The 134,014-nt window shown below is 45.2% G+C and overlaps 16 protein-coding genes and 11 non-coding genes across 53 annotated transcripts in view; 12 read left to right on the top strand and 15 right to left on the bottom strand.

Moving 5' to 3' along the window:
- Positions 1–29,215: 29,215 nt before the first annotated feature.
- Positions 29,216–31,942, bottom strand: LOC120821607 (microfibril-associated glycoprotein 3). The gene is made up of 3 exons (XM_040180372.2): positions 31,665–31,942; positions 31,189–31,467; positions 29,216–30,771 (listed from the first exon to the last, which is right to left on the bottom strand). The coding sequence occupies exons 2-3, from the start codon at positions 31,436–31,438 to the stop codon at positions 30,035–30,037; spliced, it is 987 nt and encodes a 328-aa protein (XP_040036306.2). The 5' UTR covers positions 31,439–31,467; positions 31,665–31,942; the 3' UTR covers positions 29,216–30,034.
- Positions 31,943–32,605: 663 nt separating this feature from the next.
- On the top strand, positions 32,606–38,508 carry fam114a2 (family with sequence similarity 114 member A2). Of its 2 annotated transcripts, none has more exons than XM_040180371.2 (14): positions 32,606–32,974; positions 33,484–33,722; positions 33,935–34,034; positions 34,147–34,248; positions 34,337–34,422; positions 34,727–34,861; positions 35,073–35,237; positions 35,359–35,482; positions 35,600–35,685; positions 36,293–36,394; positions 36,629–36,753; positions 36,851–36,923; positions 37,142–37,195; positions 37,310–38,508. In XM_040180371.2, the coding sequence occupies exons 2-14, from the start codon at positions 33,504–33,506 to the stop codon at positions 37,409–37,411; spliced, it is 1,473 nt and encodes a 490-aa protein (XP_040036305.2). In that variant the 5' UTR covers positions 32,606–32,974; positions 33,484–33,503; the 3' UTR covers positions 37,412–38,508. The 2 variants fall into 2 exon arrangements, with proteins under 2 accessions (XP_040036305.2, XP_077963031.1); XM_078106905.1 differs by lacking the exon at positions 32,606–32,974 and adding an exon at positions 33,140–33,160.
- Positions 38,509–39,293: 785 nt separating this feature from the next.
- On the top strand, positions 39,294–43,472 carry cnot8 (CCR4-NOT transcription complex, subunit 8). The gene is made up of 7 exons (XM_040180373.2): positions 39,294–39,470; positions 40,853–41,052; positions 41,292–41,485; positions 41,564–41,725; positions 42,176–42,320; positions 42,444–42,554; positions 42,653–43,472. The coding sequence occupies exons 2-7, from the start codon at positions 40,936–40,938 to the stop codon at positions 42,779–42,781; spliced, it is 858 nt and encodes a 285-aa protein (XP_040036307.2). The 5' UTR covers positions 39,294–39,470; positions 40,853–40,935; the 3' UTR covers positions 42,782–43,472.
- A 167-nt stretch (positions 43,473–43,639) lies between these two features.
- Positions 43,640–51,708, bottom strand: gemin5 (gem (nuclear organelle) associated protein 5). Its single transcript, XM_040180369.2, has 23 exons — positions 51,556–51,708; positions 51,180–51,312; positions 50,799–50,964; positions 50,486–50,698; positions 50,155–50,240; positions 49,976–50,058; positions 49,586–49,722; positions 49,415–49,488; positions 48,435–48,616; positions 48,181–48,320; positions 47,844–48,015; positions 47,560–47,760; positions 47,428–47,484; positions 47,227–47,352; positions 47,059–47,154; positions 46,822–46,959; positions 46,585–46,732; positions 46,310–46,429; positions 45,745–46,219; positions 45,488–45,650; positions 44,852–45,248; positions 44,597–44,684; positions 43,640–44,456 (listed from the first exon to the last, which is right to left on the bottom strand). Exons 1-23 carry the CDS (start codon positions 51,584–51,586, stop codon positions 44,292–44,294), a joined length of 3,591 nt encoding a protein of 1,196 aa, XP_040036303.2. The 5' UTR covers positions 51,587–51,708; the 3' UTR covers positions 43,640–44,291.
- Positions 51,709–51,758: 50 nt separating this feature from the next.
- Positions 51,759–53,595, bottom strand: LOC144410375 (gem-associated protein 5-like). The gene is made up of 4 exons (XM_078106906.1): positions 53,339–53,595; positions 52,763–52,917; positions 52,433–52,614; positions 51,759–51,974 (listed from the first exon to the last, which is right to left on the bottom strand). Exons 1-4 carry the CDS (start codon positions 53,478–53,480, stop codon positions 51,803–51,805), a joined length of 651 nt encoding a protein of 216 aa, XP_077963032.1. The 5' UTR covers positions 53,481–53,595; the 3' UTR covers positions 51,759–51,802.
- Positions 53,596–53,711: 116 nt separating this feature from the next.
- Positions 53,712–55,825, top strand: mrpl22 (mitochondrial ribosomal protein L22). 2 transcript variants are annotated; one of them, XM_040180376.2, is made up of 7 exons: positions 53,712–53,883; positions 53,961–54,003; positions 54,275–54,404; positions 54,594–54,659; positions 55,027–55,104; positions 55,254–55,323; positions 55,517–55,825. In XM_040180376.2, exons 1-7 carry the CDS (start codon positions 53,859–53,861, stop codon positions 55,723–55,725), a joined length of 621 nt encoding a protein of 206 aa, XP_040036310.1. In that variant the 5' UTR covers positions 53,712–53,858; the 3' UTR covers positions 55,726–55,825. The 2 variants fall into 2 exon arrangements, with proteins under 2 accessions (XP_040036310.1, XP_040036308.1); XM_040180374.2 differs by having other exon boundaries at positions 53,878–54,003.
- Positions 55,826–55,962: 137 nt separating this feature from the next.
- trnav-cac (transfer RNA valine (anticodon CAC)) lies at positions 55,963–56,035 on the top strand. Its single transcript has one exon. It is a non-coding gene; the product is annotated as a tRNA-Val (tRNA).
- A 565-nt stretch (positions 56,036–56,600) lies between these two features.
- On the top strand, positions 56,601–56,673 carry trnav-aac (transfer RNA valine (anticodon AAC)). The gene has a single exon. It is a non-coding gene; the product is annotated as a tRNA-Val (tRNA).
- A 270-nt stretch (positions 56,674–56,943) lies between these two features.
- Positions 56,944–57,016, top strand: trnav-aac (transfer RNA valine (anticodon AAC)). Its single transcript has one exon. It is a non-coding gene; the product is annotated as a tRNA-Val (tRNA).
- Positions 57,017–57,827: 811 nt separating this feature from the next.
- Positions 57,828–57,900, bottom strand: trnav-cac (transfer RNA valine (anticodon CAC)). Its single transcript has one exon. It is a non-coding gene; the product is annotated as a tRNA-Val (tRNA).
- A 907-nt stretch (positions 57,901–58,807) lies between these two features.
- Positions 58,808–63,773, top strand: ncf1 (neutrophil cytosolic factor 1). The gene is made up of 11 exons (XM_040180615.2): positions 58,808–58,970; positions 59,079–59,159; positions 59,236–59,311; positions 60,560–60,725; positions 60,840–60,898; positions 61,024–61,146; positions 61,456–61,563; positions 61,643–61,760; positions 62,489–62,602; positions 62,706–62,881; positions 63,252–63,773. Exons 1-11 carry the CDS (start codon positions 58,899–58,901, stop codon positions 63,395–63,397), a joined length of 1,239 nt encoding a protein of 412 aa, XP_040036549.1. The 5' UTR covers positions 58,808–58,898; the 3' UTR covers positions 63,398–63,773.
- Positions 63,774–64,104: 331 nt separating this feature from the next.
- Positions 64,105–64,176, bottom strand: trnaw-cca (transfer RNA tryptophan (anticodon CCA)). The gene has a single exon. It is a non-coding gene; the product is annotated as a tRNA-Trp (tRNA).
- Positions 64,177–64,532: 356 nt separating this feature from the next.
- trnae-cuc (transfer RNA glutamic acid (anticodon CUC)) lies at positions 64,533–64,604 on the top strand. The gene has a single exon. It is a non-coding gene; the product is annotated as a tRNA-Glu (tRNA).
- An 851-nt stretch (positions 64,605–65,455) lies between these two features.
- On the top strand, positions 65,456–76,234 carry st6gal1 (ST6 beta-galactosamide alpha-2,6-sialyltranferase 1). Of its 2 annotated transcripts, XM_040179589.2 has the most exons (9): positions 65,456–65,730; positions 66,566–66,656; positions 70,785–70,991; positions 71,607–71,975; positions 72,162–72,426; positions 72,609–72,706; positions 72,786–72,887; positions 73,101–73,275; positions 74,267–76,234. In XM_040179589.2, exons 2-9 carry the CDS (start codon positions 66,645–66,647, stop codon positions 74,536–74,538), a joined length of 1,500 nt encoding a protein of 499 aa, XP_040035523.1. In that variant the 5' UTR covers positions 65,456–65,730; positions 66,566–66,644; the 3' UTR covers positions 74,539–76,234.
- Positions 76,235–78,216: 1,982 nt separating this feature from the next.
- On the bottom strand, positions 78,217–78,288 carry trnad-guc (transfer RNA aspartic acid (anticodon GUC)). The gene has a single exon. It is a non-coding gene; the product is annotated as a tRNA-Asp (tRNA).
- A 158-nt stretch (positions 78,289–78,446) lies between these two features.
- trnad-guc (transfer RNA aspartic acid (anticodon GUC)) lies at positions 78,447–78,518 on the bottom strand. Its single transcript has one exon. It is a non-coding gene; the product is annotated as a tRNA-Asp (tRNA).
- Positions 78,519–79,113: 595 nt separating this feature from the next.
- trnad-guc (transfer RNA aspartic acid (anticodon GUC)) lies at positions 79,114–79,185 on the bottom strand. Its single transcript has one exon. It is a non-coding gene; the product is annotated as a tRNA-Asp (tRNA).
- Positions 79,186–80,084: 899 nt separating this feature from the next.
- Positions 80,085–80,156, bottom strand: trnad-guc (transfer RNA aspartic acid (anticodon GUC)). The gene has a single exon. It is a non-coding gene; the product is annotated as a tRNA-Asp (tRNA).
- A 1,623-nt stretch (positions 80,157–81,779) lies between these two features.
- trnav-aac (transfer RNA valine (anticodon AAC)) lies at positions 81,780–81,852 on the bottom strand. Its single transcript has one exon. It is a non-coding gene; the product is annotated as a tRNA-Val (tRNA).
- A 526-nt stretch (positions 81,853–82,378) lies between these two features.
- LOC120821466 (heterogeneous nuclear ribonucleoprotein A/B) lies at positions 82,379–87,843 on the bottom strand. 2 transcript variants are annotated; one of them, XM_040180021.2, is made up of 9 exons: positions 87,615–87,843; positions 86,311–86,588; positions 86,057–86,225; positions 85,730–85,888; positions 85,234–85,365; positions 85,011–85,134; positions 84,720–84,866; positions 84,006–84,096; positions 82,379–83,376 (listed from the first exon to the last, which is right to left on the bottom strand). In XM_040180021.2, the coding sequence occupies exons 2-8, from the start codon at positions 86,565–86,567 to the stop codon at positions 84,023–84,025; spliced, it is 1,062 nt and encodes a 353-aa protein (XP_040035955.1). In that variant the 5' UTR covers positions 86,568–86,588; positions 87,615–87,843; the 3' UTR covers positions 82,379–83,376; positions 84,006–84,022. The 2 variants fall into 2 exon arrangements, with proteins under 2 accessions (XP_040035955.1, XP_040035956.1); XM_040180022.2 differs by having other exon boundaries at positions 87,494–87,699.
- A 1,983-nt stretch (positions 87,844–89,826) lies between these two features.
- Positions 89,827–92,218, bottom strand: btg4 (B-cell translocation gene 4). 2 transcript variants are annotated; one of them, XM_040180024.2, is made up of 4 exons: positions 91,336–92,218; positions 90,972–91,109; positions 90,377–90,656; positions 89,827–90,287 (listed from the first exon to the last, which is right to left on the bottom strand). In XM_040180024.2, the coding sequence occupies exons 1-4, from the start codon at positions 91,506–91,508 to the stop codon at positions 90,072–90,074; spliced, it is 807 nt and encodes a 268-aa protein (XP_040035958.2). In that variant the 5' UTR covers positions 91,509–92,218; the 3' UTR covers positions 89,827–90,071. The 2 variants fall into 2 exon arrangements, with proteins under 2 accessions (XP_040035958.2, XP_077963044.1); XM_078106918.1 differs by having other exon boundaries at positions 90,404–90,656; positions 91,336–91,841.
- A 919-nt stretch (positions 92,219–93,137) lies between these two features.
- slc25a14 (solute carrier family 25 member 14) lies at positions 93,138–100,440 on the bottom strand. Of its 4 annotated transcripts, none has more exons than XM_078106916.1 (9): positions 100,123–100,440; positions 99,404–99,508; positions 98,528–98,666; positions 97,804–97,898; positions 96,420–96,505; positions 96,114–96,209; positions 95,884–96,008; positions 95,593–95,806; positions 93,138–95,438 (listed from the first exon to the last, which is right to left on the bottom strand). In XM_078106916.1, exons 2-9 carry the CDS (start codon positions 99,465–99,467, stop codon positions 95,397–95,399), a joined length of 861 nt encoding a protein of 286 aa, XP_077963042.1. In that variant the 5' UTR covers positions 99,468–99,508; positions 100,123–100,440; the 3' UTR covers positions 93,138–95,396. The 4 variants fall into 4 exon arrangements, with proteins under 4 accessions (XP_077963042.1, XP_040035954.1, XP_040035953.1 ...); XM_040180020.2 differs by having other exon boundaries at positions 98,528–98,628; positions 100,123–100,375; XM_040180019.2 differs by having other exon boundaries at positions 95,884–96,209; positions 100,123–100,375.
- Positions 99,772–107,172, top strand: cldn2 (claudin 2). 10 transcript variants are annotated; one of them, XM_040180009.2, is made up of 5 exons: positions 99,772–99,834; positions 100,232–100,339; positions 102,812–103,011; positions 103,934–104,204; positions 105,377–107,172. In XM_040180009.2, the coding sequence occupies exons 3-5, from the start codon at positions 102,847–102,849 to the stop codon at positions 106,186–106,188; spliced, it is 1,248 nt and encodes a 415-aa protein (XP_040035943.2). In that variant the 5' UTR covers positions 99,772–99,834; positions 100,232–100,339; positions 102,812–102,846; the 3' UTR covers positions 106,189–107,172. The 10 variants fall into 10 exon arrangements, with proteins under 10 accessions (XP_040035943.2, XP_077963034.1, XP_040035945.2 ...); XM_078106908.1 differs by lacking the exon at positions 99,772–99,834 and having other exon boundaries at positions 100,237–100,339; positions 102,812–103,024; XM_078106913.1 differs by lacking the exons at positions 99,772–99,834; positions 100,232–100,339 and adding an exon at positions 104,670–104,761 and having other exon boundaries at positions 102,865–103,024.
- A 3,649-nt stretch (positions 107,173–110,821) lies between these two features.
- Positions 110,822–114,425, top strand: gpr119 (G protein-coupled receptor 119). Its single transcript, XM_040180025.2, has 2 exons — positions 110,822–111,560; positions 113,062–114,425. The coding sequence occupies exons 1-2, from the start codon at positions 111,011–111,013 to the stop codon at positions 113,733–113,735; spliced, it is 1,224 nt and encodes a 407-aa protein (XP_040035959.2). The 5' UTR covers positions 110,822–111,010; the 3' UTR covers positions 113,736–114,425.
- Positions 114,426–115,474: 1,049 nt separating this feature from the next.
- LOC120821469 (dual specificity protein kinase CLK4) lies at positions 115,475–121,210 on the bottom strand. 9 transcript variants are annotated; one of them, XM_078106925.1, is made up of 14 exons: positions 121,122–121,186; positions 119,224–120,664; positions 118,436–118,547; positions 118,237–118,277; positions 117,712–117,853; positions 117,517–117,583; positions 117,261–117,374; positions 117,005–117,171; positions 116,687–116,781; positions 116,441–116,570; positions 116,253–116,335; positions 116,088–116,167; positions 115,906–115,996; positions 115,475–115,833 (listed from the first exon to the last, which is right to left on the bottom strand). In XM_078106925.1, exons 2-14 carry the CDS (start codon positions 119,233–119,235, stop codon positions 115,684–115,686), a joined length of 1,284 nt encoding a protein of 427 aa, XP_077963051.1. In that variant the 5' UTR covers positions 119,236–120,664; positions 121,122–121,186; the 3' UTR covers positions 115,475–115,683. The 9 variants fall into 9 exon arrangements, with proteins under 9 accessions (XP_077963051.1, XP_077963047.1, XP_077963049.1 ...); XM_078106921.1 differs by having other exon boundaries at positions 117,517–117,827; XM_078106923.1 differs by having other exon boundaries at positions 115,552–115,996.
- A 2,639-nt stretch (positions 121,211–123,849) lies between these two features.
- LOC120822392 (rho GTPase-activating protein 24) lies at positions 123,850–130,108 on the top strand. Its single transcript, XM_040182024.2, has 9 exons — positions 123,850–124,571; positions 125,032–125,145; positions 125,791–125,998; positions 126,073–126,205; positions 126,394–126,467; positions 126,636–126,757; positions 126,889–127,123; positions 127,556–128,425; positions 128,523–130,108. Exons 1-9 carry the CDS (start codon positions 124,520–124,522, stop codon positions 128,764–128,766), a joined length of 2,052 nt encoding a protein of 683 aa, XP_040037958.2. The 5' UTR covers positions 123,850–124,519; the 3' UTR covers positions 128,767–130,108.
- The window catches only part of LOC120822394 (putative monooxygenase p33MONOX), a 6,430-nt gene continuing 2,042 nt past the window's right edge, over positions 129,627–134,014 (bottom strand). Inside the window, exons 4-9 of one of the 2 annotated variants that reach the window (XM_040182029.2) lie at positions 133,209–133,384; positions 132,935–133,049; positions 132,590–132,717; positions 132,368–132,471; positions 132,115–132,278; positions 129,627–131,349 (exon numbers count right to left, since the gene is read on the bottom strand). In XM_040182029.2, coding sequence (XP_040037963.1) covers positions 131,138–131,349; positions 132,115–132,278; positions 132,368–132,471; positions 132,590–132,717; positions 132,935–133,049; positions 133,209–133,384 — 899 coding nt within the window. In that variant the 3' untranslated portion in view covers positions 129,627–131,137. Of the gene's footprint in view, positions 131,353–132,114; positions 132,279–132,367; positions 132,472–132,589; positions 132,718–132,934; positions 133,050–133,208; positions 133,385–134,014 lie in introns of both variants that reach the window. The other variant, XM_040182028.2, reaches the window with a different exon arrangement.

Here is a 134,014-nt window from a genome sequence, read left to right on the forward strand (position 1 = left end):
GGGTTCGAGTCCCGCGCCGTCCAACAATGTGTCTGATCTCGGGTTTAACCGCCTCTCGCTCTCATCCCTGTACATGCGTGTGTGTCAAACGCGAGGGGTCGGGAGAGATTAGAGAGACGCTCGACTGGTTTAGAAATGGGGATTTGTTGTTTCGCGTGTGTCAGAGGTTGCCGGGATGAGGCGGACGCGGCGTGAAGCGGTATTGAATCGGGGGGGGGGGAGGGCAGTTGGAGGTCAAGAGGAGGAGGTCAGGACTTCTGCTTTGCTATCAGTGACAGGCAGACGTGCAGCTAAGTGAGGGAATTTGCGTTAATTAAAAAGCAAAGTTTAAAAACGTCTCAACCTCAGACAGCAGCTCTTATGCTGTCATCCCACAGAGAGAGATACAAACAGGCGAGTGTTTCCCCGCATTGATTCATCTGCCAAAGAGGTCGCGGTTCCCGTTTGTCTGTTTGACAGCAGGATTATGAAAAAACTAACGACCCAATTTGGTGCACTGGTGAGCTCAAGTGCTCCCTTGGATGCCCCCAGTGTATATAAAACTTGACAAAGTGCCCTTCGGAGTGCTGTCGCAGTTGAGGAAATAGAATGAAGTTGCCTTTCGGAAGCGACTGCGGTGAATAAGACCTGATGAGAGGTCCCCTGGGGTAACCCGCCGGGCACAGAAGACCCTCTGGATGCCCGTACACTTGGTAACGTGCCCTCTGAGCTGGAGAGAACAGCGCGAGGGGCCTTCTCTGTGTTCTTTCCAGAAGAGAAAACGTGACGAGGAAGATGACAAAGTGTCTTTTGTGTTCCTCTGAGGTACATAAAATGTGACAATGGGCCCTCCTGGATGCCCCTCCTGGATGCCCCTGTGATAGATAGAACCTTCTAAAAGGTCACCCTCGGTGGCCCTCGTGGTCGATAAAACACGGTCCGGTAACCTCTATGGTGCCCTTGTGTAGGTGATGAAATGATGATGAAGTGCCTTTTTGCATTCCAGTGGAGAAAACACAACAAATTGCCCTCTTGAAGACCCCCAAGGCAACTAAAACAGGAGGAAGTGCCCTGCAGGTTGCCCTTGAGGTGGATAAAAAAAATGAATAAAGTACCTTCTTAAATATCCAAACAGTTTTTAAAGCATTGACTGCCCACATGCCAGACATCGTTCTAGTCACCCGGTGCCCTCGTGCACCCTCACATGCAGCTGCAGGCCTGTTTCATTATTTTTTATATAATTAAATGAATAATAACGGATTGGGGAGAAGACGCCTCTGACCACAGTTACTCCTCCAAGTGCATTCGGAGAAGTGGTCCTGTTGCATCTTCATTGTCTCAGGTTGCAGGTTGCATGAATCGGGGGGGGTTGTTAGATTTATAGTTTGGGGAAAATAAATTGCAAACTCAGCGGTCGATAAGAAATTAAACCAAGACGAGAGTTGTGCGCTCGAGGAGACATTTTATTTAGCTTCTTAAAAAGCTGCGCCGCCGTTCCTTTTATAACCTCTGCAATTGTCTCTAATTTTAGAAATGTGCCTCTGCTGCAGTCATTGTTGTTCTCGTGGCATCAATTATTCCACGAGTACACACATCCCGATTGATCACTGGCGTGTTTGCATGATCTCGTTGAGGGATTCACGCGTGTTTTACATCGGGGGGCTGATTACTGGAATGCCTGCGTGTGCACCTGGCGGCCTTTCATTCAGTTTGCCCTGAAGCACTGAAGGTATGTGACTGAAAGCCGGCGATTCAATCAGAGAATAAAGAAGCTCCTCGTTGCAAAAAGGTAGGAGCGCAAATATTCAGAACTGTTTACTGGCAGAGTTTCAGCAAAAACATAAAAGCCCAAAAATAGATTCAGGCAGTTTTTGCATGAAACACAGTTCTGTGTCATAGCCGAGTGTGCGAGCACCGTAACGCCTAATTAACAGAACACTGCCTTTAACCTGCGCCGCGTACGTGCTATTTCTGCTCCCGCTTAACGTGACAACGTGTTTTTCATTTCGATGAACTATGATTAACTCGGCATTACTGCTGGCACTATTTTCCTGGAGACACAACAGATGAAGGTGGGCAATTATTTCTGCAGCTTTAGCCCGTCTCACCTTTCTATGAGTGAGACGTTTTCCCGCTGGCGGCTCTTCCTGCAGCGCCAAACGACTGTAACGTACACAATCTTTGGGGATTGATCATTCCCTGCAGCTGTGGATGTGTGTAAATCGTGCAGCGCGCACAGCTGTGTTTCAATGAATGGTGTGTTACTTTCTGTCGTAAGCACATTGGAGGCACAAGAAAAAGTGTGTGTGGGGGGATTTGTGCTGTGCTCTCTTTCCGTTGGTGATAAAGAGGCTGGAGGAACAGTTTCAACTCATGGGGGAATGTGACCTTTCTCGTCAAGCTCCGGACAAAAGAAAGTGACACAAACAATGAAGGAATGTCTCTTACGTTGAGTTGAAGAGCGGAAGTGATTCCGGGTTCTATTTCATCATCTTCGCCTGATGCTTTCTGAACAATTGCACAGCTTTTCTCCACAACGATTCAAAGATATTCACATGAGCGTGAAAAGCCTTGAAATCCCAAACTCGTGCTATACGTTTAGGCAAATACCACAGCTTAAAGGAAAGAGCAAAGTCAGGTAAGAAACCTCCGGAATGAGCTCAATCATATGTATGAAAATGAACACAACAACTTTGGAACGCAACACAATGACTTCATTTGGTGGCGTGTGTGTGTGGCAGCCGAATAAAAGCTTTTTATTTCCGACCGAGGGTCCTTCTGTGTTCCAAATAATGAAGTCCGCTCTTTTTGTGTATGAATTAATTATGCAGCATCATACTGCCTCAGACTCCCGGTGTTCCTGGCAGAGGAAGAAAGATTAGGCTGTTACACCCAAAGCTGTTCCTGGACCAGTGCCCTGGAAATCTGTCTCTGCTGGTCCCACCGTGCCACCTACACCCCTCTCCCCCCGTCCCACCACAGTAATGGTCCCTATTTGTTCACACGCCCTGACAGCTTTCAGTGTCGTTTTGCTGCCTTCCTTCGAAACATTACGAGCTTGCCAGGTGGTCGTCTCCCCCCCCCCCCCCGAGCGATTCCCGCCGTTGCCCGGAAGCTCGTGTAGGAAAATGTCCCAGCTGCGGGACAATGGACGCGCTCCGTCCTCCCAGCTTGCTGACTGCTGTGCCCGTTTTTAGACTTGTGTGGCTTCTTGTTGGTTTTTTGTGGCTCTCTTTGAATGTGCCTGTCTCTCTCTTGCCTTGATGTGAAGCTGGTGACCCTGTTCTTGTTTGCTTGCGTTTTGCTCTTTCCTATTTCATCTTCTCGGTGCACCAGAGGTTCAGTGTGTCTCTCAAATACGAGTTCTATCGCTCACGTTGCAAACAAATCCCATAAATTATTTTTATGCATCAATAAAGTGTTTAAACATCCCTGACACTTTAATAACAGACCTATTTTAACACATTCTCATGGATACATATAGTATATATTTATTTTTATAGTCTGTTATGTTTTTGCAATATTTAATATTTCTTTCAATTATGTCTTTGTATTGTTTCACCGTGTTTATTCTCCAATCCCAAAGTGTGCAATAATACTTGCAATGACCCGTTTCTCATTCTAAATTTAAACACCGCCATCACATGACTGACAATAATAACAGACCATTGGCTCACAACCACAATCTCTCCCTTCATACAGGGTCATTAAAAGTGAATCATCTGTGAGCTTTTAACATCTCCGTCAGGGTGGGAACTTTTTTAATCATCCATCTTCATGCAAAAGTTAAGACATTTCTCAAAAGAAGAGTGGGCCTTAAAGCTAAACGCATCCCCTGTGCTAAATCCCCTTTTATGTGTGAAATATTGTTTTCTGCTAAGACACGCAATCCATTCATCTCCATCGTATGACGGCTGTCCTTGATAGTATGTGTTGGCTCTCCCTCCCTGTGTCCATCTCCGTGTCCTGTTTGTCTCCTCCTGATGCCTCCTCGCACACTCTGAGCTTCACACAGAGTTCATCCATTTCCCAGCAATCCAAACACCTTCATCAACATCCTCCGCCCGTCCAATTTTCTTCGCATTTTCTAACTGATTTTCTTCCCACCGGTGCCTTGATAGCTTCTTCGGGCCTCCAGTAAACAGCGGCCTTAATTAGCCGGGCAGATGGTGCTGCCAATTCCTTCACTTAAGGACAGTGAGATGGAGCTATGAAAGTAGCAACAATAGTTACTAGTGAGCTGACCTTCAAATTGAACCCACCAAACAGGTGCTTCCGTGTGTATTAAACCAAGTTTTTGTGTTACAGTCTTCCCCAGCTCCTTCAGTTTTTACTTACTTATTTTTCTCAGAATAATAAACCTGCGAAATATTCTAGAACGCTAAAAGTCGGCATCCTCACCTGCTGCCGATCTATGGAAGACAGTATTTCAGTGCAGAACTTAGTCGTTCCGTACGATAACAATCCTTGGCTCCAGTAGGAGGCGTTTTACTGCTTAATTTGCATGCAAGAAATACAAAGGGTTGTGTTCTTTTTTTGTGTGCATCTCTGCGTATGCGCCCGGCCAAGAGGCAACGTGAGGAAAGTAGAGCGTGATGAGTTATGGAGTCTGAGTTTGAGACGGAGCAGACTGAGGGAATAAAAAGATGAAGACCAAGATTATGCGGCTCTGCTTCAGTGCCTTCTTGCTCCCGCCTTCCAACAAGTGCCTTGTCTTTGTAATTGAAAAAGACATATTTCAGGTCAAAGAGAATGGAGAGTTATCAGCCTGAGCCTCTATCTGTTATTCATTAAAGTCAAATAATGCAGGAACCTCGTCCAACACTGGGGTACCAACAGGGCCAAAGCCAATAGGTTTTATTCCAACTATCCAGCACATTTTTAGCAGAAGACTTTTTTAAAATAAAAATAAAAACATTGAGAGGGAAAAGAGAATGTTTTTGCAGCTTACTTTTGTGATTTAATCAACAGAATGGGAATTAATGCTTCCCTTTTATACACAGGAAACACATGCCAGAAGCTGCTTTTGAACGAGCCGATTAGTGCGAGATTATGTCGTGTCTTTACTTCAGATGGTAGTGGATTTTTTTCTGCCAGAATAAATAAATTCTCTGTTTTCAAAGTCGTGCACTCTGCATTCTTCTCGTCTCCCTGCACAATGTGCGTGACGTGCAAAACATGTTCTGACTCAAGACGTCTCGCTGCATCATTCAAGTGGAAATGATCTTTTAATGTCGCGATTATTAACAGTGTTTAAAGAAAAAAAGAAGACATGGTGGTTTTGCTTCTTGAGAAGGTTTCCGTATTCTGCAGCCCGACTGTCAGCGCTTCTCAGTAATGCACGTACGTAAAATCTGTGGATTTGTGGGAAACAAATACAAGTCAGTGTTTGTTTTCACAGGCCGAGCGCTGCTTTTCCTCATGGGTGAACTTATCTTTAAAAGTATAATAGCTAGTAAACTCATGACAACTTGTCCCTCAATCTCGCAGAGTGCACATTTCATTCAACGACCTCTCGAGGGTGCAGAGGACGTTATTCATCATCCAATAATCACCAGTGGCTGCATGTGGAGGAGGACAAGCAGGGGTAAGATAGAGTTACATGGACCCCCCCCCCACTGCTATGTAATGTTTTATATAAAACGCGGTCTCCCTCACTGCGGCTCAGGAAGTTTTTCCAACTGTCACGCTTTCAACTTGCCAACTTCGTCTGAAACCCAAAGCGATGTTGACTGAACAATGCAGGTGTGAGAACACGTCTTGCTCCGGCGGCTGTCAACAGTTTTGACAAAACAACCGGGACAGTCGGAGCAGCGGAGGCTTTAAATGACAGGCGGTCGCGCACGTGATGCGAGCCCTCGGTGGGCGGATGAAGATGAAGATGACAGTGACGAGCTCACAGGCTCGCAGAGAAGATGAAGCAACCGTTTCAGGAAGGAGAATAGATTTGAGGTTGAGCCGTGATTCTGGAGAGCTACGGCTGAGCTTCTTGAATCCATTCAAGACTGCTGGTTAATCATCATAGGTCGAGTATTTATATTAATCCTAAAGGCGGCACAAAGGTTGATTTCAGCTGGACGCACATATTTCCTTTCCCTCATTTCCTCTCTTTACCCCTGATTGAGGCTGGAGCGACTCTCTGGCTTTCTGCCGCCGTGCAGCTTCTTTCGCATTCAGCAGCTCCAGATCCTCATCTGCATGAAACCACATTAAGCAGATGTATGAACCAGTCAGCCGCGGGCAGATACGGTCAGAATGTATTCCTGAATGGAGGATTTCTTTACCCATTCCAGCTTTTTCTTTCTGCCTTTTTCCTTTTCAATTTTTCTTGGTGAAAGCGATCGTTTCATTACTTATTCCACTGCTTTCTAATGCTCCATCATCAGGGGAAGCATTGCCACCATGCCCTCTGATTTACATATAATATATATATATAATATTCTGTGTGAATGCATGGTGTTGTGTGGCCAACGGGAAGACGTGTGTCTGTGTTACGTTGAAAGCTGTCTGTGCATACTAACGTTAGCCGCCAACTGCAGTGACATTTAAGGGAAATCAGTGCTTTGAACCGTGAAAAGCACTTTTTCTTCTGTTTTTAAAAAAATGGAGCATGTTAATATTTGCCTCGCTTCTATTGTCACTTTCAACTGCTTAAATGTAATGAATGCTAATGGTACGTTCAATCAGGACTGTTGCTTGTGCGTCCCACAACTCGACTCTTTTTGTTCATTTGTTCAGATATTGTCCGAGTTGTTGGAGATCGAGATGATGGAAATTTGCTCCAGAACAAAATTCTACTAAACAACCAGTAGAAAATTGAATTGAAGTTTACTGCTTCTAAAGCTGTGAGCTGTGAGCAGTGATGTAAAGAAATAAGGGCCGCTCATGTTACAGTCAACTTCCCTAATTAATCCACACAGGAGGAGAAACTCGGCGGCGCGTGGATTGATTTGGCTCAGGCCAGTCATCGATCGGCTTATTGGCGATACAGTTTATTGGAGGTAATTAATGAGCTGCTCGTACACAGGGTGCCTTCAGTCCTAACTCATCACAGACACTGCGTGCATGAGTGATGCTCGCTCGGCCCCTGGCGGAGCGCTATCGACATCTCGGACTACGGACCTTTCACTTTCGACCGGCACTGTATCAACGCACCCGAACCAGCGGGCAGAAATCAAGTAATTGGTAATACTTTAGACCGCAGGGTGATTCAGCTCCTGCTCCATCCGTTACACGACGCAGTCAATGTGACACCAACGGGGGCCGATAGTGAGCGAGCCAGATTCACGAGTGGATTGATTACAGATGCTGACGCCTCGGAGGAAAGATGCACGTCAGCCTGCGGGAGGAAGTGGATGTAAAGACGCCACAGCAATGAGGTGTTGTGTCGCCTCAAAATAAAAGTATCAGGATCCACACGACTGTTCAAGGTCCCACAGAAATGAAATGATTATACAAGTTGTGTTCTGCAAAGAAACGGTCAACGTTACCGTTGTAAAGCATGAATATCGGGTGCACTTTTCTAAATATAAGTTGCTGAAAAATAGGCAGGAAATCGTTCAAACGCAAAGTATTTATTAGATTTGAAAATGGTTCAACGGTGGATAAACGTTTCCTTTTTTCTTTGTCTGTTGGAAAACAGGGTTTCCATTATGAATTAGATTCAATCCATTTTTGTCCTAACTTCCTGCAGCTTCCAGCGGTTGCTTAGCGACTGCTCAAAGCCAAGAAATAGTCCGCACACAACAGCCGGGAAAACAGCTAATTGTCATATATTTACCCCTAATTTTTTAAAGATGAAATAAATAAGAAAAGATGACATGTTGATTGCCGAGCTGCAGAGATGCTTCTTATTGGGGGACTTTTGTTATGAGGTAATTTTAAGCTAAATAAACTTGTGTTTTCATGTCGGGATTTCTGAACCCGGATTCTGCTCACATCCTGATGACGGACGTTTTGTGTGTTGCCGTTATGTGTTTCTGTTGTATGTGCGCTGCTGCTCGCGTTGGCCCCGCACGACCTCTGTTTTTGTTCCTCTCCGTGTACATTTCATGCTGCACGTGTGTGTGTGTGTTATCATCTGGCTGGTGCCTGCAGGACCCGATGCTCTGTGTCTCTGTGCGTTGTGTGTCCCTGGTGTGTGTGTGTGTGTGTGAGTGTCCAACCTGGCTGGGTTCGGTGCTGTGATAAAGAAAAGGCTGCCAGCTGCCACCTCGGTTTTCTGCCACATGGAGCCGGAGCCGGAGCCGGGCGGCTCCTGGACGGAGAGATTAGGGAATAAATGCCTGACAACTGGGAGCCAGAGAGCAGAGCGGCGAATCGCAACCTGCAGCCTCTGAGGAGAGAAATAAGTAACGTTTAGGAGGTAATCAACAGCGATTGGGTCTGCATTGCATCAGCAGAACTGCATTGTGGGTAAATAATTATTCATTGATGTGGAGGCTGCAGATTTGTGCATGTTTTTTATTTGGTACATTTAAAACTGCAACATGTCGAAGCAGCATGGCCTGATTCATTTAGACATGACATGTGGGTGTGTAAAAGACCATTTGACCTGATCAGTAAGAACACCGACTCATTCGTTGTGAATATTTGAGAGCGTGTAAAGAAACAAAGCTGGCTGAAGTAAAACATTCATGAGGACGAACGCAATCAGCCACAGTCGCCATCTGCAGTAAAGCAGAAGCAACCTTTGTGTGAAAGAGTGACTGATGCGATACTGGCTCAGCTCACTTCAACCTGCCGGCTACCAACTTTTACATTACAGGTGGTTAAGCCCGTTTGAGATGAACAGCAGTAGAGTGTGTGTGGGGTGAAAACAAATGACTTCTCTACTCGGACAGTTTTTAGATCCGATCTCAAGGCCACTTGTCTTTTTTTTCCTCACCTCCTTCAGTTTTCTATCCCATTCAATACACTTTTCTCCTAATTTCCTGTAGCTTGTAGCGGTTGCCTAGCAACTGCTGGCCCCAGCATCCTCACCATTGTGAATAGTCTTGAGATTCTCGGTTTCTGTTCTTTTGGGCCCTTTAAATACGCTGTAGACCCATCGCCGAGTTGCCTTTCCTCAATCACAACCTTAACAAAGTGTTTCCAGCTCGGGTCGGGCATTGAGGATACAGAACATTCTCCATCGTCTAGACCAGCACTCGATCCCCTCTTGCCAAATTCTGTTGTGGATCTCCACATGTTTGGTGCCCTCCTTTTCCCCGTCGGTCATGCAGAGATATACCGTCTCCTGCCGTTGCTCTTCGGGTGATATCCAGCTACCCGTGATGCCCGACTACCTGCAAGCCGCAGAATGATGCTACTCGGCTGAAGCCGTCCGCATCTCTGCCGCACTGCGCTGGTTTCCAGTTCACAACCAATTTCATTTTATGATCCTCCTGTTTGTTTTTAAATGGTCCGGCTCCCACTTAAAAGCCTGGCCTCCATCTCTATCTAGCCCACGATTGCTCCTTTGTGTTATATCCCACTCAAAACCTCCCTTTTATTGTTTAACTTGTTTAACTATTTAAGTGTACTTATAAGACCTTTGTACTCAGTTGGTTGGAGTCTGTTTCAGAAATAAACATGAAGAAGTCCTAATCAATAAACTCTGGCATAGTACAGTTCTTTAACATATCAAATATTAAGGATTGATTTTGATTTTGTTTTGCAAGAATAATGTTGAATATTTTGAGGGCAGGAAATCTTCTACTTTCCGAACATAAATGAGAGAGAAATCGCCTCGTGTTTGGTCCTTTCTTATCTTCTTTGCTTACTGATTGGAGTTGGAGCACCTGTGTAAATACTGTCGCAATTTATTTAAAGTGGCATTCACCAAAAGAAGAAGAAATCAGGAAGAATTCCGTCTAAAAGCAATAATGGCACCATTTTAAATAAGTATTCATAATGATGGAGCTTTTTCTGTACTCCGCTTTCCATTTGACCTGATGAGGTCAATCGGAGGCAGAATGAATAGTGTCTTTTAAAAATCTTTAATCCTCCGCATATCTAATTGTAGGTGACGATTCCAAGTGTTTGATCACTTCTTACATTCATGTAACTTATTTCCATGGACCTGCAATCACAAAACTGGGCACCGGCACCAGAAAGAAACGGGGGCCGAGGGGACAATAATGCCTCGTTAATGGAAACACGATGACGCTTGTTGCCATGGATACCGTTCACTGCTGTATCCACAAATTGGGATCCCCGTGCAGCTCTCTGGAGGCTGATGTTTACATTGGCTGATGGTGAGCAAGCAGCCACGGCGGTATTAGTCATCCAGCGGCGCGATGCGGTCCGGAGCTGCAGGGCTGCGCATAACGTGCACAAAGGTTTCTTATTTCTTTGTGATATGAAAAAAGGAAGAAGGTCCCAGTAGACGGCCATTTCTGTTTCGGTTAACTGTTAGAAGTATTTCCTTTTGTATGATCACTGCAGGGCACTTTCTCGAGTTTCGAGGTTCTAAATCCATCTTGCAATTCCAAAAAAAGTCCTCCAACCGACTCGAGCACAAAGGCTGTCTGCTCCCACCACCTAGACCTTCGTCCCTCCTCGGGTCCATGTCCTCTCACTCCATCGTCCATACCCCTGAAACAGTAGACTCATAATAGTGAGCTTGTCTCACACGGGCTGCTCTGATATTCACGCGGATGCATTTGAGTTGCGTGTCCCACATGTCATATTAACTTTGGCATTGGCTGTATTTTGCTTGTGCTGACATCTGATTTCTGTACATTACGTCTCCCCCCCCCCACCAATCAATGAGCTGTGCAGAGGACGCGGTCAATTCTGCATCCAGTAAACACTCTGGTATGACAGCAGCTACCCATCCCTCCTGAGCCCGTGAGGCTTGAGCGTTTGTTTATATTGAATACAGCTGAGAGGAAAAACACCGCGAGCCGAGCTTCGAGAATAAAAGGTTTCTACAGAACAAAGGTGGGAGAAAAGTAAGATTTTCCAGGTCAGTAAGGTGCAAATCCCCTTTATGCAATATTAAAGAAGGCCGGTGATTTCCCATCACCTCTGTGGGTCAAGTGTAAGTTCAGCTGCGTTCCTGTAGGTGTGCAGTATGAAATGTGGGACTTTTGCAGGACAAAGGTTGTTGATTACTTTTTGGGGGATCCCACACGCCGGTGGGTTCAGTTCTGCAAGTTTCATGTCGGCTTTTAAAGCTACAGATTCACTGGCAGGCAACGAGCACTTGGCCGAGCTGAAGCGATTTTACAGCCAAGCAAAAGATTTGTTTGTCTGGGGCAAAAACGTCATTGTTTAATTTTGCATTGGAATAGGAGCAGCGTTTTATGCCAATGAACATTACTTTAATGGGATCATCATAGTGAGATGTGTATGTGTGGGCGCTGTTTTGTCTTTTTGCCCGTTGTAATAATATAATGGAACCATATTTTCAGAGTCACCGGATTGTAGGATTCAAGTGGCTGCTAATTATTCTTTTTTGCCTGTGATTAGTGGATCCACATTAACCGGCCAAAACGAGCATACGAACGTGTTTGCGAGTGTTATTCGACATTTATTTTTTGACATTTTTTCATTGTAGAATCAGCTGATGTGATCAGCGGTCTTGCTGTGGGTTTTAAACGTCTTAAAAAATAATAAATGTTTTTGGAACTATTGATTGAGTGAGAAGGGCCGAGCCGGCTGGAGACCATGTACCCAATCAACACAGGAACACAGCAGCACACCGAATGCATTCCAAATTCTACTCATACTGCAGCTACTTTAACAGTTTTCACGCACTTATTCAATTACAAATTATTGATGTCTCCAAACGCATAATGGAACTTTTATCCTCTGGAGACAAATGGCTTTTCCCTGAAGGACGAGCACTGATTTTCCCGTCTCAAAGTGCTGAATCGTCATAAATTTGGCTGCCCTTTAGAAAGCATTTCAGCACGGAACCTGGACTTTATACTTTGCCCCTCGATCCTCGCAGCACAGAACGGTTCGATTTACGGCGAGTGTGAACAGGAGGCAAAAAAAGCCTCCAATTCAATGAACCTTTGGAATGCAATAATAGTTTTAAGGGAGTAACCATCTGAAGTGATCCTTTAATCCATACTAGCTGAAACAATAACTGTGGGAGATTTCAAATGACTTTCTTTGATCGTGTTCATGTGAGAAACTGTTGAGTGAAAAGAAAGAGCAAAAAAAGGTCTTCATCGTTGGATTGTGTCTGAGTAACAGCAAAGGTATCAATTTGCAAGTTCCAATTATTCCAAAACATGACGTCGCCTACTGGGATCTGGGTGTAAGAAGTCTTTGCAATGTGTGCTTGTAACGTGGGCTTCATTGCCGTAAGTAAATCTTACATTTTGAGAGTTTTTTTTCCGGGCTAAAATGAGCTAAATGCTAAAATCTATTTGCCGTCTTCCTCTCAGCTGTGCATTCATTTTAACATTACAGCACATTACTAAGGACCCGCAGGGTGACCTTGATTCTCACAGATAAAGCCCCGTGCATCTTCACATGATACACAACGACCTTCATCACTCAGCCTAAAACCTTGTTAGAAACCACAGAATAACCTTCCCTCACTCGGTAAGACCCATCGCAGCTCGGATGATGGGACTCGGTTCTGTTTTGAAACCGCCCGGCAGAACAACCTTCACGTGACGTTGTCACAGACGTGAGGTCCGGTGCTCCTACGCTGCCAGTTATCTAAGAGTTATCTAATTGCTTTCAGCAGCCCTTCAATTTTTGTGAGATGAATTTTAGCATTTTTACCTAAAGTTTGGGCTAAATTCAATACGTTTATTCAAACATTTAACTGTGCTTTTGAATCATCCACATCTGCGTCTAATACACCAGCTATGTTCAACAGCTCAATTCAACGTTTCAATGCCATTCAATTCCTTTCTCACAGAGCCATGTGCTACATTTTTGTATTTCACTATTGTCCACGTTGCAGTGATTACAGACTGGTTTTGATATAATAATACATGATAAATTGGGTTTTTTAATACTTGATTACAAAATATGCTTACTGGTGCACTATGAGATAAACAGAGATGATCAAACATCAGCATTTCATTACAAAAATGGAAAACTAGAATAACGGATTGTTTGTCTCAACTGCATTGAGAAGGTGAAGAAGTTTTAGAAGGCCGGGGTATTTGTGGTTATGGGAAAATATTCCATCCGACTAAGAAGAGAATGGAAATCGAGGGCACCGGAGCTCGTCACACTCGATAGCAGAGGTTTGTTTGGAGAGACGTGGATGTACGCTGACTGACGGGAAACCAATCAACAGAGGCGATGGGCGAGAGTCACCGAACAGCCTCAGTGCCCCCCAACCCCCCCTTCTCAGATGGGTACATGCTCTTCTCTTTTAAAGAAAGACGGAATGGATGAGAGGCGAGTCGACTCCACCGCGGAAACACTGTCTCCTTCAATGTCACCTTCAAGTCTGCAGACGAATAACTGAGTCGCACTGAAGGAGGAAATGTTGAAACGGATGCAAATCTAAAACTTTTTCAAATTTAAAAAATGCAAATGTTGGGTAAAAGTGACACTGAAAAGGCTGAAACAGCTTCATTAAAAAATAATTCTCAGTTGGTGCGTAAAGTCGAAATAATTTATTATTTTTCCGATTCTTTTTGTCTTCTTTTTTTTTAACTGCTTGGTTCAATCTCCCACATGGAAAATGTGTCATGGATACATTAAAGAAGTTTGCATGAAATAGAAGTGTTTAACACAAAGCACTTTAATTCTTTCAAACTCACGTGTCTTTAAAATGAATCCAAAGAGGGTTTTCACTGAAGAAAAGGAAGTGCAACAGGAGGAGAGACACTAAACAATGTTCCAAACGTGCTCAACGTGAAGTGAATCCGCTTACACAAGGAATTCCAGCTTTTTACGCAAAGGTAGAGACAGAAAAAGAACTGAATGTGAGCGGAAGACACGCGAGGGTTGAATCGAAAGAGTTAAGAAAAGTTAGAAGGAGGAGAAATGGAGGAAGTCTAGACATTTCATTTCCATCTTAAGACTGGTCTTGTCTTAAAGTCTGCGCGCGTGTCATCTTCCATTTTTAGCTCGGATGCTGTGTTTGATTAATCCAACTCTTTCCTTTTCCCGGCTGAAAAGAGAATGAAAGCCCGATGAAATGCTTCGGGCTGTGTTTTCAGCCAGTGGGGGATTTTTCTGATGGATGTCGGATGTTGTTACAGATGCAATCTGTCAATTATTAATGTGCAGCTAAGCGGCAGCAAGTTCGACAGGTTTGATTTCTGTTTTTTCTCTTTCCGCAAAGCTAATTCTGTGAGCAAATGAACTTCCGGACAACAAGCCCTCCAAACAGCACAACGACCCCCCGACCTTTTTGGTCCACAAACCCGACTTTATTTCCCCGAGGAAACGATTCTTTGATGTTTCTATGGTTTCATTGATGCGTCCTGTCCAGGTTTAGAAAAGGCTCGCGGTCTGTGCTCATTACTGAATAACCGCAAAGTGACGTGCAAGACGCGACTGCAGTAAAGGGAAACTTTTTTCGGTGCCCCGAGCGAACCGCACGCGGGGAATAAAGAACGTCGAATCGAGGCCGCTTCTTCGGGCTCACTTTCCTCCCCGTTCAACCCGCCGGCGTCCCGACGGAACCTGCGTTGAGGAGCAGACACGCGGCTCTATTTCCTCAACTGCAGACAAAAAAAAGGAACGTGAACACAACGCAGGCAGCGGTTCCATTGAACTGTCGTGGCAGATTCGTTTCCGGGGCGGTTTGACAGGCCGTCGACTCGTGCTGATGTGAACGCTTTGCACATGCTACGTTAGAGCGGCGTGTCGTCATTAATCCTTGAATGCACACGTTGAGCCTTAAGCGGCCTGTTCGTGTTACATTGTGTCTAATTCATCCGCTTCATTCCAATATTCCTCAAACAATTTCTTTTTGAATCAACAGGAAGTCGGAATCAAATTGTCTTTCCCGCTTAACAGCAATAATGCTTTTTTTCCCCACTTTATTCCCAGCGCGCACACACACACACACACACACAGACACACACACACACACACACACACACACAAGGAGCCACTGACATTTGGAAATTAAAACAACGCATGTTAACTTAATGAAATGCAATGTTTAAAGCAGCCAGTCGTCCATCAAGGACCATATATTGTTTTTCTACACAGTGACCGATTCTTATTACCGGCATTCCCAACAAAACAATATCAGAGTAGTTTAATGATGTCTGGTGTTTATGACATTGAGACACTGATTGCTAAGTGGATGCATCGAGTTCGGTGACGTTACATTCTGCTGGCTAGATTACCTGACAAATTGGATTGAAGATTGATGCCTTTTGTCAGGGGCTGAGTGGTAAATTCCTTTCAGGGGAATTAAATGGAATTTGAGACGTATTTTTCAGCATAGTGTTTTCCCTGCATATAAAAACACCATTTTGTACAATAATGCCAACGATTTCAATACATTATACGTGTTTACTATACACAATCACGTAGTTTGGAAGACTTTTCTTTTAGTTTGTTCTACTTGGAAGCCTTGGACCTCGCTTCACCTCAATGGAATTGATTGAAAAAGTGTGAAATTACCACTTTCCAGCATTTCTCTCTTCCATAAAGAAGTTTTCAGTTGTCTTGAATCGAGCTAAATCAAGTTCCATGGAGCAAAAAAACAAGACCTACTGCATAATGAAAACCGGGGAGACGACCGGAGAGTCTCTGGGGTCTAAATCTGTCACAGCGATGCTAATTGGACCCCGTCTCTCCATCTCCCTTCCCCGTTCGGTGAGAGACGATAAATTGCACCATCACAACAGATTTGGGGGAGGACGGAGCTCGCGATGAAGCTGCTCTCGGGGAGACAGAAGGACAGACAGACAGTTCACGAGGGGGCGGAGACGTGAAAGGCGCAGAAGGGAAAATTGGCAGAGACGCGAGGTGTGATTGTAGCGGCGTATGTCTGCTAGAAACGGGGCTTCATATCACATCTCGGGAGGCGAGAGGAGGTTTGTATTTGGCTCACTGATCAGTCATGTGAGGTAAATGTTCGCTGCCGCAGGGTTTATTCCGCCGAGGTGTTTCCATAACCCATTTGGAACAGTAACTCTTTTTGAGGCACAGCCACCTTATGGAAGCAGGAAAACTTTTTTTTTTTTTATGCAATTCAGGAAGTTGAATCAAATTTCGTTCTTCCGATAAAACTTTCTAGTGTAATACTCACAAATGTGCGAAAGAATATGTGAATTGTAACATGGCTAATGGTAATTTGGACTAGGAACATAGTTCCTTTCAACAAAAGGTATTTTCCCGTTTCAACGTGACATCGCCCCCTTGCACATAAAGAGACCATAAAGTCCATAAAGAGATGTTTGTACCACTTTGGAGGAACTTAACCAGCCCAAAAAGGCCCCTGACTTCGGCCTCGCTCGACACCTTTAACATTAACAGGCCGTCGGGGGCCTTCTGGCCGACACACACGGAAACGCTCTTGTGGTTCGGTGGCAGCAAACCATTGTGACTGAACCATGAACCGTTCTTCCTGTTCTTTTTGGCTTCCGCCACCAAAACGGTAATACGTCTACGTCCAAGTCCAGGCCGGATCTTTAGTTCTGTGTACACTTATCAACCTGCACTAGAGTAGAACTTCCAAACCAATGAGCTTTGATTGTGCGCAATCGAATCGCAGGCCACCGAGTAGCCTCCAGCTGGACACATCAAATACGTTTGTGTATTTTGATAAACGGAAACTACGTGCGGTAGTTGAACGGGAGCCCGGGTTCAATCGGCGCGATAGTTTGCTAGATTAAAGCCTATCTGCATGTTGGCCACTGATTGATGTTGGGAAGCGCGACGCGTCCCCGGGCAACCGGCAGCTTTGTTCCAACAACACGTTGCATTGCAAATTTCAATCAATTTCCGGGCCGTGGTGAATAAGAGGCGCCGCGGAAACAGCTGCACGTCACCACATGTTGATGGAACTTTCTTTCATCTCGTACGTGTCGCAGTCAAAGGCGTCTCGTGGAGCCCAATGAAGCGCAGATGGGAAACTCATTGGTGATATAGATGTAAAAAACAGGACAATTAGCTTCTGTCTCCCGTTATTGATTTGGTATGATTCAAAAGCGGGGACCATTTGTCAGCGGAAAGGGCTTTGATGTCTGCAGATTCTGCACACGGGGGAAGAGATGTGTGGACTCGGCCTGCACGTTCACTGTGAGTTATTGCGTTAGCCGCGCGCTGCCAAACGGCGTGAACTGTTTTCTCAGCCGTGCAGACTTGGAAGGACCGTTTGTTTTCCTGCCGCGGCTCTGAAGCAAACCTTCGTCTTTGTCATGATGACATTTCCAAAGTGTGCTCTTCCTCCTCCCTCGCGATACATCTATCGTCGTCACCTCCCTCGTCCTGGGTTTACTTCTGCTGCTGGTTGTTGTTCTGCGTGACGCAGACTCTTCCATTATTACGTTTGCCGCTTCTTCTTCTTCTTGTCGCCTAAAGGCCATGTGACACTGTCTCTCGAAAACTACGTTCAAATGATGCGTCGCTCAAAACAATTATATATTGAATCATCCACATGCTTCTGCAGGGATTTGTGTGCATAGAAAACAGCACAATGAAATGAATTGGGAAAGCTCCTAGTGGGCGCGGGATCTGTACTATTCAAACCACCGGAATTAAAGGGTATTCTGCTTTTTAATGTGTCATGTGCCATGTCTTAATCTACAGAGCTCCTTTAGGGGGAAACAATGAGGTAATTTGTTGTTGGGAGGAGTCAATGTTTCGCCCTCCCTGCAGCCTTTTATACCCTGCCCTTTATTAACTTATTCAAATTACAGTTTAATGACATCTCTTGTGACTTCTAAATGTATTCTGAGAAACAGACGCTAATTAATGTTGATAATAAATTGTCAACCACTTAATACACTCACATATTCCCCCGGATGCCGGCGGAGAGCAGATCGAGCCGCCGTGCTCCTGCCGGAGATCGCTTGTCGATTTGCTTTCTAACTTTGATGATGACCTTGCTGACTGTCGTTGTGTAACAAGGTGGTCAGTGATTATAAAAAGTGTCATTGTACCGGTATTACAGGATCGGCTGTATGATAACTGTTGCAGTAATAACGTTTACTTTTAATAACGGATTTATTCATTCAAAAACATCAAACTGCTTTTTATCTGCTGTGCGGGAGATGGAAAAACAGGCCTTTTTGTTATTTCCACTCGAACGAATGAAATGAATAATGACGGTGACAGTCCTTGCAGCACAGTGTCCTCCACGAAGGTTTACCTGCAAACTGCACAAGCGCCGCTTGTCCCCGATCACGCTTTTATAAAGATAAAACGCAGAAATCCACCTTAACCACATGACCCCCCCAAACGAAGGCATTGATCCAGAGACAATATTTGACACGTCACGTCCATCGTGACATTTGTCTCGCCCCTTGACGGAAAGATCACCAGAAACACAGGTGTTGCGTTGCTGTTGTTTACTGAATTAGCTGCTTGTCAAGTGCCTCCACGAGAGAACGCTGAATCCCAGCGGCATCCATCACCAACGTGGAGCTGAGCTGGATGAGAAGCCCAGAATCAATCACCTAAATGGGGCCGTGAAAGCGCAGAGGGTGCTATTAAATAAGTTGTATCGGCTCGTGGACTCGTTGCTCAGAGTGGAAGCAGCATCCCGGACTGAAGGGGACAAAAAGCTATTTAGCATCCAGCATCGGTTTCGCCGCTGATCTTTAAACGAGGCCCCCAAACAACAAGTTCAAGTGATTTGTCTTTCTGTTCAGCGGTTATAATGGCCATCGTGAATAACGCGTGAACCTTTTTGTTCCCTTATTTATCAGAGCAGCAGCCCGGTCGGAGCATGAGCGGCTCAGAAGACAAAAATCCCTTGAATCTGACATGTTTTATTGTCACGACACGGCACTTTGCTCTGCCCTTCACAGCCAATCAGGGACACTCACCCGTCAAGTCTTGACCTCTTCGGCACAAACGGTCTCTTTCCGTGCAGACTGATGAGATCTGGATCCGACCTGAACCGACCCGGACCTCCCGCGCCGGAGCCTCCGGTCCGACGCGTCACACGATGCAAGCCGTTGGCCCCGCGTGCGCCGCGGCCTCCCGTTCGTCGGCCTTTAAACTGACACTCTTCACGTGGGCCGTTCGTTGCTGGTAACAGGAAATGACACCTGAACACCTGCCAGGATCCACACGCCAGACGGCAAAGTGAGTACGAGGAATATCCACAATAATTCACGAGAGGAACGGAAACACCGGAATGCTGTGATCTCAGTCTGAGCGAGACTTCCTCTCTCTCCTTTAGTGGAAACGTGCGAGACCCTTGATGGTGCGTTCAGCTGAGCTTCACAGTTAAAGTGCTTCGGGGGAACTACTTTTTGTAATCCACCCCGATCATTACCTTCAATGAATCATCTGCGCTTCGTGTGATGATTCTGCTGGCAGAATTAAAGATTCAAATAAAATAATAATGTTGCAGAATCCAGCCAATCCTCCCAGGTTCACAATGGTCTCTGCCGATCTTCTTAGAATTATCATTTTACCGTGTTCATTAAGTACACAATAAGGTGCCAAGAGATACTTCAATAAAAGCTCATCTGACGGATGGAGGAATCCTCATTTGTCCACCAGAATATCTCATTATTTACACGATCAGGAGAGATGATGAGAACGAGAAGTCAGCATCAGATTGTTCACATGATATCAGATATGATGAATTAGGTATTGAATTTCCACCCGGCGCCTATTACCAAACGCAAGCTGAGGTATTAATGGAGGGAGGATGAGAGTCATTTCACACTGTCGGTCGGCCCGGGGTAAAAATAATCCCATCACAACGGCCTTTCTTTCTAAACCAGACGCAGGTATGTTTCTGAAAGAGCAGCCAAACAAACAAGAAGAAAATTTCTGTTTTCTTTTGGGGTTTTGAATTGTAATGAATTCAGTATTATTCCCCAGCAAATACACTAAAAGGTCTCTATGTTTACAGCAGCACTTGGTTACACCTTTTACAGTCTTTATTCGGCTTTTATTCAACACATAACTCTTCTATTAGCATTAATGTTTGACGTGATTTATTTTATTCCCGGTCCCTGCTGTCACCATTCATTGCAAAATGCTTTGTTTGCATTAAAATTGTAGTTTTGCTGTATTTTTTGGTTCAGATAAAAGTGAAAAGGGGGTTTTACGATGGCAGCGGAGCTCCAACGTCACTGCAACTTCATGTTTCTATTTGTTCTTTAACTTGCTGTTGTAGTGTGATACTGACTTTAACGTGCTGCAGAACATCGACCTGCAGTAAACCAGATTAAACTCCGCCGGCGTCAATGCAACACATGAAATTGACCTGTATCTGTTTCTCTTATATAATAAAAGGAAATGAATAAATAAGCCTTCAGTGGTTGGAATGCATTCCCTCCTCGGTTTGCATCCCTCTTTGTGTTTTATGAACACAAATGAAAGAGCTCGGCTGGAAAACATGTTGACCCTTTAATGACTGGACACGTTTCCCTGGTCCCTCTGTACCATACAGAAATTAATGAAGTGGTCGTAAACTTTATTTTCAGCAATTGCATCTTTAACCGCTACTGGCTCATTAGGCCTCTTTAAATGTGCTAATCTGGAAAGTTTAGAACTTAAAAAGGCCAACACAAATAATAGTAATTGATAAGGACGCTCTGTCCTGCCTCTGTATCCGGAACGTCATCCTATGAAGTTTACAGCTGATCGACTTCCCTTTGTGATATTTTGCCTCTATGGCATATCGCAAAAAACAATGGCATCTGTCATACGGAAACTTTCAAGTCTTCCTGCCGGAGGTTCGGGAGCTGAGGTGCTTAATGTTTAATTAATGACGTGAGGCATCTCTCTGCAAAAGTCACGGGGTTGTCTGCCACGAGGCTCCTGGAGAGGAACAAAGGCCGGGGGGGTAGGGAGGGGTCTGTGCGGCCTGGTTGTCATCCTGATCCCTGGAGCCTCTTTGCCTTTATCTGGTGCCGCGCTCTGCGCCGTCCGTCGCTGCCTTCAGCACCATGTGTTCATCTGGCTCGGTTTTCCCCTCCTGTTGATTTGCGTTTTTGATGATAAAAACCGAACTGTCCTCCTTTTTTTTTGCCTCTTTCAAATGTCATAAAACGTGTGAGCCGATGCATATGATTGCGTTTGTGAGTGGGTGTGTTTATTTGTGCGAACGGGGACCGTGTGCATCCACACACGCGTGTAAATATGAACGCTCGGAGCGGAATGCGCTTCGTGGGCACATATGGCGCCCGAGTAAATAAAGGCTTGCGGGACATATGTCTTCCTGCAGGTGCTGCAAAGCAAGTTCTACATACCTATGATGTGAAATATAAAAAAAGATATATCATAATTATTAGGCGAATATAAAGAGGTTAAACGCAAAACACAGGCTTTAAGCATCGCAGGTGCAGCCGCCAAATGCAGGAAAGACATCTGGCAACATGTGAATGTGTAAATGAATATGTTTGACTAGGGCGTGATGGGTTTTCACCATAATTACATTTGTGTATTCCAGTTAATTACATTTTATTGTGGAGCCCCTATGGCGTTACGCACTAGATTTGAAGACAACGCACACACTCTGTACTTTAATACCCACATCCCATTCAACTAGTCCTAACTTCACCGCGAGACAAACTGTCCTCCCGTGTGCTTCCACGGTGGAGGGACCCCTCTCAATACCCACAAAGCTTCTTTTGGTGCCTCTAACAAAGACATTTGCAAACGCTAAATGGTTTAAAAACCAATCACCAAGACCTTATGGATTGAATGCTTCATTAGCTTATTTGTTGCCATGTCCGCGTGTCCCTTTGAATCTATTGCAATTGCTCTGAATACAGAGCTAATCAGCCGCCACCCTCCACAAAGGAGCCAACAAATAACCAAATATTCCACCAGGCCATTGAGAAGATAATGAATTACATTTCAGACAGTGAATCAATAACTTCCCATTCACCACACACACACACACACTTTAAACGAAGATGTGGACTTTTCTGTAATTATTGTATTTATAACTTCAGAAGAGTGTCGCTGTGTTCATTGCTCTCCGAGTGCTGTTTAAATTAACACATCTGGTATGGAAATAAAAAGAAAAAACCACATCTCTGATCAAAAGAGAATTCACATCCTTTGATTAAGTCAAACAATAAGAAGAACTGGACTCCATTGAGGTTCTGATGATGTGGACGGGCAACAAACCTCCGGGGTTATGTGAAGGAAACGATCACGACTCTGAACGTGTTGTTGAGTCTATGAGGTCATAAGAGTTCACATGTTAAAACAAATCCTTTGTTATGTTCTACTACCTTCTTGTTGCAAATCCTCAACAATCCTCAGTATTCATCTTGAAGCTGTTTTTCAGGGTCAAATGTCAAATGACTGGAAAACATTTAAAGGGCCCCAACTGTGACCTATTAACATTTCCTGTTGTTTTTTTCTGATTTCGGTGAATTACTTATCATAGTATTTTCTGATAATATTGATATTTGGGTTTTAAGAGCTGCCTTTTTTTCCAGTACATTCTAACACATATTCTGGTCGGAGAGAGTAAAACACACTTTAAAACATTATAAAAAACCAGCATATGAACAGGTTTGTGTTCCTCCCTCTGATGGGACTCGTGTCCGCCGGCTTCTTGAGGAAACTCTGGCATAGTGCACATGTGATAAACAAACGTGAAACCTCAACACGAAATCAGCATTCAGAGCACCAGCCTCCCGCAGGCCGCGTGCATAAATGTGTCATGAGCAGGGCCGGCCGTTACCGTACAGTCGGGCAGTAATGGATATTCAGGGCGAGGGGGCTCTCGTGAGAGCGGCGTGTAAAGGATGACTGGGCCGGAGTTAGTAACGCGCCATTAACTGACTGCTCGGGATGCTCGCAGACGGGGAAGAGAAGGAAACCCTGGCAAGTCAGGAAATCAATACAAAGCACATCAGTGTGTGAGTCCGTGAGGGTGGGGGGGGGGGTGTTTGTCGTATCAGGATCACTTTAAACACAGAGTGCAATAAACACACAGGGGGCCTCTCGTATAGGCTGGTACTTAACAAGTTTGACTGTGCACGATGACACGCGGCGCAAAGAAGAATTTCCCGGGCTGCAAGTGAACAGAAGCTCCGAGAAGCTTCATTCCTCCTGCCTGCATTTCTGTCAAAGCAACAAACGCCACTTTTTTTTTCCCCTCTATTTCTAGAAATGCACTTTAATTTAAAATCTTGCCACAACACATTCAGATTGCCAACAAATAGAATTGCAGAGTCAAAACGGATATTGGCAACGTAATTATGCAGTCTAATTTAAATGAGGTCCTTAAAACTGAAAATTGCTTTTCTAATTGCAAAGTAATGTATTATAGAATCCACACAGGGAAAAGCTCAGATTGCCTTGGACCAAAGCGGACCAAAGGGCGAGACTCCGACAACAAGCCTGGATTTTTAAGTTATTCTGAATCACAGGAGGAGAACTTCCATGGTGACCCCAGGTGGCGACGTGAAAGGCTCTCTATCCAGCCACAGCCCCCCCCCGAATTAGTTCGGACAGTTTCCTCAGAAGCGTTTTCACATGCTAACACGCTACACAACGGCTCAAAAAAATACAGACGGACCAAAAGGAGGAAAACAAACACGGGCGTGAACATTATCACGTTGGCAGAGGCCCCCCCGCCTCGTCTCCCCATTAGAGGCGCCAAATTGGTTTAACTATCCGAGCAGCTCAGCAGTCTGTTAATGAAATCCCGAACCTGCAGTGTGAAGACATCAGAGAGCGCCTCGCACACGAGGGTCCTTCACGAGAAAGGGGCTTTTCTTGGGATGCCTTGTAGGCGGGAAGAGGCGCCGTGTTGGTGTTTTAAATGTGTGTGTGTGTGTGTGTGTGTGTGTGTGTGTGTGTGTGTGTGTGTGTGTGTGTGTGTGTGTGTGCCGCCTGCTGTTTACGGAGCGGCTGAGTTTGCTTAAGATTTTGTTTACACAAGCTGTCGCTCCCATGCGGCGTCTCTGCTTGTGCGAAAGCGCTGCACGGAACTCAATGTGTTCAAAGTGCCGGCGTTTTGTTCGGCTGCGGGACGCCGAACGGGAGAAAAAAAAAAAAAGCCGAGGCGTTAAAAGGCAGAGGAGACGGACGCCTCGTCCTGGCACGGGTCCCTTCTCCTTCAGGAGGGGGGGGGGGCAGCTCAGAGCGAGGCCCCTTCAGGTCGTCAGGCGCTGTTTGACGTGCGATAGGACGATACGTAGATGGTCACTCAGGAGAGCTTAACCGCTTAACAGAAGAGAAATGAGCCCGAGGCTGTAGTCAGTGCGGAAACGAGGCATTGAAGTGGTAGGACGTCTCACGGGAGCGGGGACAGGAAGACGGGCTTTTTTTGTACTTCAGCTCCCCGAGCGAGACGAGGACGCTAGTTTCGTACCCTTCTCGTCCCTGCGTGACTCCAGCCCAAATACAGCTGCCATGTTGAAAAGGGCAGACCAAACTGGGACATGATTCACAGGAGAAGAGCCGGTGTTATGGAGGGTTTTACTCCATGTAACACACACATACATTATTATATAACACGTCACCGCAAGATATGGAAGCATCTACACGCATTACACCCGTTTGTTCATGTTCATCTTTTTAATAATTGCCTTTGTTGCAAGTCTCCTCCTTGACACGAGACAAATAAAACCAGACACCGGAGCTAGTTGAGGTAAAATCGGTGTTTTAGTTGCCTGACCTTAACCTACGCCTTGACGGCGATCTTCACCTGACCTTAATCACACCAGCCGTTAAAAACATTAATCGTAGAAGTCAATGATTACGGCAGACAACTCCTGACTTTCAGCTTTATTGTGAGAAAGTCGCCCACATTGAGGGAACAGAGTGGAGGCTGCGGCTTGTTTCTTAATGAAGGTTCATATCCCCCCAGTTTTATGGAACGGAAAATGACTTGAGTTGGTTCTGTGATGCCAACACACACATTCACACGTAGCAAACTTTGTCATCATGCGTCTTGCATGTTGTCCTAAAAGAATGCTGCGTAGTCTGCGACCGCCTCTGACTGATTCACGTAAATATAACCGCGGTTGAAAGTCCTCCTCCTGACTGGGCGCTTGAACAGTAACTTTGCAGCCATTACAGTAATGTCATCCGGTAGCTCTTACCGGGCTCATTTCCCACAGAAGCAAATCCCACCTGTCAGCGCAAAGATGGAGGAGGACGCTGGTCCATGAATATTTCATGAGCTTCATCGCCGCGTATTTATAGTGTTTCTGCCACTCCGGTATCATCCGTCTGCCGCGAACCAAACAGCCCGAGGGCGGGGCCGAAAGGGCGGAGGCCAAAGGTGGAGCCAACGCGGCGCAGCGCAAGGCCCGAGTCCTCCGGCGGAGGACACCCGACGTGTGCGACAGGATGAGGTGGCGAGGAAGGAACGGACCTCCGAGAGGTTTGTTTATCTGCTTTGGTGCTTCATGCAGTGTGGGTGTTTCATTCCCCGGGAGGAGAGCGAGGCCTCCGTCATGTGAGTGCAGATTGCAGATTAGAGGGAAGGGCCTTTTGCAAACCTTGGATGGCGGAGAAAATCTGTGGAAAAATGAACGCGCGCAAAAAAACGTCCGAGTCAAAACACTCATTCTAGATGAAAAGTGAGAATGAAATATTAAAAGCAGAGGTTTTGATTGAAATGTGATGATATGTGGCAGCGCAGGAGATAATCCAGTGCTCCCCGTTGAGAGGATACGCTTCATTTACCCCTAAAAACGATGCATGTGAACAAAATCCCAGCAGTTGCTGTGTTTGATACTTTGACACGTGATTAAGAAGATCAGTTATTTTTATAATAATGGATATTCATATTAAAGTCTTCAGCCCAGACTAACATCAAATACGGCAGAACCTTATTCTCTTGTCTCCTGAGCAGTATACGCATTGTTTTTTCACTCCCTTGTGTTGTTCGGTTCTGGTTTTGTCATTACTCTCGCAATAAAAGAGATAAGATAAGATAGTAGGAGGAGTATACGGTTGAATAATAGCAGTACTTTTAAATATGTGGTTTCTATTCAAACGTGTTCGGTCAAACGAGGACGAGTGAGCTGCAGGAGGTCTTGGTTGTTACCTCTAGGTTATAAAAAGAAAAAATTAAAAGGCAGTAAAGCGCTTGACAACCGGAGCTGTTTCAGCCTCGGCTGGATGATTGAAAAATGACCGGAAATTTCCACGTGCCGTGTAAAGCAACTCGGTTGGAACGTTTTAAATTGCAGACTGGAGCCGAGGACGAGCTTCACGTGAGGAAAAAGCAACGTTTGCCTTTGTTGGTCAGACGAATGAGGATAGAAGTGAGGACGTTTCTGGCATGAACCCACAGCTCTGACTTCAGGAACTTAATCATGGTCCTATTCAAACTCGCAAAATGCAACAAATGATCATTTGCGACGGGCTCTGTTTGTTCCTTCGGGACTCCAAATGCTCCCTGTGTAAAGAACACACCTGGACTTCAGAGTGGAGGCAAATTACAGCTTAAGATTTGACACCTCAAGGTTTTGGACCGCAACCAAACAGCTTCAGGTGAGCTTTGAATATGAAGCTATCGCTGTGCAAGCGAGCTGCACGGCTTAGTCAGCTGTGTAAGAAAAGGGGGCTATATGCATATATAAATATGGAAGGTCACGGAATTTAGTTTTTCCCTTCAGGAAACGTTCTTACCAAACATCAAATTGTACTAAAACCGCCCTCAAAACCTGTAAATACGAACCTGTTAGAGGAAGCATTACCAAAAGTTCTTTTATATCCATCCACGACCCCATTAGGGTTCCCATCAAGAAGGTTAAGACCCCCGCCCCGAACCCCGGGGACTGATCTACAACTTCCCTCAGAGCTTCAAGGGGCCACACTCGGACCGCCTGACCCCCCCCCCCCCTCCTCGTCACTCCGGCCTCTCAAGGCGCTTTCTCTCCGCGCAGTGTGCATCTGTCCGAGGATGCAAGGAGCCCGCCGGAGGATGTGACCCCCCGATACCTTCAGCCGGGTCCCCAGCGAGCCATTATTTCCCATTAGTGCTCGACAGCGGGCCGCTCGTAGCAGCGAGACCCTGCAGAGAATGGGGTCAGCCCCCCCCCCTCTCCCCCCTTGGCCGCATCCCTTTGTCGGCGCGTGTGCTGCTCCATCTCGCCTGGACCGTTCCCGGGTCCACGTGTGTGAAAATAGGGACAATAAGCGCCGACCTAGATGTGCTGCAAAAAAGGTCGTTTTGAAAGTATGTGAGTGTAGACTGAGAGTAAACAGACAGTAGGAGGGTGGACTTTATTTACTTTGCACTTTTCCAATCTTAGAAAAGAGAGGAAATAGATATTGTGGAGAAGAAATTGAGTAACAAGACTACAGTCCAGAGGCACCAGTGAGTTGCTGCAGAGCTGAATGCTATGGCTGCGGGCGTGTCGTTTTTCAGGGGTTAAAACGACACTATTGGACAAATGAATAGTTCAACTGAGGATGTAACCAAAGCTTTCATAAAGCTCCCTGATGGTCTAAAACAGAGGTCTTCAACAGGTGGGTCCGCGACCCCCAAGGTGTCCGCGAAGGTACTGCAGGGGGGGGTCGCGAAATTTTTGGTTGAGAAGACAATTTTTTTTCCCACAAATGTAAATGTCTTCAGAATCAGAATCATTTATTTATGGTCTTTAAATACACATTAACACGAATCCAACATATTGAAGCGAACGGATAAATCGATGGAGAAGACGTCATCTTCCCTTACTGCTCCTTTCACACGAATACGACAGCGCAGGCACCAGCCAATCAGATTGCGTTTATGCTCACGTCTAAAGAGCGTGAAGCTCAAAACTAAAAAAGATGGCGGACCAAACTAGAATAGGGGGTTAGAGACCTCTGGTCTAAAAACTAAATGTGAGCCAAACTTTTGCAAACATTTAGGGGGATAAGGCTCGACTTGATACGTGGACGCCAGTCATCACAGCGGGGAAGACATTTCCCCGCCTGGGACCGCGTGGACGCCCCGTCGACATGGTTCGGGCTCCTTTGGTCAAACGAAGGTTAAACCTCAGCGCCACCGCATGCGACGATGTCTGAGTCAACAGTGATCCTCCAACAGGTTGCCAACGGCCGAGGCCTGTCCTTCAGCGACCTCCAAGTCTCACCACGATGGCGCTGCGTAGGCGTCTGCACGTGTTTGGCAGCGTATCCGTCACCACGGTTACTGTCTTGTTGCTTCAGGCTGATTAGAAATAAAATGCAATTAGCAACAGTTTTCCTCCTGACACGATTTTATGAGCAATTTAAATTCAAGAAGTTCAAATGTACTGCACGCACATGCTTCATTCATTTATGAGTGCGCATAATCAGATACTCACACACACACACACACACACACACAGTTCGTGAGAGGTTTTTAATGCCTTTAACGAGCTGGAATATTAACGGCAGTGTTGTTGAGCGAGGTCACCCTTAAACGGCACAATTGAAATTGAATGTAGGACCAAACTATTTCAAGAGTTTGGGGTCTAAATTTTACTCAATTGGTCTCTGTTCAATAGTTATTATTCAAGGATAGAAGAAAAATGTGAAAGAAGAGTCCGAAGTTCGGTTATGACGTTTTATTCATTTCCCTTGCCCTCAGATACACGTGCACAAGTACCTCGAGGACACAGAGAAATATCCCGTCCTTAAAATCTTTCCTTCCCCTTCTCCCTGAACGTCTGCTGTGGCTCGGGATGATGAATGCTCGCTCGGCCCAATCAATTCTATTTAGATAAGCTCGCCTCCAGAGAGGACGGAGGAGGGGGAGCAGGATGGATTTTTTTGACTTGCGCGACACCGAGGCCCAAGGTTATTGTTCTTTGTGCTGCTCTCCAACCGGATATGTTCCAGGACGGTACGTACACAGTTTTTTTTAAATGTCAGGCTGTGTTAACGCAAAGGCTTACGCTATTTACATTAAACTGTGGCGGGAGGACTCGAGGAAAGGCGCCGTCTTAAGTGCAGCGACTTTTAGAGCAACAATAACCGTGAATGTTCAAGCAACACCTACGTTACACTTGTCTGGAGAGACACAGCACGGCTGCAGGTTTTCAAAAAAGCACGCTCGGTAATTCAACCGAAAAGTGCCAGAAACCTGAACGACACGGTTAAATGTTCATGAACAGGTGACGCGTTGCCCGTTGGGCTGAAGTGATGCTCTACACAACAGCTCCCCCCAGCGGCCTCACTGGCAACGAAATACAAAAAAAAAAAGAAACACCAGACAAACCATTGAAAGTTTATTACTGTATCTAACAGTCGTAGTGTGATTCAATAAAACATTGTAACAATTACTACAAAAGGTGTTCAACTTCCTCTTTGAGTAAAGAAGATGTTTATCCACATTGCACTTGTGGCTGTGAGGAGTCAATGTGATTTTTGAGAGTGAATCTTTGTGTTTTACTTCAAAAGCTGGAAAAGGAAACAAAAAAACATTTAAAACTTTTTTCCCCCTCGATATATGTTGAACAATTCATATTCTTTGGCCCTCTGACACCATTTAGAGGCACTGATCTGTGTGCGAACAATGACAAAAAGATAACATTCCGTAAATGGATTACTGTATACGTTCCACTCACATGTCACACAAAGAAAACGTTGCATTACCTACATGAAAAAAAGAAAAGAAATAGTCCGACTTTTCTAGCCGTGCACACAGCAAAATATAATTACTCGCACCGGCACACAATGTCTCCCTCTTCTTCTCGTGAGTGAGACATGAAAGTGGAGGCAGACCGAAGAACAGATCAGCTGCTAAACGGACATTAAAACCAAAGATTAAAAGGAGAAAAATACAACTCGCAGCTCCGTTGGCGGTCGATATTTGCGTCGTGATTTTAAAGATTAGTTCTGAACCAGCCTTCGGATCCGTGAAAGCAAAATTGGATCCACTGCACTTCGCTTAAAGTCCCGCGGAAATACTTTGGTGCAGGAAGCAGAACGAGCGCGACTCTGCCTCTGTCTTTGCACCACACGGAGAACCTGAATCACAAGCCTCTCCCCTCGCAGCCAGGCTCCTCCCACTTCAGAGGGCGTCTTTCTCAGCCTACACGTTGCTCTCATAAGCCACGCTTGTGCGTGAGCCTGGCTGGTGGAGGCTCACCCCGGCGCCCTCGGACACGGTGTGGACAGAAACTTTGACGTCGACGCCGCCTTCATGGTTTCCCCCACTGGGCAGCAGCGCCTGACGCGCCGCCGCCGCGTCGTCGTCGTCGTCTCTCCCGGCGGAGGCGGGGCCTATCGCTTGCCGGTTCCTGGACACCTGCTTCCCGCGCTGCTCCGCGCCGGGACCCTCGTCGGCGTCCCCCGTCTGCACCACGTCCTCCGTGGACGTGCGGCAGTTGAGGATGAGCGGCGGCAGGGGGACGCTCCGCGCCAGATCCTCCATGTGCCGGGCGAACTCCATGGTCTTGAACTGCGTGACCTTGGCCAGCTCCAGCGTCTTGGCCGACGTGACGATGGGGATGCGCTTGGCGACCTCGAACGCCTTCTGCAGCTTCTCCGCGCCCTCGGTGCGGAAGAACTCGTTGATGGCCCTCTCGGTCTTCTTGAGGTGGCTGCCGACCATGCAGAGGCGCGCCACGTTGAGGATCATGGTGACGGTGAACGTCACCAGGCAGACGACGACGTAGTAGAGGCCCAGGCCGCTGTCGGTGTGGGCCACGCGGAGAGTGACGGCGTAGCTTTCGCTTCCGTTGGCGACGCAGGTGTAGAGGCCGCGGTCCTCGAAGGAGACCACGGTGATGTTCAGGACGCCGTTCTCCTCAAGGTTCCACCTCCCGCCTGAAGTCAAGAGACACAAAAGACAATCCAAAGAGAGGAAATGAGTCGCCACCGTCTCCTCTATCAAAAATATTTAACCCATTAGCTCAATTAGAAATGCAGAGCACACTAACCACTACCTGCTAAGACAAAAGCAGTTTATATTTCAGTTCCTTTAACGCAATTAAGTCCCAAACCAACTGCCATGGTGGTCCTTATATAAAATTAAATAATTAAAAATTAAAATTATGCATTTCAATTGACTTTTGGTTGATTTAAACACAAAAACTCTAATATTTAAATAACATGTAAAATGTATTTATTTGAAATTCACTGTGTTGCTGACATGTTTTTTTGTATCTGTATACTTTACGGTACCAGGTGTCACGCAACCACTTAAACATAATATATTGTGTTGTATGTTTCTCCCCCTCGTACCCGCGTCGTCCCCCAGCAGATGTCCTTTAGAGTTGTACCACTTGATGTCCTCGTGGCCTCCGGTCACGTTGCACTCGATCCGCGCGCTGGACCCCTCCTTCGCCAGCAGGGACCCCCCGCTGGACGGGACGCGGCCCGCCCGCGCGGAGGACTCCGCCTCGGACCCGACGGGAGCTCCGGCCCCGCCGCCGAGCAGCAGCAGGCCCGCGAGGAGGAGGAGGAGCAGGAGGTGTTTGTGAGGCGGCAGCATGTCGGAAAGGAGTTCACATGGAGACGAACCTGACAAACAGGAAGAGGACGTTCTCCTTCGGTGACTTTAGTCCAGTATTGTTCTTACCGTGCCGTGGTTTTTACTTTTCATTTAGCACATTTTTTTAAAAACTAGAATAAATGTGATGTTAGTTATGTTGACTTTTTAACGCCAAGGGCCATTTCGCAACCCTCCCCAAACTGACTGCGGACCAATCAATTCTCACCTGCTCGGACAGCGACCAGACAAACGAACCCTACGCCGACGATTGCTGTCACCTCTCTGCTGAAAATGTATTCCGTTTGGACGTATTTCACTGTGCTGACCAGCTTCTCACCGTCTCACCGCACCGCACTGCTCGGTCCCTTCACTTCCTGGTGGGGTCAGGTGAGAGTAGGTGGGCGGGGCTTCTTCCCAACACTGGCAGGTGATCGATTTCAACATTTCAAAATAAAAATAAGTCGAGGAAAAGTAATTTTGGGTTGAATATAGTTTTGATTCGGTTCTCTTTTTTTCATGTTTCACTTATATGCCTTTTTTGACATTCGCTGTGTTATATTTTTCGATTGCAGATTTTATATTTTCAGATTCAAATCTTATATTTTCAGCTTTCAGATCCCTTTTTTCACTTCTTTCTTTCACATTCAGACTTTTGACCCTGATGTGGCGTAGGGGGCGGGGCATCAACGGAGATGGGCGTGTATTCATGAGTGACAGCTTAACAAATAAAGCTGAGGAAGATGAATTCTAATAATTTCAAGCCCCGAGACATTTCTAACGTATCCCTGATGACTGAACTTTTCTTAGTTTCTTATTGATATTAATATTCTTAAAGTTGTGTATTTACATTTTTGTGAATAAATCCATCAATGTTTCAATAGACCAATAAAAAGTCACAAAAGTCAAATTTATATTACAATCTTTATTTCGGGCAACTGAATGTTTTGATGTTTTTGTTTTTATGTACCGGATATTTAAATTATTAACATCCACCGTACCGGAAGTTGATTTGCAATGGGATTAAGAAAGCTAATGTGTCAGTTAGAAGGACGTCAATAATACGTCATGTCTTCCCCCTTCCAAAATAAAGCCACAGTTATGCACACCTTTTAGAGGAGCCAAATAACAGACTAATCTAAAATACAAACGATGTCTCCGGTTGTTTAACTTTGATATATGTTGCACCACGGGGTCTCACTTAAGTTTCGCCCTACTTTTATATAACGTACATTTGTTGGAAATCTATATTCTGAAACAACTTTTATTTTGAAGTTGCCAACCGGAACCTACACTTCTCAATGTCACGAACCGTCGGACCCGGTCGGTAAAAACACAATGTGACGTGGCTAATCGTCGGACGAAAGAAACCAGAAACTGTAAATCCCTAAACTCTTTGCTGGAGAACTCAAAGGAGTTGACAGTGTACAGACACACGTGCGAACCCAAATAAAGAAGATAAACCCTCCGCGTTGTTGACTTATGGGAGTGGTTAGCAGGCTAGGGGGACGTTAGCCGCTAGCATCGGGACTTTGAGAGGTGAGTTTGTAGCCAACGCGTAACAATGTCACGTCATGTAGTTTCCTCCCGACTGACGTTAAGTTGTGTGTTGATCATTGTTGTGACAAAAGCCAATACTCGTCGTTGCTAGGTTGTCATTAGCGTTAGCTAACTACAACTACAAGAATATCACATCAAAACTCGCGCAGCGCGTAACGTGAACTGGTATGACTTTACCCATTTTACAGCTGTGTTTGGTTTATGTTCATAACATGAATTCCTAATTGAATGCATGAGATATTCATACACAATATTCATACTGCGTGGGATTTGGAATCCCTTTGGTTGCAGTTGGACTTCAGACTAACACAGATTGTAAAAAAACAGCTGATTAGTTCACTTCTGATCCCCTGATGGTTTTGAAATGCATTCTGGGAAATGTTTAATATCTCTACTTACAAGAGTCAACACCTGGGATTTGCATAAACGCAGCGTTGTGCGCAGTAGTTAAACCCAGATCTGTAACCTTTACACCCTTTCAAATGAAGGCATGCACTGAGACGTGGGGATGTCGGACAGCGAAGCGACAGCCGGAGGGGCTTCGGAGGTGGCGCCCGAGATGCAGAAGGACCCCCACGCAGAGACGCCCGACAGCTCCCCGCCGCCCGTCCCTGACAACTCCACCGACGTGGCCCCGACGAGGAAGGCCAGGAGGAGACCAGACGTCGACCCGGCGGCCGAAGAGCAGGAGATCCCCAAAGAGGAGGAGCAGCATGCGAAGGCACCGGTTAGATAACCACATATCACATATCTTACTGACCCTCGGTGACCTCTTGACCGTACTCAGGGCTGCTCCCTCTGTTGCATCAGGCGCTGACTATGCGAGTTTACACAAGCTCACTTACACAAAGGTCACAAAAGCCATTGATTTCTTTTCTTTTCCATTATCTTACCAGTTCTTCACAATCTCTCCCTGTCTGTCTCTATGTCCTCTCCCAGACACCGAGTGAGTCCACTGTGTCTCAAGGTGGTTGGGGATACTGGGGCAGCTGGGGCAAGTCCATCTTATCCACAGCAACAGCTACCGTGGCCACTGTGGGTGAGTGTAGAGCCCCGACCTGTATCCTCCACACCGGTTACACTGAATATTCCTCACTGCAAAGACTGTCCTCTAATCTGTCCCCCGCTTCGTGTGTCCTCCGTCCGTCCAGGCCAAGGCCTCACGCAGGCCATCGAGAAGGCAGAGACGTCGCTGGGAATCCCCAGTCCGACCGAGCTGTCGGCACAAGTGGACGAGGAGCAGAAAGACCACGGTGCTCCTCTTAGACACGGATGAGTATGATACATCGCACAATATCGCGAGTATTTTTATGATTTATTTATTCTTTGCTTGTCCTGCAGGCGGATCCAGCATGGAGGCGGACAGGGCGGCGGCGGGGGGCGCGATGGGAATGCTGTCGTCGCTCAGCAACGTTGTGCAGAGCACAGTAAGCACAAACATAGCAATGCAAATCTTATTCAGTGTAACATATAATAAGCTATTTATTTGTCTTTTAGAGTGTTGGAATTGGCACAACTCTGGAAAAGACCCAGCGTGCAGTTTTAGGGATTTGTGTCTTTGAGAAATAATCGATTAAATCTTCTTCTAAAAAAAAAAAAGCAAAAGTATCAATTTATCTCCATTTGCCCAATTTGATGCAGGAAGCAAGCTATAAAACATGATTACTTCTTAATAAATGTGTCACGTGTCAAGCAGCAGCCGCTGTTGTTAAAACGAAACACTCCTCCCAGGGGAAGTCGGTGATATCGGGCGGTCTGGATGCTCTGGAGTTCATCGGGAAGAAGACGATGGACGTGATAGCAGAAGGCGATCCCGGCTTCAAGAAGACCAAAGGACTGATGGGCAGGAACTCCACCCTGTCTCAGGTGGGCAGACTGCTTCACTCAAAGCTCATTTCCAAAAGGCCACGTGAGTATTAGCAGCCTAAATCAGACCTGCGGCGTCTGCAGAAGATGAGAGGGAGGTGGAGACGAGACTTCATGCGTCTTAGTAAAACTTCAGCTAATAAACATCAGCTGCCTGATGCTTGTCTCAACAGCGAACTGACGTTTTCTCCTCCCTTTCTCCGTCTCTCAGGCGTTGAGGGAGGCGAAGGAGCGAGAGGCGCTGCAGGCGGCGGAGAAAGAGTTCTCCGATTCCGAGAAGAAAGTGGCCGCTCACTACGGGATGCTGTTCGATGAGTTTCAGGGTCTGTCGCACCTCGAGGCGCTGGAGATTCTGTCTCGAGAGAGCGAGTCTAAGGTACAAGGGGAACACATGCTGGCTCCAAGAAATACACTCGTTGTAATACAATCGTTGCTTGTCTCAGAATTCGATTTAATGTGATAAAACCCTCTAATGTGTGTGTGTGTGTGTTCTGTAGGTGAAGTCGGTGCTGACCACTCTATCAGGGGACGAGGTGGTCCAGCTCAGAGAGGAGCTGGATCTCATCAAGGACTCCTTCTCCCTGGTGGAGTTTGACGAGGAGGACATGGATGAGAAGAAAGGTACCGTCCCTGGGAATATAAATATAAATACCAACCCACAGAGAGGAACACGGCACCGGGAGCATCAGCAGGGATGGAAACACCGGGAATAAGTGACTCCACTTTTCTATTTTGCAGACAAAGACGGCTCTGAGTTTGAGAAGGAGTTGGTGGAGACGTTGGAAGGTCTCAGTGTGACGACCACTGTGGACAAACTCAGCAAGGTACCAACAACACACACACACACAGACACACACACACACACCAGAGTGGGGTTGTTGGAGAAATAGAAATGTGTGTCCTATCACAATGCAGGTACTTTTATATCTCGGTAACAATATATATCATGATATAGAAAGTTCTCTTGCGTGAGTTAAATACTCATTAAATGTAGTGAGTATCGTCTCATTTGATTATGAAATGTTATCAGATGTTGTGCCATATTTGAGTCAGTGTGTGCTTGTTTTAACATAAAAAATAAAGTGTGATGGAAAATGGTATCAATATTTTTATTTAAGTACATTAGGTCAATAAATGTGACATAAAAGAAAGGAGAATACATCATGTCAAAATATTCATTTGAAAAAAATTGTAATAATAAATTAATTGGGTCAAAGATTTAATTAAAAAACAATTCAGGGAAAATTATTAAATGATATTTTTTATTTTTTTTATTTTAATTTAAAAAAAGACTCCATTGAAGGACAATATATAACAAATACAATGCCATCACTTTACATTTAGAGTGTGCAGTTCCTGTTTGTCATCGTGCTCAGCTGGTGGTTCACAAACCTCAGTGATGTTAATCCCGTGACCTCTAACCTGCAACAGGCGTGCAAGAGCACCTGCAGCCAGATCACTGACATGAGCAGGGAGGAGGAGGAGGAGGAGGAGGCGGAGGAGGAAGATGTGAAGAAAGCCCCGTCTGTGGAGGTATGCTGCTGCTATCATCAACATGCTGCGGCCGAGAAATCGGATGTACAACAAATAACGAAAAGCAGTAAATTCTGACACCTTGAAATGGTGGCAGCAGAATGTTTTGGTATTCTGACTTTAAAAAAATAATAATTGGTCAATTCATCTCAAATGACTAATTCCGTATTGAATATTTGGATGTTTCAGTCCACAACCTCCTCAGCTGTGTGTGTGTGTGTTGTGTCCCGTCAGGAGGTTCATGCCGCGGCCATCCGGAGTCTGGCGGAGCTGACGGCTCGATCCATCGAGCTCTTCCACAAACTGGCTGAGATGATCCTCTCCTCTGGCGGCGGCGTGCAGGCCGGCGTCCTGTCGCAGTGAGTCGCCGTGGATTTCCTCCTCCGAGAACGAGCGAAATTGCCATTTTATCCGCACCTCAATTATTCACGCGTCTTTCGCGTTGTCTGTCCTCAGATTAACTGTGGTCCTCTGCAAAGAGCTCTCGCTGCTTTCCAAGAAGTTCACCTCCTGCCTGACGACCGCAGGCGTAAGCGGTTTATTCCAACTCACGTTATACATCAGACTGCTTGGTTTTACAATTAGCTCATTTGTTTATCCTTAATAATTATAATAATGTGAAAGTACTGGTAACTCCAACTAAATGATTCAATCATATTCTGAATGAAATGATTGATGAACAGTCAAACAATGGATGTTTTTGTTCAATGCCGAGTGACATCTGACCCAAACGTTCCGTCTTTGCAGTCCAACGAGAAGGGAGACGTCCTCAACCCGCTGATAACCGGGGTCTTCTTAGAGGTGTGTGTTACTCCACACATGCACAAACACACACACACACACACAACGGTCAGTTCCACAGATGGGAGCATTTTGGAACCATATTAAACTTTGTGTCTTCTTCTTTCCTCGCAGGCGTCCAACAGCGCGTCCTACGTCCAGGATGCTTTCCAGCTGCTGTTGCCCATACTGGAGATCGTCCACATCCAGAGGAGGGACCAATCCACGGAGCAGTGACCGGCTGAGGCGTTGCCATGACGCCGGGACTCCCTGGGTGCAAAGGACCGGCCCATCTTCAAGAGGACGATGTCGCGCTCTACTTTGTCTGGTGTTCGGCTCAGGAGAGAGAATCGATTTCACACTTGGGAAGAAAAGTTTTTGTCAAACAGTGTTAACTTTTGTCGCGGTTTGATTATTATAATCACGCTCAGTAGATGAACTTGTGTATTGAAGAGTTGTGGATTCACCAGCTGAGGCAACCAATGTGTATAAAACCGAGAGTCCATTATTCTTCCTTTTTATTCTAACATTTACATCTTTTCTGTCCGTCAGCATGAGGTAATCTCAACTTAAACATTTCTTTATTCAGGCCCAGTGAACCCTTTAGCAGAGGTAATTAAATAAACTAAAGGCGTGTCACACTATACAGACGCTATGTTAATAATGTAGTTATTTAGCAGGGAATTGGTCATTAACGCATCTCTCTCCCATTGTAACTCTCCGGTGTACAGATTATTGTTCTTCTGGTCTTAGTTTCGTCCTCGTGAGCAGCCTGACTGACTGCGAGTCCTCCATTGTTTTGTACAACACCATCAGCTTTAAATAAGTGTGTCCTGTCCTCACACGTTTCACAGGCTCGACCTTTTTCTATCGACCTGCCGGCACCTTTTTTGTCACTTTCGCCGCTGACTCTTGACTCTTTATTTTAGAAGTAAAACTAATTACTGTTGTTTTGCTGAGGGACGAGTCTCTGGTTGTGACCTCAGAGTAACGACACTACAAACATCGGGAGCTTTTTGGCCACACCGTTTCTATTCTTGGCATCAAGGTGGTTTATCTCGCCACAGCTTCAAAGACCAGTTAGAGAAATGTGCAAACACACGTTGGAGCTTTCGCTCTTTATATATTATCGTCAGCTTCATTATTAAATTGGACTTCAGGGGTTTATTAACTAACGCAGGAGCGTCTCTCTGCCACGAGGATTCTAACCGTTATCTTTAGCTAACCAGCTTCAGATACGTGACAGTGGACGGCTGACAGCTGTGTGTTCAAGCAATGTACTTGACTGTACATCAAGCACCTGAGATGGTTTTCAAATAAATTGGCTATTTTTAGTGTGTGTTGGAAATGTTTCATGAATTTGGTGTGATTACGGGTTAAACTCCTATGTTTTGATGATGCAGGAAAGACACCAAAGATACTTTTGATTGCTGTGTGTTTTCCTGCTTTGGACCCAATACCTCAAACGAATAGAATATTCACACAACAGCAGACAGTGATATTGAAGTGCGTGCTCACAGTTTTGTGATGCTCTTGTGGTTGAATGGGAGCAGATCTTCCTGGTGAGGCTACAACATTCGGTGGAAAGTCTGAAATCAGAAGACTCGATTATTATTAATCACCCATTCGACAATCACATTTGGGTCAAATATCCGTGTGTCTACGTAATGGTGTACGTCATACTATTATAGAGTGAGTGTATATGTAGTATATGTGTGATTTCTTTCTTTTTTTCTTTTGTTGTCTATCAATCTATAGACTTCTTTTTTTACAGTTCGCATCGGAACTGTTTCTTTGTCAGAGAAAGTTTCAAGTTTTTAGAGGAAGTATTCCGATCATATAAGAACAAATCAAAATATACATACATACAACAGGTGCTGTATTTAAAACATACAGTAGAGTACTTTGAAGTAATCGACCCGTAACTAGCAATCCTCTAGTTGGTGAAGTTTACATTTCAACTTGTTTTATACTCGTAGGTGAGATGAGAAATCGTAATTTGTAACAATAACAACAGCAACTATCTTTTTCAAATGAATATATAAATACAGACTAAAACATGTTATCGAGTTTGGGTATAATTAATCAGACTAAATGTTTAGTATTTCCCCTTCGTGGCTGATCCGTTTTATCTCGCGGTGTTACGCCTCCCGCACAGCAGGGGGCGCTGCGCACACACCGATCCACTGGAATCTACACGCGAAGAAGAAATAGAACAGGGAGAAAACGAAGAGGAAGAAAAACAGAATCGCTATCACCTAGCTAGCTTGGCTGCTCACATCGCGCAAATCCTGAGGTAAAAAAGAACCCATTGTATTTAATACCTTCGTACTAGCACAGCGATGCGATGTGACGTCTGTGGTGCGCGCGGTGTCCGTGACGCCCCCGCAGGCGTGAAAGCGGAGCCGCTTCGTTGTTGTTGTCGGTCGGTAGCGCGAGGATTAGCGTTAGCTCCGGTCGTTAGCCGGCGGTGGTACGCACGTAGCCTGCGCCTCGGTCTGTTATCGAGGAGACTTCACGTAAAAACAAAAAGTAAAAACCGAGCTGTTTCACTAATTATGTCACGTTGCACCTTGTTAAATAGTTTAAGAGACGCTTTTTCATGTGACGTTATGTGGTGTTTATTTCTGTTGATGTGAGCTGTTAGCCCGATGTTTTAAATAACTAATACTAATGTTAGCTAACGTTAACTCGTTTACGGTTAATTCAACTTAGTCAGTTGTAACATTGATGTAGTTTATGTTAAAGGAAATTATATTCACCCCTAATTAACTACTAAGGATTGATATGATTCTATAAAAACTGTTTTGCTTTTAATTGAAAATGAAATGCCGCTTAAATCCATTATTGTGACGTTAGCGGCTAAATATTAACCCCTCACAGTCCATCGCGACACATTGACTGTTCTATTTCAATAAACACTTCCATCAAACATCGTCACCGTCCCTGTGAATGTTGAATTGAATCGAATGTGTAAAGCGGTGAAACGCGCATCATTTGGACCTGATTTCCACGCCTCGGCTCTATGGCTGCACGATGTAGAACATAATGTTCTTTTGCATGTTGCTGCATGCAACTGTGAGTACAAACTTAACATTTAAGCATTTAAATCTCATTTGAAAGTGTTCGATGTAGGGAGTTGCATACAAAAATAACACTAATGCATTTGGGTTTTTTTTTGCTCTTCTGTATTCATTCTACTAGTGTTTTGCTTTTGCAGTGTCTGTTGACTTGTCTTCTATGCTACTTGCTGTATGCATCATTCTCCATTATAAAACCAGTAATACCAAAAGTTAAAGTGGCAATAAAGTTGCCACCTTAACTGCAATTCATCACTTTGTCGTCACTTGTCACTTTGTCTCTTGTCTGTTACTTGTTCGTTAGTGCACTTTATGCTTAATATTTTTCTTTTTAACTTTTTAATATTTAAATTTTTTTAACTTTATTCCCTTGTTTTATAGTAACCCTTGCATTGCATTAGCATTCCATTCCACTTTATTTTATTACTTGTGCACTGTTGTCTTGTCTGTCTACTGTCGCGCACTAACCGCCAAGACAAATTCCTTGTATGTTTGACATATTTTGGCTAATAAATGTTTCCTGATTCCTGATTCCTGACCAATTCTGATACTTATCTGATGTTGTTCTAATACCAACGTTCTCTCCTTCTCCATCCAGAGGCGCGTGCCTTCATCACTCTGCCCCCCCTTCACCTGGTTGCAGTATTGTTCGGGTTTTAGCTCTTTTCCTGACCTGCCAACATGCCAGCCGCACTTACAGATTCCAGTCAGGTAATCTGTGAAGTCTGGGCGTGCAATGTGGAGGAGGAAATGAGGAAGATCCGGCACATCATTCAAAGCTTCAGTTTCATAGCTATGGTAAGCGACTTTGTATCATCTTAAACATGCACAGTGCAAGTTTGTGTGGTTTTTCAGTCCTTGTTTAGTCATTGCAACTTTACTTTCTTTGCTTCTAAAAAATTATTTATCAGCGAACCTATGAAAACAAAATTATAACAGTGTTACGGGAGAGTAGGAAACCAAAGTGTACATCACATACTGATGAGGCCGAGTTATGTGGGGTAATTCTAGTGTCTTCTGTCTTCATACTTCATCAGGACACAGAATTCCCCGGGGTGGTTGTCCGGCCGATCGGGGAGTTTCGGAGCACAGTGGACTACCAGTACCAGCTGCTGAGGTGCAACGTCGACCTCCTGAAGATCATCCAGCTCGGCCTCACGTTCATGAACGAGGAAGGAGAATCCCCCCTCGGCACCAAGACGTGGCAGTTCAACTTCAAGTTCAACCTCACGTACGTCCACCGCCTCTAATCTGATCCGTCCTCACTCGCGTTGCCCGAGCTTGACGGTGTTCTGTTGTCGTCTCACAGAGAAGACATGTACTCTCAGGACTCCATAGACTTACTCCAAAACTCCGGCCTCCAGTTTAAAAAGCACGAAGAAGAAGGAATTGAGACGCTCTACTTCGCCGAGCTGCTCATGACGTCTGGTCTGGTGCTGTGTGAAAACGTCAAGTGGCTTTCCTTCCACAGGTCAGTTGCTGCTTATCCCAAAGTTAGAATGTGAAGATACTTTCCTATTTGTTTTATTATATGTCCTTCATTTTCTAGTAAGCCATCTAGTTAGGCCCAGGAAGAGGTATCACGCCTGCATCCTTGAAGATCCTCATTTTCACCACATTTATTAATTCATCTAATGATTATTTCTGTTAACACAATACGTTTTTCAGCATTGTCTTAATATTTATTAGACTAAATGATCTCCATCTATGATAACAGAGAAAGAATCTTGATTTGTCTTGGTTCAATAAGTTGCTAGAGGCAAAAGGAAACTGGGTGAGCAGAGTCTGGCAACATGGAGCAAAAAAAAAAAAAAAAAAAACGATGCCAGCAAAGCTCCATTTGGGATCTGAACCTAACAGAAGAGGCGAGTGGACTTCATTATGTTCCATAACCCAACTGCGTCTGTTCTGTGTCTGTCAGCGGCTACGACTTCGGCTACCTGGTGAAGCTCCTGACCGACACGCGGCTCCCGGAGGAGGAACACGACTTCTTCCAGATCCTCAACCTCTTCTTCCCCGCCATCTACGACGTGAAATACCTGATGAAGAGCTGCAAGAACCTGAAGGTATTTCTCACTGGCTGTGCACGTGAAGAAGTCGCATCAGCGGCATCTGCCGAGGACAGGATTTAGGGTGGGAACAAGTCTTCAGCCGCCTCACGCGTGTCTTTTGGGCTCCCGTGTACGCAGGGGGGGCTGCAGGAGGTAGCGGACCAGCTGGAGCTGAAGCGGATCGGACGGCAGCATCAGGCGGGGTCGGACTCGCTTCTCACCGGCATGGCTTTCTTCAGGATGAAAGAGGTACTGTCGCACTCTTAACTTCCTGCTTTTGAAAGCGTCGCATCAAAGAAGTCATTTGTGTTTCAAATAGATGGTGTTTTTTTCTCTCTTTTGTTTAGCTTTTCTTCGAAGACAACATCGACGACGCAAAGTATTGTGGGAGATTGTACGGCCTGGGCTCGGGCTCCACCCAACCGCAGAACGGCCTCTCCAGCTCGGGCCAGGAGGAGACGAACAACAAGCACTGACTCGCGTCTCCAAGTGGAAGACACACTTGTTTTAAAACCCAACCAGCAGCTTTTCCCCCCCGTGATCCCCCTCAACACTCGACCCCCCCCCAACGAGACTAAACAACACGTATTTCTTTAAGTTTCCTCCTGAGCGACTGTAAAATGGACTCGCAGTGGCATCGGATCCTTCACTGACAGTCGTATTTTTTTTAAAGTCGCTTTTACACGGTCATATATCCAGATCCCTTTTTAAATGTTTTCTTTTCAGCAGCTCTGTAGGGACGCCCGTCTTTAACAGCATGGGACCAGCCCCTGTATCATACTGTGATTTCTGACCAAACTTTGCCAAAAACAGTCCGATTCTTCAGTTCCGACTCTCCTCGTCAGCGGGAAGCGTCTCTTGTTGCGGGATTTCGTTTTTTAAGTTAATCTTGGAAGGGCCTGTAAATTACCATGTATAATTTTGATGAAAAATAAAAATGTTTTAGCTCTTTTCCACTTTCAAAACCTTTTAAGAGCGGGCGTCGAGGTGTGTAACGGTGCTTGGTTGTGCATGTGTTTCAATGAGCAAACTGTTGTCGTCCTGTACGTCCAGCCGCCAAAACCGAGCTGTCCGCCGTCAGGTTTACAGATGTTGTGGTTACTGTTTTTACATTCTTCATTGTTTTAAACAGTTGTATATTAAATTGTTTTGTATTTTCAATGTAAACCTTAATTATTTCATCTTTTAACCGCTACACACCGACACCAGAACGGTTCTGTTCCAAAAAGTCTCGTCTGGGATTTGTGTGGCAGATTAAAATTAATTAACTATGTATCTTCAGGCAGTTGTCAAAATATGCTTAAAGGCTCATCTGGATCTAGACTCAAAACACATTTAAACAGTTTTGTCATTTTATTCAACAAATAGCTGTACAGTGGAAGTGCTTCTTTAGGTAAACTGACTTAATATCTAGTTGAGGACAAAGGCTTTTGTTCCAGATTTGCGGTGCAGACCTGCAGCAAGTCACAACATTAAAAAAAAAGGCATATTCACTCCATTGTAAGTATGATAAATAATGTCTAAAGTGTCTTTAAAAGTCCCGGTGTAATGTGTTACCAGTAGTACAATATATCAAAAGTTCTTACTAAAGAGGCATTAAAAAATCAGTTTTTAAAAATGTTAGTACATAACAATAAAAGTCACATTGAAACTTGTATCCAAAAGGTTGGTCAGAAAAACGTAAGATGTCTTTGGACCTGGACATGCGGGACACTATTTATGTTGTGACGCCACAATTTGAGCCTTAAGTTGTTCCTGTTACTTCGTTCAGCTCGATAGAAGTTGACACAGTAAAAGGTGTTAATACAGGTACATGTAGGCAACCGTATGAGAAATATGTTTAATCTGATCGTTACAACATGTAAATAATACACAGATGACCTTTACATGTCCCCTATAAATGGACATCCAGTCCAGACTGGACTAAATCAGGAAGATTCATTCGCATTCAACCAAACGCTGAACAGGAAGCGTCTCCCTCGGCGCTCAGGTGAGGAATCGCTGGGCGGCTCTGCGGGTCGAGGTCTCCGTTCCGTATTTGCGCAGCAGATCTTTGGCCTTTTGTTGGAGCGACTCGGACACCGAGGCTGAAGACTTACTGAGGAGCAGGAGGACCAGGCAGCATTCCACCACGTCGGGGTGAGGATACACCTGAGGGGACACAAACATGGGATCGGGTGCAAAAGAACAAGAAGATAATTAGATATTTCTATGGCAGTAATGCCCTGTGAGGGAGGGGGGAGACACTGCCCCTCCCTCATCTGCTGAATGTCTCCGGGAGGAGGTTTTACCCCGAGCGCTTCGGGCAGGTCGCCCAGCCGCTTCTGGTGTTCGGCCATCTTGGTGGACAAAGACAGCAGAGTCTCCTGCTCCTCGGGCCTAAGGGACAGACGAGACAGACGCTTAATCGCTGCAACCGAGCAGGATGTTGGGGGGGGGGGGAGGGAGGGGGGGGGGGCAGTTGCGCCCAAACCGGGACGAAGTCATTTGGGTTTCTGACAGCTTCGCATTGTGAAAGAACAAACGACTCGTTGCAGACCGCTCACCGTTGCTCGGCATCAGCGGACCCCCGGCGGTCCGATGGCTCCCCGTCGGCCTCGTTCTCCCCGGAGCGGAGCTGCCCCGCCTGGGCCCGGCTGTGCTTCAGCACCATGGCCGCCAGCCGCTCCTGGATCTCGCCCACCGACCTCTGGGCGGCCTGAAAGGCCGCGTGGCGCTCGGACAGAAGCGCCGACGCCAACGCGTCCAGCTCGCCGCGTGGCCGGGTCTCTTCCGACGCAGCTCCGTTCGCCGCCGCCGGGACGAGGGTGGAGTCGCTCCACCAGCGTTGGTACAGATGGTGGTAATGGACTAACGCCTGCAGACTCGTAGCAGCAGCTTCCGCTTCCTCCTCTGTGAGGAAGAGGACTTTGGAATGTTTCCCGGAACAAACACGGACGTCATCTGGGGGCAAAAAACAGGGTGAGAAGGAATTAGACGGCAAAACAAAAGCATTACAGCGGCATAATCACTCGAAACGATTGCTTTGTCTTAAAAGTGACTTATAAGAAATAAGAGGCATCGCAACTTCAATCAGTGACTTCCGGGTGTTGCCACGCCAACCAAAACCGCTTCTTTTTCCGATGGACCCGTGATGCCGTGACTTATTAGTCAAAGTGTGAGGTGGGACGAGACGGACGTACGGTCGGGGAACAGCAGCCCGCAGAGCTCGGCGGAGACGGCGAAGTGTCCGGCTTCCCTGAACCACGCCACCGCCCGCCACAACTCCTTCACCAGCGGCCCATCGGCGTCCAGCAGCCAGCTCAGCACGGCGCGGGTCAGATGGAGGGACGAATGCAGCTGGACCTGAGGACGAGAGACGTCGGAGGAAAGGGGGGGGGGTTCAGTCTCCTCCGGCCTCGTCTCCGTAAGTCGCCCGCGGGGGCCTCGCCGCTCGTACCTGTCCGAGGGGAACGTTGGCGGTGGGCGTCGGACTCTCCGCCGACTCCAGCTCCTGCAGGAGAGCCCCGGCGCCGCGGTGCCCCGTGGAATGTTGCGACACGCCAAACTGCGCCTCCCACACGTCTCTCACTCGGCCCTGGATGCCGCCGTCGCCGTCTAGCGACGCCCACGGGTGGCCGCGGGCGGCGGGCTGGGACTCGGCCTGGCGGTCCGTCAGCGTCGCGGCCATCAGCTCGGCGACGCAGAGGTGGAGCCTGTGAGCCAGCAGGACGTCCTGGGCGCTCAGGACGTCCTGCGCGCCGATCCAGTCCCGAGCGGCAGCCAGGTCTTTGGCGCACCTGAGCGCCAGCGACCGGGCCAGAGCCGCCTCCCCCGAGATTCTCGCCAGCCCGGCCGCCGCCCTCAGCGAGGGCACGTCGTTCTTCCTGGCGATGACTTTAGCGGCGTCAAAGCTGGCGCCGGCAGCCAGGTGGCTGAAATGAAACATTTGAAGGTGTAAAAGGTGTAAGCGAGGGGGGGGGGGGGGGGGGGGGCGCGGCAGAAACGCCGCAGATCGTCCTCACCATTTAGCCGCTGCGGAGAAATGTCCGTCCTTCTCCAGCGTGGCGGCCCAGCAGGTGTACAGCTCCTTCAGGACGGGCTCGTCCGCCGGCAGCCTGGCTTTGGCCAGAGCGATGGCCTCCCTGACAGGAAACACAGAGCGACAGGGCGCCGCTGTTAGCGCACGGACTGACAGATTAAGATTAAAAGTGGAAAGAGGCGAGCGGCTTCGTCTATAACCAAAAAGAAACAAATAATCCCGCCTTCTTAAAAACATTTGAGGATAAAGCAGCTGAACCTGTAGAGCTTGTGCGAGCGCAGCAGGTCGACGGCCTCGTACAGCTTGTTGATTGACAGCAGGTGGGACGCCGCCTTCAGGTACTGCTCCTGCAGACACAGCTGCTTGACGAAGGCCTCCACCGTCCGGCTCCACACCCCGAACCCGGCTTTTTGGAATTATGACAAAGTGCAATTTTGTTCATTTCACAATGTCACCGGGGGCCCGAGTGAAAAGGGGCGCAGCGCGGCCGCGTACCCGTGGGGGCGAGGGACAGCAGGTGGTCACTCAGCTCTCCTTTCTCCGTGGCGAGCTGCAGTGCCCCCTCCAGGTCGCCGCTCCAGAGCCGCAGGTACACCACCGAGTCGAAGTGACCCGCCTCCACGTGAGCCTCCTCTGGGGAACCACATTCATTTCGATTGCGTTTACAAGCTCAACATATAGGACCAGACGGGTCCTACATCATCGAGATGAACACTGAACCAAAGCACGTACCTTCTGCCTCAAACATGCGATACAGAGCCGGTCTGTCGGAGAAGAGGCCCAGGTGGAGGTGCTCTCCTCGGCCCGGCACGCAGCCTGCGGGGGGAGCTGCAGACACACGGTTCAGTTAACGCACTGGAGCCTGAACGCCGGACCAAGCATCAGACCGCGGAGCCTCACCGCTGTGGTGCCGGACGGACGCCAGAGTCACGCAGTCCTGCAGCAGCTCCTCTTTGGGCCGATGGTCCATGGCGGTGCTGACGGGCAGCATGGAGCGAGGCTTCTTCTTCTTCAGCGTGCTGAGGTCTGGAGACGCACAGAGGGGCAATTAAAATAAATATACGGCTGAATTGGATTAAGTGAATGAATTAAAGAGCTCACCTGGTTTGTCTTTGCTTTTCACAGCACTGAAAGACTTCCGCTGCACCTCAAACGGGGCTGAAACGGTTTCACAATTACGTTTCGCAAGACGCTTAAGACCCAACAGTCCGCGTCAACAAGTTCCCCTCTTACCTGACGGAGGCGCAGGGCTGCTCGTCGAGCTGACCTCGTCCTCCTCCTCCTCGGCAGACAGCTCCGCCCCCGGCCCCGCCTTCTCTCCGCCTGTCACCGGCTCTCCGTTGGTCTGCGGCGGAGCAGCTCCTCCGGCCGCCGGCGTCTTCTTGTTCTTCTTCTTGGCCTTCATCTTCTCCCTCAGGTCGACCATCTTCTTCCCTGCGGGGAGAAGCGCGTGGGTGTTACAGTCCGCTGGTCCCGCCGAGAGGGGCGTGGTTCTGGGCGCGGTTCTGGGCGCGTACCTTTGGGTGGCCTCGTGAACTCTTGTTTGGAGACGCTCCACTCGTGCAGCGTGAAGTCCTTGCCTCCGGTCCAGATCACGTCTGGGTCGACGGGCGACCAGTCCACGCACAGCAGATAGCCCACGTGACCCCGGTAGTTGGAGAGAGGCTCCTCCTGCTGGACGTCCCACACCTGGACCGCAACGGAGCAACAGACAGCGTGAATTAGGTTTAGTGGATCGGAGAGGAGGAACCAAAACAGATTCACTACGTTTAAACCCAGAGAACCCAAAGGCCTCGTAGAGGAGGAGGTGGATTCAGGTCACATGGTAACAGGTCCCCCCCTCCCTCCCCTCACCTGGGCGGTGCCGTCGTACGACACAGTGACCAGCCGGGCTTCGTGGTGTGGACTCCAGGCCATGCCGGTGATTTTAGACGTGTGACCACACAGCCGGCGATACGGCTCCGTCACCACCACCGGGCTCTCTGGGGGATTCTCTGATGCCGGGGGAGGGGAGGGAGGGGGGGGGGAGAAGAGACAAAAGTCAACACCCGAAAGAGCTCTCGCAACGCTACGAACCGATGGGTGTGGCGTCAGGCTGCTCCGCCCACCTATGACGGAGCGCAGGTCGTGCACGTAGACGGTGGTGTTGCTGGAGCCCGACGCCAGCAGGCAGTGCAGCTCCGGCGGGGAGCCGTGGTCGTGGTGCCACCGCAGCGTGTTGATGATCTTGTGGTGCTGCTGGATGCTGCACAGCTGCTTCAGGCTGGGGGCCTCGTACACCTCAACGCACCTAGTTAGAGGAGTTTTTTAACTAGGGCTGCAACTAACGATTATTTTGATAATCGATTAATCGGTCGATTATTTCTTCGATTAATCGATGAATCGGATTTTTTTTAAACGGCATTAAAAAGCTTTAATTTCCAACCCTTTATTCTAAAACAGAACCTCAAATTCGTCAGAACTAGTTCTCTATACTACACTCACAAACACACCCTCATGTTCACTTGGAGCATATTCATTAAATCATTGTAGTGCAAGTTAAGTAAATGCATCCAGCTAAAAAACAACCAAGTGCTATGGGATAAATTTAAAATGGCATTTGTAAATAAATGCATTAGAGGCTTCTTAGTTGATTTAATGGATCACCATGTGTCTCCCTTTACAGGCATAACATCAACTACCGTATAACCCACAGTATACGCGCAAGCGCACTGGACTACCGTATATGACAGCATTAAAAAGTACAACACACAGACAAATATATTTGTCAACAATAACCGATATGGGACAAAGCACAAAATATCAGACAACACATTGAAAAATGAATTGTCCAAAAGAGGCGAGTAAATAAAAATGTGTCTTAGTCTTGCTAACTGCTTTACTGCCGTTATTAGCGAGCTAACGCTAGCTTGATCAGCTGGATCGCGCAACAAAACGATAATGAAATTCGTTGCAAACGCTTTTAATAATCGATTTTAATCGATTTGTTGTTGCCGCCCTAATTTCAACCTGACACCAGTCCGTCCTTCTGTGCCGCGGCACATTTGGGGTCGTTTTTGAGCCGGGTCACACCCGGCTGGCCACTCACCCGTCCTCGTTGCCGATGGCGACCACTTTCCCATCTGGCTTCCAGCTGAGGTCGGTGTGTGGAGACAGCTTGTGCTGTCGGGAAGCAGAGCTCAGCGTCACGATCACATTCACACCCGGAGGCGGCGGGTTCAGAGGCCCGGAGGACGAGGTCGTCGCCGTCCCCACTCACCTGGATGCCGTTGGTGTCTCGGATGAGCTTGTCGATGTCCGAGGCCTCGCCGCTCAGCTTAGACGGGTCGTGCTGCAGGATGACGCCCTCGCCGGCGCAGCTGTAAAGGCTGTGGGACGGCTTTCCTCCCGCTGCACCTGAACATCACACACGGGACACACGGCGATGGCGCGGACCCTTTAGCACCCTGCGGTATTTGAACATTAGAAAAAACGAAAGAGAGGGACAGCCGACATGTCCTGAGACAGACGGAGCAGCTGGACCTTTCTGCGAGTCACAGAAGCATATAAAACAACATAATGGGCAACTTGAACAAATCACGTCTTTGGCTTCGATGCCAAGCGGCTGAATCAAAAAGGTCATCACCGGCTCGTCGGAGCGGGAACTTACCGAACGACACCGGGGGCACGGGGGGGCCCCAGGCCAGCGTGTACACCGTTTTTTTGTGGTAGGAGCTTGATATCTGAGGAGGCCTGGGGAGGAGATGAAGCAGAACCGACGAAGCGGTCAGGAACAACGCGTTGGGAGACATCGAAACCAAAAAGAACCTTTCAGACGATTCACCTCACCTGTTTGAGAAGACTTCGAAGATCCCCACTTTGCCGTCGTCTGTTCCGAAAGACAAGGATCCTTCTTTCTTCGGGTGCCACGCCAGCTGCAGTAAAAGGACACGAATGATGGAAAGTGTCCTTTTTAAATGCCGTGGCTGTGAGGGGTTGAGTCTGTACAGTCTTCTCAGAAGTTATATTAAAACATTTAGACGGTATTATGTTTTCCACTAATCATTTCTTAAATATTCATAGACTACAATAGAAATACTATTCTACAAACACAAACAAAAACACATTAAAACGCCTTTGGACAGAAGACGTCGGTGCCCTGCTGGGGAGACGCTCTCACCGCTGTGACTTTGGACTTGACGCCCTGCCAGAAGGACCTGGTGTCGTACTGGTTCTGCGTGGTCAGCGTGTTCCACACGCGGATCATGTTGTCGCCGACGCCCAGCGCCAGACACCCGGCCCCCACGGGGGAGAAGGTGAGGGCGTAGACAAAGCCGCCCAGGGTGGGCAGAGTCCAGCAGCAGTCCAGAGAGGCCAGGTCCCAGCATTTGATCTGGAAAACGACGGGGGACCATAAGGCTCTTTAAACGACACCACCACCACCACCACCACCCTCCACCCGGAGACCATGAGGCGCGGAGGAGGCGACCCACCTCTCGGTCCATGGAGGTGCTGATGAGCAGCTCCCGGCCGTCCTGCAGGCGGACCGAGCTCATGTTGAAGACGATCCTGCTGTGGTTCTGTCCCTCTGAAGACGTCCCGAGCAGAGTCCACCTCTGCTTCCCCGTCCTGGTCAGGTCCCACATCACCAGCTCCCCGCTGGGAACGCACGCACCGGATGAGCGATTGAAGGGAACGACCCGGATCAGAGAAAATTATAAATCCTTTGTGGTTTATTCTTAAGCATCCTGATCACAGCAGCATATAAATAAGGATCAATACACCAAAAGTAATAAACTTACTGGCCATTTGGCTGATTGACTGGAAGGTGTCATAAGACGTGTGTGTGTGTGTGTGTGTGTGTGTGTGTGTACCCAAAGCAGCTGGACACCAGTTGTGTTGGACGTCCCGTCGGCCAGTGGACGTGGAGCCACAGTCGCTCCTTGACGCCGGGGTCGACCGCCGAGCCTCTTTTCTTCAGATACGGCAGCTTCAGAGTCATCACACCTGGGGGGTCATTTCATTTAAATAATATCAGAATTGAAAGACCGAGGAAACAAAGCTGAATTTAGCTTTTGTTTTGCAATTAAATTAAAAAATTTGACCCTAAAAAATTACTTTTCTCCTTTTTCTTGAATGTTGACCACATTTTTCATCATTCATCTTCTACAGAAATCAACGCGTCTTCATGCAGACGTCTTAAAGAGTCACTTCTGTCTCTGCAGCTCAAACCTGGAAAGAATCTCTTACTTTTTCCCTTCGCCGAGCTCCAGATCCTCATCGTCTGGTCTTTGCTCCCAGACGCCAGATAGCAGCCCTTCTCGTCATCTGCAGACACGCTGGCGGCTGCTGGAGGAGGGACAACACACGCTCGTTGCCCCTTTTCTCAAAACGGAGTTACTTTTGCAGAATTAACAAACATTTTAAAAAAAAGGAAATAGCTGCTACTACACTGAGCAAAGGCCAACCAAGGAAGGGCTGTTTGTCATTATTTCCCTTATGACTGCACGCCGCTACCTTCCGTGTCCTCGGGTCTGCTTTGAAGGACTTCCTCGCTGGCCACCGGCGACCACGCCAGCGAGTGGACCTCATCTTCGTGTCCACGGAGACGGTGCATCACCTCGCCCTTCTTGCTCACGTCAATCAGCACGATCATCCCATCTTTGTACCTTGGACAGAATGATGCCGCCGTCACAAATCACTGATATGTATATACATGTACTATGATTTAAGGCTCCTTTAAAAACAAGTGCATAGAAATGGAATTTTGTCTTAATTAGTTTTAAGTATCATTATTATCAGTAGTAGTAGCACATCCTGGACACAACCTTCTTCAGCTTCTGTATGTATATATATATATATATATTCCATTTTCTCAAATTCTGTTGTTTGTTATTATATGTGCTTTGTTTTTGTAATAGAGAGCAGACTCAAATTCCATCTATGCATATAAAGATGATTCTGATCATTATTAAAATATAAAAAGGGGTTCAAAAGTGAAGATGATTTCCAACACCTTCCAGGCTGAACGAAAAAGTCGGACCCCACTACGATGGAAACGCCCCACACCCCTTTGGTTCAGATCATGATTTGTGGACTTTGTTAGGAGTTTCTGCGGCCGTCTCACCCCACGGCCACGGAGCTCCAGGTGTGAGGGGAGCAGGTGAGGCAGACGATGGTCCGGGGCTCTGGGAAGAAGCTGGCCGTGTCCCCCGTGTTGTGCCAGTGACACACCACGACGCCCTTCTCGTCCCCCGACACCACCAGGTTTTTGTCCACTGGAGACCAGTGCACCGCCGCCACCGAGGTCTGTGTGGGAGAGGAGGGGTGGATAGGGGGGAGACAAAGACCGGACCTCCTGTTGGTACCATGTGTCAAATGCATTCCAGGGGAAAGACTCCGATCGGGCTGCTGTTTGAAGATGCGCAGCAGCCTGCGGCCTGCAGCGGACCCTCACCTGGTGAGCCGCGTGCTCCCGGAGTAAAACCTTGCTGTCGGAGTCCCAGAAGCGAACCGTCCCGTCGCTGGAGGAGCTGACGCAGATGTGACTCTGCCCTGCATGCTGACAGAAGGAGAAGCCAGAGACCAGGTCCTTGTGGCCGACAAGCTCCCCTGTCATGGCCGGGAAAGGAGAGGATGGATTAGAAAGGGCCAGAATCTGGGTCCCCCCCCCAGACTTTGTTTAAAGTGCAATAAGACATCACTCAAATAGCCATTTGATGAGATATATTTATACAAATGCCCATCATAACCTTCCACTGTCCAGGAGGACGACTTCAAGCTGCAAATGTAGTCTGACCAGCAGCTCCAAAAGATACTTAAGCATATCTGATTTATTGAGTTAATCCCCAATGATGTCAGCATTAGACCGTGCATGTTACCAATCAATCCAGGTGATCAGAGGTCCGTTTCCCTTCCGTTAGCTGCAATCGAACCACCTGAACGGATCCGATCAGCTGGAAGTTCACGCTTAGCTGCGCGGAGGCTGCAGGCGCAGAACCGCAGTGACCGTCTGCACGTTGTTGGAGCTCACCTGTGACCCTGCACGACGATGCGGACACATCGATCAGAAAGATGACGTTTTTGGCTCCGACGCCCAACAAACCGCTGTCGTTGACGTCACTGGAGCGCGAGCAGTACCAGTTGGGGGAGGCGGGAAGCGACCTTTCGTGCATGGCGCCTCGATTCGCTTAACGTGTACGAATTATCCGAGAAAAGTCTTATATGGTGAAACCAAACTTCTCACATGTTAGCTGCACTGTCGTAGCGACTACATCACCGGCCGTACGGACAGCGTGGTGTCGTAAATCCTGCCGGTGCCGAATACGGAATCCCAGGTGGGTCAAACCACCTCGAGTTCGCCGTTTCAAAATTACATTGTTTTGTATAAAACAACCATCACCGCGTTTAAATTATCCCCTCAAATACTACTTGTAAGATACCTTAAATATAATAGTATTAATAACAATAATATTTGGCAAAGACGATATCTCTGTTGAGGCTGTAAACTAAACTACCGTCAAGCAGACGCGATAGTGTCGTAAAAATGCAAGATGGCGACTGCAATGACAGGACATGGTATGAAAACTGCAGCCTAGTTTCACATGTATAGTGTATGACGGCGGTATTTAAACGGTTTTGTACTTTGTTTTCAGGTATGGCTTTTATTAGGAATTTATCCGGAGTGTTGCATTCAAGGTAAGATAGTAGCTGACGTCAACGTAACGTTGACTTAAGCTGCCAATGTCTCTGCGGAAGGACACACTTGGCCCATGTTATCCTAACTGGCTTGGCCGTTGAAGAAAGATCTAAACGTGAATGCAAGTCGTCTACACGACACCGCCAACTGATTACACGCGAAACACCTTGCGGGAGAGAGTTGTGTTGGATACACCTGCATGGGTGGTAGAGAGGTCCAGATCGCTCACATATGATTGCGTACATGTGCAGATAACGAATGTCCCTCCAGGTTACGGGGTCTTCATCCACAGCAGCTGGCATGTCTCCACACCAGCACGTCGCTGGAGTCAAAGAACTGGGAGAGGAAAAACCTGAAGGTGTATCCGCCTCAGGGACTAGATGATGATCGCAGACCAGCAGTAAGTCTTTCCATCCTCCCAGTGATGTGAAGTTGACGTCTCGGCGAGGTGTCACTTGCAGGAGTCAAGTCCTTCCATCCTTCCAGTGTCTTAAGATTGTTAATCACGTGGTTTTGGCTCCATAAGCCTTACACTTTCATAAGTTCTCTCTTAAAATATCTGCGCGCGTTGTGGGGTTTCCCTCCTCAGGAGGTCCACCACAGCCGGAGGCAGATCAAGTACAGCAAAGACAAGATGTGGTACCTGGCCAAAATGGTGAGACCCACAGCCGAGAATTCCCTCAACAATATCGTATCTTCGCCACAGTCAAATGTTTAAAGTTTCTGCCTGTTCGTTGACAGTCATCTTAGATAAAAGTAAACCAAATACCAGTGGGGCTCTATCTGGCTTAGTTGCATGGCGGAGTCATTTAAAATGTCAACAGGAATGTGATGAAAATGGTTTTGTTACACACACCTCTCCACATATATTCTCAGTCTATGCTGTACTGCACTTAGTTGAATATTGTTCTGGCGGTTTAGTGCCATTCTGCCCAGAGACCCCCTCTGGTCAGGTTTCACTTAAACATGGTGCTAGAAAACACAAGTCATTGTTTCTTCACACGGTTGGTTCTCTTTCACAGATCCGAGGGATGAGCATCGACGAGGCCATCGCACAGCTGTCCTTCAACGACAAGAAAGGAGCAAAGATCATGAAAGAGGTCCGTAGGTGCATGTTCCCCTGCCGTTACCGTTTTTCCTGCTCATATTGTTTTATTTATTCATCATGCTTTATTTTGCCAACATCCCCCATTGCACCTTTACACCATAAGTGTCATTACATGTCACAGCTCTTTGTTAATTCAATCAGGTTCTCGAGGAAGCTCAGGAGATGGCGGTCAAGAATCACAATGTAGAGTACAAATCCAACCTGTATGTGGGTAAGTGTCTAATACCAATATTAACCAGGTGAGACTGCGGTGTAAATGATACTTTGTTTCTAGTTATTGTGACTAATGTGAGTTGCGACCGACAGACAAAACTGTTGTTTTGCACGTTTTAAATAAAATGTGCTTCCAGCCATTATCTCTCTCTGTGTTTATCCCCCCCCCCCCCCCCCCCCCCCCCCTGCAGCGGAGTCCTTCTCCAGTAAAGGGATGTACCTGAAGCGGATCCGTTACCACGCCAGAGGGAGGTTTGGCATCATGGACAAAGTTAACTGCCACTACTTTGTGAAGCTGGTGGAGGGATCGCCGCCCAAAATCGAGGAGAAGACGAGCTTTGATCAGGCCAAAGAGTACGTCCAGAACCTGAAGAACCGAAAAATCATCCACAGCCTGTAGACGTCTCATCCCATCAAAATTTTACATGTAACTTGTACTGTGTTTCTGTCTCTCTTGTTTCACTTGACATTTGTAAATAAAAAAAAAAAGAAAGAAACAATCATGAGCTCTTATCGCATTTCATCATATTGTTTTAGAAAGAAGGATATTAAAACTCTAGAAGTCATTTGCGCTCGTTTTTTTCAACAGAACAGGAGTTAAAATCTTAACGAGTTACTGGAGCCGTCTTATCACCGAGTTTCCGTAGTGTAGTGGTTATCACGTTCGCCTCACACGCGAAAGGTCCCCGGTTCGAAACCGGGCGGAAACACATTTTGTGTTTTTTGTCGTCATGGATTTGTATTCGTTAATTCAACAGTATTATTGTTGTTAAATGTACTTTAAACTCCTTAAGATACGACGGTGCATCACCAGCTTGTGCCTTGTAGGTGCAAAGGAGTATTTTAAATTATATTCTCGATTTAACAAGAAGCCACTGCATGGACGTGCTGCAGCATTCTGAATCATCTGGAGAAAACAAGCAAAACTACATCAGAAAGAAAATAAAGATTCTTCCCGTCGGGCAATTGAACCCCAGTCTTCTTGTTATTCTTTAGCTAAAATACCTAAAAAATGTTCTATTCATTCTCTATGGTAGCTCTGATCCACTACGGATGTAATATATCTTTGGCCGCTAGTAGCGCAGCGCTGTGAGAATTTACCGGCCGGTTATTCATTCAAGACCTTCTGCGGACTTTCTTTGTTAGTCAAGCCAGGAGAGAGCACTGACAGATGGCTCAGCTAACACAGATTCTCACCTGCGTTCCACCGTCAAGATAACAACGAGACCGACAGATGACACCACTTAAATAGAAAAGTTTCTCTCATTGATGCAGGTTTCCGTAGTGTAGTGGTTATCACGTTCGCCTAACACGCGAAAGGTCCCCGGTTCGAGACCGGGCGGAAACACTCTTTTTTTATTCAAAGCGGCTTATTTTGATGATGTAATATGATCAAAACATTTTCGTGATCCTAAACTGCGACAATCAGATTCGGAACGTTTAGGTGACGAAAGAGATGACGATGAGTTTTAGCTACGTGAAGTAGAAGAAGAAGGCAATACATGAGGCTCAGATCTGTGCTCTAAATATTGGTCCTGTTTCACCATCTAATTTGAAAAATTGACGAATGTTGCAGCTGATATAATTTAAATATCTAAACTTCTCCCTACATGGTACAGTTTCCGTAGTGTAGTGGTTATCACGTTCGCCTAACACGCGAAAGGTCCCCGGTTCGAGACCGGGCGGAAACACTCTTTTCTTTTTAGAGAAGCTTGTTTTGATGATATAATATGATCAAAACATTTTCTTAATTCTGAACTGCGACCATCAGTAACTTATAAGTGATGGGAGAGATGAAGATGAGTTTAAGCTGAAGTAGAAGAAAAGAACAAGGCTCAGATCTGGGATCCCAAATATTGGTCCTGTTATTACCTTTCCTTTATTGATGTTGTTTTCCATTATAAAAATGATTAAAAAATGAGAAATTAGAGAAAAATATTTCCCCTCTGTGAGGCTATATCTAAATAAAAATAAGAGAAAACAAATTAATATTTTATTCAAATAAATTCAAGAACTAAATCAAAATTATGTTTAATGTATTTTTTAAATGTCAAGCCCAAAACTCGAACAGAGAACGGATCCCCACAAAGAATCAATTAATGGTTTTATAAGGGACATGAGCACAATGACAATGACCAATTGGTTTGAATGAATAGACTGAATGACGATGCATGTACCTTCCTTCCTGTTCCTGAGCCTGTTGTTGATCTCTGGTAGATTATAATAATGATGCAGAAACAGAAATCAAGCTGAACTCTTAGTGATTAAGAATCTTCAGGTCGTAGAAACAAATAAACGAAACCTGAGCACCATTTGTCTATCATGGCAAAGAGGACATATTATTGGATGTGTCCAGAGATACTCTTTACATGAATAACTGCTCACAGGCCAAATACATATTACATCCGTAGTGGATCAGAGCTGCTATAGAGAATGAATAGAAACATTTTAGGGATTTTATTTATTAACGTGTACAAATCGGTTACGTCAAGAAAAAAGATGTGTTTCCGCCCGGTTTCGAACCGGGGACCTTTCGCGTGTGAGGCGAACGTGATAACCACTACACTACGGAAACTTGATGCAAGGTCCGTCCCGGATTTAGGAATAAAACCTAAACTATGATAATATTCTGGACGGAAGGTTATTGTGGTTACATTTTATTCATGTTATTAAGGTTAATCGAATCATTTTGATTGTCGTAAATATTAATGGTTCTCAATCTACATGTCATTGTGACTCAAAAGAAAGACTTTCAAGTTGTTTATTGAAATGTCCTGATTGCCAATATTGTGAAGGAATTAGGGGCAGCTGGCCTTTAGGCAAACCCATTCTTCACTTGTCAAGGTGAAAGTTAACAGTAAAAACTAGTACGATTTCCCCAATACCATAAAAGGAGAACGTTTGTTGATGACGGATTGTGTGTGTGCGTGTGTGTCTGTGTGTGCGTTCCCCATTGCTTGATTCTAAGTTCACAAGTTGAGCCGAAAGACCACAAGTGAAGATGGTGAATGACACAAAGAGCAGTTGCAACAGGAATAACCGATGTGTTGTGGCACCACTCGGGGATTCCCACTCTGGACAATGTGGGGGAAATTCTTAACGTGATGGTTAAGAAGCATGGAGAGAATATAATGTATAATCTAGAATACAACATCATTTATTACATTATGATTTTTGGGTTACAATTTTTATATTTATAATCTGCGTCTGTAAAGAAACTTTACCATAAACGTAGTAGTAAACAGCACAACATTACTGGAGTGGATTAGAAGCAGGAAGTTGCACAAAATGTGAATACTTTAGTAGCAACCCTCAAAATTGTGCTTCGGTACAGTACTTATGATCATCATCATCATCATCATCATCTTTACAACAGATGTTGAAGAAAAAGTATTTGCTTATTTTTTTTCTCCGTGATGAAGTTAAAAGGACTTTCGTTGACTTGTAAAGAGGAACTGACTTTTTCTCTCTCTCACACACACACACACACACACACACACACACACACACACACACACACACAGAGTATAAAAGCCCGGTGTGTGTTGTGCTTCATCTCAGTTGCACCTCAGCATGGAGGAGAACTACGTCAGACACGTGGAGCTGTTGGGCTTCGAGAAGCGTTCGTACCCGAGTCAGCACTACGTAAGATCCAGAAGATTCACGCTGCGGATCCCGCTGGAGAGGCTGAGAATCCTCCTCAGAATGCAGAGAAGATGCTGGTTGTGTTAAAGTGTGATGTGCTGTGCGCAGGTCTACATGCTGATGGTGAAATGGAGCGACCTCTCGGAGAAGGTGATATACAGGACGTATCCAGAGATCTACACCTTCCACGTGAGCTCCGTCTGTACTACAAAATAAAAGCTTTTCTGACTGAATGTTGAGTAAAATAAAATGTTTTTGGTCGCAGAAATCACTGAAGGAGATGTTTCCCATTGAGTCTGGCGAGATAGAAAAGAAGGACAGAATCATCCCTAAGTTACCAGGTAATAAGAACAATTACGTTGTGCATATTTAAGCTTAATTTAAGCCCATATAAACTGTTTTGTGAAGACTCAAAACTAAAGGTCATAGAATGAATTAATTTTTTGAAACCAGTACTAAAAGATAACTGATATAAACGCAAAGTAGCTAAACAAGACATTTCAAAGCTCTTTTTCTGGTAAAAGCCTCTTGTAAGAGGCTATTTTATCGTTTGGCCGAATCCACTTCTCTTTTCTGCTATTTGTTGAAGCAACCGAAAAAGCTGAAATCACTGATGTCAAAATCCGGGGGGAGGAGGCGGCAGCCATGAGCGGTTAAAGTCAGATAAAAACAAAACAAAAAAAAGACTGAAAATGAGGAACAAGGCAAGTAGCCCACGAAGGAAGCTTTGAATGAACAGAAATAAGTGGTTATTTATTTATCTATTATCTAATGATAACAAGCATGACTGTAGCAAAGCATTTAGGGACAGATCGAGATTCAATAAAGTTCCACAGCAACATAAACAAACTCACCAACTGAACTGCTGAGCTAAGCTAAGCTATGCTATGCTAAGCTAAGCTAAGCAGCCCTTGGTTGGCTCAGTGATGCGCACGCAGACACGAGGTCGATGTCCATCCTCTCATCCCACTCTCTTCGTCAGAAGAAGTGCCAGTGGAGAGTTGACTTTGTAACCAGAGGGAAAGCGTCTCACTTTGACCTCTTTAAAGACAGCCAGGTGTGAGCGGGGCGGGTTTCTGTTCCCGTTCCGGTGTTCAGGTCCAGTTCTTATGAAGATCTCGCTTCCCCTCTGTGAAATTCGGATTGCTAAACGGACCGTGTTGCAACGTAAAGAACGAGAAGCCGAGACCTCAACCGTGGTGCAACAGCCATGGAAATTCTGTGACAACGTGAGCTTCTTGAAAGCAGAAAGTAACTTTGTAACTCAGGTTACAACTTTGAGGTAGTTCGACTTCTACCTCCCTACATCTCAAAGTTCCACCTGGTACTTCTTACAACGAAACAGGATTGTAAATCTGATGTACATGTTAATATTCCTCTGTTAACAAGTTGTAATACTTTTGTAAAATCTCAGGATCTCAAAGATGTGACACTGCTTTTTCCCCCCCGATCTTGAACTCCAGACATCTCGCTACACTTTTGGTTTTAATGTATTTTCCAAGAAAATTGAGCACATGTTCCCCGTGAGCGCGTGTGAAAAATGGCGCCCCCCCCCGGGCGAGTCACGTGGTCCGCGTCTGCGTCCTCAGCACCGCGGTGGCTGATCAGCGAGAAGTCCCCAGAAACCCGACAGATCACGCTGGCCGAGTACTGCCACTCGCTCGTCAACCTGCCGCCTCACATCTCCCGCAGCAGACACCTCGCCGACTTCCTCGCCGTCCGACCCGAGGACGAGAACCCCGCGGCCCCAAACGCGTAAGTGCACACAGACAAACACACACACAGACTCACAGGGCCACACGTTTACATCCCCATGGAGTCTAACTGGGCATGCAAGTGCAAGTAAATAAAGGGCCGCTTGCTCCTCAGGCTGAAAAAAAACGAGACCTTCGTGGTGTCCACCGAGTTGGCCAGAGGAAACGTGTCCGGTGAGAATGATTCCAAAACCGCTCCACTGCAAATATTTCTGTTTTGCTGCGGTTTTACTTTTTGTTTCCTGGGAAATTTGACGCGATGAAAAGCAACGTTGTGGTTTTTCTTTTACCTTCTTCAGTGATTTCCGGCCCCATCATATTAGACACCTACAGAGTGATCGCAGACTTCGAGAAGACATCCAAACACGAGATCAACCTGCAGACCGGAGACCTGGTGGAGATTGTGGAGAAAAACCAGAACGGTGAGAAGAGTTCGGCTCTGAAACGAGAAACGCGCACAAACGACTCCAAACAACCAGAGGAAATGTGACTTATTAACTTGGAACAATGTGACGAAGAATCAATCATCTCGTGTCACTAAACTCTGAAATGTTCACGCGTTTTGGGAGTCAGACGCTGCTGCAGTGACCACGTTCGTCCACAGGGGCCGCCAGAATCCCCACAGAATAAAAGTCACTCACAGCAACTGTAACGTGAAAAACATTCCCGCGGTTTCCTGGCGGTCTTCCATCGGCGAGTCCAGGTTCTGAGGTCCTCCTGTCGCCCCTCAGGTTGGTGGTTCTGCCAGTACGAGTCGAAGCGAGGCTGGATTCCTGCGTCCTACTTGGAGCCCCTGGACGGGCCGGAGGAGGCCGAGGAAGACGAGCCAAACTACGAAGGCAAGCCGGCGGGCCCGTCGTGCGTTGATCGAGGAACGCGGCGTGGGCCTTTTCTGATGGCGTCTCTGTGTCTCCGCAGGGGAGCGCTTCGTCACGGCCAGAGCCTACACGGCGGAGCAGGAGGACGAGATCTCTCTGGAGCTCGGTGAAACCATCACGGTCATTCACAAGCTGCTGGACGGCTGGTGGGTCGTCAGGTACGACACCCACACGCACACACACACACACACACACACACACACACACACACAGTGAGGAAACACTTTATAAAATATCACTGTTAACATGTTCGCCTGTTAACTCGGCAACCGATAAAAAGCTTTCTACATGTTATGTTTTCAATAAACAGGAAAAGCTTCAATACAAGAAGAGTTTGATTTTTGTTAATTTCGATTCACCAAAATTAAACAATAAACAAACTCAGATGAAGGCAGCGACAAACCAGCAGCCGCTGTGTTCTCTAATGACTGCTTCTGTTTGCATGTATTGTGTCTTTAAAGACAACATAAATTAAAGAGGGGAAAATATTAAAAATATAGTGTACTCCTTAACTGATTTTACCAGATATCTGTTTGTCCACCACACTTCTGAACATCTCCACTGCCCCTCTGAGACCTTCTAAAAGTCACAGCTGCGACTGCACTTTAGCTTGTTAGGATTTCACTTACTGTTACGGTACTGTTCATTTATATTGCAAACATTTTATTTAATTTTTTTTGCTCAGTTTTGCACTTTTCCCCTTACCTCATTTCTGCCTTATTTTTATTTTTATTTCTTGTACATTTATGTAAATATTGTATTTTTATTTTTATTTTAAAATTGGTCTGCTTTCCAGAAAAGGCGAGCACAAGAATTTCAATACACAGGGCGTGTGTAATTGACAATAAAAATCTTTGAATCTTAGTAAATGTGGACATTTTCACAGGAAAGGAGAAGAGACCGGTCATTTCCCCTCCATGTTCCTGCACAAGGCCGGCACGCGAGAGATTTACGACGCAGACAGGACCAAGCCGCAGGGACAGAAGCTACCGCCTCGCAGGTACGCCGCAGACTGCTCAGCGTGATCGTTTCATGGAACCAAAACATTCAGAGTTGAATGAGCGATGCGCCTTTACAACTGCATGTCCTCCTCCGGGTCTCAGGTCCACCATCCGAAACGCAAAGAGCATCCACAACAAGTCTCGCCAGCGGCTCAGCCAGGACTCCTACCGCAGGAACAGCCGCCGCTACCTGCAGCAGAGAGCAGGCCGCCCGGCCGAGCCCAGCGGGGGCCCCAGGAGCGCCGCCAAGTCGCCGATGAGGGAGAGGAAGAACCAGGGTAACGAAAACACGCGTCGAGAGGGGGGGACAATGCATCTCAAGTTTCTCACAATCACTTAAGTCCGGTTGAAGCTTTTAACAAACTCCCGCCCGAAAACTTTGAACCTTGAGAAAGATGGAGGAGTACTGAAATAAAAAAAAGTGCAGTCTGCAGATGATGTTGACCTATTTGTTAAGACCGGTAGCAGCTTAGATAAGATAGTACAATATTGAACACAGCTGTGATAGAGCTTATGACAACAATATCTACCTGTATGTATAATATAACATATGCGTGTATAGTTAAGGATTAGACAAATGGTAGGAGGTGTTCAGGAAACATCCAAACAGAAACCACAGCTAACGGCGGTGTGATTTGCGACCGACAGACAACATTCCCGAGACGTCCGGCTCGGAGAGTGAGACGGGGAAGGAGGTTCCGGTTGTCCCCGCCCGGCCGAGTCCCGAGCTCATCCTGCAGCGCTGCAGCGACAACACTTGCAAGAGAGTCAGCACCCGCGGGTCCAGCAGCTAGCCGGGGGTCCACTGCAATCAAACCAAGAAAACAATTAAACCAATTTAACCAGATCGATGAGGTCACGACGAACATGGGAGTTCATTTTTTCTTGATTACTTTTTTGTCATAAATTTGTTTTACGAGAGTTTATTCTTGCCAGTGTTTGACTTCATAATATTGGAGAATAAAGGTTTTTCTTTCATATTCAGGTTTTATTCTCGTCAATGCTGAACTTATTGTATAATAAATTGTATTTCTCATTAATTTATGAGGGTTTTATTTAGTAAATGAGTGGCTTAGAGATTTAGATTTAGCCTTAATATATATGTTTCAGAGCATGGAAGATATTTATTTGCTTAATAAATATGTAATAAAAACAAAATTCATACCTACACTCTTTTCTCAAATTCTTCTCTGCACACAAGCGGGGAGAAAGTTACAGACAATTTAGGTCTATAAAAAACCTCCAATACCTGCAGCACAAATTAGGGTGAAGGTGTCTAGGATACATGTTGTCACAGTCTAAATACAAGACGTAGTAAAAAGTACCAAGGAAGTAAACACTTAAGAAACGTGCTTGAAGAAATGGGCTTAATAAACGTGGTATTACTCCTTCTATAAAATGAATGTTACAACCATCCGCCGCCATGCCCAATATGATTTATGCGGATCTTCGGATGAACTCCAAGGATCTGGAAAAAATAAACACAAACAACGAAAATATTTGACCCCGACGTGATTTGAACACGCAACCTTCTGATCTGGAGTCAGACGCGCTACCGTTGCGCCACGAGGTCCTTCATACCACAACCACAGTCCAGAGTATATCAAGTATAATACGGACGACACATTTTGTCATTAATTGTATTTCCATGCTAGAGAGATTTTGCTACCTTAGTCAGCTAGGAGAAGGCATGTTAATTAAACGTTACCTGTAACTTTTCTTCTTAGACGTCGATAACGTGAAGCATTGCGGTGTTGTATACGGAAGAAATTGACCAGCCAGCCAACTTAACTTTTAGCTACAATAACCGACGATGAAACAAGGCAAATAGTTGAAGCCGAAAAGTCTAATGTGGACATATCACGTAAAAATAACCAAGTCACGACGTTGTGCTATTAGTACAGTAGTGTAGTACAACAACAACAGCTGTCCCTGGTGGTCTAGTGGTTAGGATTCGGCGCTCTCACCGCCGCGGCCCGGGTTCGATTCCCGGTCAGGGAACTGTTTTTTTGTTGTTTTACCATCCTACAAAGACAGCAATGACGGTTAAATACGGAGTCAGTCAATATTTTCTACCGGGCAATTAACACAATTGTAAAAAAACTGTACAACGAGATGAAATGTTGAGTAAACAAGTATCGTAATAGCAAAATTAAAGTGAGGTGGACAATAGTTTAAAAAACGGTTATGAAGACATAATCCCGCCTGCAGCTTGTTTAAACACAAGCAGTGCTGCAGCAATATGCTCATCGTATAATGGTGAAGGAGGTCAATGATCATTCATTGATACAGGACAAAGGACAGAATGGCGAGTTGACTCCACTGTGTTTCTTCATCTTGCCTCCTCTGCAGAGGAGGTACGTGTCTTGGCTGCTGCAGATAAATTCGTCAGTTTTAACAGAATTCAGTCAAACAGGACATCATGCGATCTTCCTATGCCTTCAAAATAAAATTTATAAAACCACTACGTCATTATATGTAACAAAAATATGGATTAGCCAAGGTTTTATTTGAATAAAAGTATCATTACTACAGTAAGTGTTTTGTTAAATTACTGCATTCAAATTATAACATAACTTAGTAAAAGCCATCATTTTGCAGATCCAATATTTTACTGACCCACTATTATGCTTACTTATGTTTCGTTCATGCTTCGAAGTCTGGAAAAGGAGAATCTACTTAAAATCCAATATAGCCATTAGTTTTCACATGATATTGTACATTACAGTAACAAATAACGTAGTAGTCCTACGCAATTTAACATTATATTTCATGCCATTACATAAGAAACCATCGCACGCCCGCTAGCGCTCTTATTCTGAAACCCGGGACGGAGACGCTTTCCTCTTCCTGTCGCTAACTTGACTCTCGGTGCGGTGGAGGAGAGGCGAGAGGAGACTCGCGGCGCTCGGGTCCGCACTTCTCCAAATGCCATCCGACAACCGAGAGCGGCCTCGGACACACCGGACGGACAGCGGCGGCGACGGCGGCGGCGGCGGCTCCGCGACGCGCGGTACTCACCGGGAACATGGCGGCGGGAACAACAACATCAACAACAAGCTGCGGGGGAACGGAGCGGTAGATAAATCAGAGGACGGCGGCGCGTGAGCAGCATCACTTGCGACAGGTCAGCGAGCATCGGCGTCACACCGAAGATGAGCTAAACGCAGACGGGACGGCGACGCATAGAGAGATCCATCTCCGTATCAATTGATCCATCAGTCGATCGATCTCCGCGTGGGCTAATGATCCGGTTGCGGCCTGATTTCTGATGATGGCCTGCCTTTAATATAGTGGTTTGTTTCATTTATAAAATACAGAATTTTGTGTAGTGTTATGTTCCACTCTTAACTCCCCCTTTGTGGGATAGATTAAAGAAAAAGGAGGATTCGGGTGGTGATGAGGGTTTATTACGGTTAAGATGTGTTTACTGCATCATTTCGTTGAAAATGATGGCAACAATTGTATAGCTACAATCACGAAAGTGACAGAAGCTGAAGGTCAATGGCGATGAAACCAGATGGAACTAAAAGGCTGATATTAGTGAAATGAGTGTGATTCTGTCGGTAAAAGATCTTTGGGATGAGTGAGTGAAGAGAGTTAGAGAAAACGTACACATTTCATTTCTTAAAGTAAATGTTCCAACCAGACTTTGTTTTGCAGCTAAAATGAGAAGTTTGGAGTAAGAAGGTTTTGTGTCAAAGTAAGAATTTTAAGCATGAGACTATTGTTTTTGCAAAAGCATAGATCATTAAAGATGAACTATAACCTGAAGCATGAATCACACAAATAAAGTAGCATGAAAAAAAGCAACTCAAGTAAAGTACAAATACCTCAAATTATAATTTTCTCATGTCTCAAAAAACGTGATAAGTGACTTTTATTGTTAAGTTAAAGAGGGGAAAGGTTCCAAGTGGAGCAGGAAGCTGACTGTTTATATATGAACTTGTAATTGTGTCCAGAGGCGATGAGGGGGAACCTGAAGGCATCAGTCCCTCTCTGAGCATCAACAACACCTCAGCGCGTTGTGCCGCCCTCGCCATGGGCTACAAGGTAACGTCCCCGCAGGGTGAAGCATGCACACCCACTGCTGCACCACAGTACCAATACAGCACCTTTAAGATACTCCACTACACAGGACACCGCTGCATTGGCATCACTGGCGTGGATCAATGTAGTTAAAAGTATTAATCAGTAAAATGTTTACTGTCCTACCTGATGTTCCTGCTGCATCAATGCATCTGTTGCACGTTATCTCCTTTATAAAATCTTCATCTATGCGGCGTATTCTAGTGAGAACGCCGTATCTCTAAATAGTACAAATGATTCAGTCAGCGGTAGTGAAAAAAAACGTCTACCTGAGATGTAGTGATGTAAAACATACCACGGAATGAATGGAAATGCTTTGACCGTTCAAGTCCAGTGTGTAAAACAAAAACATTTCCTCCGCTTTAGCGTTTTGAAGCGTTTTTATGAATGAGATGTGCAGGCGGCCACAGTAGAGCCTTGACTCTAATCTCTCAGATTAACTGCACTCATCTGCCCCTCTGTCCCGCACCTCCAACAGACTACCTTAATCTCTGCTTCACGTTATATTTACGTTATTATTTTTTCCGTTAACATGCATTGGACCCAGAGCAGGACGGGTGGATTCTGTTTTGTTTTACTGTGATAATTGTTCTTCGAAACTTACTTCAACTTCCCCTTTTTATGTTCTGGTTTAAAAGAAGAGAGCGAGATGTGCAGCTGGATCCGGCGCTCTAGTGGGCCAAAAGCATAAATGTCATCCTGCAGCCGACAGCAGTCAACCAATCGACCGTCTCTGTGGTTTTGATTCAGAGCTTTGCCGGCGCACACGTGTTTACAGACACGCAACAATCTAACTCCCTCTCACACTGCCAGGCCAGATTAAGACACGCACACACGCACTGCAGCAACGCACTCGTTCCATTAATCTTCAGTAGTTTATGGCTCCATAAACCCGTCCATCATGCACACCTCTGGCTGCTTGTGTGGTCTTGTGTGCGTGTGGTTGTGTGCATGTGGTTTTAGGGCTACTTCTTTAAGCAGATATCGGGTGACTGCACCATCTGTCCGAAGCCGTGTTGTTTCAATTCGTCAGGCGTCAAACCCGTCCGCCGCCGCGTGGGCAGCTTCCACCTCCAACGAGTCGCTATTGATTCAAAGCTGCTCTAATGGATTAAAAAAAAAAAGAATCCACTAATAACAGTTTGCGTCTCGGCCAGAGACCGATCGGCAGAATCTGCCCGGCTGGTTGTTTATCCGTCCGGTTTTACATCCCCTGCTCTCATCGACAATTTTAAAACACGTTGACACGTTGATCTGTGACTGACCGACAGGACCAGATGACAGATGTTCAGCATCACGATCAAATTGGGTTGTTAATGAGTCAGAGGATGCAGACGGGTCCTTTGAGTCTGAACTGGACTTTGTTGGGTCGTAGTAACAAACCTGCTGATTATACCAGAGAATGATTCACAGCACGAGAAACAAAGACACTGAGTCGACTTCAGGTTTTACTTGCTGCAAGGGGAGTACTAGACTCTTCACTCGATCACAGCCAACTCCGACCAGACTTCCCCATGCAGCCTCCTTTTATTGAGGGAGTGAACTATGCAAGTATCATAAATCAGCAGCAGTACAGCAGCGATAGCAAAAGGCGTTTCACACCAAACTGGGTGTGCCGATTCGAGGCGAAAGCAGTTTACACAATGATAACAACGTAAAAAGATAATAAACTCCAACAGATCCATTTCTAAATCCTTAAAATAACTTCCTGAACAGATCTGTTGAAGCTGTCGATTTTTTTGTTTGAAGACGTTGATTTGCTAAGTTATGGCTGTCACACGTTTCACTATTGTGAGAATTTTTTTTATCCTTCTCTAGTTTTGCTGGACAAAATAAACACGACTGATGGTGTTATAATATAACAGGACGCCAGGGGAACAGTAGTCTGGCGACTCGCAGAGACGGTGAAGATTAACTTCCTGTTTTTATTTTTGTAACCACTGAAATTCCTGTATTTAGTTTCTCCCCACAGCAGAGTTTAGTTTGCAATTACCTCCACTTTTATGTAAGCCCCCCCACCCCCCCCCCCCCCACTTGTCCGTGTCAGGTTATCTTTTGTCCCTCCGCGAGTTGCATGTTTGTAGTCAGGTATTCCTGGTTTTTACTTCAGTGCCAGGCCCTTTTCCTTTTTTTGTTTCTACAAGAGCGTGTGGAGTCCGCCTGTTGCCTGTGCTGCCCTTTTGCATCGCATTCATTTATTCTGCAAGTAAAAGGTTCCAAACCTGGAAAGAAGTTTTTCGTTGCCTTATTGCTCTGCACCTGAGTCGAAGTCCTGACCTCTCACAAGTAGTAGCAGAGTCCGATTTTATTGGTTGCTATGGTACAGTGTGACATTGACGAGCCGTGCATTTTTCCGCGCCTGTTTCTAAAAAAAGGTGAGAATATTTTTAAATGGATGAGCTTGAAAAAAAAAAGTTGTGACCGTTGTCCGCTTTTATTTGTCTTATTTTATCTGACAATACACCAAAATATATGAAATTTCTTTTCAAAATGTTCAGACTTTTATTATAAATCAATCGAGAGTGGAAAGAGTCGTTCCCCGCGGGTCTAGATTAATTGATTTAACGTCTCTGGTCCAAATCAAATGAAGCTGATGAGAAAATGTGACACACTTATAGTTTGTCCTCCAAAGAGAAGAGACACGTTCGGATACAAAATAGGGATTTGTTTATACCAGGTGTTGCGATCAAACTGCTGTCGTGCCGTTCTTCATGCGGCGCTGGCTGAAATCGGACCAGCTGCTGGATGTTTAGACATAACAAAGCAGGGACATATTGATTTTGTAAGTTCTCTGTTCTCTATTGCAGCAAAATGGGTCTGATGTCAATTATTGACATTTGGCAACAGGGAAAACTAGTCTGGGTTTGTACCATATGGTATACACATATTTACAGTGCATGCCAATCTGAGGTACCCGTGATAATACAAGGTATTAGCTGTACTAACATGCGGTGTGATGATTTTAATCTCATGACCGTGTCCCACGAATAACAGATTTTCTCTTTCTTCTTCTCGTTCACATTATTGTTGTTTCTAAGTTGTCATTCAATGTTATTTCACCTTTTGCCAGACTGATTTAATTCCATTAAATGTGACGGCTGTAGAAGTCTTGTGGGATAAAAGGGCAAAGCCCTCCGGTAATGGGACGCCCATTCTGTCCAGGTCTCTTTCCTTTGTTTCAACCTTTTAATGAACCTTCCTCCTCCTCTCTGCTATTTCCCCCTCATTTCACTCATTGCCTGAGGCATCGATGGCATGATCCCGTGTCCTTATGCTTCTTTGTGTTCAAATACAAAGACTCAATTATAATATTCCATTTTGTGTTTTTGGGAAGTAGGTCATATCAAAAGGTTTGTTTCCAATTACAAAAAAATATTTTATCCCTCACATCTAGTGGTAATACAGAGAAAACAAGAGGACAGCAAGTGTGACTGGAATTATTATAAATCATTTTATTCCAATGATATCTAATTATGCACTAAAAGGGATTCATATAATAATGAATAAACAAAATAAAATAACAAATAGAAATATTGACATATATATAAAACACACAAGCATAAAATAAGAAAACAACAAGATTAATGATGACCATCTTAATATCTAATGTCATTTCAAAATAATGATTGAATTTCTAAAATAAATTACCATGCATTTTATTATGACATTCAAACAAGAAATGAGAGTAAATCCTAACAATAATTTGTTATTAATCCATCAATAAATAGATCAAATTCAGCGTCAGATCTACGTGGGGGCCCAAAGCTTCACATGAAATGTGAAAACCGGATTCAAACATGAATATTTAATCCAATTGGTAAATTACTTGAACGTTATTTATTTCTCTTCATTATTTAGGTAGTCATTGGTCAATTCAGATATATTTATTCATTAATATACACATAGTCTATATTAATTAGTATAAATATGCAAGTAAAGAACACAACTAAGAACAGATAATCCTAACTCAGTATATATATATATATATATATATATATATATATAATAATATAATATCAGTAATGGGAAAACGTTAGCCCAGGTCAAACACACGGTTTGTGTTTGTAAAGACTCACCCAGCGTCCTCTGCAGATCCCCGGGGCGGCGATGGACAGAGTCAGCCTGCTGTGGCGCCTGAGGCGTCGGGCTCGCCGCGGAGTCCTCTGCATGGCCTTCTTCTGCATCTCCATGGCTCTGCTCTACGCCATCTGCGCCGAAAACAGCGTGCCCGTCACCGACGCCATCTTTGGGGTCCGGGCGCGAACCCGGGCTCAGCCTCGTGCACACTCCGTCGTCAAGGTCTGTCGCCGCGCTGCACGTCGGTTTTGAAAAAGAATGACACGAGCAATGCAGAGTACGATATGGGATTCATGAAACCAGCAGGCCAATCATGTAAGATGAAACCCAGAGTGTAGTTGGTATTTTTGATTGATTCAGGTCCTAATCTTGCCATTTAAGCTAATTATTTAATTTCTACATATTGTTTAAGTTATGCACACTCTACTGATTCAAACCCAGCTATTGCAATTACCAGGCTAACATACACATATGAGATGAGTGATCACTGCATTGTGTCTCCTTCCCAAAACTGATTAACTAGTTTGTGCCACGTTTCCCTGGTTTCGGGGGATGTTTCAGTTTTTTGGTCAAAATGATGTTTTCAAAGCTTAGCGCCATCAAGGGTTGCAAAAACATTTGTCCTTTTGCTAACGGAACTCATCTGAACATTAACACATGTCGGAGTGACTTCCTGAGTTTGGCAAATTTGTGAGAAAATGATGGTAACAAAAGTCAGAAGTCCAATTTGAATAAATGTCTCTGGTTAAGAGTGATTCTGTTAACTGGGGTGTTTGATGAACACGGGATCTTTGTGTTTGACCTACAGCGCATGAACTTACCGTCCTTCTGACACAGGTGCTGCGAGGGGGAGCCAAGCCCATGTACATCGACCCTCAGAAGCTCCCGGGCGTCGTCCCCGGCGACCCTCAGCGTCCAATCCCGGTCCTCTCCTCTCCAAACCAAACCCGCGACGCCGTGGACTCGCCGGCAAAGCGGAAGCTGAAGGAGCGAGACCCACCTGGGTTTTTCGCCCGGCTGCTGCCGCGCCCCTTCACGCGGGCGCTGGAGACCCTGTTTGGGGGCCGGCGGAGGGGGGAGCTCAGCGGCAGAGTGGGGGAAGCAGAGTTCTTCGGGCCTCACGGGCTTTTGGGAGAGGTGTGGGATGACGAGATGTCCAGTAGCATGCTGGGAAGCAGGCTGAGGAAGGTGGTGCAGAACTATCAGGTGACTGAATTATGATTATTCTAAATATTGTTGTGCACGGTTTAAGAGCATGCTAGTATTAGCTAGTATTGAGTATCAATAAAATGATCAACAACATCATTCACAAATAATAATAATAACAGGAACCAAAGTATAGATTTAGTCTCACTCAATATGTTGATAGTTACAGTTCTACTTTTCTGTCAGGCGATGAATAAGTACGGAGTGGAGTTCTCGGGTCCTGGCGGAGTGTCCAGCAGGCCCAAGCTGAGCGGTCCAAAGCTTCTCTGCCAGCTGAGGGACAAGGTAAAGGTCACAACTTTGACCAATGACCTCGAGCCCTTCTCGTCGCTGTCCTGGGCAGTCCAGCTGCCCCCGAACACCCTGACCTCCGACCTCGGGCCCTACAGGAGTTGTGCCGTGGTGTCGTCTGCAGGGTCGCTACGCAACTCCGGCCTTGGCAAAGAGATAGGTGTGATATTTCATTTGTCGTTTTACAGATCATCTTAGAAATTTGGGTTGTCCTGTGGAGGAGCCGATGGCCCGTGGGTAGAAACTGCTTGACAGTTTCTTGGTTCTTGATTTTAGACTCCTGTAGCTTCCGAATCATTTCTAATTCTCTTAAAACACGTCTTAACCGTTATTCATTTACAGACTCTCATGACGCGGTGCTGCGCTTCAACGCCGCGCCGACGACCGGCTACGAAAAAGATGTCGGTTCTAAAACCACCATCCGCCTCATCAACTCCCAGGTGAACACACTGACCTGCTAAAGGTCACAGCGTTGGGTTCGCTCTTCAACTCGCTCTTCATATTTTACTTAACTCTTAGGTGATGGCGTCAGATGACCATCGTTTCCTGTCCAGCTCTCTGTACAGCTCAGGTGTTCTGGTGGCCTGGGACCCCGCCCCCTTCTCCGCCGATCTCACCCAGGTGACGTTTACAAGCTAGAATGTTCTAACCTTTCATCAGTATTACTGAGCGACCTTTAAGGATGACAAACATCGTTTAACCCCAAGGAGAAGTTAGATTTTTTAAATTTAGCTCAGCGGGATCTTTTGCCTCACTTCGCCCTTTAGTTTTTGAACATGCGTCACAGTTTGAAAACCTCCTCTCAGCCGTAGACCTATGTGTCCCCCTCTACAGTGGTACAACAGGACAGACTACCCCATCTTCACTCAGTACCAGAGATACCGGAAGCTTCATCCTATGCAGCCCTTCTACATCCTGCACCCTCGCTTTGAGTGGCAGGTCTGGCAACGAATACAGGACAACATGGCCGAGCCCATCCAGAAGAACCCGCCCTCCTCCGGCCTGCTTGGTATTAAAAACATCAACACTATCATTAGAACACATTGGAAGACAACAGTAAAGGAATGCAGTAGAGGACTGTTAAAAAAAAAAGAACACAGTTGAGCACCCTGGGGTGGCGCGCCTTCATCTCCAATGCTGACACACAGCTGAAGCCTAGTTTATGCTTCTGCGTTTTCAGAGCGACGCAAGAACACGCAGATGCAAGAGCCCCTGGCGTGTCTCTTGTGTGCCTTTTCACACCACCTTGCGTGCGTCGACCCATTTTTTTTTGTTGCAGCGCAACAGGCTGTGATTAGTCTGCTAACTACATCCTTTACGGAGTCTCACATTTCCATGTTCATAGCACAATACCGCCATTATTGAAACGAAGAAGAGAATGAATCAGATTGAAGAGCTTTTGTTGGAAGAAATGCGTAAATATTACCACTTCTACAAGCAGTCATTGGCGGACTATAAGTACGCGCGGATGGCCTCTGATTTATGAGGGAGATCTTCGCAAACGCCAGTTTGAGGTGCACAAAGTTGGGGAGGAAAATACGGGACAAATGCACGGGGCAATAAAGTCTATGATAAATAAATAAATAAAACAAACAAACAACTTCCCCACACAAAGACGTGACTCTCTAGGTCGTCTTCAACAAAACACGTTACTCCACCTGTTGTTCTGGCGGTGAATTGCTCTGCAACACACGCAAGACTTTTAGAACCATGAATTGAAACGAGTGGTTTGACACGATGGTGCGTAAAGACGCAGACGAATGCGCCAGCCTTTAGACGGTTAACAAAAAGCAACGCAACATGCGTTGGTTTCGGACCACACACCCCCGGAGCGGCTCAGGGTACAAGAGGACTAGCGCAGAGAGAGAAAGAGAGACAGGGAGAAAGCGGCATCAGAAAGACAACAAAAAGACACGATGCACAGAAAAAAATGGTGTGGAAATAAAAGTTTTACACCAATATCGTTAAACTTGATCTCCTCTCCCTTGTGTCCGGCTCAGGAACCGTTTTGATGATGTCGCTGTGCGAGGTGGTGCACGTCTATGAGTTCCTGCCGTCCCGCAGGAAGACGGAGCTCTGTCATTACTACCAGCGCTTCCACGACGCTGCCTGCACGCTCGGCGCCTACCACCCTCTGCTGTACGAGAAGAACCTGGTCAAGCGGATGAACCGGGGGCCTGACCGCGACATCTACACCCATGGACGCGTCACGCTGCCTGGGTTTGGAAAGATGAACTGCACCGAGGCCGCTGGAGGTTCAACCAGCCGCTGACTGGAGGCAGTGTAGCACATAAACGCACAAACCCCCTCCACCCCCTCACACACACTGCAAAGCAGAAACCTGCATGAAGACACGTAGATAAGAAGACAGAAGCATGAACGCTTTATTCACACTGCCGGAACAAGAGGAACGCTTTGCCACTCAATATAAATATTAAATGTTGTCACTATAGGTTGTACACACCGACACTATACCCATAGGTACATTCCACAGTCATCACTAAAACCAACCCTTAGAAATGAACCATTGCGCTGTTTTTTAAAGTTTTAACAATCATATTTGTTTTTAAGAAAACAGATTTTTTAAAGATAGATTTTAGACTGAAATCTGCTGTCGACACTTATGGTAAATTAAGCTATTACATAATTTTCCATAACAATGTACAATCAAATAGCACGGGAAATACACCTGCTTTGTTTTTACACTTCTTGTGTGATTTTAGTTTGAGAAATATTTTACAGCTCTATTTTCAGGGCTGTGAAAAACTCTCCAGGATGTGTTGGCTGCATGTCAGTCGTTTCCCTCAAATGTGATTGTATTTGTTCTCAGACTGAGTCACAGTAAGAACTCCCACGTTAAGCTGGTTGACTTTTTAAATAAATGCATCTACATCTCACTTCTCCACAAACATTTTAGACGCGGCCCAATACAAATAAAACACAATACATAAGAAGTGATGTAGCCATATTCCTTTTTTTAATAGATGTTCCTGTGTGGGGGCAGACATTTCTTTCAAACTCTGAATGGTGAAAAAACAAAGAAACAGTCTGAGGGGCAAAGGAATATTCTTTATTGAGGATAAATGCTGCATGCGGAGGACTCTGATCCATTCAAAGAGCCAACAATCTAGCTAAAAAAAAAACTTGTACCCACGTTGTCAAACCTGTAACAACCTATTAGTCTTTTTTATCATTCATACGTGTACATATTAAAAAGTAACACTGAAGAACGGTCTTTAATGTGAAGCATAGCTAGTTTTATTTCTACAAAGATACATATTTACATACTTGCTAACGTAGCTGCTAACTTAGAATTTATTTCATAGTGGGAAATTTTATTTAATATTTGGCACATTTAATGTATAAATACATTGTCATCTGGCTGCATTCAAGTTTTTTAATAATTACACCACTTTTACATCCCTATACTGAATAACATACTTACTGTAGCCACAGGAAAACTTAACTTAGCTTAGCATGACAACTGGAAGTGGGTGGACAGAGCTAGCTGGCTCTCTCCAAAGGTAAAAGAGACGCTCGCCGCCATGGAGTTCACGTTAAAACTGCTGGTATGATTTTTATGAAACTTGCTGCGCAAGAAAAGGACGAAGCCCTTACATTTGGATAGGGTCCCGATCTCGTAGGAGATACACCAAGTTGTTTTTACTTTCATTGACGTAGTGAGTCGAGCGTGGCCGTGTCGGCGTTCTACAACTGTCCTTCTGGTTGACACATTGTACCTTGTTTGCTTCATCGTTACAAATATTTAACTTATTTCTTGGGGGATCATGTGCTGGACTGCTGCTTCAATGAACCAATGCTCTTGGATGAGGTTTAAAATAGTTGGGGCAATTTCATGTTTTTTCCCTCTGGATGAAAACTTTTTACCTAAGTGAGGATAACGCTCATATTGTAAAGCTTAACTGCAACAGACCACATATATATTAAAGATAGTCTAAAACATTAAATAGTATTCTTGCCTGTTTACTTTCAGAGGACAGGAGTGCAATAGACATACATTAAGGACAAAATAAAATTGATTTCTCCTTGTGTTTTGCAAAAACTCTACTCGCTCACACTTGTATTTTTCAGTATTACAGTGGAGATCGGCCTTGAGTGTATTGTGACTTTTATTCTATTATTACCAAAGCATGTGCAGCAACAGGAATACCACTCACACGCATCTCTGATGAACAGAGAAATGATCCGCATGGCACAGAGTCTGCTTTTATCCAAATGCTTTTTCTTCAACAAGCGTGATGTAAAACGTGCATATTGTTATTAGCATCATCACGTGTGAGCCAGCTCATTAGCATGCAAACAATAATAATGAGTTCCTTAGGAATTGGATAGTATTTGTATGAGATTTTACTGTTTCTAAATATAATCTGGATGAACTAGTAGTTACTGATGGATTATTAACTCCCTTAACAGTCCAAGGTTGACCACGTCAAACTGTTTTAGTAAATTGTATTTAATTGTAGAATGGTATGATTCTGGAGAAGTTAAAGCATTGTACATTAAGAGTTGTTCCGATACCATGACGATCTGACATCCATGTTATTAATCGGCTAATTAAGTTCAATCATGCGTTCAAGCTACTCTCAGAGAAAATGGGTAATGGGTAAAGGCAAATTGTTAGGTTTTCTAATGTAATCTTGCCATTTTTAGTTTTTGGCAAGAAACTTGAATAAATGCAGTTGTTTGAAAATGTTTTCATATGAAATAGTAAATTATGACATATTTAATTTTTCATTGTCATTAACAGACTGAATCGGATCGGCACTCATTTTTGGTAGAGATATAGTTCAGGCCTTGAGAAGACTCAAATGGTATCAGGACATCTCTCATTTTATTTTCCCCTTTGTATTAAACCTGCATTTTTTTCAAAGCACTGATTGCTCACATTGAACAAAAGCACATAAAACTGTCAACAAAAGAAGATAGGCAGCGTTGTTTTGTGTGAATCTTACTTTGACAGAAAACATTAAGAAACAGGAAATAGGTTGTTTAGATTATATTGGTATCCTATATAAAGATCAACGATGAAATTATCCTAAGCCTAGGAACAGGTCAATCCAGTGGTCTGGTTGGTTTATCACAATGGCCCAAATATTGAAACAGAATTTGGAGGCAGCATTTTCCGGCAGTTGTGTTTTACCTTAAAAAGCAGGACTGAAGCCAGAAATGGCTGCGCTTGTTTTGTTAAACAAGAAAACATTGGGTCGTCGTGGCGCAGGGGTTAGAGAAGGTGTGCTGGGAAGCACAAGGTTGGTGGTTCGATTCCAGGCTGCCCCATGTTCCATGTCGAAGTGTCCCTGAGCAAGACACCTAACCCCTAATTGCTCCCTGGGCAAAAATGTGAAAAAGCCATGGGTTTAAAGTGTAATGTACGTCGCTTTGGATAAAAGCGTCTGCTAAATGACCTGTAATGTAATGTAATGTTAATAATCACTTCAGTTTAATTGTTTTACTAGAAAAATATTGTTTATTATGTATTAATTTTTAGAATTCTAGAAATTTCATTCATCCCATTTCCGTTTAAAAAAAATCATTTCAGATTCTTATTTCTGTATTTTTAAATATATTTCTCATTTTCAGCAATTTTTGGAAAGTTCAGCTTCTGCCATATCTGTATTGCAGCATTTAAAAATAAATAATTCAGCTTTGGCGTTCAGCAATCCAATGCATTTTCAGAAGGAAATGCATAGTATAGTTGTTGGAATGCTGCTTCAGAATGTTAAAAACTCAAAAACTCAACTATCTCTTTAAAAATTCAGCATTTTTATATATTCAAATTTTTTCAATAGTAATTTTTGGGAAAGATAAAGATTTAACACCCGTATAACTAAGAAATGAATAAAACAACTTTAATTTTGCATCAAAAGTACATTTTTAAAATCACCAAATGGCTAAAAATATTGAAAATATATAGTAAAATAAAAGATTTCTCCCCGTCGGGGAATCGAACCCCGGTCTTCCGCGTGACAGGCGGAGATACTGTCCACTATACTAACGAGGACAGATGTAGACACACTGATGAGGTAAAATGCAAATCCAAAATGGCCACCAAAACGTTTACAGCCTATTGTAGCCCTATGATAGTGCAAAGATGGCAATTTACTGCCTAAAAGTTGAAATATTCGAAGTATATGGGATTTAGCAATTAAAAAAAGATTTCTCCCCGTCGGGGAATCGAACCCCGGTCTTCCGCGTGACAGGCGGAGATACTGTCCACTATACTAACGAGGACGGATGTAGACACACTGATGAGGTAAAATGCAAATCCAAAATGGCCACCAAAACGTTTACAGCCTATTGTACAGCCTATTGTAGCCCTATGATATGAACAAGGAGGGATGTAGACATACAGGCCCTTTATAGGCGTTCTTGTGTGGACTTTTGTTCTCGTCGCTTTCGACGCAAGCCTAGAAAAATGGGTCGAAGCGCGCAAGGAGGTGTGAAAAGGCACGCAAGGGACACGCAAGGGGCTCTTGCGTCTCGCTCTGAAAACGCAGAAGCATAAACTAGGCTTTAGTCAGCTGCTGTTCCAATTGCGGAAATTACCGTTCTCTCCGTTCTCCCGTACCCGTGAGCCAGGACTCCCGAGTCAGTCTCCCGAGTCTATTCTCGCCGGAACGGAAAGTCCGTTCTGTCCGTCTTAGGTATTGAGAAAGGGCCATATAGATGAGTTAAACATTTTGAAAACAAAATGGTATCCAAAATGGCCACCAAAAAGTTCGCAGCCTACAGTGTTTTTGGTTGAACTAGGCAGGGTTAGAAGCGTGGGGGGTAAAAAGACAAAAGTTTAGAACAATTTTAGAACAATTAGAAAAAGAAAAGATTTCTCCCCGTCGGGGAATCGAACCCCGGTCTTCCGCGTGACAGGCGGAGATACTGTCCACTATACTAACGAGGACGGATGGGGACACATAGACGCGGTAAAACGCAGATCCAAAATGGCCACCAAAAACTTCACAGCCTACTGTAGCCCTATGATAGTGCAAACGGGGACATATGTAGACATATAGGCCCTTTCTCAATATGCATTCTTGTGTGGACTTTTGTTCTCGTGGACTTGTAAAACGTCATCAGTCGCAGCCCGAGTACTGTTCCAATTCTAAAGTCCACATCTGAGAAAGGTTCTAATACCCGGGTGTGACTCGCACCGCCATTTTTACCGGGCATGCATCGGAGCAGGCTCGTCTGTTCTTGTGAGAGCCAAATATCCCAGAACGCATTTCACCTCAGCAACAACAGAGGAAAATAAACACTACTTTAAGTCAGCTGCTGTTCCAATTGCGGAAATGGCCGCTCTCCGTTCTCCTGTACGCGCGAGTCAGGACTCCCGAGTCAGTCTCCCGAGTCTATTCTCGCGTGAAAGTCCGTTCTCTCCGTCTTAGGTATTGAGAAAGGGCCATATAGATGAGGTGAACGTTTTGAAAACAGAATGGTATCCAAAATGGCCACCAAAAAGTTCGCAGCCTACAGTGTTTTTGGTTGAACTACGCAGGGTTAGAAGCGTGGGGGGTAAAAAGACAAAAGGCAGAGTACGTGCTGGACATATTTCCAGGCAATAAAAAGAGAAAATAATCCAATTTAATGCAAAACTAAAAGGACAACGGTATATCGACTGAGTTTTTTTTTGTATGGAGAAAATTGGACACATTTCTAACAATACATGCTCAGAAGTGCACAAAATACATTAATAATAATAAATAATAGTGCAGATAAGAATATTTGGGTCTCAAAGAAATATCTAAAGTATGTAGGATTTTGATAATATAACTTTAGAACAATTAGAAAAAGAAAAGATTTCTCCCCGTCGGGGAATCGAACCCCGGTCTTCCGCGTGACAGGCGGAGATACTGTCCACTATACTAACGAGGAAGGACATATATATTTATATAAGTTTGGGTTTTAATTTCATAGGCATGTGAATACACGATTGATGATCACCACTGAATCTATAGACTCCAGCGGTTTGACAATGGATGGATGGACCACTAAAGCTGTTTAATGTTAGTATCATATAGCAGTGAACCAGACAATGGGTGTTTTGCTTGCATTGAAAAGGTGTGACGGGCACAAAATCTATGGACAACTTTCTTTGACTTTGTTAGTAATAATAAAACTTCTGCAGAAGTGTATTTCTACCGATGCCGAGCAGGTGGCAGTGCAGCGGTGTTTTGCCGCATTCTGCGCTGCAGCATCTTCTCATGCCGAAGGAGACGTTAAACGTGAGATGTCAGAGAACTATTAAAATAACAAAATATATCATTATCATGATCAGTATGACTCAAATATTTTAATATACACGTTAGTATATACTATATTAATGTGTTGCCCTAAAACTGTATATAAAATAACGTTATATAATTAGAGGACACGAGTAACACACCGTGTAGTGTTTGTGACAATCCTCTCTTTTGGCTGACCTGCAGTTTCAATATTAATGACAAGTTTTCTCCCGTCCGGGAGACGCAGTTTTCACCCCCTAACTTAACACGGATGATACGCGAGGAAGAGCCAAAACGTTTTTTACAAGAACAATCGGTGCGCCAGCGTGTTAGGCCGGGTTTTATATCAGATAACGTTAGCAGAGCTGTCTTACTAGTAATGTTGAAGTCAATTCTAATGATTTCAGTTCTGGTTGATATGAAATGGTTTTGTTAGTGAAAACTCGAGAATTAGACTCGAGAGTTTATCAGACAAGACCAAACCTACCAAAACTCAATATTATACTACCGATACCAAATTCATAATACCGTTTTATGACATGTGTTTGAACCTTGGGGGCACATCTCGGAGTTAGCTTAGCATTTTGTGTGAACACGGCCTAACACGTGTCACTATGAAAGCGCCGTTCATACATCGTTAAATATGAACTAAATTCATGAGCTACTTCCTTCGACAAAACATAAACATATAATGAAACACTTTAAAATCCTAATTTAATTGGCTAGCTAAATTACCATAACTAGTTAAGTTAGCTAACGTTAGTTAAATTTATGTTAATTAGTTGCTAGCCAACGCCCGAGTCATGAGCCACAATTAGCTTAAATATGAAAGGTCATCGCGTACGCTGTGCTAACGTTAGCTTTAATATTTAACGTTGGTAAGTATACACAGAATCCAGAGATAACTATTATTATTTTCGGCCATCATTACAGCGTGAGATAATGGCCGTTCGTTGTCTGAGTGTTACTGCGGAAAAGAGCTAAAAAGCCAAAGTCACGAGATACCGTTATAACGTTTATACTGACGTTACCACGACCACGTCATCGATACAGTCCACCGTTGACAGATTATTGGAAAGCAAACGTTGAAGTTGAATTCTTAACTGAAAATTCTGGTACTCCGGGTTTAGTAATGAAGCCCAAACGTGCGCGTATCCCGCCGAGTCACGGCCAACCTGCGTCCATGATGGGAAACCTGTTCAAGTGAAGCCACGCCCACCGGGGTCCTCCTCTGATTGGCCGGTGATTGAAGGCCTGTTAGTTGGACAAAACATGTTTCCGCCCGGTCTCGAACCGGGGACCTTTCGCGTGTTAGGCGAACGTGATAACCACTACACTACGGAAACTGATGACTACTGTTCTGTTTAAAAACCTCGTTGTTTACAATAGCCATTGTTGCGAGATAAAGTCTAGCTCTTTAATGTTTTAATAACGTTCATAATCTGTACCCAGGCGACATATGTGCAGGAAAAATTTAGAATTGTCATGACACAAGTTATACTTGCTAGGTTTCTTCCAGGTTTGAGAAAAATTAACTGAATGCTTTTGTACCTCAGGTACAAAAAAAAGATATTGAAAACCTGGAGGACTAGTATTCTAGTGAGGACGATTACTCAGGCGTTTACAGACCTGCTTAATATCAACTAAACGGCACAACCTCGTGCCCAAATGCACATTGACCAGCAATTAAAGCCTTCCCAATAACTGAAGCAATCTAATCTTAGTCATACTCATTTGGTCAAAGTAACCGAGCAACGTCAGGAGTACAGATGTTTCAGCGGGAAACAAATGTTGTGTCCAGAAGAATTAAGAACTTCATAAGAAAATATAGTTCCCAACCATGATTAACAGTAACATTAAAAATACACCAAATACAAAGGAGAATGTTTATTACTAATAAATTGCCAGAGACACTAGTCGAGAAGACTCCAGTGGTCTGAAAAGTCTGTAAAGACAAAAAACAAATGAAAACCTAAGCAGACATTTAACTTCAAAGCGGTTACTTCTAAAAAAACCAGTGACACTTGACAAAACACAAACTAAACCAGCAGAGAAACTGAAACAAGTTGCTTGTTATGTATAAACGTATGTAGACTTAACAGGAAATCATGCCACAGAAGCATGAGGTCGAATTATTTGTTTTCAGCCTTCACCCACATCCCAATTCTTTGTGAGCTTTTCAGATGTTTTAATACCTTTGTGAATTCAAAACGTCCTGGAAATAAGCGTGCAGGCAGTCGTTGCAGATTTAAGGAATTATAAGAGTTAAAATCATTTTGGTGCACTGGATTCCACATATAGTAGGGGGGAGGGGGGAGTTACCAAATGAGGGAACGTGAAACAGTCCTTTAGTCATGTTGCACGTTCCTTCACAACAGATCATTGGGGTTGTGGGGCGACAAAAGACCAAGAGAAAATTCAACGTTGACAACCGAAATGAAATCCTAAACTTCTAACCATCTTCCACCCCACCCACCAGCTGAAACCTGGAAGCATCAGAGCCCGCCCGCCAAAACAAAAATTTACTGAAAATTGTTTATTTTGTCAAAAAAGCTCCTTTACAGCGCCAAGATTTTCAATCTGTAAAGCCAGCAAACATGTAAAATACAAGCCTTACAATACATTAGAATCAAAACGGGTACCAAAAAGTACAGTAAAAATTACACTTCCATTGATGGAAATGTGGAAGGGGGACGAAAAAAAAGGAAAAAAAAACACCAAAGGGAAAAGTAAAACCTAAAAATGATAGGATTAAAAAAAAAAAGTTACATTTCAGATGTTTTCTGTACAAATGGTCTTCTGTCATAAAAGAGGTCGAGTTACGCCCAGTGTGTCCATCCAGCCGTCGGTCTCACTGGATCACTGGAGTCCTAAAGGGGACGAGAGTGAATGTTTAGAGGTGCAAAAGCTCACACAACTTATACACACACACACACGCATTACATCCTATCAAATTGCCACTAGTAATAAATACCAATCAAAGAGCATCCACATTAGGAGGTACAGATTCAATTGTGGAAGCTAATCTAGAAGGATCAAGACTATTTTTATGCATCAACTGTCCCAAAATACTAAAGTTATTAGTTCTGTTAAAATTAATAAAAGCTGTGGTTTGAGGTAGTTGGAAAATGGAACCGCTCATTATTTACCTCCATTGGATATTATTGTGAAAACATCTCCTTCAAGCTTAAAAGTACTTCAAATATACCTTAGACATGTGAAGACATAACGTTTTGATCTACCATGACAGATATGCGCATCCATTGGCAAATTATGATTAACGATAATCAATTTGGAGGTTTATATCCGCATCCGTTACTCTACAAAAGAGTCAACGAATATCAGATCCATTAGCAGAATTGGCATAAAATACAAGCTTTGAAGGCCCAGCGGTCCGAGAATCTACTTTGGTCGCTTAAAACCCATCATCACAACATTAGTCTGCTCAAGTCTTTGATGAGCAGTAATAAAATCTGTGCAAGTGGGTACAGAGACATACCATGCGCTGTGTGATCATCAGTATGGCTTGTAGCCGGTCTGGTGTCCTCCCCGTCTTGGAGTTTTGCCGTAGCTGCCGTTGCCCTGGTCAGCTGGGGTGGGGGGGGGGGAAACTGGTCAGACAAACAACTTAACCCTCTGAAGCACAAAACCCACCGGTCGAACAAAAAAAATGTTTTAAAAACAAAATCTCAAAACATTTCATGGATGTGAAAAACGTAATTATTGTCAGAGTTTCATTATTTAGACGTTTCATCCACACATCTTTTTCAACACGTGTGTGAAAATCGCTTCGAAAGAAAACATACGCGTTCTTCCATATGTTGCACTAAGTCACACCTATAATTTTGCCGCAAATAAAACTTCTACTTTAACTTCATGATTATTTGAGACAGGCCATGTGACAAAGAAAGTGAAACTCTGAAAGGCTGTGAAAGCAACTTTTACATGTATGTGAACATCAACACATCTTTGTCATCTGCTGCAAAGCTGCAACATTAGCAATTAGCCGTTAGCAGCCTGGTCCAGCTCGGCTAAACCACGCTAACAGTAAACAATGAATTTAGTTATGATTCGTTCAAGCTCAGTAAAAATAAGGAGATGTTTTCACAGGAATATAAAATAGACTTTACTAGTTTTACTTTAGTTTGAAGATACTAAAATTATCAGGAACTAAGAAACCTCAACGGTAGATGAAGACATTCAGTGTACTCACTATAATCATAACCGGGACCGTATCCATAGTAACCAGAAGAGTAGTCATAGTTGCCGTAGCCTCCATATCCACTGTAGCCGTAGCCCTGGTTACCGTATCCTGGGTTCCAGTAGTTTCCATAGCTCTGGTTCCAGCCCTGACCTTGACCTGAGTTCACATTGAGGCGTTAGACCAAAAACACAATGCCGACAAATTACAGACTTGTTTATCTTATTCCAGCCAGTAAAATGTGATGTCACGACGAATCTTTCTCTGCCAGCAAAGTCGTGGAAAGCCAAAACTAAACCTTACCTCCACGCCCTCGGCCTCCACGACCTCCGTAGCCACCGCCGCCACCACCTCCTCCGCCACCGCGCCCCGCCCCGTACTGCTGCTGTTGGTAAACTTCCTTCGGCTGGGCGATCTTCAGCTCACACTGTGGAACAAGCACTGCCCCTAATTATGCTGATTTTACAAAACGCAGCCAGTATCATGAACCAGCAAACCATTTCTGTCAAAGTGTGCGTGTTTGTACCCTGCCGCCCTGGATGGTGTGGTATTTCTTCTCCAGACACTTCTTGACGCTTGCCTCATCTTTGTATGTGATGAAGATGAAGCCCCTCCTTTTCTTTGATTTGGGGTCGATGGGCAGCTCAATGGTTTCAATCTAGGAGGAAGAGATTCATTGGAAAGTTGGATCAAAAAGGTCTTTATCAATTTTTTTCCCCCTCTGCCATAAAGGAAAATAAACGTTTTATTAAGTCCAATTACTCAGCCAGAAGCCCAACATTTGACTCATAGTGCAAGTCATTTGAATGCAAATGATTGATTACTCCATTTAGTCTGCCTGCCGGAATTGCCAGAATTACTGATTGGCAGGTTGTCATAGGAAGTATGTACTCACTTTCCATCAGCCAGCATCTTAATTAGGCTCAAAGATTAAAAACAACATGGCTGTATCCCTTCAAATTTATTCTTTTGAGTAAATTGGTCTACTTTCATTTAACTGCAATTTTATTTGGCAAACTGACCTCTCCGAAAGCGCCAAAATATTCCCTGATGGCATCCTCTGTCGCCTCAGGGTTCAAACCCCCAACAAAGATCTTTTTGGCGGGCTCCTTCTTCATGGCCATCGCCTTCTTTGGGTCGATGGGACGTCCGTCCAGTCTGTGTTCCTTCTGCTCCAGCACCTGCAGATACGTTAGTGTTTAGCATAGAGTGCTAACAGACAGGAACTGCATGGCGTGACATTACATGCAAGTAAAGTTCTTTTGAGAGACAACTGAGTTAGTCTTGGCGGCTGGTTCCATAGGGGAGCATGCCACTGCTAATCAACGGAAGGGTAAATCTTGACGCACCTTTTCCACGCTGGCGGCCTCTTTGAAGAGGACGAAGCCAAAGCCTCGGGATCGGCCGGTGTTTGAGTCCATCTTGATGGTACAGTCCGATACCTCACCAAACTTACTGAAATAATCCTTGAGGTCCTTTTTACTCGTATCCCAGCTGAGGCCACCCACAAACATTTTTCTGTAAACACAAAAGGATACCTTGCGGTTAACTGCTTTTTCCACAAAACATAATCAAACGTTGAATTGAACAGTCCAACACTCACCCAGCATCTTCCTCTCCTTTGCTGGCGTCAATTTTGCCACCGTCGGCTCCGTCGCCACCCTCAGCACCGTTGTTATCCTGGACATCTTCCTGGATGTCCTCTTGGATGTCTTCTTGGATGTCCAGGCCGTCCTGGCAGTCCTCCTCTCCTGCCATCAACTCCTGTTCCTGCTCTTGCTCAGCGCCATTCTGGTCCTCCTCCCCATCGTTCCCATTGTGGTCCGATGTCTCCATGAGGAGATTTTCTGGGTCTGCCATTCTGAGGTGGGCTCTTCGAGACTGAAACAAGGGAAACGTTTAGGATGCAGGAGTAGATGAAAGAACATAAAGAAGAGGTATGAATGGGGGAGCAGATACGGTCTCTTTCACACTTTGTTTATGGTAGATTTAGCTAGCAAAAACGTCAGGCCTAGTTTTGTCTTTAGTACATTATCAACAGTCATCTTTCGGGGGGGCGGGAGATGTTCACATGGATGCAACGAGCCAATACATCCAAATTCCGCTACGTAGCATTTTTCTGCAATGAACTATAAATAAATGCAATAAATGTCTCTTACATGGTTTTCTACAATAACGTTTTGATTGATTGCTCAAAATCCACTCGTGTATGTATTAATTGAGGAACAACGTGCAGCTGATCGCGGCGAAGGCTAAAACAAAGCTAACGTTACAAAAGCCGAGCATTGGGGCTCACTTTGTCCATTGGCTTGCTAACGGTTCGCTTAATTCAACGGTTTCCTTTTTCTTTCCGTATGTAGCCGCACAACCGCCGTAGAGGCGACACCGTAACGGTGATTGTTCGGCGAAGGCTTCTCTAGGGTTGCACAGTAAGGCTTTGTTAGCCAACAAAAAGCAGCGGTAATCCAGCGGGTTACGTTCGGTGTTCGAGCGGACCGCGCTTTGCTCGGTTGCCGCTCGGAACGCAGAGCAGGCCCAGCTAGCAGCTAACCGTTAGCTCGTTGGACGTGAATAAAATACCGTGTAAAAATACCTCTAACGCAAAATTCCACTAAGCGGCATGAAGCACGTTGGGTTTATTTATACTACGGCCGACGAACAGCTTATTCGATCAGCACAATAAAAGCGCTAACGTATTTAGCGCTGCGGGGGCTAAAGGGTTAGCGGCTATCACAAGCGTGAGCTAACGTTAAATGAAATGAAAACAATCGGGACACTTTACGTACAAAAGCAGGGCGGTAGCAGAGGCCACAGGAAAACGAACCCACGACTTGTAAAACGAATCCCGCTTTCCGATATTTAAACAAAATATTAAATAAATAAACAAACAAAAGAAAGCGTGCTTACTTCGTGGGGGGAAAATACCGGAGACGCCGACTCGCTGCTCAAAATGGACACTCTCCAAATTCGCCGCTAACTCGTGGCAACATATATACGACCGGATGTGAGCGGGCGCTAGGTTACGTCGCAACGACAACATCTGTGATTGGACGATCAGCTCTCTTAGGTGAATAAAGGCGTTACGCTATTGGCTGATTGCTGATGACATAAAGGGAACTACAAGTAGCCAAACGTCCTTTCTTCCTTCGCGTCCTCTTGTCGCCTTCCAGAGCGGTTGTGTGATATTTAATGGTATTTTAATCGATGCGCGAGACAATGCAGTCCCCCTGTTAGCTATGACGGACCTTTTACTGATGCGTAAATGTATTAGTAACAAAAATTAATGTCTCAAGCTGCTTTAGGAGTAAAATACGGCAGTTGTTTAAAAACATGCCAGTTTCTATTGAGTAACAAAGCTAAAAGTGGACTGTGGCAGACACATGCATATTTATCAGGTTGCAAACTGAACTATATTAACAAACATATGAGTTACCTTTAATAAAGGATGAAGAGGGTAAATAATCCACTTTTAGGGTATCTGATTGAATATCCTCTTATTTAAAAAGGCTGCACAGCTTTTCTAATTTTAATACAACCATCTACTGAACCTGTCATGAAGTTGGAAGCTGTGTTTGCAGCTGTTTGCACCACATAGTTTGCGTGTGCACCTTTTTGTTGAATATTTCATTTTTCTGTTTTGGACTGAGGACCAGCGATACTTAACCTCGTTCCCTTATGTAGCTGTTCCTTATATAGATGGATGACAATACATTTTCTTATCTGGTATCTCATCTCTAATCTGTATTTATTAAGAGGTGTTATGTAAAGAGACACAGTAATACTGTTTACAAATAGAACAAAGATGGATAGAGGTTGTGCAAATGTAAAATGAGAAAAATGATTTTGTTCCGGTGTATCGGACAACATGAACCATCGCAGTATTTTAGGAGATTATCAACAGTTCCAACTCTTCAAAAATAGTCTCTTCATTTTATGCAAATGTAAACTGTTTGCGTGTTTTGTCATCCTTTACCTAAAAGGGGTTCATTGCATCAAAAGGTGTGATGTGTAACATGTAACCACCTGCTCCAAACAGAGGGCATTTGTAGTGTTACTGACATGTTTAAAAGCCAAAAAACAGCAATATGCACAATCCACCTGTTTTACATTACATGTCATTTAGACTAGTGAGCAATAAATTGACGCCTTCGTATTATGGGACCTTTCAATGCTCATTCCCCATTAGAATGCAGAAATATTCTAGTCACATGTTGCAGTCCAAAAAGGAGTTTCTGGAGATTGAGACCACTTTCCTTTATGCAGCAGATAAGTGGGTCATAGCTCAAGGTGCAACGTTAGAAAGGGTAAACCAATAGAATGGATACCACCGTACAGAATTCAGAAGGGCAGCTGTGGTATGTACTAAAAATAAAGAGAATGTGATCTGGAATACAGCTTGAGTGTCCATTGAGCATTTGTCTTGTGTCAGAGCTGCGGATCTGAGTGCACAAAGTTCAGGTTCACAACTTACCGTTTGTGATTACATTACATTTCATTTAGCTGAGCTTTTATCCAAACGCGACTTACAAGAAGTGCATTCAACCATACAAACTAAGAGCAAGAAACAAGTGCAATTTACAATAGATAAGTGCCATAAGTACAATCGAAGTGCTACGATTCGTTAGTCTTTTAGTGGAGGTAGAGTCTGAAGAGGTGTGTCTTTAGTCTGAAGATGTGAAGCCTCTCTGTGATCCTGATGTCTTCAGTCTGAAGATGTGAAGCCTCTCTGTGGTCCTGATGTCTTCAGTGAGCTCGTTCCATTTAGGAGCAGGACAGCAAAGAGTCGTGATCTAGTCGAGTGTTTTGCTCTCAGTGAGGAGGAACAAGCAGTTTATCAGATGCAGAGCGGAGAGTGCGGGTCGGGATGTCGGGTTGGACCAGGTCCTGGATGGAAGCTGGACCCCATCCATTCACAGCGTGGTAGGTGAGCACCGGCGTTTAGAACTGGATGCGGGTAGCCAGTGAAGAGAGCCGGAGTGTGGGATTAATTAAATTAAAAATGAGCGTGCACGGCTAAAGTGCTTGCCTTTGCACAATGGCTCTTTAAGTCATGTTCAACGTGCCTTTCTATAAGAGAGATCAACTCCAAAAAAATAAAAACGACTTTAGAACAACCAGCAGAGCTGACAATACGCATTTATTTCTTTTCAATGACAGTTCAATGTTACTTTATTCACACTACAACCAATATTAGTTATAAAAACAACATAGAAGCATAATCATTTAAAATACATGAATATTTTGAAGTTTTAAAAAACATGCTTAAACAGCATTACTTTACATCATTAAACACTTTAGAAATCATACATAGTAAACTCATCCTTTAAAGTAAATTGTCCTTAATCTCTTTTTCCCCCCCGCGGGTCATCGGGATTTGCTGACCCAGTGGTACTTGTCGACCCGAGGCCCGGCAAAGGTGAACGTGGCTCGGTGGGACTTGAAGCCTTTCTGGCCGGCGAACTGGGGGGTCGGCCCCACGACTGGCGGGGGAGGAGGGTGAGGGGGGAACGCGTCGACGGCAAAGGCCTTCCTCTTCTCCCTCAGCCAGGTCTGGGGGGCGCCCGGCGAAAACTCGCTGAACTGAGGACGAGAGCAACGACAACGTTTAAAATACCGGATCCCAGAAATCGCCACTTCTACTTTTGTGCAGCGGATGTTGCGAGTCTCACCCGGTAGACGCTGTTGGGGTTGCTGACCGTTGGGATGGATTTGGGCTCGGGGTTGCCGGGGGCAACAGAGGCAGGACAGACCTGCGAGAGGTTGCAGCTGCTCGCGCTTTTGTCTCCGTCCCGTTCCTCCTCATTGTCGTCCTCGTCCGAGGAGCTCGCCGATGGAACGTCGAGGCTCGCCCGCTCAACGGCTTCATGAATTCGGCGGGAAAATTCCCGATCCGGGCGGCGGCAGCCGTCCACGATTGAAACGCAGAACGGAGTGCTCCGCTCGCCGTACCTGCAAATTAAAGAAATGTAAAAGACACAAGTCGGACTCATTTTTCAACTCACTTCTGACTTTTAAGTCACTGGATTAAAACACATCACGAAACATTTACGAGGGAAATATCGATTAGTTAGCAAACTAGCTAGCGAGCAAAGCTATTGCACATGGTTGTAGGTGGCAAAAGCAGAAAAAAAGGTCAGTTCACTAGCGAGATGAAGTGCGATGGGAAACACAGCGTAGCATCTTGAGTGTGAAGAAAAAAAGGCATCTGAAAGGGTCCCAAACTTGAGCATCACGCCGCAAAAAATAAAAAAGTAGAGGCCTCACCTGCAGGACACCTCTCCAGGGTCGACCCACACAGTCAGCTCCTGGGGGAGGCCCAGATCCTCGTAGCGCACCGGGGTCCGACTGCAGGCCTGCTGAAGCACCGGGTCCCGCAGCTGCATGCGGTTCACACGGAGACACCTGGAGAAACCGCAGATATCAGAACACGGCCTCAGCCGCCCGGCGTCACGTGAACTCAAATGACAAAAAGCACCGGCTCTCTTTTTACAAAAGTTTCCAAAAGGTTTGGTTGAATAAAATCCGTGTTTGACCCAAGCTGAACAGATCCAAACGTTTAGTCAGGCCAGTGAAAGTCGCAGGCTGCACGGGGGCCACGGACGGGCAGAATCAAACGCGAGTCGCTGACCTGTAGGCCTGACCCTTGGTGGGTGCGTTGGGGTGCCAGTGGTTCTTGTAGTTCTCAAACAGGACGCAGGTGAGGGCGGCGGCGAAGCGGTCCCTGCTGTCGTTGTCCAGAGATCCATATCTCTTCACCAGTCGAGCCACGAAGAACACGGCGGCAGCGATCTCCTCCTTCATGGCTCTTCGACCTCAAGTTTGACAAAACCTGAAAGCTAAAAAAAAAAAAAAAAAAACCTCTATGGAGAATAAAATGCTTGCAGAAAGAAAAAAAAACGTAAAACTAAGTGGAAGCCGGACAACTTAAGCAAACATATTTGCTGCTGGAGCTCTAGAGAGAACTCAGCTTTGCTCTCTAATGACCCAGATAAAATAAAACATGTGTATCTACATGGGTCTGCGTGCGTTTGTGAAGCAGCAGCTCAATCAGGAAGCTCCACAAACATCAGACACAAAAACAGTCACTTCATCCAGAGCTTCTCGCCCGGTTTTAAGACAACCACAGTTCAGGTGTGTGAGAAGCTCACCTGAAGCACGTTCACCTGATTAAGCTGTGTGTGTGTGTGTGTGTGTATGTGTGGGTTCAGGGAAATTACTGACATAAGTACAGATTTTGATGCTTGTTTCACGAATAAGTTGTATTTATTTGTTAGAATTTAACCTTTATGTAGTCAGGAAAATCCTATTTAGATTGTGAATCACTATCACCAAATGTGTCAGCAAAAAGGTTTCTGCACTTAAAAAACATATAGTTTATATCAACATAAAAACACGAAAGAAATTAAATAAGAGAAACCAGACTTTAAAAGAAAAACGGCTAAATCATTTAAAACAAAAACTTTACATAAAAGTGATGACAGACGTAATGAACAAAACATCTATTTCGGTATTAAATTCCTAAATTTTGAGTAAATTGATTCATATTCCGTTTTTTAAACCAGTTTAACTAGTTTGTGTCACTTGCTCTAAATAAGAAGACTTCAAAAACATCAAAACCAACCCGACCCAAAACATTTAAACTGTAACTTACTGATATTTTCAGTCAAACTACAGAAGCAAAATGTAAAATCACCTCAAAGAAAAAAGTGCCATTGAACCCAACCGTCTCAAATATGAGTATCTACAATAGCAGCGTGAAACAGCACGTCTCCGCTCAATATTCAACCAATAAAAATGTAATAACAAAAACTGTAAGAGAAAACATTTGGGAAGAATACGTTAACTATAAAAGTTGAAATCCAGGGAGTTGACCATCGCCCCAAACAGACAAACAAGACTGATAGTGAAAACATTACAGCATATATTTTATTTGAGTGAACATTGAACTGATATAAAGCTGAACACAAAGAAAAACTTTATAACACACACACTGAGAACTCACTCCTTAAAATCATCCAACATCGAGGTTAGAGACAGCGATGACACACCAAAGTGCAAAAAGTTAAAAGAGAAAATATACTTTATATTAAATCATTTTCGCCTTGTTAGACCGCTAATTTAAAGTGTTAGAAAATCAGAGTGACTTTAATATTTTGACTGAAACTTCTTTGTGGGACCAAACACAAACAATTCAAAGAAATGAACCGAATGAAGAATTCATTCATGAAAAATAAAACTAAACGGCCAGAGAAGAATTGAAGAGTCAGAATGAGGTCTGGAGGAACGATGCCGATACAAAATCAATCAGCAAATATAAAAAGGATTATTTCATATAGCTTTGCTGTCGTTGTGTTTTTTCATTCTGGTTCAGTGTGGAGGCCTGAAGGATACAAGACACCACTGGGCAAATAACCGATACATAAATGGTGATTTTGTGGATCAAGTCTTCTTTTAATAGGCAACAGACTACAAAAACGTTGACAAGACATTTCAACAAACCATGCCAGTGGGAGGACTAAATAGTCAAATAAATAATTCAGGCCAAATCAGATCAACCAAAACAAACAGAACTCTATAAAATGACACAAACAAATAAATAAAAAGCTTCTGGAGAGTTTGTGTGTCAGAACAGCTGACAACTACGCTCACGTTCATGGAATCACAGGAAGAATTAGAACTACCAGTCATTTAAAAACAGTTTGGTTTGTTTTACTCGGGTGGAGTTTTTAAAACGTAACGAATGTTATCGATCAAAATCTCTTTAAGACTTGTCTCAATTAAATGTAAAGCAGCTTGATAAACATGTTTTGGCCTCTTTTGATCGATAAACTAAAGTTTAATCTTTAAGTGCTTTCGAAAGATTTCTCAGACGTGGCTGAACGGATCTCAGCAGGTCAAAGCAGCCCGTTTTAAATGCATCCATGATAGTCTGGAAGAAAATATTAAAATGTAAATCTTAGAAGACACATTAGACCATGTAAATCGACGCGCTGAATTATCTTGGACCAGCTTCTTAAATGTATTTTCACAATTGAGAACTGTGAGAACAAAGTGCAGACGTTAGTTACTGAAGGAAAACACAAAAACCAACGTAAAGCTGTAACAAGACAGTGAGAAGAAAACCTTTAGATTCAGGACTAAACGCCTGCGGCTACAGATTAAAAACACTTAATGTTACATCCGTGATCCATGATTGTGCCGACTCACAAATTGGACTCCAACATAGAAACAAAAAGATTTTTGGATCAAACAAAACAGCATGAAAATGTTTGGTGATGCTTAAATAGTTAACGCGTTAAACATTTGAAAACACAATTCATTCCAATTTGGTTTGTTTTACATGTGCAGTTGAACTGAAATCTCTGCATTTCGAATTTAAGACTTGCAGCTGTGAAATGTGACTCCATGCTGCAGACCGCAGGTGACAAAAAGAAACGCATCCATAGAAAAGATAAAATGTAAAACACCTTCATAGGGAGTGAATATCTGCTAAGGAATACAAACCCGGAGGAGGAAGTCCACCGTCTGGTTGTGAAGGAATAAGAGGCCCATTAAAAAAGGCTTTGGTTCAGACTTTTGCTCGTTTCAAGTATAACTTCACGGACTCTTTGTGATCCCAGAGTTTGTGTTCAAATAAGTCTGAAATACCTCCTTAAAAAAGATTAATAGAACAACGCAGACAGAGTGTCGAGTCATCGTCCATTTTCAGATTAAACTGGATTTTTGAGGCACCACGATGTACAGATCTTGACAACATATTGAATGTAGCGGTAACCGCGGCGCATTGGGGTCTCTGTAGGTAACGAATAGAAGAAGGATTTGCAGAGCTGCAGGAGGAGGTAATATGAAGAGAAAAGAAACCTGCGATTAAGGTCGTACAAAGGTCGAGTAAAGTCGCACGTATGAGCTCATGATTTGAAAAATATGTATGAGAAATAAAATTGAAATCCATTTTTATGTGGTCATAATTTACAAGAAATGCGTGGAAAGGTTAATTTGTGATTTTCTTTTTCTGAGTATCTGCCTCTTCCTCCAGCTCTGTAATTTACTCATTTTGTTATGATTAATACTCTGTTTTACTCTCCTTTATCCTCCTTCTTCTGCTTGGTTTAGTTTAATCCGATTTACAAACAGAGATCGTCTTTGCGGCGCCGACGCATTCAAAATGCTGCGTTTTGAGTCGTTCAATTTTTTAAATTTCACCCTAACTTTTAGGAAACTGCGTAGCTGAGCAGCCTGAACGGACATTCTGCGACGCACACGACTAACCAACTCATTTTCCAGGTTTTTTCCAGGTGTGTGAAGAACAAAAACAATCTCAAGCATCTGTTTAAAGAAAATAAAAAAGGCAAAAGTTCACCAAATCCACATTTGGCAAACTCCCGTCTTTCAACTGAAGGGAATCCGCGTTCCGTCTTCTGCTACAGCGGGAACATCTAGCTGCCTGGTGGAGTGTCGCCACGGCAACAGTACGAAAACACAACCAGCGACGATAAATAAAAACTAAATCCGAAAATGAGAGAAACAGAAGATTTGGATGAGCATGGAGGCAGATGACAAAATACAGTGTCGCATCAATGCCGTACATTTGAGGGGAGTGTGAATGAGCTCCGGGTGCTGCCGAGCTCACACCCTTCTTACTCCCAACACAGTCCAACAGACCGGGCCAAGTCCCGCCTCCTGCGCCGGTTAAAACGGGAGCTTCTTCAGCTGCTCGAAGGTGATGAAGAACTGGAACGGACGTTGAGGAAAGAGCTTCACAAGACGCATTAAAAGCACAACAGGTAAGAGGAGATATACAGATTCCATTGTACATTATTGTAATAAACTAAAGTACTACATTTCTATGGTCCAATGTGTATTTGTGTCATCTTGTGAAGGATACGATGATGTTCCAAGGCCCCAGCCGCAGCCAGTTGGGCCAGAACCCCTTATAGAGAGCGAAGAAGCCCTCGTTCTTCCACGTCTGCATCAGTCCGTCCAGGGTTCCTTTGTACATGGGGGCCCCCGACGAAACCCGCTGGTTCATCATACGGGTGCGCACCACGTCCACGGGGTTGGACGCCAGCGCCCCGGCCAAGCCGCACGTGAAACTCGAACTGCACAAACAGCCACGGGGTGAACGGATAGAAACGGCGCGGACATGCATGATCGCGGAGGAGGAGTTTGAACCTACATGAAATGCGTCATAATGGTGTCTCCCATTTGTCCTGATTGAAGGAGGTGCTTCTTCGTGATGTCGTAGACAGGAAGTTCCACCCCGACCACAATGGCTGCTCGCTGTGCTGTGGGGATGACACCCTGAGCAGGACGAGGAGGAAAATGAGTCCGACAAACGAGATGACGAGATCTAAAAGAGCCTTCAGTAGAGCAAAGGGACACCAGGTGAAGTAAAGCAGGACTGACCCTCCACAGCCCTCTGGTGCCCTCGGTCTGGTAGATGTTCATGAAGTTGGACATCATGCTGCCTTGGAGCAAACTGCCCTGCGCCTGCATTCTGATCTGGAACAAGAACAGACACACAAACAACAAACAAGGACACAAGGTTGAACGTCACAGGAGCTTCTTAACGATTCAAAGACCGCACAGGAGGACATGCTGTGTTCCGAGTGGCAGAAGCATTGAATTAAAATGAGAGGATGTTGATTGTTTTGATCGCTATACTGGTACGGACATCGTGATCCGAGCCCGCTCCCCAGCATTGAGGGTCACCTTGAGGACGTCAGTGGGGTTGGCCAGAGAAGAGGACAGGACTCCGGACACGACGCCGCAGAACACGTTGATGACCATCGTCTCGTCTGACGTGAAAGACACAGGAAATGATCACTCACACACGGCGGCAAAATGTTCGGATTTCAAACAGAACGGAAAGAGAAGAAACGAGAGATTTGCTGAACAGACGTTCCTCACTGACTGGATTTCTTTCTCGCTTCCTTTCCTTCAACTCTCCCTGAACTCCTTTTATTAGAAGGAGATCCAGAATCAATATTTTTCAGTAATCACACAAAGGCACAAAGGCATTTGCCCTGATTCATTGCTGCTGACTCACTGCCGCCTGTTTAGAAGGCAAACAGGATGTTTATTACTCTACTTGTTTACTGCAGACCGGCCTTCTGGTTTGTTAAGAGTTCCACTAGTTCACGCGATGCAGGGATTATGTACTCGGATATTCCAGCATGTGAACCCGCAATAAAATAAATATGAATCGGCTAATCATGCTAAGGGTGATTTTGTTACTCGGCCTCTTGTGAGGTTTCGAACATCTCGACAGCCTCAAACTCGCACAAACATGAGACGCAAATGGTCCTTTAAGAAAACCAACCACAGAAAAACTAGACGTAACGCTTTGCTCCTTCAGTCCGATCTGCTCCATTTTATAAATGATTTACCTTGTGTTCACTAATTGGCCATAAAATATTGAGAGGAGCATAAGGAAAGAGAGCGAGAGAATAAAGAAGAGCCAGCAAATGTGCAAAAAAAAAAATATGGGTCATTCCAACCAAATGACTAGAAGGGTTCTCTCCATGCGAGGCCCATCAGGAGCTCTTACAGCTCTCGGTCTCCCTGTCTGCGCCCTTTCTGACTCCCTCCTTTCCTGGAAGTTCTTTGTCTCTCATTTAGCTTTCAAATTAGTGCCGGTGGGTTAACACAGGGAGTCCGCTCTGGATCAACAAAGGTTGTCACGACGCATCCGACCCGGTTTGTTGTTTACTGTGAGTCAACATCTCCGGGCTGCCCCGCTGAGCGGTTAGGAAACTGAGCGTCGATACCATCCAGAACGTCACTCTGTCCGTACAGATGGAAAAGTAGTCTATTCTCAACTGAAGAGAAAAGTCGAGATGTTTAAAAAAAAAAAAAAAGGACAGAATACGTTTTTTTCTCGTTTGAAATGACTGAAATATGGAAAGGATTTTTGCTCTCCGTACCATTCAAACCACCTCCTGTTCATTGTTTGTCCATCTGCTAAGAGACAAGTCTCCTATAGTCGGAAGATTTGCGTTCTGTGAATAATCTCCCTCTCTGTTTTCAGCCGGTAGATTTAGAGCATTAAGATGGAGGGTTTTAAAAGGTGGGATGGTAGAAGCACAGCGCTCACCCTCCGGATTGGTCACAAACAGCCTCTTCAGAGAGTTGTAGGTTCCGATCTTGATCGTCCCGTAGGACGCTTGTCTCAACAGAGCCGGAGAAATGCTGAGAGGAAGAGTAAAGTATGTTCATCGACAAACTCAAAGCAGACAGAGAGCGCCAATCATGTTCAAATCCCCCACACGTCAGTCAATCTTAATCACTTGAATCCCCGCCGCTGCTTTGATAGTCAAAGAGGAGCTGGAATACATTTCCTGTTCCACTGGGACTCTTTTCACATCTCTCGTTGGATTCAGAGACGTCGCATTTCAAAACACCCACAAAGTAAAACAGCTCTGTGTAAAAAAAACCTGAATCACCGCACACCGCTTGTAGATAGAAGAAACTCGTAGAGGTGTGCAGCCTCCAGTATCTCCAGATCTGATTTCTTGATTGTAAATAGAATCTTTTTATTCACAGAACTGCTGCACTGTCTGTCTCTTTGTCAGTTTCTTTCTCTATCTTTTGTCAGGAACCCAAACGCAAAACCTGACTTGACTTTCAATCCCATCAGACCAAAGGGAGGCTCTCCTCCGTGTCCAAAATCTAAATACCAGAGTCCTCCCCTTGTACAGGTACCCCAGATGAAGCCGGCTCCCGCCTAAAGGTTCTTGCGCTTCACCTCCCCTAGGAACTTATGTGGGGGTAAAGAGTGTGTTTGACATTGTAAAGGCACTAAAAAGCCTTTCGCATACCCAGAGTAGAGCGCGCGGATGCCTTCCTCCTTGCCGATCTTAAAGAGGGCGTGGAACATGCCTCTGTAGCGCACCTCCGTGTACTGGCACTGACCCTGGACCTGTAAGCGAGTCTTTGTCAGGTCAATGGGAAAGGTCCCTGAGGATTCAAAATGTAAGAATAAGAACAACGACAACAATCAGAATAGAAAAAGAAAATAAATGTAGTAGAGTCGTAATAATTATTTAGCATTAAGGTTATTTGGCACCAAATATTGATGAATTATGAAGAAAAAAAATGTGCATTGTCATTAAAAGTATTGTATTCAAAAATCTAAACTAAAATAATTGAGCAAGTTTTGTTATTCAGCAATCTCTTTTTTTGTGCAGCAGAAGAAAAATATAAACAAATTAAACGCAACATGAATATTTACTAAAAATAAATATAAGCACTTCATGTCGACAACTCGACAAATGGGTAATAAATATATCTTCTACCTAATGCAGCACAGGTGAACTTACTGATGCCTCACGTTGTGTTTGTTTGTATTTTATGCACTATTTAAATAATCGTGTAAGCAATAATTCCATCTATCTAGCTGATCCCAGCTCTGCGACTCCAATGTACCGATGAGATCTGGTGGTTAATTACTGCTGTAAAGTAAGGAACAAACTGACTTGATTTTTAACCTGGTGAATTGTGTACATCAGCAGTCGCGGATGAACAACGCATATAATGTGTACCACAGAGCGTAAATATTTATCCCGTTTGCAAATATGAGAAAAAAGACTATTTGCATAGAACACGTGCTCCCGTGGAAGTACAATGTATAAGCTGCCCAAGAAATGTGCAGGGCAGTTGGGATATGGGTATAGGTGGTGCATCACGTAGCTTACCAAATTCTGCGACAATCGACGCCATCCCTCCGTAGATGAACGGCTTCCAGTTCAAGTCGATCATCTCCGCAGAGGATGCTGCTTCCACCTGCTGCAGCCCCACCGCTAAAAACAACAGCAGGCCGCCCAGACAGAGGTCAACGCAGTGCTGCAGCCTCAGGCAGTACAACATGGCGATAAACGCAGAAGACCTAGCGATGCTACAGATCTGCGAGGCGCCTCAGCATCAGCATCCAAAGCGAACTGCGCCGGAAAGAGACGCCCGCTGCGCCGCACACCGCGGAGAGAGGGAGGGAGAGACCGCGATATACGTCATAATTGTAGCGCGGGTCGCTATTGGCTGAGAGTTCAGTCAATCGGAGCTCTAAGCGATTCAATTGGCTTACGCCCTGGGGAAGAGCCCTCGAATAACCATTTATTTTCACAAAAATGTAAATAAATGTGTTTATTATCGTTACGGTTTGATACGGTACGCAAAGAGATGACGTATAGCTAATATTATCTGTGACGTATGGATTTAAAACGATACAAATACGTGTTTTTGATTCACGTGGAAGTGGCCATTATAATTGTTGTTAACGGCTAAGTTACCTCGTAGCAGATGCTATTGCTAGGCTAACAGCTAGTCGGCTAACACTTGTGGAAATAACTAGCGAGCTTGTTAGCGGCTTCGCCAGCTAGCAACTCGTTATCTTACGTTGAGCTGAAATGTCACGTACCTGTAGAGTCAGTAATATACGCCAACTGCTACTTGAGTTGGTTTTCCATGACTTAATACAGAGCTGACTTAACTAAAGTACAAGCAGAAAACTTATTGTCCGCTGTTAGCTTCTCATTTCAGCTAATGTCAACTAAACCAGAAATGGGCTTCTTCTTCTTCTCCTCATTCGAGGCGTAAACGGCAGCAGACACACTCGTTGGCGCCATCTTCTGGAGGTAGTTAACTTCCACCGATCAGAAATGTTCTGTTGTAATAATGATGATGATGATGATCTTGATAACATTCAACTTTATTTGTATAGCACATTTAATACACGGAATACAGCACAACGTGGTTTACAATGAAGGGAAGTAGATCGGAATGACCACACAGAATGCCTTAATTATTGGGGAATACGTTTCAATCTCTGATATTTCCATGTCAATGCGTTTCAAATTTGGAGCACCATATTTCTAATTGATAGATGTTGTTTTACCAAATATTAAAAACACACAGTCAATATTAAACTTTAGTCATTTAATTGAAGACCAGAGCATTAATCTGCAACCCAGCAGCTGCTTTACGTCATCACATTCAAATGAAACTGTAAACATCTAACTGGCTCCTTGTCACCGTGTAGCGAAATGAGTCACAATCTACGTCCTCATCAGATCAATTACACTTCTAAACACATTTAATACCTTCAATATTTAAACTCCTAAATGACCGTGACTTTGCAGTAACGGCTGCAAGAATGATTGTCCTTTATTGGAAAATAGTGTCACAAGAACCCATGTTAACTTTAGTCGGGGATGAAGGTGAGAACTTATTTGCGCTTTGCTGGGACAGTGAGGAATCCTGTTTTATTACTGTAATTGTAATGTCTAAATATGTATATTCATCACAACGCTTTAGATATCATCATTATCAATAGCACCCCATTGCGTTATGCACATTCCACCACTTAAGTGGGATTTCACTCGTCAACTCGTACTTTGACTTGTTCCTTTGGTCAGGACTTACTTTTCAATGGTTTCGACCCTGCATTAGTTTGTAGTAGTTGAATGTAATAAGCAGCAGCATCTTGCAGTGTGAATAAAAATGGAATGGGCAAAGTGAGGGCCGTGGGCGGGGATGGAAAATAAACGAGGGTAGTGATATCACTGATAAGTGGCGAGGAGTCCAACAGCGACGACCACAATGCAATGCAGTTTTGTTTTAGACATTTCAACATTGTGGCAACATTGTTACCAGGATTGGCCTGCACACAGCCAAAGTCCTGACAAGCTAACTGAAAGTTTAATCTGCTCCCCCATCATGTCCCCATATCGTTGGCTATATAGTGCATATTTTGCAGCACTGTACAAAGTACAGTCATTGTGTCACGATACAGTATCAGTTGAATCAGTTAAAAAGACTCAGAATTGGACAGCAGCGATGTGCAATGATCGTTAAGTTTTGTTGTGTTCAAAAATGAAGAAACGCCGGGCGGACAGAGGTCATCGCTGATCGAAAATCAAATGTATTTAATAAAAGAGATGGTGTTGTGGTAAAAAGAACATCTCAGCTGAGGAGCCGCTGGTCTCAGCGACCAACAGGCCCCAGGTCAGTCCTTTTGACCATCCCTAGTGCCCGTCTGTCGCCTCCACCAGTGAACTCGAGAACAATGGTTCCTACAGGTATTTATAACAATGCTTAAAATTGTGTGAAAGTCAGTGTCCACACCTCTGGAAGTGGTCTTCTGGTGAGTTCAATGTAACTCTGATTTCGAATGATCCTTAGTCAATATCAGTTGTTGTTCAAGTATTACATGCATGCATTCCAGTTGATTACATTACATCAAATACAATCATAACTGCACATTGGTATTATTCTATTACAGTTGCAGAATTACAGTGGTTTTACAATATTGTCATTTCTTTATTGATTACACAGTTTCAGAATCATGGCCGTATTCTGGTGTACACTATATGCATTTTATTAATTTTATGAACCGGGTCGTCAATTTGTTTCTAATATCCTACAGTTTTTACAATTTTCCTAATTCAGCGGCTCGCTAGTTGGCTAGCTAGCTTGCTAATTCCACCATAGAGTTACAGAAGTTACAGAATCTATAAAGAGACACATGAAAAACTGGGCTTGCATTAAGTCACTTTAACATGTAGCCAGACTTTACGTTGGTTTTAATTACCATTCATATAGCCGTTAACCTTTCAGTTAGCTTATGCTTAATCGCTAGCATCGTTAGCACCAATCGCTAGTGCCAAACCAAGGTTGCACAAGAAAATGCAGATGAAGGCCCATTTTACAAACTAGAAAAACTTGACAAACAAAAACATTTTCATTAAACTTTCATTAGAAGGAATGCAAACAGATGTTTGGTTTTATATTTCGCTTGCCTCCAGATTCTAAATGTAGCACCTCTATAGCACAACTAGAATTCAAATGTTAAGAATAAATCCATCGACAACAACACTGAATAAGTGGTTGGGTGTTTATTCTATCATCATCAAGCCCCTTTATATTCACAATAACTGATCACCAGCCAGTCACAACGGCAGGCCTAACAATGGGTCATAGGTAGCTGCCCCATTAGCATGCGGCGCGTCCAGATAATGCCTCCCTTTGATTTATAATAATGCCTCAGTGTTTCTGAGTGTGTGTGTGTGTGTGTGTGTGGACGTTGCCCTCTCGCTCTGCTTTTGCAGGGATTACACGTTAATCTCATCATGACTATGCTGCAATGCGATGGGGGCCGGCCGGAGGGATCAGAAACCGAAAAGGTTCGAGCCCCCCGGATGGGACGCAGAAGCAAACTGGGCGACTGACACCGACGCAGACGCCGATGGCACGTTCAAACTGTTCGGATGACAGCGCCACCGGCCGCCAAAGGAGGGCACACCTGGAGGTACACTGACATGGTTTGTAGTATTAGTTAGTATATTTGGGGCGCTCAGCATCAGCAGTCTGCAAACGGGCAACCCAGCAAACAGTTGATGGATGGTGACGTGCGGCAGGCAGCCAAGTTTGGTCTCAGCTTTAATGAGTCGTAAATTAACAATATGTTATGGCAGTTATTCTTTTGTATGGAGTCTGAAAGTTGCCATCAAAAATAGACCAGGCATTTATGGTGTTTGGATTTAATTAACTACAGTAAAGAAAATTGAAGAAATGGATGAAGAAATTTAAATGATGCATCAATGAATTCAAAGTTTAAAAAAGGTAAAAGTAATTCAAGTAATTTAATATACTTAATATTAATATTCAGCTCCTAGGAGGTGAATAAGAGAGGAGAGAGCAATAAAAGAAGGAGAAAGCATGAAGGACAGAGGAAGGGAACGAACCCTGTTTACTTTCAGAAAATGTCTCTATTGAAAAAGCCAAAATAGAAATATGTAAAATAAAGGAATAAAACAGATTAAATTATGAAAAAACAGTGCTTCAAGTGGGTTTATTCCATTTCTGACTTTTTGCATTTTTTTTGCAATTTTTTTTCAGACCCAAGACACTTTCATGAAAGCTTTTTCATCAAGCAATAGCCTGAATGTTTCTGCTTTCACTCAATTACAGTATACAGAGATTTAATAGCTTGAAATATTGGCATTCTGCTGAACGTTGCAACACCTTTTTGAAGGAATGATTAACGAGGCTGGTATGGATGTGTGTGTGTGTGTGTGTGTGTGTGTGTGTGTGTGTGTGTACACGGCAGGAGGTGAAGGTCAGGATCACAGAGACTCGACGCTTTAACGAACACAGCAGATTATCTGACAGAGAAAGAGAGACAATGTTACGGAGCAGCGTCCATTGTCCTGGTTTATTGTTTCTTTAAGGGACAGGAAGTGTGTCCAACTCAGAGGAGCGTACTTCTTTGGCTGTCGTGGTCCGATGCGGCCAGCAGAGTAACAGCGCTCGTTGGAAGCAGAGACACTTGGTCCAGGTCTGAGGGAGCAGGAGCAGTGAATTCAATCTGCACCGTCTTCTTCATCCTCCGCCTCCTCATCCTCCGCTCCGGCTGCAACTTCAGCTCCTGCAGCAAAGGAATACCATCGAATCCTCAACGGGTCCGCTGTCTGGCTCTCCCAAAATCTGCAGTATTCTCAGGTAATGAATGGAAGCGGGCTGCGTGTGTGTGTGTGTGTGTGTGTGTGTGTGTGATTGGTATATTTCTCTACAGTGATTTCGAGGGACAAAAATGTTGCTTAGACACACAACTAATACCATAAAACCTCACTAGTTGATCTATTTATTGTCTTTTGGTGAATTTAGGAAAAATGTACAGATGCCAAAAGACTAAGCATTAAAGTAAATATTTCTACATGTCTGAAAGAAGAAGTCTCCGGTGCATGAAAATGTTTCTTGCTGTAGTATCTCGCCTTTGTACAGTCGCAGTATTTGAAATATGGATATTCAGCATTTCTGCAGTTAAGTTTTGAAATCAACACGACAAATAGAATCCTCGGTTACACCTAAACAGGAAGTGAACAATACATGATTAATGTAATCTGAAAATAACACAACAAAGACAAACAACACCAAAATAAAGCTCACAATTCAAAGGCGTGATAGTCTTTTCACAGTTTGATTTATCGTAACGGGAAGTGGGTCAGAACCAGACGCCTGGACTCTGCCACGTCGTTCCACACAGTTTCCAGACACAGGTAAAGCCGCCGTAGCGTCATGCATCCCATACTGTAATTACCAGCAGACGAGCAAAGACGTTACGCGTCAGCCTCCCAGATGTAAATAATAATTTTGCGATGAGAGATAACAGGGATTTCTGACAGCTGCGACATCTCCCTCTTAGTGAAAACCATTACAGAGGCAGACCAGAGCTGAAATAGCTGAAAGTCACGTTTGCCTCCGGTTACACCTACAAACGTTTCCCCGTCAACACTAACACTGTTTAGTTATCCTATTACAAAGCAGCTTGTAAAGGTTTTGCTGTTTGTTTGTGACTTGTGAAACGTACAAAAGTCGGAATGTAGATTTTTCTGTTCATGAAATACAGTAATGGGGACCATCTAATAATTATTGCAATGAAATTAATCATAGATCCCATGAATAAAATTGTTTAAAATCGATCCACTTTACGTCGGCGCTTGTTGTTTATCGCGGGAAGATAAATTAGCGAAATACTCAGTGAGCTAACAAAGCTAACAACCAGCTGCTATCAAAAACTCGAGCCGACTTATTAGTCAGAATAAGATAAAATACTGTAATATTTATGCGGTCAGTGACGGGTTTGCTGTTTGGGGGGCGCTCCTCCATCACAGTTGTCACCATGGCGTCGGCCGCTCTGGAGCTGATGGGCTTCTTCCTGGGCCTGCTGGGAATGCTGGGCACCCTGGTGGCCACCGTGCTCCCGTACTGGCAGATCTCCGCCCACATTGGCTCCAACATCGTGACGGCGGTGGCCAACATGAGGGGCCTGTGGATGGAGTGCGTCTACCAGAGCACGGGGGCCTTCCAATGCGAGACCTACAACTCCATGCTGGCCCTGTCCCCCGACCTGCAGGCCTCTCGGGCCCTCATGGTCATCTCCCTCGTGCTGTCTGTGCTCGCCGTCGCCATCGCGGCCCTGGGGATGCAGTGCACGCTCTGCTTGGAGGGAGCGGGCGCGGCTAAGAGTCGCGTGGCCGGCGCCAGCGGGGGTTTGTTCCTCACCGCGGGCTTCCTGTCGCTCATACCAGTGTCGTGGACGACGCACGAGGTGGTGCAGACCTTCTACCGGCCGGACTTGCCGTCCAGCATGAAGTTCGAGCTGGGGGAGTGTCTGTACGTGGGCCTGGCGTCCTCGCTGGTCACCATGCTGGGGGGCGGGATGCTGAGCGCGTCGTGCTGCGAGGAGCAGGGCGGCGGCAGACGGCACGCCGGAGGCTACCCGTACCCGGTGGGGGTCGCCGTGCCGGGCGGGGGGGCACGGACGACCTCGCAGACTTACCACAACCCCACCCTGCAAGCGGGGGCCTCCAGGGGGCCGGCGATGGTCCGCAGTACCAGCCACAGCTCCCAGTCCACCGCACACGGAGCCCAGGGGGCCAAGAAGCCCGCCGCGGCAGGATATGACATCACAGGTTACGTCTGAGGTTACCATCACTCCATCACGCCTTTAAATGCCTGACAGCTTACATGTGTTTGGCCTCGGTTATGATCAGGACTCGAGTAGCTTTAAAGTATGACTTCTCGCTGGTAGTTTATTGGACTTTTTCGTCAGTGAGGCACAAGATTTAAGCCTCTTCTAAAGTTTAATAAAGCCCGTCAGTTTTCTCTGTAAATGTTGTGTCTTCTGGTCACATGACCAGACCTTCTTCTTTCTGTTATGTAGAAAAGTTACACTCTTGAAAAGACAAAGCGACCCTTTGATTGTGTTGGGCTGAGTGGTTTTATTGATTGACCCATGCAGACATTGATCATTTTATCAAGAGGAGAAAATGATCAAAATGAATCGTATGCTGTCTTTGAAGTTGAATTGATCTTGGAAACATGTGAATAATTGATTTGGTCGTTTCTAGTCTTTAACTCTTTTGTCAGTTAAAAAAAAAAAAGAAAAAGAAAAATCCCCAAAGACTTTCAACTTTCTAACAGACTGACTGGTGACTTGAAAACAACTTGGTCCCGCCTCTGTTAGGCTGTAAACCAAATCAAAATGTACTTTTCTACCTGATTACGACTAAAAAAATACACATAATTCCAATACTGTTTCCATGCTTATGAATATTGTGCCTTATTATTTTTATTACAGTGTGAAAATGTTCTTTTATTTGGTTTGACAGTTAAATATATTCAGGCTGAAACACGAATGCTGTTTGATGAACTTCTTGCAGCATCAGCAGGGGGGAGTTTTCCTTCCCTCCTCTGGACGTATATTTATACACATTAGTGTGAAGATCCTTCTTTCACTTTTTTTACCAGTCTGATGATCGATGCACCTGCAGTCAGTCGCATGGAGCCGTGGTTGCGATGCAACATTTATCTCTCACGTCTTCATCAGAGGGTCTCAGTTGATTTACATTTTCTACAGATTTATCACTTTTAACAGGCGATTAAAACAACCATGATTAAAAAATAACATTTAACTGGTCCTGGATTTTTCTTTGCCGATAAATGCAAACTTTTGTCATTATGATTTATTCAATGTTTCCCTCCATGTGGCAAACTGTGAATGTTTATGTATCAGAAATCTGCAGAGAAAAGTGAGCCCCATAATTCTCATTTCTGCACCACATGCAGAGTTTTGTATTCTGATAATAAACACTGATAATCGACGTACAAATTGCAGAAATTTATCAGCAAAAAACAAGCAGATCTGTGTCGTGTAAAATGATGCCCTTCAACGTCTCGAAAATCAACATCTCTAAAGTACCAACATGCGATAAACGGCACACGAAGGCTCTTTTACAGAGCACCTGTTAATAAATAAAGAGTCCAGAATGGGGAAAAGATCTCGGCCCTGAACCGAAGGCAAACAGATCGACACAAACAAACCTAAACAAACAAAGCGGGCAGTTTAGTCCGATCAATACGCAGTTTCACTCTGACCTACAGCTGGATCGTGAGAGCAGCGCTTACAGTCACCAAACATCTGAGTCCTTCTGATGAGTGTAAGTTAATGGGTAGTAATGCCTTTATAAAGCCTGCTTATCAACATCAATATGTGTCAATAGGAGCATATGTGTAATATGTAAATGGGATTCTGAGGTTTTTAGAAGAATGTTGATGTTAATATTATGAGTTTCTTATCATTCTTAATATAATAACATTACAAACACGTTTATTTTGACTTTGACTAACTCACCTCCCGTCATTGAAACCTTTACTTAAGCTTTTTGATTGCTCCTGTTGAAAAAGTGCGATAATGTTCCACCGTGGTACGACAGAAGGTCTGTGCTGTTCCGCACAGACGCACACGGTGTTCTGGGTCATCTGATAATCAAGACGTGTTGTGCGTCGATGTTTTTATCTTGTGGTGCCGAAGATGATCGTCTACATCCGAGGTCGACTACCAGCACCGGGGTTTTGAAGATGAAAACCTTTGAGTCAGCTCGACGCGTGACTTGTATGTGTGTCAACTCTGTCTCCTGTTGGCATCATTAGCAATAATTACCGTCATTGGCAACATTAAATGTCCTGTTTTGATGATGTCCAGTGACAATTTTTCTAACTGCTTCACAAATAAAATAATAAAAATGTATGTTATTTTGCATTCTTTTTGCAGTGAACTGTTTTTTAAGTAAGGATCTAAAGCCGGTATGGTGAATAATTTATTTTGAGCTTTTTAAATGCTTGCGGTGCATTTTACATCCACTGGATCCAAAGCAGAAAAAAAAGGCTGTATATGAATGTCAATAAGCATCATGTCAGGTCCTTCCTACTTATTTACAAATGCTTATTACAAGGACCGTAAGTCCTGTTAGTACATTGAAAAGGTTCAGGCAACACACATTTGACCGGTTGAACACCAGAGATAAGTGGACAACACGCGCACACACACACACACACACACACACACACAGACAGACTGTGGGAAAGACAAACATCCCCAAAACGTACAGTGAACGAGCACCTTTTTTCACACAGATGCCGTCTTTGCAACCAACATGGACAAAAGCAAAGGCAAAGAAAACAACATTCTAAACCTGCAGTAAAGTGATAAAATTATAAGTAAGTAAGTTGGCTCCAGTTAATGTTTTTATTTATTTATTTATGGAGCAAATTTAAAAGCAACAGAAGTTGAGAAACGTAAACTCTTTGCTATTTCCAGCATCAGCTTTGGAAAAAATCCTATTTGGCCACTAGGAGAAACTAATAAACAAAGAGCTTCTCTCTGTAGTCTAAAAAAAAAGGTCTGGTTGGGTCTTAAAAAGCAAAATCTTTCAACGCTCGGGAAACACAAAGGACAACGAAGAAGACACAGCACCAACATCAGTGCGAGGATAAACACAAATAAGCAGACAGAGTGGTCACCTGACAGAGATCACCTGACCGAGATCACGTCTCTGCAAAACAGCTGGATTCAACCTCCACCGCTGCTGTTTTTTGGGTCGCAGGCTGAACTCCCCTGTGACGGCTGAAGGGCTTCATCTAGTGAGCAAAAGAAGAATTACACCTTCACGCAGCAAAATTCACCAATTCATCTTATTTTAAACATTCAGAATATAAATTTCTGAGGCCAGTTGCTGAAGTCTTTTCTCAGTAAGGACTTTGTTACAGACATTTAGATACGAGACTTGTGGAAACAAGGAGCGAGGCGGCCTTGGTGCTGGAACAGTCTCACATAACTGTCACATCTGACCTGAGGGCGCCGATGACGAGCATTAAGAAAAAAACTAAAACCCTCCACTGTGATGCCGTTGTTTACTGATGGAGGTCATGAAGACCATTAGGAATAAATTGAGGCTGGTTCAGGACCAGTTAAAGGTTCCTCTCCCTAACTTAAGTAAATACACCAAAAAGATCGTTGGGATCACAGACAAACAATCAAGGCTAATTATTAATTCAGTATTGCCATGTTCTCTATTCTTCTTACAGACTCACGGAAGCTGTTGTGATGCCAGGTGGCGGTCTGAGTGTTTGCAGCTAAAGCGTCATTAACCAGATGTATTTGTGTGTGACTCTTAGTGGAAAATGGTCCCATCGGGGGCCAGATGTCTCTCTCTGAGGACTCTGGGGCCGGAGCAGGACGTCAGCCAGCCGGGTTAGAGTTTAACTAAAGCTTTCAGCGCTGCACGCACACGCACACACACACACACACACTGTTTCACTTCCTCCCATTTTATTAACACAATCTCCAAAGCACAGCACAGACAAGGAGTGCAACAACCACCAGGTGGGTTTCCATCCTCATGAGGTGTTATTATGAAGTGTTACGTTCACGTCATGCTGCCATCCTCCCAACAAGAACTCAGAAATTCACCTTCAAGGTTACAACTGGTCACGATGACATTTGCCAACGCGAAGACGCAAAAATATCCAGAAAACAGTTTTTGATATGATATGATGGAGTTTCATGGTGATTTATAGGAGCTGTTTTCATTACCCGTAAAATACATCGAGATGTTGATTTCTCCTGTTTTGGATTTATCGGTTTATATAAAGAGAAATCCTTAAAAACCTTTACTTCCAATATGTCAACTAAATGAAACCAAGGGATTGAACCAGGCTTTATCCAATGTTCATGGACACTTATTTCCTTGAGATTTATGCAGACTTGCACATATTTGATAACAAAGTGCCTTGTTTGCACATTTAGAAAATTTGCAGAACAAAAAAATAATTGTTTCAATCAAAATAATCAAGGTGATATATCTCTTAGTTATGTGGTAAACAAATGTCATCGTCGTGCATCATTCATTATTATTTCGTCCCTTCTCGTAATTATTGTGAATGGAAACGTGTGAAATAAAGTTATGTTCTTCATGGCTCAGCAGCAAAAGAATAGCATTGGTTTAAAAGGACAAGTGGATGTTTAAAAATAGAGATTTCCCTCCTGGGAGCTGGGACAAGGGTCAATCCAGCAGCGGAAGGGTTTGCATGTGTGTGTGTGTGTGTGTGTGTGTGTGTGTGTGTGTGTGTGTGTGTGTGTGAGAGAGAGAGAGAGGAGGGGATGGGCGAGACCTGCTGATAATGCCGTGATTCTTTCTGCCTTTCTGCATTTTGTTGTTGGATTCAAGCACACAGCGGAGACCGGTTGGACTGAGTGGATGTTTGAACCACAAATCACCGTGGAAACGTTTTAACAGACAACAGGACTCTTCGTGCCGCGGCGATCACACCTGCGCGCCGCTCCTCCGGCCGATGAAGCGCTGTCATGCGTGCCGGCTGTTGGAGTTCCTTGGACATATTTTAGCTGTCAAAATGATCCACATGTGGATTTCCCATTAAAAAAATCTCTTTTTTTTGCCGTCAACATGTCGTATCCAATTGGACCAGCGAGCCCCGAGCCCGTTGGTAGCATGACCCCCGGCGAGCCGGTGGCGCCGAGCATGAGGCCCCGGGTGATGGGCGTGATCCTGAGCATCGCCTCCTGCCTCATCATCTCCACCAACCTGCTGGTGGCGGCCGCCCTGTTTAAGCTGCTCCGGAAAAAGAGGAGCCAGAGCTGGTGCTTCGTCCTCAACTTGGCGCTGGCCGACGCCATGGTGGGGGTCGCCATCACCGGCCTGGCCACCGAGGACTTCGGCGGCAACGACGGCGGCCAGAACCAGTGGGGCCTCGGCGCCGACGATCCGCCCACAGACGCCACGCCGCCCGCCCAGGGAAAGACCCGGTGCTTGCTGCGGATGGCCTTCGTGATGTCGCCCTGCACGGCGTCCATCATGTCCATGTTCTTGATCTCGCTCGACCGCTATGCCGCCATCAAGATGCCGCTGCGGTACTCGCGGCTGTCCGGGAAGGGGTCAGCGGTCGGGTCGCTGCTGGCGCTGTGGGTCAGCTCCCTCACGATGGGATTCCTGCCAGGTGAGACCGGGAAATTGTGCCTGTTATAAGGGCTAAAAAAAATGGTTGTTGGTGCCGCGTGTCAGAGAGGTCAAGTTCAATTTATTTGTTACGTGAAATGAGGTTAAGACGCTTCCTTAGTTTTTTTTTAACCCAAACCACAACGATAAAGTATTTCTAGATCTTTTCCTGAAGCTAGCCAAGTATTTCACACCATTTCTTAAACCTAACCAACTATTTTATTTTGCTTAAATCTAGTCAAAGTAGCTTTATTGTCAATTTCCTGCATGTCAGACATACGAGGAATCGATAAAAAACGTTTCCCACTCTCCCACGGTGAAACATATAAAGTGCACAGGCACAACAACAGATAAGACAAGACATTTAGATACAAATAGAAAACTAAATAAAAAACATACAGATACACGTACGACAACAGCACAAGTTTTTCTTTAAAGTGAGGTTATGGTAGTGCAAAAAAAAGGCAATTTAGTAATGGCAGCAAAAGTGCAGGTATAACAGTAAGTGGTTACGTGGTAAACGTAAGTGATAAAAGTGCAAGAGACAGTTTTGTTGTAGAGTCCTGAGTGATTTAAGGGGGGGGGGGGGGGGGATTTTAGCCCCATGTCAGACTGACGGATATGGCTGGGGGGGAGTGAGGGGAGAGAATTCAGCTTTCTGACAGCTTGGTGTATGAAGCTGTCTCTGAGTCTGGTGTTGCAGCAACGGAGGCTCCTATACCTTCTTGCAGAGGGCAGGAGGCTGAACAGACTGTGTGCGGGGTGGCTGGTGTCACTCGCAATCGAGGTAGCTTTCCGGGTGAGGCGGGTGGTGTATTTGTCTTTCAAGGAAAAGGAGTGGGAGTGGGGCACCAATGTGTAATCTAACAAATTATTTAACTTTTCCTAAGTATTTCACAATATTTTCCAAAACCTAACCAGGTAGTTTTGTAGCTGGAATCAAATGAAATATTTTATGATATTTTCCTTCATTTAACCAAGATTTTTACGTTAAACTAATAAAATAAAATATAAAAAAATATAAAGTATTTTGTGTTTTTCTGAAACTCAACTCCATCTTTTCCCACAAAACTTAGTTGTTTTAGTTGTGTAAAATAAATCCACATGGTATTGTGTGACTTTCATAGGAAAAACAACAAAAATGAAAAAAAATATGAAGCTACATTCAAATAAAAAAATGCAACCGCTTGATGAATTAATAGTGTGTTACAGACGGGAAGCTGGTGATAAGATAATCCTTTGTTATTCCCGCGGTGGGGAAATTTACAGGATTTACAGCAGCGTGGTGTTAAGAGCAAACAAGAAGCATATAAAAAGAAAACAAATATTACAAAAAAGGATATAGGTAAGGAGACAACAGTAACACGAAATAGCACCGCTAGTTGCAACTGCAGCAGATGGGTCATGTTTGAGGAACATGTGAAGCTTCACCAGCGCGTTGATGGACCTCCCCGATGGTGACGTCTCGCGGGTCCCGATAACCTCTTTCCTCTGTTCCTCAGCGATGGTCCGGCAGCTTCAGTCCGACGGCTACGCCGGCATCTGTGCCTTCTTCTCCGTCATCCAGCAGGTGGGCATGATTGTGCTGTTCAGCACCTGCTTCTTCCCCGTGCTCTCCGTGTTCCTCTACATCTACCTGGACATCCTGAAGATCGCCTGCGGCCACCAGAAGCAGATCTGCCAAGTCAGGCAAGCTGGCTCCAGGACGGACAACCATCGACACTGTGAGCACCACCACCACCACCACCATTTAAGGAGCCATTACTGGAGCCACGTGAAGGCCCTGAGGACGGTGGGGTTGCTGGTGGGCTGCTTCTTGGTCCTGTGGTGCCCCTTCTTCGTGGTGTGCATAGTGCACCTCTTGTGCGAGAGCTGCAAACTCACCGGCTTGTTGGAGAATCACCTGTGGCTGTTGGGGCTGTCCAACTCCCTCATCAACCCCTTGGTGTACGCCTTCTGGCAGAGGGAGGTGCGGCTGCAGTTGGCGGCCATGTTTTCCTGCCCTCAAGCCGGGTACCCGGCCGCCGGACCGCCGGGGAGTTTTGACCGGCAGCCGCCCGCGGAGGTCGGAGCCGGTGCTTCTGTCGGAGAAACCCTCAACCCGTCGTTGTTAAGGCCAATCATCGGCAACAGCAGCGCGCACACTTTGCCGTCTTCTGCCACCAGCAGCTTGTGAAAGAAACCAGAGAAGCAGGGATGACAGAAAGACGGGGATACAAATTTTATCAATGGAAAATTTAAATTACAGGTCTGTACTTTACGCTGCATATGATTCAGGTATCCTCTGACCTGATTGAATTCATTCCTTAAGGTCTCACCGAAATCACACCTCTAACAAAGTAAACTCTAGTTTTATTACGATCTATTTCCATGATTTCAGGACTAATCAGGCTCGGTACTTCTTGTTCTGAAGAGTGACGCCGATGCTTCGTGTCTTAACCCTTCATTCTCAGTCCTTTAGGGGTCAAACCCGCTGGTCCTAGAAGTCTATGAGAGAATTACTTCTCTCTTGATTTGTTTCCACAGTAAACGTTGTAAACATGCGTTTATGGTCTCAATCTCTATTCCAATACAGCTTGATGTTCATTGAGTAAATTACGGTCCATTAAGAGTCCAACAGAGCATACAGCAGAGGATGTTCTAAAACGTTCCTGAAGCCCACCCTGCTTTATGCTCTGTTTGACCCTAGATGGACCAAAGATCTCAAAATGAACATCAAGCTGTACTGAAGAAGGCTTGAACCTGGATATTGAAAGCATCAAGTTTTCAGTCTGATGACCTGCAGATATTTGCAGAGGACTCTGTGCTGGCTGAGAGAGAAAAAACAAAACCTAAAGTCTTAAATAAAATGTCCGCAGAATCAATACCTCTTGTGTGGCGTGAGATTTGTATACTTTTTTTAGTAAGAGAAATCATTTAATTTAATTTTGATTTAATTGCTAGGCCTTACGGTGCATTTAGGGTTGGAAACTGCAGCATTTTCCCTAAAAATTGTTGTATTTTTGGTTTTATACGTTTATCATATCCTGTGTGTGGTAAATTGCATCATCAAAGGTCACGAGACAGGCTGGAACCCGCGACATGATGCACCAACTGTAGGCCTTGGCACTCGCACATGCCTTGTTTCACAATGCTTTATTGCCTGCAGGTGATTTAGGAGCTTTAAACCGATGGCTCTCAGATAACAGACGCGACTACCTCAGAGCCGGATAAATATTTGCTCACGGAAACTTCCTCGGCCGCTTGAATCTAAATATCTGCCTGTTTCAACAAAGCTGGTGCGCATGTTGACTGGAGACTGGCAGACAGAGTCTGCGTGACGGAGGGTGTGTCTGTATATATTTATATGCGCCACTTAAAGGAGGCACGAGGAATAATACTCTCATGTCACAGCGGCATTAGCTCGAGGGAAGGATCGCTACAAAATGCTTGACTTATTTATTAAGAGACACAAAATGACAAAAAAAAGTACAAAAAGACAGAAAAAGGATTTCAAAGAGACACATTATTGATTAATATAATTATTATATTATATATATATTATATTATTAAGAGACAAAAAAAACAAATGACCAAAAATTAAATAGCAAATAGAGGTGATGCAGAATCAAGACACATCAAAATAAAAAAAATAATGGACGACAATGAACAAATGAAGGAGAATACAGACATATTCTGTCTGAACAACTGCTGGATCATGATGGCATTTTATGATTAAGTAGACAGGAACGCTCTCTGAAACTGGCTGGATCGTTTTTCACAAAGTCACTCGTCAGCTTTAAACCAAAACAGTGTGTGTGTGTCGATGCTTAGAGCTTCTACGAGGAACCTTCCTGTTGATTCTGTCGGTCTCCGTGGATTCAAGTGGTCTCCGAGCACCAGACTCCCTTTAGAAAACCATCTCATCATCTCACTGCAGATCAGTCGTGGATCTGGGTCTCCCGTTGCCCCCCCCACCCTTCCCTCCAGCGGGCCCAGCCGTCGGTCCTGGATCTCCGGCAGGAGGAGAAGCTCCGCCCCTGGAGGAGGAGGAGGAGGAGATGGAGGAGAAGAAATAGCCAATCTTCTGCCGGAGGTCGGCTCAGTATTAAACTATTTTCAGAAAGCGTTAAAGTGGCTTAAAGTCACAGGGGCTTCTTCCCCCCCGGCGGGCTGAAGAACGGGTGCCACAGCGCCTCCTCCAGCGTGATCCGCCTGCACACGTCGTACTCCAACATGTAGCCCAGCAGGTCGAACATCTGCCTCTCCTCCTCGCTCCTCCCCCGCATGTACTTCTGTGAGAGAAAGTCACCTTCAGCTCGCTGCCGCTGGCTCGCGGGCCGCGGACGATCGGCGGCGCGTTTTACCTTCAGCGGCCTGCAGTGTCTCCCGACGTGATCGTCGCTGGAGGTCTGCAGGTCCCAGGCTAGGCGCCCGTTGTGCACATATCGCTGCTTCCTACACACAACGCGCACAGGAGGAGAGGAGGAGACGCTCAGTCGGCTCTCATACTTCCTGGTTCCTCATTGCGCGGATTGGAGGATGTTACCTGGTCTGTTTCAGCAGGTGGAGGGGAATCGGTCCCAGGATCCTCTCCATCATCGCCAGATGTTCTCCACTGTCGTGGGTCTGGGGCAGCAGAGGGGACAGAACAGCTCACTACCGTCTCTGTCTGTGTGCGCACGTGTGTGTGTGTGTGTGTTTGTGTGTGTACCTGGAAGAGGGCGTGTCCCAGGTAAAACTCCATGAGAACGCAGCCCAAACTCCAGACGTCACACGACTGGTTCCAGCCCAGATCTGTGCACAAAGACAGTTACAACCAGAGGCATCATCTAGCCGTGTGTGTGTGTGAGTGTGTGTGTGTGTGTGTGTGTGTGTGTGTGTGTGTGTGCGCGTGTGTACCCAGTATGACCTCTGGAGCTCGGTAGTGCCTCGTTGACACCAGTGATTTGTGGTGCTCGTGGTCGAACGTGGCGGTGCCAAAATCCACCACCTTCACATCCAGGCTCCTCAGCTTTTTCTCCTCACACTCCTAACACACACGCACACACACACACACACGCACACACACGCACACTGCTGAACATCCCTCAGTACTTGGGGACGCTTGAAACAAGGCGGTGACACGTTTCTATCCAAAGCGTTTACCGTCTCGGGGTTGTACTCGTGGTCGTAGTCGGAGCAGATGAACAGGATGTTCTCTGGCTTCAGGTCTGTGTGGGTCAGTTTGTTACGATGCAGGACTGTGGGACCCGCGCACACAGTCACACACACACACACACACACACACACACACACACACACGTTGTAGTTGTGTGTCATTAAGTCATTAAAAGAGCTTCAGACAGTAAAGGAAACATTTAAGGACCTCTCCTTAGCATTTAAAGAATTAAAACAGCTCTCATCCACTTTACTACTTTCAAGTCAATCACAAGGTCAGGGGTCAGGGGTCAGCGGTGAACTCACAGCAGACCGCTCGGAAGATCTGGAAGGCCATGTGTCGGATCTGCTCCACGCCGAACGGAAGGAACTCGTTCAGTCGCAGGAATTCAAAGGTGCTGAGGCCGAGCAGCTGGAGCACGATGCAGATGTGACCCTCGTGGTCGAACCAGTCCAGCATCCTTACACAGGCACTGGAAGGGAGGGCGGGGGGGGCGGGGGGGGGCGGAGTCAGAATCAAGAGTAAAAGACGTCCGTTAGTGTGAGAGAAGAAAGAACTCACAATCTGTTGTCGTCGTCCAGGCTGTTGATCTCCTCCAGCACGGCGACCTCAGACCTCGCCGCGTCACGGAAACACTCGATGTTCCTCAAGATCTTCACGGCGACGCGCTCGTCCCTGGCGGACACGCGGTACGCAAAGGTCTCTCGGTTTACAAGACGGTTTAACTGTCTCCGGCTTCTGCATGTATCGAATAAATCGTGACGTCCCGACAAACGGAGGCCAAAGGAGAGATCTGAGGACGTCCTCGCGAGCTTACTTGTCTCTGTCGAGGCATTCCACCACTTTTCCAAAGGCTCCCGCTCCCAGAGTGGACACCACCTCATCTGGAGAAGGACAGGGGGACTTAGATATGATAAATATTATAAATAACAACTGAATAATCACTATTTTTTTTTTAACTTGGAGGGTTAGGACAGAAAAGACACAGAGGACCACGAGTGGCGTCGAGTACATCTTTCTTTCATCAGGAGTCCGACGTGGTAGACCAGGTGGCCCTCTTCTCCGTCCTCTCCTCTCTCGTCCTCCTCGTCCTCGTCTTCGTCGGCAGCGGCAGCAGCTTTGACAGCGCTGTCGCCAAGAAAAGCAGATTGAAGCTGGGGCAAAGGGAAAGACGGCGAAACACCTAATTATGTTTAGGAGAGAAAATATATTAATAGATTTCGTTGGATCATCTAGTGATTTACTCTCTGCCGGTACATATAATATTTCCCCACCAAATACATGTGTATATCTGGACACGAAAGATTGATCCATCTCCACCGTTGGTGATCAATATTTTCGCATGTCTTGATGAGCGATTGCATTTCTTTGACTCAACTGTTTCTCTGCATGAGTTTCTCTCTGAATGGCTTGCAAATGGTTTTAACAACTTGAAATAATTCATAAGATTTGGGCTGGAGTGATATGTGATGTTTAGACACTCTGTCTAGCAAAGTGGGTCTAAACATCACAGGTAACATACGGAGGAGAATCTCACCGAGTCGCCAGCTTGTGAAGAGCTTTTCAGGTCATCAGCGTCTACAAGAAGACCAAATGGCAGAAAGTCCACTTTCATAAAAACTTTGATCTCAAACGACGAGAGTCAGTATCAAGTTTATGATTTAGATTCAGATTGAGACACAGAAACATTTTAAAAAGAATGCCAAAGTCAGCCATGAACATGAACATGAGGTCACCTCTCCAAGAGCCACATGCGTTGTCCTTCTTGCCCATAGCTCTGCTGCACACACTGGGCCCTGGAAGCACAATGTGGCCCCTCTGCTCCAGCCTGTGGAGGTCTGGTGGTAACTGAACACAGGAGAAGAAGAAAAAAAAGAAGAAGAAGCAGTAGACAGGATAATATTTTAACTTAATGTTCTTTCTTTTTTTCCATGACATTTTTCAACATAACAAATTAAGATTATTTTTCAAAAATATTTTTTGACCTAATTCTTTTGGATTTTTTTTCAAAACATTTTCCATCCAACATATTTTGCCTGAATAATTTTTGATTTAAAAAAAACTATTTTCAACATAACAAATTAAGACTTTGACTTTAATTTGAATTTGACTTTAGCTATTTAGACTGGTTTCCATTATATTTTTAGACAACATACTTTCAAACCTTTTTTTGACCTTTTTTTTTTTTTTAATTTTTTGACCTGTCATATTTAGATTTAAAAAAAAGTTTTTTTACTTAATATATAATTTTTCCACAACATATTTAAACTTTCTTTTAAAAAACATTTTTTTGTCCTTGTTGTGTGCTGCATTCAATAATTGTCCTCAAATATGATAATTGTAAGACTTTTTTTAGATTAAATTCCTTTGGGATTTATATGTTGGGTACCACACCATATCACAGACATCCACCCAGTAATCATTGAGATCAAATTTGGACTGGTGGACCTTTATTGCTAACACTGTGCTAACAAATACATGCTACGACTATGTGGGAATAGTTAACGGGAGCATTTAAACTTACATTATCTGCCATTGCACCTGAATAAAGAACAATGGTTCCTGAGAATAAAGGTCCAAAACTCTTCTTTCTTCTACTGTATAAAGCTGGAACTGTTTAATTTGGACCCAGAAATGCGTCTGTATGACTCGGGGCTCTTCCTCAGCCTGGTATTCCGACCCTCCGTCCTCCACTGCCCTTGTTCTCCAACGGGACAAAGAAGTTTTCCAAAGCTATACTTAGTGTTTCATCACTCTAACCTACAACCCGTACTGCTGTGGAAAAAGGGCTTAGTCACAAGTAGCTCAGCTTCCAAAGGGGCCAACAAGGGGACCTAAAACTATTCCTTGAGGGAAATTAGTTTTTCAAGGCATATGGCGCCGTGAAAAAAAAATATGTTGGGAGAATGCATGGATCAAGTTTGAAAAACATTTTTTAAATTAGTTTAATTAATGTTCCAGTAAAATATGCAACTCTTTCGACTGGGAAGAGAATACCAAACAATTTAAAGGGACACTCAGCCCATTCTGTCTTTCTGAAGAGGTAAATCTCTAAAAACATAAATAAGTTTTGTATTTGTGAGCTTTTCACTCAAACGGTAGGTAAGGCTGCATATTTTAGGGGTAATAATTTCACGGTACTGTGATCTCGTAGCAGGGCAGAGTGCGTCGGAGCAGCTCAAAATAAACTGGCGTCACCATGTTCATGTCTGTGAAGGACAACCAGTGTCCCGGCTCACTGGTGTCTTCATAATGGAGAGGGAGAGGAGGAATGCGGCCTCTCTAGTGTCCACCAGGGGGCGACTCTTCTAATCCCATAGCAGTCTATGACAAAATGACTCCACTTCTCTCTTGATTTATTCCCTCGGTGAACGCTGTAAACACGAGTTTATGCTCTCAATCTCTAGTTTCAAGTCTTCTTCAATACAGCGTGATGTTCATTTAGCAAATGATCCAGTCACTGAATCACGTTTCCAGTGGGTGATTGACATGTTGACAACGTGTCCACAAGCTCACAGTTTTGCTTCCACTGTGTCCTCGTGCAATCAGAACCTTCTCATCCACAAATAGCAGACATGCCATTATCCATCTTCTCATCACCTCCGCCACCCCTGGTTTCTATGTCATTTTGACCTTTGCAGCACATAGCAGTTACAGAGAGTTAATAATTCCTTTTTGCTCTGATGGGTATTGAATGCGGCGGTGGCTTGTGCAAGCCGAGGGCCGCAGCTTTTTATAGCCGGCACACCGAGGGAGGGGTACACCTTCCATGGAGAGGAATGGATCCGGGTCTCCCCGGCTCAGCTGTCCTCCATCGACTGTAAATCAGCGCCGGGGGGCGACTCACTCACTTGCGATGCTCCAACACTCACTACTGTCTGTCCCTGCATGCGGTTTGCTCTGCAGGACGTCGGGAGGGGGGGAATGATCTCCATTCCACTCGCCGCCACCAAGCCTCGGCGAGTCTGGAGTAGGTTGGAACACGCAGTTACTGTGACATCCACAAGTTTAGCATTTGGACCGTCGCCCTCTTTGTCCTTCGCCGGCGCCATGTCGGCCTTTATCTCCGATTTGCCTTTAAATAGGCAAGCGTTTACTGAGAGGGAAGGTTTTTTTTGTGTTGGTCAGACTAACGGGAATCACCCTCCCGACTGTTGTCGCTTTGGTGCTGTGAATGGGACGTGATCTGATTCGGAACCTATCGTTTTACCGTTTTTACGCCTCAAAACACCCGTAATTTAAACTCTTCAACCGCGTTTTTGGGGACGACACAAAAGATGGCATTTAACGACAAACATCCGTGAAATACTAAGTCATTATTTTGAGAGCGCTTGATGAGCTACTCATGGATGTTGGCTATTATTTCTAAAAATACCAAGAGACATTAAGTCTAGATAGTGTTGACCCTGAGACATTGCTTACCTGTCTTTGTCTCTGTTACAGAAGCTGTGATGTCCTCTGCTGCCGGCTCTCTGCGGTGTCCTGCTCGTCCGTCAGAGTCTCCCCCCCCCACCACCACGGCTCAAACTGCTGTGCAATAAAACGGGACGTCCCACAGAAAACCAAGACGTGAACATTCCTGCGCACTTCTAGGCCGTAAAATCCTCGGCCAGCTGCAGTGAAAAGGGACACGGGGAGCCGCTCAGGCCCCCCGGCCCCCCCGGCCCCCGGGGCTCTCCTTTCCTCCCGTATTGTGGAGTAGACTCTAGGACATGTGGATGACGGTGTCCTCCTCCTGGGGTGTTTCGGGGTTATTACTTCTTTGTTTCATCAGACGGGACAGAGGGGTTGGCATTCAGAAGAGGACTCGAGCAACCGAACATCAGGCGGAGAAATGAAGCCGACTTCCTCCGGTTTGGTTTCCACGGTGACACAATTACCGCAGAAGTGGCTTTAATGAAGTGCGTTAGTCGTGCCACAAATAATTCTACGTCGTTCCACGCGGGACGTGAACATCTGTCCCCCCCGGGTGAAAATACCAGTGTGTTTCATGTTGCTTTTATCATTAACACGCCAGATATAGTTTATTTAATGGCTTCGGTTTAGTCCTTCGGAGTTATGAACCCTGCGGTTTAAACCACGGACTCCATTCAAGTGTCTCCAGTTGTGTCGGTTGTAGTTGTCGCACGTGACCACGCGGGGGCGCCGCTCTCAGACCTTTTCTCCTGAAGGGCGGATTCTAACCGCTCCCGCTCAGCGACATTTTCCGCGCGTGTGATAAATTACAGGCGTGCGGTCGAAGTGAAGAGGAGAGCACGTGGCACATTTCATTTGGCGGAGAGCACACACACACACACACACACACTGCACTCTGTAATGAAGAGTCGTATCGACGCACAGATGTGGAAGCTCTCAGCTGCGATTAGGATCCGGTCCATCGGGCGCGTACCGGCAGACATGCGGCGAGCGGTTGGTATTTATGGCGCCGGGAGTCTGTCACGCTCACAACGACACGTGTTTTTGTTTAAACTAACAAAGGCTCAGAAGCGCAAGTTCAACGTCATTCAGCGTCATCCCGTCTCAGTTGGTTTGCTTCATCACATCGCGCCTCGACTCCGATTTAGACGACATTTCATTAATAAAAATATGGCGTCTGTGAGAGCATTTTCTGTTTTTTGGAGCGATACAAGATACAAGATGATGCGTCACTTGCATTATTCAAAGATAACAACTTCACAAAGCTTCAAAAACCAATTGCATGAATGAAGAGAATCGCACACATTTGTAATAGCTGACTGGGTAGAGATCTTTACCCTCAGATGGTTCAGAGAACAAACCACATGTTTATCGCTGTGTGTGACCCTCAGTCTGCTGCGTGTGCATGAAACCCCTCTGATATGACGCCATTTAATATTCAGGTTTGGTGAGTCCGGGTGGCCTTGTCTGCATGGCAAGCATAGCGAGTTAAGAACAACCTCCATCAGTAACAATGTTTATCCTAATATTTGATTGCTTGTATTGATCACTCCAGTAACACACTGTACTTTAGGCCGATGAGGTTTATCGAGCCGGACTCAGAGAGGATAAGACAGAGAGAGAAAGGTTCTTCATACTTTAATTGAGTTCAAAAGTTGAGCCTTTCTCGCTTTTATGTCCACTTGAATGATGGCGACAGTGTGCATGTGCATGTGTGCATGTGCGTGCGTGTGTGTGTGTGTGTGTGTGTGTGTGTGTGTGTGTGTTGCAGCAGTCCATACATCAGCAGCAGCAGAATTTGAGCCAAATCATCTCTCTCTCTCTCTCTCTCTCACCATCAGCTGTGATTACTTTGGTAAAACAGCGCTGCGTCGCAGAGAACCAATTTTCCTAATGCACAGCCTTCAGAAACACACACACACACACACACACACACACACCTACACACAGCATGGTTATTGATGAGGTAAATGGGGAGGGGGGCAACAAGGGGGCACACACACTGCTGGGAAAGAGAGAGAGAGGGGGTGAGGATAGTGGGAGTGAGACAACAGGACGAGCTAGAGAGGGGACAAAGAGAGAGGGACAGCGGTGGGAGACAGGACTCTGGGTCGGAGGAGAGGAAGAAGAGGGACGGGAGATGACGAAGGGGCGGACGTTTCAGACGGAGCTGACGGAGCAGAGGACGGAGAGGGTTTACGGGTCTGATAAGGACACGTGATGCTGATCGTCTTTGTGCGAGGAGACAGACAGCGTGACGTTCCCCAAAGGTAGGGAGCAAAAGTCGGACATCTCACTCCCGGGGCTTTAGGGGAAACCAGAGGCAGCTTCATGAAGTCTGTCCCCGCCGGTGAAGCAGCAGAAGGCGGATGGGCGTGCGGATGTGGACGGATGCAACATGAATGATCTGAAGTGTGATGTTTGAGGGGAGAAGAACCGGCCTGATCCGAGCCCGTGGATGTACGACGACCCACCTGTCCAAGGAGAGAAGGGGCGACACTACTACTTTTTAAGAATACTCCAAGAAGAGTTTGGAATAGTTACCAACATCATGGGACTTTTCTCTCCACGTGGACACCAGGATTTTTTTTATTCACAGTCAGAACTTCTCGTTTGAGCGTTTGACCTGAGCTCCTCCTAAAGAAGAAGAGGGTGATCCTTCATCCAAAGATCTCCCTTTAAAGGCTCGCTGTCCGTTTGAGGTTCACATCTCTCTCAACGCTCACTGCTAAAAACTACATATCATCCCTGTGTGCTGTTTCTTGCAAAAACCTGCACTGCCCTCTCTTTAAGGCTAACAGGAAGTTAGCATGAAGCAGGAACATCTGGTACACTGAGTTTCAACATCTGCACAAAGCTATTACTCTTCCACCTGAAAGCTTGAAATAATGTTGAACCAAACATTTGGAATCTCCTCATAAGCCTGAACGTCCTACATGTTACTGTATAAAACCTGGAACCTCCTTTAAGCTTAAAATATTCACTCCTCACAGCTTCTAAAACATCCTAAATGTGGATTATTCTACTACAAACTCGTATTAAGGCTGTATATAAGGTTATGGTTGTTTTAAAACCAGATTTGGCAGGAAGTTACACATCTATAAAGGACCTCTGCTAGAAAAAAGAAAGGATAATTACAATCTGTCCTCGAGGTGGAACCTGTATTTAATGACAAAAATACACCAAAGACAATCTTTTTTCTTCCAAGCAGCGACTCTCTTCTTCTACCAGGATGTTAAAAACCAACACAAAGTGCTTCTGGTCTTCATGACGGGGAAAGAAAATGCTAAGTGGAGCGTTTTCTACCACCGGTAAACTTACGCAAGTCTGGAAAAACAAGAAAAAAGAAAGTCAAGTTTAAACTTGTCGCCGTCTGTGATTTTTCCGCGCCGAGCGTCTGCAGCATGGGACTCAGCTGCTTCAAGTCCTGGAAACATGACAGCACAGGCCACAAAGGTGACACACACACACACACACACATGCAGACACACTCAAATCATTGGTTAATCCCTCCAGATCGCACGCTGCGTGAGTCGTCCTTCAGTTCCAACTCTGAAATGCTGACTCAGGGTCTCCTTCATGCATACATGTGTTTGTGGGCGTGTGTGTGTGTGTGTGTGTGTGTGTGTGTGTGTTTGATGTGACTTTGAGAAGGACAGACATTATGGGACATGCGATGGGGGGGGGGGGGTCGTGCAACGATCTGTTTCTGAGATGTTCTGCCGCTTTGCTTCCACGTCACGTCTTCTGTCAGACTAATGGAGCGATTCATTTGATACTTTGCCTACTTGCTTCAGGATTCTCTGATTTGAAAACCGTTGTATTTGCACGGATCAAATAGGTTTAAATAACTTCAATAACACATTTGTTTGATTGACCTCAACCATCTTGAGACGTGACTCGTGTGTCGGTGCAGGAAACAGGGACGTGTTGGCCAGCCCGGGGTCCTACTTCTTCCTCTCGAACAGCGCCGGTCAGGGCGACGAGTGGCTGAAGAGCCTCAACAAGGGGGTCTGGATCCCTTTTACAGGTGCACACACACACAAACACACACACACTCTTTGGGTGCACACTTTATTTTGATGTTTACAAACAGTTTTTTGTGCCAAAAAAACGCATATATGCAGGTTCCCCCTAAACCTGAAGTATCTCTATGGTCTGTTTGAGTTTAAATGGACCACAATTTACTAAATGGGCTTCATGCTGTGTTGAAGAAGACATGAAACTAGAGATTGAGACCCTAAACTCATGCTTACAGCGTTTACTGAGGCAGTAAATCAAGTCCTTTTCTCATAGACTTCTATACGGCCAAAGGAGTCGCCCCCTGGTGGCCATTAAGGAGAATACAGGTTTAAGACGTTAAACCCGACGAAGGCCCAATAAGAACCCAAATCCATAAACAACAACACCGAGCACACATGGTTTCAACTGAAAATAAACTGGTTTGGGGGGCTTAGATTTTATTTATAAGCAGGTGATTTGTTTAACTTGTTTTATTTGACAAGGAAACACTTGGCGTTAACATTTACGTCTTCTAACAAAGTTTGTTGCCTCGCTGCGTTCGCGCTGGTGTCCTGAACGGCTTACGACCACTCGTCCTTCACCTGGTCACCGTGGTTCTGATTGGCTGTCTGGCTCCGGGGAGGAATCCCACTGAACCCTCGCTCCCTTGCAGGAGTCTTTGGGCAGCGTCTGGAGGAGACGGTGCTCTATGAGCGGCGGTACGGGCTGCGTTTGGTTCCTCTGGTGGTGGAGCAGTGTGTGAACTTCATCCGGGAGTGCGGGCTGCACGAGGTGGGCTTGTTTCGCCAGCCGGGACAGGCCAGTCTGGTCAAAGAGCTGCAGGAGGCCTTCGACGCGGGAGAGAGGCCGTCCTTCGACAGGTACAATGCATCGCCTTCTGGTTTCCTGATTCCTTTTTTCTTCACAAGTCACCTCATGTGTGTTTTTCCTGCAGTAGCACAGACGTCCACACGGTGGCGTCACTGCTAAAGCTGTACCTCCGACAGCTGCCAGAGCCCCTGGTTCCTTACAGACGCTACCAGGACTTCCTGCTGTGTGGTCAGAAGCTGTCGATTGAACGCACTCTTGTAAGTTGGTTCATTGTTTAAAGTTTTTTCGGAATAGAAGCACTACTACTGAGGCCTAACAAAGACCATTTGCACAGACCGGCATCTTTCTCTTCTCATTAGCATGATATTCCCTCGAGTGAACATTTAAACTACATGTCGTGCGTTGGAATCCCTCCTCCTGACTCATGTTGTCTTTCTCCTCTCAGGTTTTGGTAGAGTTGAGAAACCTTCTTCACGAGTTGCCAGTTGCAAACTTCAACCTACTCAACTTTATCTGCCAGTAAGAAGACAAACTATTGACTTCAAGACAAACTACGACTACACGTTGTTTTTTCAACTTACTTTAAATGCAGTTGAATATTGTATTGTATTTTTTTTTTTTAATAATTTGCAGAATTGATTATAACTAAATGGTGTCAACTGTTAATTAGCTTTTGTGTGCGTGAAGGTTTCTAAACGAGGTCCAGAGTTTCTCCAGCAGTAACAAGATGAGCGGACAGAACTTGGCCACTGTGTTTGGACCGAACATCCTCCGAGCCAAAGCTGAGGACCCACAAAGCATCATGGGAGGTAATAAAACACGAGAGAGTGATTTCGTTTCTGCATTGACCACGTTACAACCTTACAACCTATGTTTGTATCTGCATGTATCATGTATCGTATGTGGTAATAATAGTGGTACCTCTCTCTCTGTTCCCCAGGTGCGGCCCTGGTCCAGGTGCTGATGTTGGAGCTGATCAGAGAGCACGAGTCTCTGTTTGCCAAAGTGCCCCCGACCGCCCGCGCTCTCCCACCGCGAGGCTCGCATCGCTCGCCCGGCGCCCTGAGGCAGCCTCACCTCCAACCGCCGCTCTGCCTCCGCCAGCTGTCGATGCCTCTCATCGCGGAGCGCTCCGGAGAGGCGGGGCCGCCCTCCGCTGACGGACAGAACCTCGGGTACAACGAACCATCGCCCTTAATCCAACGCCGACCACGTCTCATTCGCGCTTATCACTCATACGCTGTTTGAAGTTCCCAGGGAAAAGCACGTGATGGACGACCCGTTCCAGCCATGAGCCTCACTGTGGGCTTTAAGTTAAAATAAGCACCTCTTTTACGCCTCTTATAACACGTTGATCCAGGGTTATGAAGCCTACCCTGTGGGTATTTTGATGGGGCTTTACTACTTTACCTCTTACATCCTGTTTTTATGCCAGTAGATGTGGTGAGAACAGATATTGATTTTATCGATGGTTAATTACGAGGAGCACTCGATTGCCTGGTTGCCTGTGCAACCCCGGCTCCTTCCGCCCATAAGACATTTAAAGAGATCGGCCCCCAGGTGGATGATCAGGAAAAGTTTAACCTTACTTTCCTTCCTATCTTCAGTTGTGTCTTCTCTGCTGCTGCCAAATCGGACCTGTCCTTTGGCCAGAAGAGATTTCTCGGCCATCGCTACACCTCGTCCCACCCAGAGAACTGCTTCTACCCCGTGCCATCCTCCAGTCAGCCCCTTCAACACCATTCCGACCGACACAACGTGGATTATCGCCAGCGGCACGTCGGGCGAGGACCGTCCTCTGCCAATGTTGACCCAGGAGAGGCAGACGCTGGTTTCTGGAGGCCCGGTGGCGCAGAGGAAGAGGGTGCAGCGCCAGGACCGGCCAGCGGGGGGAGCAGCGAGGCCCAGGAGGACAGCAACCTCTCTGCCTACGACAACCTGGACGGAGAGTCTCTACGTCACAGGATGGAGGACGCCGGGCATTTTGAAAGCGACCACCCAGGAGGCCACATCGGACCTCGCGGGGAGGATGCGGCGGTGGAGGGGATGGGGCATTCAAGGGACTCCTCGTCTTCGTGGTCTTCCTGCGAGGTTCTCCCGTTGGACGAGGGCGGTGAGGCCATGGCCCTGGTTTTTCCCGACGCATCACCAAAGACACCGACGACCCCAGAGCGGGTGGCGGGAGGGGAAAACGCCGGCAATGACCATCCTGGAGACTGCAACGACAGTGATGATAACGATGAGGACAATTATGGCGGTGATGACGGCGTCCACCACCTTAACTCCCCAGCTTCCTGTTCCGCAGCCAGTGACAGCCCTCTCAGTACGGGCAGCTCAGAGGTGTTCCTCCCCTCTGGTCCTCCAGCCCTCCGGGGGCCTGAGCCCGAGTCAAAGCCCGGGGATGCTCATTCAACCCTGGCCGAGCTGCAGCATCAGATGGCCCAGCAGAAAGCAGAGTACCAGACCAGGATACAGAGGTGAGACACCAGCACGAGGGCCTTCGAACTCGCACAAAGGCTACATGTCTCTACCGTGTGCTGTGTACGTGTGTGTGTGTGTGTGTGTGTGCGGCAGGTTGGAGCGCTGCAACGACGTGCTGGAGCGCCAGGTGGCGGTTCTGCGGGTCAGCCTGGAGCGGCAGAAGCGCAGCCGAAGCGTCGCCCAGATCAAAGTCCGCAACATGGAGCGAGCCAAGGCGGACGCCGACCTCCGAAACGAAACGCTGCAGAGAGAGATGCAGCTGTTCTTCCAGATGTACGGAGAGTCCAGGAGAAGGGGAGGGGGCGAGATAGGAAGAGGAGGCCGAGGGAGTCTCTGAGGATGGATGGGAGGTGTGAGGGTGGTGCAGAAGAGGATGTGACAGAAAGGGGTGGGGATACAGAGAATGAAAGGAGATGATTGGGAACTTGATCAATAAGTGGGAATTTGGAGGCATCAAATTTAAGGAGCTTGTCAATCCAGAAGTCAAAACTGTTTGGAGGTTGAACCCACAGTGCCTTCTACTAAAGAACAGAAAACTTTTTCTTTTCAGGGAGTTGAGGTATTATTCAACATAAAGGTCACTTTTGAGAAGACAAAGTTACTTCCGAACTGTTCAAAGACCTTTTCAAGATGTCTGAATACCACTACTGATCTCAGATGAGGAAAACAGACGATCAGAGATGCTGAGTCCATCGTCAGGTTCACACTAGAGCGGGTCTTTCGGAAAAGTTCCTTGTACCTTTTAATGGCATCGTCCAAAAGCACCAGAAAGAGTTTTTGCTATCGAAATGGAACGGACGAGACACCGATCTCTAAACCGACAAGCCACACGGCAATTCGGCACGTTGTGTTGTTGATTTCAGTTTGAGAGACAGACGACAGGAACATAAGTTCGGTTTACTTTGCATGAAGAAAACACTTCTACGCTCAACTAGGAAAATAAACTGAGTTAAAATCAGTGAATCTTTTAATGTGTTTTTCACTTGTTAAACCTTCATGACGCCCAACATGATGATGAGATCTATTAGTTAACCACAGAGGTCTGCTGGGAAATACAGTACTAATGGAGAAGAGAAAACCATGAATGTTTCTTTTTTATTTGCGAAAGAATGACAGATCCACAGCGAATATTTAAATGTCAACAGTCCTGCTTTGTCAAATATTACGCAAAATAGGTTGCAATCACACAGACTCTTGTTCGACTGATGACAACGTAACATTTATTTATTCAGAGACAGTATAAACAAAGGGAAATGTCTCTCTGCCATCCACTGGAAAAATATTGAACAGATGAACATAAACGTCACAACCACAGATTCAGATGAGATGCTTCAGTCAGGGAGCGATTCAAAGGGTAGTGTCACATGTAAAACACAGCAAAAAAATATTTCATATTCACAGCTGCTGAGTGCGTCAGGATCGGCCAACGTCTGACAGCAGAACTTTAAGTGTCAAAGGATATTTCTAGCACGAGGACAAACTACTGTGTGTAATAATTGCAAAATCATTAATAAGCGCGACACAACAACAGCCAAAGAGATGATTCACTTCATTTGACAGGTGAAATCATAGTGCTCATAAAGCGCTACCAAGCTACACGTCTTGCAGAAACCATGAAAAAAAATATTATCCTTCAGCTGTTGCTGCGGAAAGCCTCGGTTCCCTCAACGGTTCCTTCCGAACACTCGTGGAATCGTTCACAAACGACCGTTGACCAGCAGCAAAGCTAAACGCATTCTTAAACCCTCAATTTCTTTTCTCCAATATTCCACCTTTGAGTAACCAGTGACCTTAAAACGTGTCGGCGTGGGAGTCACATATCAAGCAGCTTCTACTGGTCCCAAATTAATTAATCTGTTGCTACAGTGGATGGTATTAAAAAAAAATCTATAAATTAAAACATCTGTATCAAAAAACAAATAAATGGAACGTTTCAGTAAGCGGGATTTCCTGAGACCTTTTTTATTTTGTTCTGTGGTTTAAGTTGAATTAAACTAAATTGAAGGACTTTAGTTCTCTTGCCAGCCGGCTTGTTGAAATGCCACTTTGAGAAGAAGAACATACTATCAACACAGAGGAAGAAGAGGTTTTTGCACATTGACATTGCATCCTGGAGGAAAGGGTAAACATGAGAGGCTTTATGTCTAGTGGGAATAAAGTGCATTATTATTTTCTTTTAAAACAAGGACCAGTCTTCTTCACTAAGTATCAGGATCAGCCAGTGGTCCTGCACTGCCAGCACCCTGCAGCTGCAACAGTAAAAAGACTGAAGGTCAAGGGAAGGTAGGATTCTCACTGCCAAGCAGCACAGGAGACGCATAAAAAATGGAAAGTTCTTAAAAACGTTGCATGTTGTAACTACTGCCGAACATGCAAAACCAACCAGGACCTTTCCTGCTAAATAAGATCATTTTTCTCTTCCGGTCGCGATGGTTTCGTTTATTTCTAGTCAAAAAAAAACGCTTGAAATGATAATTCGGCGCATTTCCGTCAAAGGGTTTGGAGTGAATAAACTCGGCTGTACCGACGAAACGTATTCGTTTCATCGTAGATTATTGAACTAGATAAAGAGAATAAAGGCTCAAACAACTCGGGATATTCAGTAAATCGTCAGGAAAATAAACAAAAGAACGTCACATTCAACAAACTGGTTGCAGAGAACTTTTGACTTCTTTTTTTTTTTCAATAAAACAAATTAGCCGGGACCCTCAGAAGCCGGAGGGCGTGAGCACGTTCATGTCTCTGGGTTTCAGCTTGTGCGGCCGCCCTCCCTGCCGGCGGCCCTCCACTGTGGGGATCTCCATTTTGGGGGGGTTCACCTGCTGGGCGGTGGGGTTGTCCGCCAGCCGCGCGGCCTGGGACTTCATCACCTCCATGGGGGTCGGCTTCTGGGCGCCGCGGTACGCCTGCAGCGCAAAGCCTGCTGGGAAAACAAGACGAGAGCTATGGTGAAATGGGCGAATTAAATAATCAACTAGAAATAAAAGCTTGAGGTTCAGATGGTTAAATAACAACCAGCTTGCAAGCAAATACAACAGATTGTTAAAATAAAATGTTCTACTTTGTTTTTATTCATATTCACTTGTTTATTTACTTCCTTTCCATTTCCTGTTTTTCTGAAGCTTTTCGAGTTGTTCTGATCGATTTAGTTTTATAACTGAGGCACCCTGGTTTGTTAAATAAACTATAACCTGCTTTTTGACTTGATTAGTTCAAACTAGTGTCTCCTCACAGCTTTCCTCGTGAAGATCTGTCCAAGCAAATTAACATCCTTGAATTTGAAAAGTTGATGTCATCTTAACTTAATAAACGTCGCAGGAGAGATGCACGACGTCTCAGCAGACGAGTCCCGCCATGAATTACATACCTGCGGTCATCTCGGAAAACAGAATTTGATCGATTCCATGTGAAATTGTGAGCGTTGTTTCTCAGCAGCCGTCAACAATCTGAGTTCCAACTGGTCTGATCCGACTTTCATAAACTGGCAGTAAGGTTTGGACCGTGTTTGCGGTCAGTCCTAAGTTCATGTGATCACCCATTAACCCAAATTCTTCACTCACGTTTCACCTCAACCAACAGGTGAAGTTTTTGCGTTTCCTCTTTCAGTCTGATTCCATTAATAAGACAAAAACTAAATGGTGTCGAGTACAGACCCAGAGCCTCGCAGGGAGGAGAGGTAGTTTACCTGAGGCCACAGGGTCTGATCCCAGGTCAGAGGTCGACTTCTGGACGACTGGCCGTGGTGCGAAAACGCTCCACCGCTCCACCGCCGTGTCGCCGGCGCCGAGATCCACACTGCTGTTTGAGGAGCTGACGCTGACTTCTGAACCGGTGCTGCCGAACCAGCCCCTTCAAACACACACACACACACACACACAGTGTAAACAAACAGCTCGGAAGTTTGGATCCAGGAATGGATTGTGCATGTGTGCACGTACCTGCGCTGCTGCTTCGGGGAGCTGTGAGGAGTGTTGGATGGAGTGGACTGAGTGGAGGAGCTCTGTCGATCTTCTCTGGCCTCCAGACTTTGAATCTGCAGTTTCTAAAATAACAACAAAGCAGAATTCCGTATTTAGTAGAATGAAACATTTCATTTCGCTGGATGCAGAGGTCATGACCTCATCATCGCGGCGGTTCTTAGTCGGTTGGGGAGGGATCACCTGGAGGGACTCGGGTATGCGGTGGTGGAGCCTGGTCTCCTCGGCGGTGAGGCCTTTGTGGGGGGTGTAGCTGGTGTCGGTGAGCCCCGCCTTCTGCTCGAACCTGTAGACGCTGTCGTGAGTCTGCTCTGTGGGGGAGGGTTTAAACAAGGTTTGGATTTAAAACATTTTAAATGATTGTGACTGACTGTAGCTGTGTGCTTTTCTACGCGTGTCACAGAAACATTTCACATTCGACTAAATTAGCGAATCGGTAGTCAGCTAGCTAATTGTAATAATAATATGCACTCAAGACATGTTGGACAAGAGTACAGAGAGTAAAAACGGGGTTGACAGGTCACGTACTGGTGATGAGAGAATTCATGATGACTGAAGAGGCCTTGGCCTTCACCGCAGCTGGCGCCCTGAAGAGGGCGCTGTCCGCCACTGTGGACTGACTCACTGCACCGCTCTCATCCTCCTGGAAGAGATTGACAAACAAACATGTCGTCGTCATCAGCCTCGTCCTCCTGCTCCTCCTCCTCTTCCTTATCTTCCTCATCAGCTAAGCTCAGCGGCGTCCTCTTGACAAAAAGAGCAGATTGACCAAACGAGCAGAGCAGCCTTCTTCCCGCCTCACCTCCGCCAGGCGCGTGAACTTCCTCTCCGGGATGACGGGTCGTCTCCACAGGTTGTTGATGCTGATGTCGTGGGGCGGCGTGGACATGGGGGCCTCCAGGTTGTCGTCATAGCTGAGGGCTCGCCGGGTCATCCCGATGGGAAGCCTCATCCCGCCCATCCCAGAATCCTCTATGGCTGCGGACGCAAACAGCCACGCAAACAGCTCTTGAACACGACCAAAAGGCAGCGAACACATTTAAACAAACGTCACACACTTTAATCATTTCAGACTTTGAACCGCGTCATTAATATACGTTGTTCATCAGAGGAATATTTTACTGAGAAAGATGGTGAAATACTAACTCGCGCTTTTACTTCTAAAACATTCAAATATAGTAAATCCTTTTTTTAGTCAACAAAAGAAAAATTAAAAATAACAGTTAACTTATCTTTCCTTATCTTTCTATGTGGATATAAACATACAACTAATGCGATAGGTGATTTTGTTTGATGTTAACCGTAGATCCCTATTTTAAAAAAGGACATTATTTATATCATATTATTCATTTGTTGATTCCAGCTTCCAAAATGAGAATGTTTTGGGGTTTATTTCCTCCTCTGACAGCACACTGATTATCGTTGAGCCGTGGATAAAACAGACACAGTCACAGTTGATGACATCCTCATCAACTGTGACACGTCCCGACAGACGTGTCAGAGACCGAACAACTAATGCAGAAAATAAAAGGGCCGATTAACCAAACGTGAAATGCTGGTTTGTTGCAGCACAAATTGACGCACCAAAGGGCGTCTGTCAGGAAAAGC

This window comes from Gasterosteus aculeatus, chromosome 7 (assembly GCF_964276395.1).
Source record: "Gasterosteus aculeatus chromosome 7, fGasAcu3.hap1.1, whole genome shotgun sequence".
Lineage (NCBI taxonomy): Eukaryota > Metazoa > Chordata > Actinopteri > Perciformes > Gasterosteidae > Gasterosteus > Gasterosteus aculeatus.

Bases quoted from the DNA above. Each gene is read 5' to 3' on its own strand.
- LOC120821607 (XM_040180372.2), bottom strand. From the start codon at position 31,438: ATGCTGCCGCCTCACAAACACCTCCTGCTCCTCCTCCTCCTCGCGGGC. The intron at 30,772-31,188 runs GTACGAGGGGGA...TCTTGACTTCAG, and splicing joins TCTGCTGGGGGACGACGCGG to GCGGGAGGTGGAACCTTGAG.
- fam114a2 (XM_040180371.2), top strand. From the start codon at position 33,504: ATGTCGGACAGCGAAGCGACAGCCGGAGGGGCTTCGGAGGTGGCGCCC. The intron at 33,723-33,934 runs GTTAGATAACCA...GTCCTCTCCCAG, and splicing joins AGCAGCATGCGAAGGCACCG to ACACCGAGTGAGTCCACTGT. The intron at 35,686-36,292 runs GTACCAACAACA...AACCTGCAACAG, and splicing joins CTGTGGACAAACTCAGCAAG to GCGTGCAAGAGCACCTGCAG.
- cnot8 (XM_040180373.2), top strand. From the start codon at position 40,936: ATGCCAGCCGCACTTACAGATTCCAGTCAGGTAATCTGTGAAGTCTGG. The intron at 41,486-41,563 runs GTACGTCCACCG...GTCGTCTCACAG, and splicing joins AACTTCAAGTTCAACCTCAC to AGAAGACATGTACTCTCAGG. The intron at 42,321-42,443 runs GTATTTCTCACT...CCGTGTACGCAG, and splicing joins AGAGCTGCAAGAACCTGAAG to GGGGGGCTGCAGGAGGTAGC.
- gemin5 (XM_040180369.2), bottom strand. From the start codon at position 51,586: ATGAGGATCTGGAGCTCGGCGAAGGGAAAAA. The intron at 48,617-49,414 runs GTGAGTGGCCAG...TCCTCTAACTAG, and splicing joins GCCATCGGCAACGAGGACGG to GTGCGTTGAGGTGTACGAGG. The intron at 47,155-47,226 runs GTGAGGCTCCGC...GTGTGTCTGCAG, and splicing joins GTCCGTCCGGCACCACAGCG to CTCCCCCCGCAGGCTGCGTG.
- LOC144410375 (XM_078106906.1), bottom strand. From the start codon at position 53,480: ATGCACGAAAGGTCGCTTCCCGCCTCCCCCAACTGGTACTGCTCGCGC. The intron at 52,615-52,762 runs GTGAGGGTCCGC...TCTCCCACACAG, and splicing joins GGGAGCACGCGGCTCACCAG to ACCTCGGTGGCGGCGGTGCA. The intron at 51,975-52,432 runs GTGAGACGGCCG...ATTCTGTCCAAG, and splicing joins TGGAGCTCCGTGGCCGTGGG to GTACAAAGATGGGATGATCG.
- mrpl22 (XM_040180374.2), top strand. From the start codon at position 53,921: ATGACGGCGGTATTTAAACGGTTTTGTACTTTGTTTTCAGGTATGGCT. The intron at 54,004-54,274 runs GTAAGATAGTAG...ATGTCCCTCCAG, and splicing joins TCCGGAGTGTTGCATTCAAG to GTTACGGGGTCTTCATCCAC. The intron at 55,105-55,253 runs GTCCGTAGGTGC...TAATTCAATCAG, and splicing joins GAGCAAAGATCATGAAAGAG to GTTCTCGAGGAAGCTCAGGA.
- ncf1 (XM_040180615.2), top strand. From the start codon at position 58,899: ATGGAGGAGAACTACGTCAGACACGTGGAGCTGTTGGGCTTCGAGAAG. The intron at 59,160-59,235 runs GTGAGCTCCGTC...TTTTGGTCGCAG, and splicing joins CAGAGATCTACACCTTCCAC to AAATCACTGAAGGAGATGTT. The intron at 62,882-63,251 runs GTAACGAAAACA...TGCGACCGACAG, and splicing joins GAGGGAGAGGAAGAACCAGG to ACAACATTCCCGAGACGTCC.
- st6gal1 (XM_040179589.2), top strand. The intron at 70,992-71,606 runs GTCTGTCGCCGC...CTTCTGACACAG, and splicing joins GTGCACACTCCGTCGTCAAG to GTGCTGCGAGGGGGAGCCAA. The intron at 73,276-74,266 runs GTATTAAAAACA...TGTCCGGCTCAG, and splicing joins GCCCTCCTCCGGCCTGCTTG to GAACCGTTTTGATGATGTCG.
- LOC120821466 (XM_040180021.2), bottom strand. From the start codon at position 86,567: ATGGCAGACCCAGAAAATCTCCTCATGGAGACATCGGACCACAATGGG. The intron at 86,226-86,310 runs GTGAGTGTTGGA...TTGTGTTTACAG, and splicing joins AAAGGAGAGGAAGATGCTGG to AAAAATGTTTGTGGGTGGCC. The intron at 85,889-86,056 runs GTGCGTCAAGAT...ACGTATCTGCAG, and splicing joins AGGCCGCCAGCGTGGAAAAG to GTGCTGGAGCAGAAGGAACA.
- btg4 (XM_040180024.2), bottom strand. From the start codon at position 91,508: ATGAAGGAGGAGATCGCTGCCGCCGTGTTCTTCGTGGCTCGACTGGTG. The intron at 91,110-91,335 runs GTCAGCGACTCG...CGGTTTCTCCAG, and splicing joins ACCAAGGGTCAGGCCTACAG to GTGTCTCCGTGTGAACCGCA. The intron at 90,288-90,376 runs GTGAGACTCGCA...TCTCGTCCTCAG, and splicing joins ACCCCAACAGCGTCTACCGG to TTCAGCGAGTTTTCGCCGGG.
- slc25a14 (XM_040180018.2), bottom strand. From the start codon at position 99,575: ATGTTGTACTGCCTGAGGCTGCAGCACTGCGTTGACCTCTGTCTGGGC. The intron at 97,899-98,527 runs GTATGCGAAAGG...TCTTCCTCTCAG, and splicing joins ATCCGCGCGCTCTACTCTGG to CATTTCTCCGGCTCTGTTGA. The intron at 95,807-95,883 runs GTAGGTTCAAAC...CTGTTTGTGCAG, and splicing joins ACCATTATGACGCATTTCAT to TTCGAGTTTCACGTGCGGCT.
- cldn2 (XM_040180009.2), top strand. From the start codon at position 102,847: ATGCGATGGGGGCCGGCCGGAGGGATCAGAAACCGAAAAGGTTCGAGC. The intron at 103,012-103,933 runs GTACACTGACAT...TGTTTCTTTAAG, and splicing joins AAAGGAGGGCACACCTGGAG to GGACAGGAAGTGTGTCCAAC. The intron at 104,205-105,376 runs GTAATGAATGGA...CCTCCATCACAG, and splicing joins AAAATCTGCAGTATTCTCAG to TTGTCACCATGGCGTCGGCC.
- gpr119 (XM_040180025.2), top strand. From the start codon at position 111,011: ATGTCGTATCCAATTGGACCAGCGAGCCCCGAGCCCGTTGGTAGCATG. The intron at 111,561-113,061 runs GTGAGACCGGGA...TCTGTTCCTCAG, and splicing joins CACGATGGGATTCCTGCCAG to CGATGGTCCGGCAGCTTCAG.
- LOC120821469 (XM_078106919.1), bottom strand. The intron at 116,571-116,686 runs GTAAACGCTTTG...CGTGTGTGTTAG, and splicing joins ACGAGTACAACCCCGAGACG to GAGTGTGAGGAGAAAAAGCT. The intron at 116,168-116,252 runs GTACACACACAA...CTGCTGCCCCAG, and splicing joins TGGGACACGCCCTCTTCCAG to ACCCACGACAGTGGAGAACA.
- LOC120822392 (XM_040182024.2), top strand. From the start codon at position 124,520: ATGGGACTCAGCTGCTTCAAGTCCTGGAAACATGACAGCACAGGCCAC. The intron at 124,572-125,031 runs GTGACACACACA...GTGTCGGTGCAG, and splicing joins TGACAGCACAGGCCACAAAG to GAAACAGGGACGTGTTGGCC. The intron at 125,999-126,072 runs GTACAATGCATC...TTTTTCCTGCAG, and splicing joins GAGAGGCCGTCCTTCGACAG to TAGCACAGACGTCCACACGG.